Source organism: Elgaria multicarinata, chromosome 7 (genome assembly GCF_023053635.1).
Source record: "Elgaria multicarinata webbii isolate HBS135686 ecotype San Diego chromosome 7, rElgMul1.1.pri, whole genome shotgun sequence".
Classification (NCBI taxonomy): domain Eukaryota; kingdom Metazoa; phylum Chordata; class Lepidosauria; order Squamata; family Anguidae; genus Elgaria; species Elgaria multicarinata.
In genome coordinates, this window is record NC_086177.1 from 57422595 (window position 1) to 57527579 (window position 104985).

Genomic DNA, 104985 nt, shown 5'->3' on the forward strand with positions numbered 1-104985 from the left:
AAGGCATGCATGCTTTTGCACAGAGCAGTAGCTACTGACTCCAGAAATGTGTGCTCTGAACTATGCGACACATGGCACACACAGACAGGAGATGATCATCAGCTTGCAACATAGGAAGCTGCCTTATACTGAGTCAGACCATTGGTCCATTTAGCCCAATATTGTTGACACTGACTGGTAGTGGCTCTCCAGGGGTTTTTTCTTGCCCTACCTGGAGAAGCTGGGGATCAAATCTGGGACGTTCAACATGCAAAGCATGTGCTCTAGCACACTGAGCTATGGCCCCTTGTCTTTCTTCCTTGGCATCAGCTCCATGAAAAGTTCATATGAGTGTTTACCTGATACTTCTGTGGCACGAACCAACTCTCTTGCAAGATGCACACGATCAGTTATGCATTTGTTCTTCAAGCATGCCACTGTTTGTGCATTAGTCAGTGGTGCATCTGTTTCAGTGCCTTCCCCCTCATGCAGTAGCTGCTGCTCTTCAACCAGTTCCCCTTCATCTGCAGCCAATTCCTAGTCTCTTGCCATGAGGAGCTTATGTTAGTATAGAAATAACAGTGTACTGCCTGTTCTGGGCACATCTACCCCACCCTTTTGTCATCTGCCCTCTTCAAGTGACAGTACACACTACTTTGCAGATACCTATATGAAACCAATGTAGAGCCTGCAGGATGCACAAATATTTGCTTGCTCTAGCGAACCAAGTACTTAGACCAGAGAGCATGATATTCAAGGCCCAACAGCACAGACTTGAAGGTATGGGCATGAGGGAATCGAGAGCCTTCTTAACTATCCAGTGGGTCTGTTAGCCAGTGACAGTGCTCAGCAATACCAAAATCCAATTCCTTAAGTTTTTAATAGAGGAAACTTATCTAGTTGTGCTCTGTTTCTTTAGCATTCGTCCCCCATCACTGTTCCTACACACCTTTCCCTCCAGTTTGTTTGTGCCTGCTTGCTCCTCCACCGAAAGCTGTAAGAGCACCCTCCCATTGATTGTAGCTCACGTCTCAAGTTTCAAAGCCCAAAAAGTAAGCATGGATGTCAATGCTGAAGCCATGCCACCATCTATTCAAGACTACAGTACTTGCTTGAGGATTGCGACTCTTCAGAGAAACTTTTCCAGAGGCATTGTAGGAACTGTACAGCAGCTGTTGGAGGAGCAGATGGGGCAGTACTGTGCTTTGAATCAGACCAGCTTCACGCCGCAGTTGGTCAGGCATAGGCGTCACTGCAGAAGTTATTGCTGAGCACCTAAATGCAGACTTGTGTTTGACGTGCCACTAGACCCTTCACGCACTGAAGCTGTGTGGGCCTCAATGCTGGAACTGGAAGATTGGGAGGATGCCCCTTTCCTCTGAAGCTTCCAGATGTCTCAGAAAATGTTTGACACCATCAATGATAAAATTGGCCCAATAATCCAAATGGAAAATACAATAATGCACCAAGCTATGACAGTAAAAAACAAGGTTTGTGCTGATCTTCTACAAACTGGCATTTAGCCTGGGCTACATCCTGCTCAGGACCACCTTTGGTGTTGGGAAATAAACACCCTGTGAAATTTTCAGAGGGACAGTGCAAGTCCTGAAGGAGCTATATCTGACAGACATCCAGCTTTTGTAATCCATGACAGTTGTGTGTTTTTTGTCTAACAAATGAGGGCAGCCTGCAAGCGCTTTGGAATAGTAAAGGAATTGAACAGACAGGAGGGGAAGCAGAGGCAGTGAGAGGAGTTGGGAGTGGTGGCTATTCTAGTGCCACCCCAGAGAGTGACAAAAAACATTGCTGCTTCAATGCCTACCATTAACCCTCACTTGAACACTCTCTGAGGTGGGTGACTGGAAGACTGGGAACAGCAGTGGGCACTTTGCAGTGCCAGACCAGATGGCACTGAAAAGTGGAAGAACAAAAAGCCAGGACACTACTATTAGTAGAACAGTAGAGTGGTGGGTGGAAAGGGGGTGGAGGCTAGAGGGTAGCATCCCAGCAAGCTGAGTGAATGGATGACTGGTGTGCCACTGCTAGCAGAAAGGCAGAGTGGTGGGGTGGAAAGGGGGAAGAATAGGTGTGGAGGGAAGCGTCACAGCAGGAGAAGGTTGGGCGGGTGAACCAAAGTCCAGCACTCTGCTGCTAACAGGAAGGCAGAGTGATTTTGGGGTGGGGGGATAGAGAGTAGCATCACAGCAGGAGGATGGTGCAGCGATTTAGTCCAATAGCTCCTTCCATCACTGATAGAGTGGCAAGGATTGAATCATAGAATAGTAGAGTTGGAAGGGGCCTATAAGGCCATTGAGTCAAACCCCCTGCTCAGTGCAGGATGTTTTACTGTTCATACAAGGCTCCATTGGGAAACCGGCTTGGGGGAAGAATGTTGCTCTGCTAAAACAAGGCTCCACAGGAAAAGTTTCATCAGGACAGATTGAGCATTCCCAGGAGCATCCAACGATGAATACACTTTCAGACATGAGCATACCAATGATCTAGCTGGAGAAAATGTTTTTGTCTTGCAAATGTTTGATATTTGCTAATCCCGTTTTGTTGTCGTCTTTGTTTGTTGAAAATTTTAATGTTGAAATCAGTGGTTTTCAAACTGTCATAGTATGGCGAGAGAATAGGAGTGCCAAGGTTAAGAAAAGTAAAGGCTGGTGCACTTCTGTTTGATGGCTCTCATTCTTATCCTCAAGTCTGGAAATTAAGAGATTAAAGTCAAGGAGGTACTAGAACTATATGAGTTAACAGCTCATTTTAAGGTTCAAAATGAAAGGGAGAGGCTGAGAAATGCACAACTTCTGCTGCTGCCCCCAAGCATTGTAGCCAGGAACATGCCTTTATTCAAAGCAAACAAAACTGGGCTAAGAGGAGGGTTCATTGTTTTTGCATCAATTCTTCAAAGGAGAACCCTGTGGCGAACATGCAGGCTCATTTCAATGTTGAGATCAACAAATCTAAACAAATTGGTGGGATGGAAGAATCTACATTGGAAATTTAAGAATTAAGAGTTTACTCTTCTCCCCTGCCCCCCCCCCCACTATTTTCACTGGACTTTACACAGTTTTTGCATAGAACCTTGAAGTTTCCCTTGCAGAGGTAGAGGGGTGAGTGTGTGTGTGTGTGTGTGTGTGTGTGTGTGTACACACACACTTTATTTGTGCATGGACTTACATGCATTTAACAGTTCCTATGTTAATAGTAACATTACAATGGAAATGATGTAAGCAAAGGATACAGCATAGTGACTGTTACCTAAGTATTCAGTAAGAAAACAGGGCAGACTAGACAGAAGCAGACTAGAAATTGCTAAAGTTAAGAGGTGGAAAAGATGAAAAGTATGTTATGACAATCTGCTTTTGATTTGCTAAATTATCACCAACTCCTCAACAAAGAAGAGTCAGCAAGTGACAACTTGAGCCAAATGCAGCCATGATTTGCCTCTGCTGTATTGTAGGAAGAAATTGTAGCCGTATCATTCAGAGTATGGGTGAAATCCAATGTCACAGTGCTTTCTCCCTCTCTCAGTGAGTGTCTTCAGACGGGCATTTTTTCATGCAAACATCATGGTTTGGTCACTGGTTTTCCCATGAGCTTTACACAGCACCAGCACCATGCAGTTGTTGTCTCCTGACTCCCCTTCATGTGAGTGCCATTGCCTTCAGAGGCATGGTTAGTTGCAACACACCAGAAATCCTTTTTGGTTGTGGTGCCCCATGTGTAGAACTCTCTCTACCCCCAAGAGGTTAGGTTAACTTTCTGTTTATCTTGTTCTAAAGGAAATTGAAGACATTTCTCTTCAATTGGACTCTGTTGTTGCTCAAGGCTACAATCCTGTACACACTTACCTGGGAATCAATGCCATTGAAGACAATGAGGCTTAGTTCTGAATAGACATGTATAGGATAGCACAGTAATGTTATTTAATGACTGCTAGTTTTGGTTTTTTTTGTGCTTTTTGTCTTTGCTGGAGCTCTCAGCTTGTAAATGTGACCGGTTATGTTTTGATGCTTTTTGTATTTTGGAGAGGAGAAGTGTGGTATAAATTTCTGAAATAATAAATGTATGTATATTAGTAATGGGGGTGGGGAGAGAATGAACCCATGAACCAATAAAGGAAAGAAACTAGGGAAATCTCTAGATGAATGAACCATATGTTTGGGTTCATAAAATACAGTTTTATGTATTTATATTTACTGTTGTTCCCTGCCTCGATCAGAATGGAGAGGCAGGTAAGAAATTATTATTATTATTATTATTATTATTATTATTATTATTATTATTATTATTATTAGGCTATGTTTAGTGGTGCAATATAGTATGAAAGCAATAGGGGAGAAAGTAACCCCAGGCTCCCCTTTCTGTATTTAAGTGTAATATATTAGACCAATGACACAAACATTATTAAAGCAAGGACATCCTGCCAGGTAAGAACAAGAAGACCAAGAAATAGGATTGGGCCTTTGTTTGCTATCCATATTACAGGTTTCGCTTGCAAATATTGTATCAGATAAGCAGCTATAAGTGTTCATCAGATAGAGTATGCTGATACCATGTACTCAGTGCTAATCAGAAAAGTTCCAGGATCGTTTCCTACAGGCAAGCAAGGAGCTAGTAATAAAAGGTACTCTAAGAATGACTTGACCCTCTGTCCTGATCCAGCCTGCCTACTAAATGATTTACAGCAATGTACAAGTAACCTAAACCTAGATATCTGACACCAGCTATTACATAAGGGGTATAAGTGTTGTAACTTTGGGAAGAAAGTGTCAAATTGAACCCTAGTAGCTGGGTCCCACTTGCACAACAGAATCGGTGGGCACAAGAGAATCAGCAGAATTCCCTGTGAGGAAGGATTACAACAGCTGGGATTGTTTAGCTTAGAAAAAGGGCAAGAAAGGAGAGACATGATAGAGGTGTACCAAATTATGCATGGTGTGGAAAAAGTGGATAAGGAGACTTCCCCACCACCCCCTCTCATAATATTAGAGCCCATGAAGCTAATTGGTAGGAGATTCTGGACTTATATGAAGAAAAGACTTCTTCATATAGTACAGAGTTAAACTATGGACTTCGCTAGTATATTGATGGCCCGTTTGGGTGGCTTTAAAGGGGGATTGGTCACATTCCTGGAGGAGGCTATCAATGGCTACTAGTCCTGATGGCTATGTGCTACCTCTGGTATCAGAAGCAGTGTGCTTATGTACACCAGTTGCTGGGGAATATTGGCAGAAGGGTGTTGTCACACTCATGTCCTATTTGTGGACAGAAGATTGGCCACTGTAACAGAATGCTGGACTAGATGGACCTTTGGTCTGATCTAGCCTGGCTCTTCTAATGTTCTTAAGTTTACTTCATATATGGTGGACATAACTTCTCAAGCAATGTCGCTGTTTTTCCTTGGTGCTTTTTTGGTCATTGCAGAAATTCAACAAAGTACTTAGACATCACAGAACTCAACAGATTTGTACATTGGGCCAGAAGATAATTCAGAATATCTAACTAGTTGAGGTTTTTTTCATTGGTTATTCTTCATTCCAACAACAGAATGAACAACAGGAACTATACTCAAGCTGGCAAATCTCCTTACTTTTTTAAAAATTCCAGTTGTAATATTTGGGTGCTATCTTTCAGCAAAGGGAGACTTTTGGTTTAACTTGTCACTTCTTTGTCTATTTATAATTCAGTATTTCCCTTCAATTTCAAGATAAAACTTAATAGAAACTTAATATGCCCATTCAGGACATAATTCTACTTTTTTAAAGTCCAGGCATGGCCCAAACAAGGTTAAGTACATTTTAAAACCCAGTTGTCTCCATGGGAGAGTTAAGTGTACTCTTAACTCTCCCCACAAATCAGTGGGACTTAAAACTGCTTACTTTAGCTAGTTTGTGTCCTGTCTTAGATACTTTATGGTTTCCTTATCTTTGTACCTTTCTTCTCCTCGACACTAGATGACTATGTTTGTTAAATGCAGGTGTACTTGCAGTCATGCTAACAATGTGCAACTTTCAGAATGACTGGATCCAGTTTTTAATTTGACCCAATTGTCTTTTGAGCTGTACAAAATCAATCTGTCCATTTCAGTTTATTCTAAGCACATGGTGTGGTTATGCTTAAATAATGGTATAATGAGATGAACTCTGATTCATGCAATCACGTTTTGGTTTAATAGGTAGAAGTATGATAGAGCCTGTGCATGCCACCCTTTTGCTCTACCCTTTATGGCACAAGCAAGCAAACAAGGAGGCCTCTCATTAACCATAGTTTCCTGTTTTGTTTGAATCCAGAAACTATGGTTACCAGCTTTGGAACAAACTAGGATCTTCAACCATTCAACTATGGGTGAGATATGATCACCCCCTAGGTGGCCAATGAGTTAATTAATGATTAACAAGTGAAGTCAGGAGCAATTGTTAGTGCTCAGAGGTAATACCCAAGACACCCCAAAGCATCCTTTCTCTGTGTAACAGCAGTTTTACAATGCAACATAAAAGTTTCTATGAATCTTCTGAACTGCCTATTTATTTATTATTTAATATTGAAAATGTCTATCCCACCTTTCACTGTTCAAAGGCAGTTTCCAGATTAAAAACATAAAAAGACAATAAAAATAATAAGGAAAAACAAATAGTGACTTGGTTCACATGACATGACAGTCCATCATAGTTTGGGACTGTCACATCATGCTTGTTTTAGGCTTATTTGAGGGCTGTGTAGCCCAACAATCCCTGAGGCTTGGGTTCACATGACATGACAACCCATGGCAAACTGGGTGCCCTGCATGACACAACAGACCCTGTGGGTAAATTAACCCACAGTGGGCTGTCATGATGTGTAAACAGGCCCAGTATGAAAAAAAAACAACAACTTTAAAACAGCAGCAGAAGAGGGGCATAAAAAGAACTAGGGCAGTTTAAAAATACTTTGCCACAGTCAGAGGTTAGAACAGATTAAAGGCATGATGCAAGGAAAAAAAGGTCTTTGCCACCCACCTAAAACTCTAGATTGTTGAACTCTTTCAGAAGGGAGTTCAACAATTGAGGTCTTCCTACTGAGAAGGGCCACTCTTGAGTTTCTGTTAAGCAAACCTCCGAAGGTGGCAGAACTCAGTCCTGGGCCCAGCGCTCTTTAACATTTTATTAATGATTCGGACGAGGAGGTGCAGGGAACGCGGATCAAATTTGCAGATGACACAAAATTGGGTGGGATAGCTAATACCCTGGAAGACAGAAACAAACTTCAAAGTGATCTTGATAGGCTGAAGTGCTGGGCTGAAAACAACAGGATGAAATTTAATAGGGATAAATGCCAAGTTCTACATTTAGGAAATAGAAACCAAAGGCACAGTTACAAGATGGGGGATACTTGGCTCAGCAATACTACAAACGAGAAGGATCTTGGAATTGTTGTAGATTGCAAGCTGAATATGAGCCAACAGTGCGATATGGCTGCAAGAAAGGCAAATGCTATTTTGGGCTGCATTAATAGAAGTATAGCTTCCAAATAATTTGAGGTACTGGTTCCTCTCTATTCGGCCCTGGTTAGGCCTCATCTAGAGTATTGTGTCCAGTTCTGGGCTCCACAATTCAAGGACGCAGACAAGCTGGAGCGTGTTCAGAGGAGGGCAACCAGGATGATCAGGGGTCTGGAAACAAAGCCCTATGAAGAGAGACTGAAAGAACTGGGCATGTTTAGCCTGGAGGAGAGAAGATTGAGGGGAGACATGATAGCACTCTTCAAATATTTGAAAGGTTGTCACACAGAGGAGGGCCAGGATCTCTTCTCGATCCTCCCAGAGTGCAGGACACGGAATAATGGACTCAAGTTAAAGGAAGCCAGATTCCAGCTGGACATCAGGAAAAACTTCCTGACTGTTAGAGCAGTGCGACAATGGAATCAGTTACCTAGGGAGGTTGTGGGCTCTCCCACACTAGAGGCCTTCAAGAGGCAGCTGGACAAGCATCTGTCGGGGATGCTTTAGGGTGGATTCCTGCATTGAGCAGGGGGTTGGACTCGATGGCCTTATAGGCCCCTTCCAACTCTGCTATTCTATGATTCTATGAACAGAGGTTCAAAACAGACATTACTTTTACATCTGTGTTTAGGAGCTAAATGTTTTTGCTTTTACTCTAGAGTTGGTGCAAGTGCTCTGATATGAAGCTTAAAAGCACCCCTAACTGCCTCCACTCATACACTAGGTTACCAATACCCCTTGCATCTACTGTAGCATAAAAAGCGGGGGATAATGTAGCTGCTAGACATGGTTTTAAAAGCATGTCCGTTTTGGCCCACAGAGCAAGGCCTTAGATGCTGAATGCAGTGTGTGAGCAGGATCATGCAGGAGAAGGCAGTCCTTTAGATAACCTGGGTCCCAGCCATCTAGGACTTTAAAGGGAATAATCTGTACTTTGAATTGTGTCTAGAAATGAATCGGAAGCCAGTGCAAATGAAAAATAACTGCAACATGCTCCGAAAAGCAAATGCCAAACCACTCTGGCCATTGCATTTTGCACCAGCTGGAGTTTCCAAACCCTCTTGAAAGGCAGATCTGTGTAGAGCACCTTGCAGTAGTCCAATATGGAAGTAACCAGAACATGAGTGACAGTGGCCAAATCTGCATAATCCATGGAAGAGCACAGCTGGTGCAAAGCTAAAGCTGAGCAAAGGCACTCCTGGCTCCAGCCATCACCTAAGCCACTGGGACCACCCCCGGGGAAGGTCCATAGGTTTAGTAGTAGCTGCTTTGCATGTGGATAGTCCCAGCTTCAATCCCCAGCACCTCCAGATAGGGCTGGAAAAATTCCTGCCTGAAACCCTGGAGAGCCACTGCTGGTCAGTGTCGACAATACTGGGGCAGGTGGATTCATGGTATGACTCAGTCTAATACAGAAGGATTCCAACCCATTGGGTCCATTATTAATTTATTTAATGAGCAGAACCCATTCAAGCAAGCAGGAATGAATTTTCCATTCTCAAATACTAAAACAAGATTTTAACATTTCAGTCTAAATTGCCCTTTTAAAAAACATTTCTATGGATTACTTTTTTTTCTTTTTTCTTTTAGACATAACGGAGTATTAGAAGCACCATTCTTGCTTCACTTTGCTTTGGCTCTGGTCTAGCCGACCGTCTGGAATCTAAATGTAATCCATCTAAAGTAACAGAACCTGTGTTTTGTTTCTTGAGTTCTCCTTCAGATGTAACTAAATAAGCACTGAGTACATCAGTTACCTAACATTGCAGCTTGAATGTGGTGGGAGGGATAGAGGAGATGGATAATAGAGAAATTACAGCTGCTATAAAACATCACTACTTATAATTTATTCACAATGGAGGTCAGTGTTTGTTTGTTTGTTTATTTATTACATTTTTATACCGCTCAATAGCCGAAGCTCTGGGTGGTTCACAAAAATTTAAACCATTAAGAACATAATAAAACATCCAACAATCTAAAAACCCAAATACAATATACAATGTAAAAAGCACAACCTGGATAAAACCACACAGCAGAAATTGGTATAGGATTAGAAAACAGAATTAAAACAGCAAAGTTTAAATTTAGATTTTAAAATACTAAGAAAATAAAAAGGTCTTCAGCTGGCGACGAAAAGAATATAGTGTAGGCACCAGGCGGACCTCTCTGGGGAGCTTGTTCCACAGCCGGGGTGCCACAGCAGAGAAAGCCCTCCTCCTAGTAGACACCTGCCTCACTTCCTTTGGCAGGGGCTCACGGAGAAGGACACCTGTAGATGATCTTAATGTCCAGGCAGGTACATATGGGAGGCGGCGTTCCTTCAAATAACCTGGCCCCAAGCTGTTTAGGGCTTTGTATGTTAGTACCAGCACTTTGAATCGGGCCCGGACCTGGACTGGCAACTAATGAAGTTGTAAAAAGACTAGCGTGATGTGATCTCGCCAGCCAGTCCTGTTACTAAATGGGCTGCCCTGTTTTGTACCAGCTGAAGTTTCCGGACCATTTTCAAAGGCAGCCCCATGCATTGCAGTAATCCAAACAAGAGATTATCAGAGCATGGATAACTGTAGCTAGGCTATTTCTGTCCAGATAAGGGTGTAGTTGGTATAGCAGCCTAAGCTGATAAAAGGTGCTCTTTGCCACTGAGTTCACCTGTGCCTCAAGTCACAGTTCTGGATCCAAGAGCACCCCCAAACTACAGACCCGATCCTTTAGGGAGAGTGCAACCCCATCCAGGATAGGGCAAACATCACCTCGCCGGACAGATGAACTACCCGCTAACAGTACCTCCGTCTTGTCTGGATTGAGTCTCAGTTTGTTAGCCCTCATCCAGTCCATTACCGTGCCCAGGCACTGGTTCAGAACAGCCACTGCCTCACCTGGGTTTGATGAAAAGGAGAGGAAGAGCTGGGTATCATCCGCATATAGATGACACCTCAGTCCACATCTCTGGATAACCTCCCCCAGGGGTTTCATGTATATTTTGAACAGCATAGGGGATAAAATAGAGCCCTGTGGAACCCCGTGGTGTAAGCGCCACGGCACAGAGCAATAATCCCCCAGCACCACCTTCTGGAATCGACCATCCAAGTAGGAGCAAAACCACTGCAACACAGTACCTCCAACTCCCAGCTCAGACAACTTATCCAGAAGGATACCATGGTCAATGGTATTGAAAGCCGCTGAGAGGTCCAGGAGAACCAACAGGATCATACTCCCCCTGTCTCTCTCCCAACAGAGGTCATCCCACAGGGCAACCAAGGCAGTTTCTATTCCAAAACCAGGCCTGAAACCCGATTGAAATGGATCTAGATAATCCGTTTCATTCAAGAGTGCCTGGAGTTGTCCTGCAACCACCTGCTCAAGCACCTTGCCCAGGAAGGGGATGTTAGCCACCGGCCTATAGTTTTTAGCATCTTCCTGGTCCAGGTTTGGCTTTTTCAAGAGTGGTCTGATTACTGCCTCTTAAAGAGGCCGGTACCACTCCCTCTCTCAAGGAAGCATTTACAACCTTCTGGACCCAGCCGGCGATCCCCTCCTTATTTGATGTAATAAGCCATGAAGGGAAAAGGTCAAGCACACAGGTGATCGACCGGACTTGGCCAAGTACCTTGTTCACATCCTCAGGCCTTAATAACTGAAACTCATCCAATAAAACTGGCCCAGACGGCACTCTGAATGCCTCTATTATTGGAACTGCATTAAGTGTGGTGTCCAACTCAAGATGAATCTGAACGACTATCTTCAAAGTGTTTCCAGATATTGTTCCATTCAGTCTATCAAGAAAGCTGGTGTAAGAAGTACACTTGTCATTAACAAAAGGTGTAAGATGGTGTCCTACTTAAAGTAGACCCATTGAAATAAATTTGTCTTAATTTCATCATGATTAACTTAAGTCCCATTCATTTCAGTAGGTCTATTCTAGGTAGGGCTAACGTTGGACACTACCCATGGTTATACAATCAGAGTTTTTAAAAAAATGGTCCAAATTTGGCTGTTTCAGTTTTGTTATGTGCAAAGTGAAGAACTCGTAGAACATGGGACTTACAACCCTCTACAGCTCTCCAAAGGCCCATGCCACTTTCTGTGGGAAAAGAGCAGAGCAATTAGGGATAGCTTAGCCCAGAAGCTGGGTTCACTCCTGTCATGAACAAATGTCCTCACTGTTTCAAATCAATCGTATTTAAATAAACTGTTCCCTGGGCTATTAACATAGCAAGCAGGCAACTGCTGGAAAAGAATCTTTTCTGCTAACCCTGGCTCCACTACATCGTTGTGTAGCATCATTCCAACTGAGGCAGCCTCACAGGCCACCAACTGAAACAGTGGAGCACTTAAGTTAAAAAGACTATTTGTCCAAGGAAGTTGCCTGCCTGCAAAACAAAAGCCTGGATTTTCTTCCTGTCCGTATTCCAAATGCCTTAGGTTTTGGCTCAGCCATGACAGTCATTGACCTGAAGAGCATCGGAATCACTGCTTCATTTTGTTTAAATGATGCACAGAACTGTAAATAGCTCTGCTGAGATGATAATGAAAAGGTACAGGAAATACTTAATTAACTAATTAGGGTGTCTAGTGAACAAAACACAGAGGTGACCAGATGTTACTGATCACAGGCTGTAATAAATTTAAAGCAAGGACGGGCTGGAGAACAGAGGGGAAGTATTTCCATACTGTTTCAGAAGGTCTTGGTCTTTGAAAACTGGTGATTGATGCAATCCGAACTTGTTTTCCGGCTCATTCTTCAACTCTTTACTTCGATACAAAAAGCTGTCCAGTTCACTGAAGTCAACAGATGGAGCAATTCATGGTGCCTAACCTTAAAAGCTAAGCATTTTCAAAACAAAAAATGCTCACGTTTTTAAAATGTTCTTTTGCACATACTGCTCTATTGTGATCAAAACATAGTTCTGAAAATGTAACAGTGGCACAAAGTAAGTAATCGGGTGCTATGGGTTGTATCCCATGCTAGTCTAACTTAAGTCCCATTCATTTCAGTAGGTCTGCTCTAACTAGGACTGACATTGGATACAACCATACCTATGCATAAACTGAAATGCTTTGCTCCTGTGCAGACTAGCAATTATGTTGGGGTTTCCAGATCAGTGCAAAGTATTCATGCACATAGACTCCACCAAGGTGCAGTATTCTAGCTGCTTCAACCACCATGATAGGGAGAATTAGATAGAAAAGCAGTTATCTCTGCTGTAATCTGTCTCGATCTGGAATGTGCAGACATACTTCCAGAAGCCTGTAATGAGTTGCTCCTTGCTCAGCACTTCTTATTCAAGCAATGGGAACTGATGGTTCCCTTAGCTTAGTTCATTTTTAAATTGTAGCCAGAGTAGGGTTGACATCTGAACTAGATGCAGGAAAAATAATGTAAGCGTTAAATGGTCTCTAGAATAAAGTTCTGCAATTAAAAAGGACACACATTCCTCCCTACCCAGTTCCCTTCCAGCTTCTCTTAAATCCAAACACTTTTAATGGGAGGATGTGTCCCTTGCTTTATGCATACCTGTGTGCACTGATAGATATGTTCTTTAATAGCTTCTGCACATGCTATGACAAAATGTTCCATTACACTGGAAGGCTGCAGAAGTAATGTACCATAGTAATACTATAGTGATAATTACCACTTGAGATCAATAGATGCTGCTATACTTGGCAGCTCACAAGGGACAACAGTGATTTAGTAATATTTTTTTTAATATCTCTTCTTTGACTGCATTTCAGGATATACTGGATAAATGGGAGGTGCCTCCTTTTTTCCTGAGGGCTTCTGGTTTATCAGTCTCCATGTCCAGATTCCTAGAGCTGAGAAGGGGGAAACTTTTGCATAGGTTTCTACACACTGCCTTGTACACACATTCTTAGTATTTATATTTTTAAAATTCACTGTAACTGCCACACACTGGAAGGAATCAGCACGTCGCTGCAGTCACAATTCACAGCTTTCAAACCTATGCTATGTTATTATCATGGGGATATTCGTAGGCTTTAATTTACAGCAAGGGCTTTAGCTGTGTACTACATCTGTCTTCATTATAGATCTAACTGAAAAATGACTCAAGTTCCAAAAGTAGGATTGGAATTTCATCTTCAGTGATTCCCCACTAATTAAGAATCCATCACTTGCTGTCTTCTGTCTGCCTACCAGAGCTCTGCTTTGTACAACTAGGTACATGTTTTATTCATATTCCTGCCTAGAAACCACAGAAAGGGTTAATACAGCATTGGAGGCTTCTTCTTTTTTTATAGAGGCACTTCAGACTTTTTGGACTGCAACTCCCATCATCCTTCACCATTGGCTATGCTGACTAGGGCTGATGGGTGTTGCAGTCCAACAACATTTAGAGGGCCATAAGTCTCTTACTACTGGGTTAAAATGAACACAACACAGAAAGCTTTAGTATAGGGCAGTCAGATGGGTGGATTTTTGCATCGCTATGGCCTCCTGCTGCTGTCCCACAATAGCGACGATCTCTTTAGAGAAAGAGGAAGCAGCAATGAACACATGGCCCATTCAGGGGCTGTTTTTATCTCGACACTTTTCCTGCACGCAGCAGGAAATGGCAGCATATTCTGGGTTTTTTTTTTATTAAAAGATGGATTAAAAGGGGTCTATTTTGCGAAGGAAAAAAAGCGGAAAGAGCGGGAGGCTCATGGGAGGCAGACATCATTATCTAAAGGATGCGTGAACATTCGTAAGTGGCCAGTAGCGAGTGCGCAATATGACTCTTTAAAAAGAGGATAGAGGTACAGGCAACCTCTATCCAACTGGTTCTGAGCTGCTTTGGCTAAGAGCTCCAGCCGACGAGCATTTTATTGCACGCTCATTACTGGGCACTCACAGAGTTTGCTCAGGTCCCTCCCGTGCACCTTCCACCCCTTCTGGCCTTCCTTGTGCAACAAAAAAAACCCTTGTTAAGGCCAATGTATTTTTAAACTCAGAATTGCTGCTCTCTCCTGCTGTGTGTGGGAGAAGCAGCGTCATTAGAACAGCGGATTCAATGGGTCTCGTGCTTGTTGTGTACTTCCTCTTTTGAAAGAGGAAGTAACCGAGGAACAAAAACACTGGCGGAGAAGCAACGGTAGGGAGCGTGTTTCCCCTGGGGTGTGATGGAGCTCTAAGAATGTGAGCAGTGAGCCCCTCATTCAAATCCCACCTCAACCAGAAAATCATAAGGTGACTATCTCTCAACCTTAGTCCTTGTATACAATATGAGGATCACAATACCGGCCTATTTTACAGGATTTTAAGGATTACTGAGTTTAGGTTTGCACTCATTCAATGTTCGGACAGGGTGATCCTGTGATCCAGCTTCACTAGGGCTAACACTGGTGTGACATAGCTGGAACCCTAAACAACTTCTAAGGATAAGGCAAAACAATACCAGTAGAAAGAAGTCACAATAATGTAGCAACCATTGACAGCTATTGCCATAGCAGTCTTGGCACCACCGCTAGTGCCCACCAACACTGCCAGCTCCATGTTTTTTAGGACCCTTGGCAGGATACCCTCAATGGGCCCCTTCTCTCAGTGAGTCTATCTTCCCACCATCATCATCACTGGCTATCACTCATATTCCACATTGCTACCACTTGCCTGCTTGACAAGGAGAGACAGTAGCATCTACTGCTCCTCCTCACCACAGCCATTGCCAGGCTCAGCGTGAGAGGCAAGTGAATAGTGAAGAGGAAGAGCAACTCGATGGGCCCCTGCTGGAATGTGGGCCCTCAGTAGGTGTCCTACAATGCCTACTCTTGATGCTGGCCCTGATCACTAATACTAAACACTATCGACACCCCTATATCTGCTATGCATGGAAGGCACACTCAGAATGCAGTGACAACAGGAACATGAGCACACGCAAATGCCTGACACACACACACGCAACTACAGTGTCAAGGAAAGCCCACCATACTGCCCCCCATTACAGGCCTCCCATGGCCCAACAATCAGAAGGTATACATGTAGGATACAGGAACAGAATTTGAGTTTTGTTGGGGTACCAATGACTCCACAGCAAAAATGCAAATAACACTACAAACACCTTATTTGATCCTGATGGATGTCTGTGTCTACGGTAGAATCCTGGGGTAGGGTACATGTAAAATTTCAGACAAGTAATATTCACCTGCCCTTATGTGATATGTACTTCTGGCAAGCATGCCTTCTTCCTTGGTTGACAAACAGGGCTTCCAATTGGTAAGTTCAGTGGTATCTCTTAACATTTCTTTTTCTTCAATGTGTGTCTTTTAGTACACTTATACACTGTTTAATTTTCCCTTGGGTTTTCTAATATATATTTGACTTATTGCTAAGGGGCTTTCTTCCAGGTTCTAGGCTCGGTCTGGAGCGGAGGATATGCCGCTCCCTTTCATATAATCCTTGCTGGAAGCCAAGAAGAGTCATTACTTCAGAAGTCATTACTTCTGTTCCCAGAAGTAATGACTGCCCTACTCCAGAACACCCAGAGATTTGAAATGTATGGCGAGTTCAAATTTATCTAGATAAGGGACAAAGTGATATGGACTCATGGCATGTGTTGTGATATACGCAATCTGTGTTCTCTTGCTCCATTTTGAATTGGTCAGAATCCTATCCTCTATTGTGGCTGGATGGTCGGGGCAGGGAGAGAAAGGTCAGATGTTGCGGGCTCTCCAATGGGAACATTTCTAATGTACATCATTTCTTTTTCAGGTGAAACATTATTCTTCTGGGAACAGGAACAGCCCCTGAGAAAGCATAGGATCCCAACTAACTTCCATCTTAATCCTTTCTTTTTGAGCTAGTGCTGTTTCATTAGCATTGAGGACACAGCAGTAGCACTAGACTAGCATAGTACCTTTATAGTAGCATATCTTTGGCCTCAAGTCAGGAGTGACCTCAGCATTGCCCAGTAGGCTGATGTCCTGCACATGATTGAGCTGAAATGCTGGGAATTATAGGACTTTTTTCTTTCTAAACATGCACCTTAAAACATATTAGGGACTCACAAATTTGTTCTTCCACTATTATCCAGAAAAAAGAAACCTTTCAAGTGTGCTAAAATGCTTCATGATCTTTATATATAATTTGTTGTTTGTTGTTTATTCGTTCAGTCGTTTCCGACTCTTCGTGAATTCTGTTTTACTCTGTACAGCACCATGTACATTGATGGTGCTATATATATAAATAAATAAATAAATAAATAAATAAATAATAATAATAATAATAATAATAATAATAATTCATGGACCGGCCCATGCCAGAGCTTTCTGTCGGCTGTCGCCACCCCTAGCTCCCCCAAGGTCAAGTCTGTCACCTCCAGAATATCATCCATCCATCTTGCCCTTGGTCAGCCCCTCTTCCTTTTGCCTTCCACTTTCCCTAGCATCAGCCTCTTCTCCAGGGTATCCTGTCTTGTCATTATGTGGCCAAAGTACTTCAGTTTTGCCTTTAATACCATCCCCTCAAGTGAGCAGTCTGACTTGAGGGGATGGAGTATGGACTGGTTTGATCTTCTTGCAGTCCAAGGCACTCTCAGAATTTTCCTCCAACACCACAGTTCAAAAGCATCTATCTTCCTTCGCTCAGCTTTCCTTATGGTCCAGCTCTCGCAGCCATAGGTTACTACGGGGAATACCATTGCTTTATGCGGACCTTTGTTGTCAGTGTGGTGTCTCTGCTCTTAACTATTTTATCAAGATTTGTCATTGCTCTCCTCCCAAGAAGTAAACGTCTTCTGATTTCCTGGCTGCAGTCAGCATCTGTAGTAATCTTTGTGCCCAGAAATACAAAGTCTGTCACTGCGTCCACGTTTTCTCCCTCTATTTGCCAGTTATCAATCAAGCTGGTTGCCATAATCTTTTTTTTTTTTTTTGAGGTTTAACTGCAACCCAGCTTTTGCACTTTCTTCTTTCACCTTTGTCATAAGGCTCCTCAGCTCCTCCTCGCTTTCAGCCATCAATGTGCTGTCACCTGCATATCTGAGATTGTTAATATTTCTTCCTGCGATTTTAACTCCAGCCTTGGATTCGTCAAGCCCAGCACGTCGCATGATATGTTCTGCATACAAGTTGAATAGGTAAGGTGAGAGTATACAACCCTGCCGAACTCCTTTCCCAATCTTAAACCAGTCCGTTGTTCCATGGTCTGTTCTTACCGTTGCTACTTGTTCGTTATAGATTCCTCTGGAGGCAGACAAGATGACTTGGTATCCCCATACCACCAAGAACTTGCCACAGTTTGTTATGATCCACACAGTCAAAGGCTTTAGAATAGTCAATAAAACAGAAATAGATGTTTTTCTGGAACTCCCTGGCTTTCTCCATTATCCAGTGGATATTGGCAATTTGGTCTCTAGTTCCTCTGCCTTTTCTAAACCCAGCTTGTACATCTGGCAATTCTCGCTCCATGAATTGCTGGAGTCTACCTTGCAGGATCTTGAGCATTACCTTGTTGGCATGTGAAATAAGTGCCACTGTCTGATAGTTTGAACATTCTTTAGTGTTTCCCTTTTTTGGTATGGGGATATAAGTTGATTTTTTCCAGTCTGATGGCCATTCTTGTGTTTTCCAAATTTGCTGGCATATGGCATGCATCACCTTGACAGCATCATCTTGCAATATTTTAAACAGTTCAGCTGGGATACCGTCTCCTCCTGCTGCCTTGTTATTAGCAATGCTTCTTAAGGCCCATTCAACCTCACTCTTCAGGATGTCTGGCTCTAACTCACTGACCACACCATCTGAGCTATCCCCGATATTATCCTTCCTATACAGATCTTCCGTATATTCTTGCCACCTTTTCTTGATCTCTTCTGTTTCTGTTAGGTCCTTGCAATCTTTGTTTTTGATCATACCCATTTTTGCCTGGAATTTACCTCCGATGTTTCTATTTTCTGGAAGAGGTCTCTTGTCCTTCCTATTCTATTGTCTTCTTCCACTTCCGCGCATTGCTTGTTTAAAATAATTCCTTATCTCTTCTGGCTAACCTCTGCAATTTTGCATTCAATTGGGCATATCTCCCCCTATCACTGTTGTCTTTTGCTTTCCTTCTTTCTTGGGCTACTTCCAGTGTCTCAGCAGACAGCCGTCCTACCTTTTTGGTTTTCTTTTTCTTTGGGACTTTTTTTGTTGCCACCTCTTGGACAATGTTGCGAACTTCTGTCCATAGTTCTTCCGGGACCCTATCTACTAAATCTAGTCCCTTAAATCTATTCTTCACTTCCACTGCATATTCATTAGGAATATTAGTGAGCTCATATCTAACTGATCTGTGGGTCTTCCCTATTCTCTTTAGTTTGATTCTAAATTGTGCAATAAGAAGTTCATGATCTGAACTACAGTCAGCTCCAGGTCTTGTTTTTACCGTCTGTATAGATGTCCGCCACCTTTGGCTGCAAAGGATGTAGTCAATCTGATTTCGGTGTCGGCCATCTGGTGAAGTCCATGTATAAAGCCGTCTTTTCGGTTGTTGGAAGAGAGTGTTTGTTATGCACAGTGAGTTGTCCTGACAAAATTCTATCAGCCTATGTCCCGCTTCATTTTGTTCTCCTAGACCATGCTTACCTGTAATTCCAGATGTCATTTGACTGCCCACCTTAGCGTTCCAGTCTCCTGTAATAAGTGAATATTATTTTCTCATTAGCTGATTGTGGCTATCATAAAAATACATTTTCCACCCCCTCTCCCTCACCCCCACACACATGTGATTGGACAGGGAAAATTAACAACTGGGTTACAGTATTCTATGTGGGCAAAATATTTTTGCAAGGGTAATTTAAGGTTTCCTAATCTTCTAGGACAGTTAACTGCCCTGCTTTTAAAGGAAATAACCTATCTACTCATGTTGCTTGAGACAGTTGTCTGTCTCTGCTTGGTAGTTGCCTAATAAGAGAATGACTTCCCCTACCTCAGTTTTCATAGATTACACAGGAAGCTGCCTTACACAGTGTCAGGCCATCTAGTTTAGTACTGCCTACTGACCTATGGCTATCCAGGATTTCAGATAGGAGTGTTTCCCACTGCTACCTGGAGATGGTAGGGATTGGCCATGGCATGGGACCTTTTGTATGCAGAGCATGTGCTTGACCACTGAGCTACAGCTACTAAAGTTTGGCATCTAAGGAGTTATTTCAGTTGTGGGGTCAGCAGGTTCGATGTAATGTTAAGCTGTTCTTTCCCAATCCAGTTGAATACCTTTTGTAATCAAACTACAGACTTTCTTGCATACTAAGATTTTAGAAGGCAGCTCATTATGTTGCCTTACTTTAGTTTTTGACATTAAAATTTAATCAACATTCTTTTTAAGCTTCTTAGTCGTTCATGTAAGCAAAAAATTTCAAGCATGTTAGCTGGCTCAAAAAAGGTAATTCTCTTGCTCTCAGCACAGTAAAACTACAGGAGATTAAAAACACTATTGACATCTTTCTGAGAGTCAGGTTATAACAACGGGGATATTAAATAAATGAAATCTTGAGTTCAAAAGGGGACATGACGATATCATAAAAAGGCTTAGAGGTGTGATAAAACAATGGCAAAGGATTACGTTTTGTATTCAGAAGGCATCACAGCTTTACACAGATATCTGCCCAAACTCAGCCAGAAACAGTTATAGCTGTGGATCGTTGTGATGGCAACAGAAACACGTTGGAGAAGTGAGTTGTTCACATGGCCTGGTAATGGTGACAAGCAGATGAGGAGAACATTCTTGTTAACAATATTTTTTAGAAGCTGACAATTGTTAAGTGGGAGATAAGAATGACTGATTAATGCAATGCAAAATCAGTAATTGCATGTTATTGCAATATTATTCCAAAATATTCTTTTTGTCACCTCTCTTCTCTTTTCCATGCACTGAATCTGTTCCAGTTTTTATGTCATACAGTGTAGATATTAAACAATACCGGAAATCAAAGCAGAGTACTGATCACTTTTTGTACACAGCTGATCTTCAAACTGTATACTAGAAACTTGACTTGGAATTGTCATCCTTGGCATGTTCTTCACCTTAGTTATCTGGGATGCATGATAATAGCAAAGTATTACATTTTAAAATGATGGACATAATCCATTAAACTGCATAGTCAAAAGCTGACTGCTGGAGGGTGTGGGAGGCTGCAGAGAGGCAAGCAGGGATGTTTGAAAAATACAGCAAGTTACCACACACATGGCAGTTTGCCTAGAGCTCTCAACAAAACACTGTCAGAAATGGGAGCATGGTTGCCTGCGAGAGAAGTGAAACCAAGATTGTGTTTCTATGATATGGTAAGAAGCACAATTTTTATTATGAGGAAATGAATAGGCATTGCATCACTTAATATTGCTATTGAGTGTGTATTTCAAAGGCTCACAATTATAAAGGTACCAAAAAAGCATCTGTGACTATCTGTCACTGGAATGTGTTAATAATCACCACAGGTAACAGATTTGCATTAAGTACTCTGTAATTCTTCCCATCCTATAAGTAACTTCCGCTTCTGAAATACATGTGGGATTAACAATACATGAAACTGCCCTTTCCTGAGTCAGACTATTGGTCCATCTAGCTTCCTACATATAAAACATGTGCTCTGTAATTCTGCTAGAGCAGAAGTTGATTTTGGAAGGGTTCTGATGGTACTTTCTCTCAGAACACATGCAGCGAAGTTTGGAGGAAACAGCCAAAGGCGTACGTTTTCTTAATAGCAGATCAGTAAGTTGTAAATCTCACACACATTACTGAAAAAAAATAGTATTTCAGAATTTCATTTAATTAGAGTCAGTGTGGTGTAGTAGGGTGTTGGACTGGGTCTTGGGAGATCGGGGTTCTAGTCCTCACTTGTCCATGAAGCTCATTTGGTGACTCTGGGCTGGACCCTGAATCTCAGCCTGATCAACCTCACAAGTTTGTTGTGAAGATAAAATGGACAGGAGGAGGTTCATGTAAACCATCTTTTGCCAGAAGGGAGTAGTAGTATCCATAAAAAAGACACCTGAGCAAATGCAAAAAAAGTGCAGCAACACCCAGAAGTCTTTCTCTAAACTATTTCCAATTATTCTTTCTGCCATTGTTTTTACACTCCCTTGCACTTGTAGTCCACCTGAACCCTTAAATGTTATTGTGACAATCCTTATAATGAGATGGATCAATTCTTCAAGAATGAGAAGCCTTCCCTAAGGGATTTAATGGAGCCATATTCTTCTGAATAGACCACTAATACCCATCAAGTTCTAGATGGGTGGTGCTGGTTAACTGGAACAACAGCCTTCAAAAGGAGAGATTTCAAGCAAGCCTAATTTAGTGGCCAAACTGGGAGCTGAACATGAATCAGTCCAGTCATCTCAGAAAGGAAAATGGGACATGCAGCATCCTAGTGGTTTAGGCATTTTGTTGTTATGAAGAGGCCTGTCAGGAATCCATGAGTGTTTACACCCCATTACATTCTAGGAGCGTGCCTTTTTTATTTTTTTATATAACCTCCTCAAGACCATGTGCTGTGCAGTGGCACAACACAGCAGACTCCACCTTCCCCAGTTCCCCTCCCACTAAGCTCACAGGAAAAAGCAGAAGGAAAAAATAGAAAGGCTGCAGGAGCTTCCTTAGACCCAACTTCCTCCTCCTCCTCTCTCCCCCTCCTCTTTCTTCTTCTTCTTCCTCCTCTTCCACCTCCTCCTCCTCCTCCTCCTCCACTATCCTCCTCCTCCTCCTGGCTGGAGCTTTTGTTTTTCTTCACAGCTCTCTTTTCCACACGTGATTGCTCTGTTGTTGCACCGAGCGCTCGGCGGGGCGAGTGCACCTATAAATGCTAATAACTTTGACCAAGGAGCGAAGGCAGCGGGGGGTGGCGGGGGAGAGAAAGGCAGGAGCAAGAGCAGGAGAAGGGAGGGAGGGAGGGAACGGAGGAGGAGGGGGGTTGTACAAAGTCGGGCGCGCTCTCCATGCAGGCAGTCAAGACGAAGGAGGGAAACATGCCATGCAAGCCCCAACTCCCTTTTTCCTTCTCACGGCGACGACGGCTCCCTCCCCTCGCAGCCCGCTGCTAACCCGCCGCCCGGGCTTAGCTCGTGCCTACCGCTCGCATTATCATTCTTGCCCACTCCGAGGGTGGGAGAGACGGCGGCCGGGAGCGACAGACAATGGCGGCGACGGCCGCGGCGCCTGCTCCTGCTGCCGTCGCCAGCAGCAGCAGCAGCAGCCCTGGTAGTGCCAACAGTGGCGGCAGCACATTCCACCAGCAGCAGCTGGAGCCCTGTCTGAGGAAGCCGCCGCCGCTGCGCATGGACCCTCGGCGCAGGCAGGCAGCGCTCTCTTTCCTGACCAACATCTCTCTGGACGGCCGGCCGGTGCTGCAGGACGACGAGGGCGGCGGAGGGGAAGAGAACGGCGGCAGCGCTGCTGCTGCAGAGGCGGCGGCGGCGGCGAGGGCTGCTGCTTGCAATAGCTGCAGCGCTAGGTCTCGCTACAGCCTCTCGGGCGCTTTGCAGTCGCCCGCCCCGCAGCAGCAGCAGTATGGGGCTTACCCCGGCGCTTGCAGCAGCAGCAGCTGCAGCGCCAGACCCATGAGCCCCTTGGGGGCGGCGGGCGAGCAGCAGCAGCAGGAAGACGACGTCGAGGAGGAGGACGAAGATGCCTTTGCCAGCGTGCAGGTGCCAGCCGCCCCCAGCGCCTTCCCGGGCTCCTCCGGGACCCCCTCTGCGAGCGGCGCAAGGGGTCGCCTCAACTCTTTTACTCAGGGAATCCTGCCCGTCTCCTTCGCTAGAGCCGTCCCGCAGAACTATTGCTGCCTGGAGCAAGGCCAGGTGGGCACCAGCGCCTTCGAGCTCCAGAGGTCCCGGTAAGTGAGGGACGCCCTTTTCCACGTAACAGCCAGAAGGGCCTTAGATTTTGGTGCCTTCAACGCCACTGGCCACCGAGGGACTTCATTTCTTTGAAGTGGGGGGAGGGGAGGGTTTATACACGACCTCTCATCTGGGTCACTCTGCACATGCTGGTCGGACTTGCTTCTTTTATTAATACTTCAGATATTCCAAGGGGTGGCACTGGTATTGACATTCTGTGGCTGAGCTCAGGAGAGCGTTGCTTCGAATTAGGCCTTTTTGCCAAAAAAGCTTTTAGTGCTTAATACATAAGAGAAGTGCCAGGGCTTGAGGCTGGTTGATAAAGTTTACTCCTAATCTCAGTGTGTGTGTGTGTGTGTGTGTGAGAGAGAGAGAGAGAGAGAGAGAGAGAGAAACAGAGAGAGAGAGAGAGAGGGAAAAGTGGTGAGGAGAAATAGCTCTTCACCTGCTCAGAGGCAGTTCCTGCTGTATTATTATTTAAGAGGCAATAAGGATTTAGTAAAAGTTTCCAGAGCTGAATTCTAGTCAAAATTCCAAGTAAAAGGATTAAAAGGGCACATATCCAAAATCATATAATAGGGATTGTTAATTACTCATTAACATCCTTTAATAACGCTGCTGTAAGGGGGTTATTCTCCCCTCACTCCCCATGCCCATCTCAATATAGATGTGTAGGCTAAATGAGAAGTCTAATCCACTATGTAGCCTGATTCTTTGCAGTGTGCAGAGGCTTGGAGCACCCATCTCTGTATAGAATCAGGCTGTTACTTATTTAGTACCAAACTAGAGGGAGAGGAGGCTAGATAAAGAGTATAAATGTGAGAAGTTTATGTGAGATATGGGTATCAATTCCTGGAGTGTACAGTAGATCACATTGTTCACTGCTTACTGGAACCTCCATAATGCAGGGAGCAGAATCTTCTAACATCTGTATGTTCTGTACAACACCTTGCATGCTGCCGATAGTATATAGATGTTAAATGGTAGGTTATAGTACTAAATTTAGAGTTTACCTGCTCAGGGTGCCTCTCACTATCATAGTCTCTCTGACTTACTTGGGAACTACATTGCTTCACTAGTGTCTTCCTTGGGACCTTATTTATTTATGTTGCAATATATATCCTCATTTTCTAGGCAAAAAACCCTGCATATTTGATAACTTCACAAGTATGTATTTTGCATGTTGAAATTTCCTTGCATGTCTAAAAATAAAAATCTCTTCAGTATTTAGAACAGCCTTCCCCAACCTGGTGCTGACCAGATGTATTGGATTGCAACTGCTATCTGGCCATGCTAGCTGGGAATGATAGGAGTTGCAGTCCAACATATCGGGAGGGTAACAGATTGGGAAGGCTGGTTTAGAACTTTGAGGAGCAACATGACAAAAAATGTGCATATGAAGCTTCACACAGTGCTCTTTGGGTGGTAGGAGGAAATACTGCCCCTTGCTTTCCCACAAACTCTTGTGACATTTAGGCCAAGAGGGTGTGTTGACAGTTTCATAGATTGGCCAAACGTTGGGGCTTGGCCTGGAAAATCTAGGTTTCTGCCATTTTTCTTAACATGTAGGTGTGTTTGTGACAATAATATCTTAACATGCTCTCTAGGGTTAATGAAGGATGCTGTTTTAACCAATACCATCTGTGTGCCAGCTTTGAATCACATTGTGGGTTCACATTAGAACTCTCTCCACCTAGTGGTTTACCGAAGTCTGAACCTGAACATATTGAAGTATTATAAGTTTTCTGTTTGGGCACATGTTTGGACGTTGATCAAGATTTGGCGATTTTGGTATCTTTTCTAGTTTTAACTGAAGGAACATTTGATCTTTGCGTTTTTCTGTCCCAAGCTTTAAAAAAAACGAGTAACGCTTCAGTTCTTCTTACCTGGAATTAAGCCCCACTGAACAAAGTGGGACTTAATTCTGAGTATGGATGCACTATACAGCAAACCAAAGACTACTGAAGGGATTTGGGACCTAATAAAATATCCTCCACAGGAATAACTATGGTTCATACTGACAAGTTCAGGACAAGGGGTACCAACAAAATCTCCTTTGCTCTGAATAGTCCTGCTAGAAATGTAAAACCTTGCATTGGCTTAGCTTTGTTTTGGTCTGAAGGTATGAAAATACACGTGCTTTTAAATAAATATATTGGAAAATGTTTGTTTTTTGATTGAAATGAGATTTTCTTGTAAGCCGCTCGGTATCTGAAATGCCATTACATGCTTTTTAAAACACAAATGCTGTTAATGTTGAAACTACTTTCTCTCAGTGTTTGATATTGCCTCTGTAGGTAACACATAATACCATTTCTGCACCCTGAGCAGATTCCACCTTCTTTTTCTGCTGAAGAAGTTGGTTTTTGATGTATGTTGAACCATGAGTTGTTGCTGAAATGGGGGTTGTGTTGTTTGAACCCAGTCGTGCTAATAAACCATGGCTTGTTGACTATGAAAAACTCATGAAGAGAACCCATGGTTTGTTATTGGGTTGTGAACTGTGCGTTGTCATGTTGTATGAACCCAGTCACAGAACACCTTCCATGGGCCAAGAGACTATGCTGCTCAGCCATTGTAGGCTAAAACAGGATGCCAAAAAATAGTTTCGAGAACTTAATTCGCTCTCCCTCTCCTTTGCCCTTTTGGTGGCATTGATAAACTGACAGAATAAGGTTTAGCATATCACAAAGAAATCTGTAAATTCCTCTTCTTTGAATGGGCTCCTTATTTCAGGGGATTTTAGGAAAAATAATTAGAAGCGGGTGGGCATCTCTGCAGTATCCAGGTGGTAAAACTAGCAGAGCACCACAAAATAATATGAATCAGAAGTATTTTCTTTTGATTGTGATCTGTCTCAGAATCTCATATCTTAATCCCTTCATTTATTCTCTGCTGTTACCATGCATTACTCATGAGCTGATGTATCACCCTATCACCCCTGTTCTGCTTTTCTTCAACACTGATCTCTATTTAATGGGAAATTGCTACAGCATGTTTGTTTAAAGTGTAAAAGCATTATGTTTACCCATTTTAAAGATCAAAAAATGCTGTCTTGTAGCCTGGGATTAATGAATAAATAACAGGCTTTAAGTGACAGTTCTGCACAGATAGCTGGATGTTCAAGCAATCCCTCTCTCCTAAATGTTTTGAACATGATTAGACTGTAACAAAAATAATTAATGGAAGAGTGAGCGTTCAGCGGCTGCAGGACAGTTTAGATATTAGAGATGAAATCATATGATTGTGTCTGGGCTATGACAGTAGTCTCTCTGATCTGAGTGCAGGAAATAACAAGGCAACACCATATCAGTAGGCTTCAGTTATAACCATACAGTTCCCTTGCTATATGTAGAAGCACATGGAGGCAAATGTGTATTTTTCTTTCTGTAATCTATGATTGTACATTTGTGTAGGAATTTGTTTGTGCACGTATACATCTTTATTATGGGTTCTCTCTTTGACATGGTAAAGATGCATTTATTGATGAAATGTTTTGGGAAGATCTCTCAGAGTGAATGTAACTGATTAATAAGTAATTAAGCGTGTAATGCTATGCAAGTTTAGACAGAAAAAGTCCTACAATTCCCAGAATTCCCCATCTCTGTCTGGAAAATTCTGGGAGTTATAGGACTTTTCTCTCTATAAACATGCATAAGATTGCACCCTAAAGGACAAAGGGTAAGACAAGCAACATAGATGCAGGTTTACTCCTTGTGGTAAGATAACCAACAGTAGGCAAAAGACAACAGTCTGCTTTTTCATATGAAGGGGGTTATTATTATTATTATTATTATTATTATTATTTATTGCATTTTTATACCGCCCAACAGCCGAAGCTCCCTGGGCGGTTCACAAAAACTAAAACCATTCAAAGTATAAAACAAACTGTTTAAAACAGATGGCAAATTAAGTTATGAAGGCGAGAAGTAAGACTAAAACACAAACCCCAGTAGTAGAGAGAACACTTGAATATATTACACAATAGAAGTCCATTATCTGTCACATTTGTCTCCCATCTTCCTCCAAGCAAGATAATGTATGTGTTTATTTATTTATGATTATTTATTGCTGCCTTTTTTCCTTCAAGGAACCCACAACAGGCGTACATTTTATCCTCACAACAACAACCCAACACTCTAATCACTTCAACACAGTGGCTCTCATCGTTTGAATAAACTTTTTGGTTTTATACACATTCTGGAAGAATAACATTTTACATTTGTTTTGGCAAAAAGGCAAGGGCCCAGACCCAGCTAAAGTTACTTGTAATAAAGCAGTCAAACTAGTTAGTCACGACTTAACTTGATTAAGTCTTATCTAGCTTAAATTAGATTGGTGCCAAAGTGTACCATGATGCTTTACATGTATTGTTGTGAGCCTGCAAAATATGAAATGGAGAGAATATGGAAAGTGTCAGGGCCAGCGTCAAAGGCAGGCATAGTCAGACATCTGCTGACTATGGGTAGGAACAGCAGATAGTGACAATAGTGGTCTAAAAAAACCCCAACCTGGAGTGAGTACTGGAAAGCATAAAGCATATGAGTGAATAATCAAATTTACAAGATGAGAATGAAAGATACTGGGCATGCAAAAACTATATCCCAATATCAACTTGAATTTATATCCTAATAGGTTGCCCTGGGGATGCTGAATCATCGAATCATAGAGTTGGAAGGGGCCTATAAGGCCATCGAGTCCAACCCCCTGCTCAGTGCAGGAATCCTCCTTAAAGCATACCTGACAGATGGCTGTCCAGCTGGATCTTGAATGCCTCTAGTGTGGGAGAGCCAATGACCTCCCTAGGTTATTGATTCTATTGTCGTACTGCTCTAACAGTCAGGACGTTTTTCCTGATGTCCAGCCGGAATCTGGCTTCCTGTAATTTGAGCCCATTATTCCATGTCCTTCACTCTGGGATGATCAAGAAGAGATCCTGGCCCTCCTCTGTGTGACAACCTTTCAAGTATTTCAAGAGTGCTATCAAGATTGCTCCCCTCAGTCTTCTCTTCTCAAAGCAAACATGCCCAGTTCTTTCAGTCTCTCCTCATAGGGCTTTGTTTCTAGCCTCTGATCATCCTGGTCGCCCTCCTCTGAATCCCCTTCAGCTTGTCTTCTTCCTTCTTGAAGTGTGATGCCCAGAACTGGACACGATACTCAAAATGAGGCCTAACCAGTGGTGAATGAAGGGGAAACAGTACCTCGTGCAATTTGGAAGTTATACTTCTATTAATGCATCCCAAAATAGCATTTGCTTTTTTTGCAGCTACATCACACTGTTGGCTCATATTCAGCTTGTGATCCAAGATCCTTCTTGCTTGTATTATTGCTGAGCCAAGTATCTCCCATCTTGTAACTATGCATTTGGTTTCTCTTTCCTAGGTGTAGAACTTGGCATTTATCCCTATTAAATTTCATTCTGTTTTTTTCAGCCCAGCGCTCCAACCTATCAAGATCACTTTGAATTTTGTTTTTGTCTTCCAGGGTATTAGCTATCCCACCCAATTTCGGGTCATCTGCAAATTTGATAAGCATTCCCTGCACCCCCTCATCCAAACAATTAATAAAAATGTTTAAAATCTTATTAAGAGCCAAAGAGAAGCAGACTCTGGACTCTGCCATTAGCAAGGGGGCCAAGGATCAGCAGGCGGTTGTTATATGATCTTTCCTTGTGAAATGCAGACTGCCATTTGGCTTATTAATGACTGTACATATCTTTAAAATGTAAACTGTTCACTTCTAACTCGGTCAGCATGTCTTAGGGATCTTTGTTTCTCAGAACTACTGATTAACTTCACACAACATGATAACCCATAATATAGGCTGAGTATGGGTTGAGGGTGTGTTGTTATTGAACTGTTGTTGAAATGTGGGTTGTTGTGTTGTCTGAACCAGCCATGCTAACAAACCATGGATTGTTAACCATGAACACTCATGAAGAGATCCCATGCTTGTTGGGTTGTGAACTGTGGATTGCTTATGGTTACAAAACAAAGCTTGTAATTGCTGCTGGCTTCAGAAAACACAACAGCCCACTTTTCAACAACATGAGGGCCAATAAACTGAGACTCAATCCAAACAAGATGGAGGTACTGTTAGTGGGTGGTTCGCCTGCCTGGCTAGGTGATGTTCACCCTGTTGTGGGTGGGGTTGCACTCCCCCTAAAGGATCGGGTTCATAGTTTGGGGGTGCTCTTGGATCCAGAACTGTCACTTGAGGCACAGGTGAACTCAGTGGCAAAGAGCACCTTTATCAGCTTAGTCTGATATACCAACTGCGCCCTTATCTGGACAGAGATAGCCTAGCTGCAGTTATCCATGTTCTCATAACCTCTCATTTGGATTACTGCAATGTGTTATACGTGGGGCTGCCTTTGAAAACGGTCTGGAAACTTCAGGTGGCACAAAACAGGGCAGCACGTTTACTAACAGGGACTGGCCAACGAGATCACATCATGCCAGTCCTTTTCCAGCTTCGTTGGCTGCCAGTCCAGGTCCGATTCAAAGTGCTGGTATTAACATTTAAAGCCCTAAACAGCTTGGGGCCAGGCTATCTGAAAGAACGCCTCCTCCCATATGTACACATCTGGACCCTAAGGACATCCTCAGAGGTCCTTCTCCATGAGCCCCTGCCAAAGGAAGTGAGGCAGGTGGCTACCAGGAGGAGGGCCTTCTCTGCTGTGGCACCCAGGCTGTAGAATGAGCTCCCTAAGGAGGTTTGCCTGGCACCTTCACTATAATCTTTCAGATGCCAGATGAAGACCTTTTTATTCTCTCAGTATTTTAACAGTTTATAAATTTAATTTTAACTTTCCTGTTTTAAATTTGTATTTTAAATTTGTATTTCTGCACTGCTGCTGATTTTATCCTGGTTGTGTTTTTATATTGTATTTTATATCATGTTTTTATAATGTTTGTTTTGTATTTTTAATGGTTTTAATTTGTGTGAATCGCCCAGAGACCTTCGACTATTGGGTGGAATAAAAATGCAATAAATAAATAAACCCATGGTTCAACAACAACCGATACGTAACCCATACTCAACTTTGAGTGTGAGTTATTGTGTCAGGTGAACGCAGTCATTATGTTGGATAAGATTTTGGTTGTCTCTGCTCCTCTCCTTTTATTAACACTGGCATTTGCTAATGTCTTTCTAGATCCCTCCCCCCAAGCCTTTTTGGCTCGGTGGGCACATTTGGAATTTTGAGAGAGTGTTGTGGTTGCTCTCACAAAATGGCTGCCATGGGGAGCTTGCCCATTCGTAAAATAGTGGACATGGGGTTGTCCCCTTTCATGGTGGACATAGCCAGTCACAAAACATTCATTTCCCAGAAGGCAAACTCATGAGGCCAAATGAAAAGTAATTTGTCCAAGAACCTAAATACATGACTGAGGTGGGGTCTTAGCTCCAAAACTGTTTTGAACACAAATGAAGATGGTCCAGGAGGGCAGCATTTCACTTTTTGATGTACTAGCCTCCCAGAATAATAATAATAATAATGATGATGATGATGATGATGATGATGATGATGATGATGATAAGAAATAAAAATAAAGAGGGAGAGGCAAGGAGCCTGGCAGGCACCAAGAGATTTGTCTGGGCATCCTCAAGTCAACGGACATGACGTTGGAGATCCTAGCCATAAAATAATAGGTTTCCAAACCTATTATTCAAGTAGAATCATTTATTGTCAAATATTACATGAAGCCCATAATGGCCTTAGCTAGACCTAAGGTTTAGCCCGGGATCATCCTGGGGTCGTCCCTGCCTGCTCCCGGGATCCCCTGTGTGTCACTTAGATGGACAGGGATGACCCCAGGACGATCCCAGGAGAAACCTTAGGTCTAGCTAAGGCTAATGTCTCCTTGTAAGTTACAGCCATGCTGGCTGGGGCTGATGGGAGTTGTAGTCCAAAATAACTGGAGGGCACCAGATTGGGGAAGGCTTCATATCATAGTACCATTTGACTGAAACCAAAGGCAGAGGAGAAAGCTCCTTGCTTCCACTTCCCCAGCCCTCTAGAAGTCTAGGTCCATTTGTACCCATGGCAGTATGCATGTGTGTACACATGCACATTTCATTTAAGATATGCACGCCTTGTCCTTTGGACAAATCAAATGACCAGCTAAACCAGAAATGCCAAGTTAGTTGTCTTTCTTCTCTATAGTTTATTTCCTTAATTAAATTTGAATAGTATGAAACATTGTTTGATTCTCTCCAAATCAGTTCTGTTGTGGATTGATTTCAGCAACAGACCTTGCTGCCACTTGACAAAAAAAATATTTAGTTTATCTATCGTCACTGATTTCTGCTAGGAGCTGTGCCAGTGAAATCAGTAGAATGCCTTGTGTGTTTTTCTGAAGATTCACAGCCATAGCTGGTTGTTGTTGATCTGACAGAAATGGGGGGGGGGGGAACAAATCTGTGATCAGCTGTACTTATACCATTTAGAGCATTTTACCTTCGCTCACAGATCTGTCATCTGTGCCTGTGATTATAATGGCATTATTTTTATTGGGGGGAATTTCATGGGGTTCAATGACTCCCTGTTGTTTTGATGTAGTGATACCAGCAGTTTTCTGTTGCTAGTGCCTGTGCTGTAGTGTTTAAATTACTACCTCTGGTGCCACTCCATGTCCAAAGTGATATTTATTCCACATATGACACATTTTTGTTCAGAAATTGTCTGCTAAATACTAGCTGCATAGTGCTACTATATGGCCTGCTAAAATATGGAGATTGGTCTCTTTTTATTTGGTCTGTTTACATGATCATTTTGGAACTGGCTGCTTTCCAAAGAAAAGTAGAGTCTAGAGAGCGATTTCTAAAGCTTTCTTACTTTTTTATATATTATTTCCATATTGTCTATGGATTCTAATGTTCATGGCTCTTTGCATTATTTTATTTGTTTGCTGCTTTGTTTCGGTAGTAGTTTAATCCTTATTAAATTTACTACTGAGTAAATTAAATTTACTAAACTTACTAGTGAGTAAATCTCATGGAACTCAGTGGGATTGGGGTCTGAGTAAATATGTTTAGGATTACACTGAATGCAAAGTTTCCAAAATTGTAGTTTTTCTTTCAAAAACAAATGGTAAATTAATCATACTTTATCCTGCAGGAATCCTTCATATGTATGTTTGCGTACCAAAAGGTTGAATTGGAAATAGAATAGCTTCTCATAGAGAAGTTCCCTGACAGGAACCATCCATGCCAGTAGAATATACTAACAATATATTTGTTTATTTTGGCTCCTGTGCTCTCTCATGTGGTGCTGGCAATGGACTTCAAAGCTACAGAGTGAAATTTATAGATTGGAAATTACTCTTGAATCTTTGTTTCCTCAGTTTCTTCTGTTTGGCAAGATAATTGAGTTTAGAGTCTGACTTTAGATTCTGGACTTTTGACAGTTACTCTTTCATAGTGAACCTTTTTATTTATGTTGTTTAAATTTCCATCCCAGAATTGGATGCAACACAAAAGTGCTTATTTTACCATATAAAATGACTATAAAAAGTTTACCAAATCCTAAGAAGATCCCAACTAAAATTCTCTCCATTTCCTATTCTCATTTTCTTAGCTACATGTTTCAGTTATAGACAACAGAACAAGATGTAATCTAGGGCAGAGTTTGTTTTACGGTGACTATGAATTATTTATTGCTTTTTAAAGCCATGAGATAAATATAATATGGTGAGAGGAAGTGAAGAGACTGACTTTCGTATTATGCATAAAGTATAATTTCACCTTCTCTGAAAGTTTATATTGTACATTGATACACAGTAAGAGTTATACAAAAATAAATAAATGATAGCCATGTTTGCCCATGAGGGAAAAACAACAACAACAACAAAAATGACGTTCATACCTTCATTAGGACCAACCAAAATGTCAGAAAAGAGTGTACAAGCTTTCGAGTTCTCCAGAACTGATCTTCAAGCTAGGTTGCACAAAAAGCATGATAAGGGAAGAAACAGAAAAGTCCAAAATAAGGCAAGAAATGGTGGCAATTAGCCCTACTGTTTAGATGGCCTGAAGATGGAGATTACAGACTGAATGGATAGGTCACTGATAGGAGCTGCTGAGATTCTGGGATGAAGAGCTGACCCACATTTTTGAAAACATAAACACCGGCTGTAGTTCAGATTAATTTTAGGTGGTGTGCTCTGTGACAAAGGTTGTTGACCAATTACATAAATAACTCGTGAAGATTCCCCCCTTCCTTAAGTTTGAATCAGTGAATCTCCAGAGACCTTGGATACTAGTGAGTTTGGATAATCAGCCAGAATGAGTGGTCCCCAGTGGCTGCATTCGGACAACACAATAGTCAATGGTGGGTCAATAGTTAACTCCACAGTTGATTATTGAAGGGGTACTCCCCATATGACATGATTATAATCAACCATGGTGTGGATTAAGACCTGCATCAAGTTGGCCTTTAGTCAATGGCGTGTTTGATTGACACATCCCCTGCCTTCTCTCCCCCCAGTCCTCCCGCTGGTATTCCATCAGGCAATGCAAGTTCTGCCAGCTGTACTACAGCAGCAGACACCGCTTTGATCGCTCTTGCCAGGGGACTCTGAAGTCACCAAAAATAACCAACTGTGTGCAACAAAATAGTCAATGGTGCCCAACACACACCACAATATAATCAAATAATCAACTCTGCACAGCTTTGGTTATTTATGTTGGTTATTTCTGCTGAATAACTAACTGTGGTGTGAAAAAGTCCCAACTGACAACACAATAACCAACCATTGACTATTTAACTTGTGGATCATTAAATAAATCAAATCTGCATGAATAAGAATGATAATTCTAAAGAAACAAGCATCCTTTGTTTTTTAGATTATATATGTGCATGCTGCAATGGGCTCCATCTCAGGAGGGGCATCTGAAGTGGGGAGGGGAGAGAATGTCTCTTCTAAGATACCCTTCTGTTTGCACTTTTTGTAAGTACTTTATTTTAATTAAATAATTTAAATACATTTTTAAAAATCAGCTGCCCAATTAATTGGGGGTTTGCACTAGTAGAGCCAAAGGTTTTTAATCACTGCATCTAATTGCAAACTCAAGTGGTGAGTGCCAACAGAAGTAAAGCCAAAACGAAGCTGTTGTGAAACTAGAAGGAGGTATTAAGTATTAGCTGGGGAATCCTGAGGTTTGCCAAAGTACTTTTTTTAAAACCTATGAGGGCAAAAATAAATAAATAAATAAAAATTCCAGAACAGCCCATTGAAGACTGAGAGTCACAAATGTTGTTTTATCAGTTGGGAAAGAAAAGCAATAAACTATGTCTGTACACATGGCTAGAGAGGGTGGGGTGAGGGAAGTCTGTCTGGAACCTGGAACAGGAGCTCTCCTGTTAGAAAGTTAGTATTTATTTTAAAGTCTTGTTGCAGGTCTCACTTGACAAATTGATCACCATAATTATCTATACGATCGTTAGACTTTTCACACTTTCCAGTTCTTTGTTGTCTTTGTGCATCACACATATGAGGTCTGGGCCCGTGCAGAGCCTCAATTCTGGAAACTTCCATAGCTGAGGAAAACATTTTTGGCGGGAACCCTCACCCTCACCCACTGCCCTGCTGCGCATGTCCTAGTGGGTTCCCACCTGTCCCCTCAGTCCTCTGTCGACTGCCTTGCTGAAAGGATGCCTCATCAGGAACTTCGTTCTCTTCAGAGACTTGTTAGAGTTAGCTGAAGGAGTGTTTTCTTTCTGTTCTTTCCTTTTTCATTCTCTCTAAAAACAAAAACAAAATTGCTGTAGTTCGTTTTTTTGAGTGGGCCAAATGTAAAATGAATATGCACACTCTTGGCATAAACCCAAGGATAACTCAGTCAAGTGTGACCCTTTCCCCCTTGTAAATGGGGATGCAGTGGCTAAATGCCCTGTAGGTAGACATGCCTTATCAGGATGAATAGGTACAGCACTGAAACTACTTGATGAAAGACATTAGCTCAACTCAAGGTGAGTCATTACATAGACATTATCAAAGAGGAGACATGTGAGGATTAGAAGAAGTGAAGAATTAAAAGAAAGGGGTCAGTTCCCCCCCCCTTTCCCCCCTTTATGCTGTGCACTTTGCCTGATGTTCATGTAGTTTGAATTTCCAGTTGAAAGAAATCCATTTTAGCTTGGATCTGTGCCATCCATTATAAATGAAGTAATGCAATCGCTTTCTGTTACCATATCATGCGAGATGTATTGCACTACACATTTTTGTTTTTACAAAGCTTTTTGAAACTGCTATGAACCTATAATCAATCAGAGTTCCTTGGCTGTTCTGTTTGTGTTAGCAGTTTAGGTAATTACATACTAGATTATATTTAACAATCATTATCATGAATGTGATTTGTGTTTAGGTTGTGTATGTATTCACAAGAAATAAACTACTAAAAACGTGCACACATAGCATAGAACTGATAGCACTTTAGATTGTGATACATCATTTTGTGTATGAAGGGGAAAATACAGGTTTTCATTGCCAGTTCAGGATGCTTCTAGAAATGTTTGAATTTGTGGAGAGTAGATGCTCTGTTTCACTGCTGTTGATACTTACTAGAGCTTAATTTGGAGCCATTGGTCAGTTCTGAACCTTTCTTCAGTTTTGTGAGCCCTGTCTTTAGAACATGTGCTCCTAAAATGAAGGCAAGAGTGCCTCTGATGGTATCCAGAGTGCCTTTCTCTCACTACTGAGTAGCTACAACAATTTGGCACATAGGTTTATTGAAAAAGGTTTTCATGCTAGAGGTTATGATTCAAGCAGGCTAGAGCAGATGGAAGCAAATAACGTGTTTGCATAGACGTTTCACATACACAAACCCAACTTTTATGAGATCATTTTATTGATTTCTTTGTTTAGGCTGAGAAATATTCTTTGGCAACTGTTTCTGTAGCTTTTTGTCAGTGCAGAAAGAAAAGTTCCTTTTGTTTTCAGAAGTTCCAATTGGTTGTCATTTAGGAAGTAAATTTTTGATGTTGAGGCACATAGCCAATAGTTCAAATACCTTAAGTCTTCCATATATTTAACATGTGCCATTTAGCAAATTCTTTATCATCTTGGGTTTCAAATTGTGTTTTCTAGTCCCTTTCCTGGTGCTTTACTTGCTCTTACAAGTGCTGAAATGCCTAAAACATATCACCTCACCTATGTATTTCTATTTTCTCATAAGTAAAAGCTTTTCTCCCTTCAATGTTGTCAGGTTAAGTTAATGATTACTATGGATGAAATGACTTAAAATTAGGGCTGCAGCATTAAAGTTTTGTAAAGTCCTTCCATACCCTTTTTTTAAAGTATCATGCTTTTAATCCCCCCCTTTCTCACACACACACACATTTGTGCAAGGGGATGGGGAGAAGGAGTTAGACACAGGAAACTTTCTCATGTGCTGGTTCTGATACTGCCCCTTATTTCATCTTTTAAGAAGTTGATCCAGCAAGAAAAACAGACAGTTAGCCCAAACTGCCACTGAGGCAAGTCATGAGACTGGTCATTTCCAAACAGATTTCAAGGAGTCATCAACCTAGTAGTTCTCACTGAGGCAGTAAACCTTTTTCTGGACTTTATCCTTTTAGACTGCAGTCCCATCAGAACCATGGTAAAGTGTACTCTAATTGGCGAGGGAAGACCTGATCAATGCAGAGAGAAATTGTCATAGCAAAAGCTAGGGCAGTCAACTAGGAAAGTTCATAAAACATTTGTGGATTTTTGGCTGTGAAGACAGGGGTTGATGTCAACACTGAGATAATAACCTCTGATTCATGACATGTGATAAATCACTGAATAGTAAAGAGCACTTGAAGCTGTGTTGAGGTTTCTGTAGGATGGATGCCAACATCTGAAAATCATATTACAACATGTGGAAAGGGAAAACAAAGTTCTAATTTGAGACTAGACTTGCCACTGTTGGACTCCAGGAATCTGATGCTAAAGATGGTCCTGGACTTTATTAAAAGAGAGTTGGTTAACCTGCATTAACTGCCAGCTTATTTGTTAAGATACTTGTGAGCAATCTACTTCCACGAGCTGGCTAAAAATGGGTAATAGTGCTCACAGAAGACCCAGGGGCAACTTCACAAGCAGGAGGGAATCCTTGCTCACGGAAGATGCCATGGCAGCTGCTGTTTATCTTCAGTATACTTCCTTGGTTTATAAGAACATAAGAAGTGCTGTGATGGATCAGACTGAGGGTCCACCTAGTCCAGCACTCTGTTCACACAGTGGCCAACCAGCTGTCGATCAGGGACCATGTATTTGTAATATATTTTTTGAGAATTCTCCCCACACCCATTCTCATTGGGCAGGCTCAAACTGAGCCAGCCTCCAACTGTCCTCGTAGATGTGTGGCTGGCTCTGCTGGTCCTCCTGCATACGGACGGACCTTACCGCTGATGGCAAACGTTCATTTGGGGGCTTACTCATGGAAGCACTACATGGTGACCGCTAGTGATAGGGCCTGCTCGTGCACCAGGACCCACAGAGGCTGGCTGTGCCCAGAAGGCCCCCTGTTGGATCCACCTCTGTGTGCTCTACATTTTGGAAGTTATCACTGGTTTTCCTGAGAACAGTATTACCTTATGATAGCTTTGGCTATTGGGCAGTATAGAAAATAAATAAACATCTAAATAAATAAAAGGAAGTGCAAGTAGACTGCTCACAATTATATGAATGTGCATGCTACGAGAGAATGGTATCCAATGCTGCTGCAACAGGAAGCTAGTGCTTCCTAAAGCAACCCCGGAAATGAGCCGAAATGCTGGTTTCCAGAACTGGATAGGTCAGATGAGTTCCCTTCTGCTAGTTTCACTGACCTGTTCCATTCTGGTAATGAGTATTTCAGGTCATTTCCAGTTGCTTTAGGAAGCACTAGTTTCCCTTTCCGCTAGTAGTGGGTCCTTTCCGCTAGTAGTGGGTCCCTCCGGCATGTTGGACACAACCTATTAACATCCAAACCAATTCTGAATCTGCTATTCACAGATCACTGTGCCCTGCTTCCTAAGTTCTGCCAGGGGCCACTGAAATAGTTTGATGGAAGACTCTTCTCTCCGCTACACAAATGGCCTTCACTGAGAAGCAGGCTCATGTGTAAGAACCAAATCACGCGGAGGCCCACTTCAAATTATTTCTCCCTCTCAAAAAAAGGGGGGTATGTGTGTGTGACATTACACTTCTTTATCTAATGAGCTTGTGGTTGTGGTTATGTGTTCTTGTTATGTCTTTGTATTTTATGGTATTTCTGTGGTGAGAGAGCGATGAGCGAGTGGATTCATCACACATATGGAAATGGTGGATTTCCATATGGGTGAGGATTGGGTGAGTGAGTGGGAGGGAAGTGTGTGTGTGTGTGTGTGTGTGTGTGTGTGTGTGTGCTATATAAACTCTGTGCTGTACTGTATAAGTCTGATAGGGATATAGATAGGATTTTAAGATTGAGAACTGAGAGATGACTGTGGTGATTTGTGAAGTGATTGTTTAAGAGCGTGATCTAGAGTACAGTGCATGAGAGAACATATTTTGATAGAGCCATTAAGAGTTACTTGTTTATTATTCAACAACTTATTACTGTAATTAATAAAGCTTTCTTTGTTGACAAAATCCAATGCCTTCTGCTCTTGACTACGTAAGAGGGATGTAATAAATGGAAAAGTACAGGGTTATAGGGTAAAAAGGGTGGGGCCTCAGCCTGAAAGGTCATGGTGACAGCAAAACCAAGTGTGTGTGAAAGAAGGTGGTTCGTTCTGTGGTTAGAAAGGCCCTAGAGAAGAAGAAATCTCACTGGGAGAAGGCAGGAACACCACAGAGGGGGAGGAAGAAGAATCAAATCTGGTTTTTGTACGATCAGCAGTTCCAATGGAAGGTTCATTTAACACAAGAGGCTATCCGCATGGTGAGGGAAGGAGTTTGCTCCACTTCTCCACTATGCTATTATAGCGCCATTGGGTTGATCTTTCTCTGTGGAACTGTGAACTTTATTTGCCAGAGAGAACAACTGTGCTGTTTACATACTTGCTTGTCTCTTGATGAACTGCAGTGTGATTGATGTCAATATTAGGGCCCTTGATCTCTTCATTCACCCTTTGGCCCATGTAGAACTCACTATAGCCTTAGGGTTGTTCCTAGGTTGTGTATACAAACTCAGGGCTAAAGCAAATTCAGGAGTTGTTAATCTCAAAATAGAGCTTCTTTATAAATTGTGTGTATGTTCTCTTAAAGATTAGCAGCCTCATTTTAGGAACTTCAGAATAAGTCAAGCATCTATGCTCTAATTTGCTTATGTTGGTGGAATCTAATATCCAAAACGTTTGATTTCAATTCGGCCCTCACTTATGCCTTAACATACATATAGCTGGATGCGGGATTGTTTTGAGAATCTCTGCTCCTAATGTAAGTAATCACCACTAAGTTTATATGGTCATGTTAACATAGTCATCTTTTATGTATTACAATTGGTAATAACTGGAAAGACAGGAAACTGTCTTCCCCACTGTCTGTTATAGAGCAATCCTATAAATGCATATTCAGATGTATGTTATACAAATATGCTTGGACCAAGTGCAACATAGTGTTCAGATTTGTATACACTTGGTAGAAAGACGACAGAGGCTTGTTGGGTTTTTCTTATTTTACTAAACTGCAGTTAGGGTGAACACTGTCACTCACGCAGAAGCAATGTCACACCCCTCAAACATGGAGGGGTTGTTTTTATACATTTATGTTATCAACACTATCAGCTTACATTCATTGGTCCATGTGATTTACCATGTGGTTAGTAATGTTGATATGTGCTTGTTAGTGCAATCAAACATTTATTGAGATAGTAAACATGCATGTGCAAAGGCAGCTTATGGGTTAAGTTGGTGAGGTTAGTACTCAGACTTTATTGGTCCATTTGATCACTTACGTATGCTTCTTTGTCTTCAGCTCATGGGAACTCCTCCCAAACATCACACCATGTACTGATTTGTATCTCTTCTTCGTGTGTGTGTGTTTGTGTAACTCTTACATCCCCGTATGTGGAACCTCCCTCTGGGAAGACTTTCTGGGTGGTGTTATTGGTTAGTAGCTTTGATTTCCTGTAACAGTGGAAATCTGTATAACATGTAAGCCCTGTTTACTTCAATGGAACTTACTCTTATTATTATTATTATTATTATTATTATTTATTTATATAGCACCATCAATGTACATGGTGCTGTACAGATAACACAGTAAATAGCAGGACCCTGCCACGTAGGCTTACAATCTAATAAGTTGTAGTAAACAATAAAGAGGGAAGGAGAATGCGAACAGGCACAGGGAAGTGTAAACAGGCACCGGGTAGGGTGAAGCTAAACAGTATAGAGTCAGAACAAACTCAATATTTGAAGGCTATAGGGAAAAGAAAAGTTTTTAGCTGAGTTTTAAAAGCAGTGATTGAGTTTGTAGTTCTCAAGTGTTCTGGAAGAGCGTTCCAGGCGTAAGGGGCAGCAGAAGAAAAAGGACGAAGCCGAGTAAGGGAAGTGGAGGTCCTTGGGCAGGCGAGAAGCATGGCATCAGAGGAGCGGAGAGCACGAGCGGGGCGATAGTGTGAGATGAGAGAGGAGAGATAGGCAGGAGCTAGATCGTGAAGAGCTTTGAAGGTCAGCAGGAGAAGTTTATATTGGATTCTGGAGTGAGCTGTGGTCTCAAATGAGAGTAAATATGAGAATGGAAACACTGAGCACATTTATTTTGAGGAAGGGTGCAGAAATGCATTCATCTGTAAAGTTACCACAGTTCCCAGTTTTTCCTGCTTTGAAACAAGATATATTGAGGAAGTAGGATTTGGACCTCTCTCCATCCTCCTCTCCCCCAAATCCTTGAGTGAGGATCACTGGGATGTGCTTTCATTTTGTATCTAGGGATGGGTTCATGCAAATTTACTAAGATAACATTCTCCAAACCCACAAGTTTAGACATCAAAATCCTTCCTTTTCTTAAGTTTGCTATGTGGCATGCCCTCTGGCCCTTGGTCCTTCCAGTGTGCAGCAGTGGATTCTGGTGAGAACAAGGTACAGGGAATTTCTTTGGAGTTTGGATAGTCAGGGCCTTATTCAGGGCCTTCCTTGCCTGAGGACATAGTCCTGCCATCCTCTGATTCCGAGAATGATTGGGTTCACAGAACACGACAGCCCATACTCAAAATTTAGTATGGGATGAGTGTGGGTTGTTGTTGAACCGTGAGTGGTTATATTGTGTGAATCCAACCGCACTAACAAACCACAGGTCACAATTCAACAGTAAACCATGGGTCCTCTTCATGGGTTGTTCGTGGTTAACCATGGTTTGTTAACCCACAGTTCAAAGACAACCCACACTCAACCCATACTCAACATTAAATATGGGTTATCGTATTGTGTGATCCCAGCCAATGAGTCCCTTGCAGAACCTTCATCTCTCCAACCTTGTAGGTCTCAGGCTGTGTAATCAGGTGAGGGCCCTTTGATAATCTAGGAGAGTCTTGTAAATCTAGCTCCCTGCTGAGACATATTCTCCTATTGTCCAAGTAACAGAGTAAATTTTGTCAATGCAGAAATCGTATTTATATAGTGGCTACATAATGAACTATATAAAATTATTAACTGTAGTTTGGAAAAGCTAGAGTAGCTACCAGTGCCAATATCTGTTTTAAAGGATAAAAACAAATTGATATTTCCTGAAAGTGACCTTTACCCCTTCTTTTCTACTTATATCTTTTTGAACAGTTTTCTTTCTAAATTATATTTCACTGAAAGATGCTTTCATGTTGGCATGAAAGGCCAGTGCCGGCATCCTTGTAAACAGCTCCGCAATAACAAAGCATTTTTTATACATGTGGCAGGAGACTTTTTTATTTTTCAGGATTAAAAGAGTCTTGCAGTCATTGTATTAAATATGAGCCAAACTATTGTTGTTATAATAACCCAAAGTGGGGTTTTCCATTGGGTAGAGATGTAAATTTTTTGGAAATTTTGAAAAGGTATATTGAAAGTACAGTGTATTCAAACAATTATTACAAATTGAATTTACTTTTTTAAATTTTTACCTTTTTTGGTAACAAATGGAGCAACAAGCTCCTGAACTGTAAGGAACACCTGAACAGTAAGGAACCTTTTTGGTTTTGCCAGTTTCTGAGGAACAGGCAAAAAACAATTAAAACAACAACAACAGAAGAAACCATCAACATTAGTAACAAAGAAAATTATTTATGTCTCTGCTAGTCCTCCACAGTGTCAAGATGACATAAAGCACGCAATCCCATAAAAAGTACTGCTTTTTTAAAAAATATTCATTTTTTTCAATTTCCCCAATTTTTCAGGAAAAAAAAGGGAAAAACCTCCATTTTTTTTTCCTGATTTTTTTCAGGGTTTTCCAGGCCTTCACATCGCTACCATTGGGCCTTGTCAGTAATACACGCTGTTTCCTCCACTTACGGCACCAGATTTTGGGAGGTATCTATAGCCCATTCCATTCCAATAGTAAGGTTAATGTGGTGGTCATGGATATCAGAGGATACTTTTTTCAATCTTTCAGCTTGGAGTCGGAAAGAAAAAAGCATAATAGAGACACATCAGGTTTCTTTTATGGACCATTTTGTAATTTATGTGAGAAACCTGTGCAAATATAACTAATTGAGCTTTATCAGTCTACATTTTCCCCACCATTTGGAGTCAAGACAGAAATCCCAGTGGGAAATTAAATTTTTCCGAGAGTGCATCTTTTTATAGTAGTATGAATAAAGCCTCTTGGTACAGACCTCTTGGTACAGGACTGGTGGGGCAGAAGGCAGAGCCAAGGGCCACCATAGGCAGAGCAATCTTTTGAATTCACAGTAACCAGCAGTCCACACCACAAAAAGGAGAAACTAGGCACATTATCTTGTGTTAGAGCACTCAGTCAGTGGACTTGAGAGTGCAACAATAAGTAGGAACAAATCTGGGGAAAACACATAATTTTGGGGGTCAGACATGGAGCTGGGACTTTGATGTTGGGGGGGGGGACCCAACAGATGGTCTGCTCCTGGTACAGACTTTGAAGATTGGCCTTCATCAGATCATATTCAATTGAAAATAGTTGGTTTGGGGGCCAATACAAAAATAGCAGCATATATTAGCTTAAAGCTCTTTCTACCAGTAACTGAAGGCTTTTCTACATGAGGCTTTTTTAACCTGCTACTTTACCAAGGGTTCTGCTTCTGGATTCTTTGTGGGATTTAGGGAGCAATCCTATGTCCCCTAGACAGTGTTTGGAGGGACATAGGATTCATCGGTTTCCTGGATCTGAGCTCAGAGATAGGACTCTGAGCTCAGAGCCAGGAAATCACATTCTCCTCCCCCTCCCCCTTGTAGACAGTGTGGAGAGAATTGTGCTGGCTTCTTCTCTGTGACGCTAGTTCATGGGGCTACAAAGTGTCCCCAGCTGTCCCCAGCCTCCTTCCCTCCTCCCTAAATTGCCTGTCTGATCTGCATTGGGTACTCCAAGTATCCAGGGTGCATCCCATATGATTGCACCTTAAGATCAATTCCTTTACACATATTTTTTCCAGAGTTTTTCTTTCTGTGCCTTTCTATATGTTCCATAGCAAAACCACTAGATGTTGCTGTGATATAGCGGAATTGCGCAAATACACCATGGTTTCATGCCACCATTCACAGAAATACCAGTCTTTCCTCATTAGAAAAAGAACCGCTACAAGCACCTGCAAACTACTGTGAGTGAGGAATCACAAGCCCACAATAAATGCCTCATGTAGAAAGGCTCTAAGCTTTCGAAGAAGCATTTCTACCTTGTAAAGTCGGAGTGGGTGGGGTGGGGAGGATATGCAAACCTGGGAAACCATGAAACAATCAGCATTCAGGTGAAAGGGGTGGGGAAGGGGAGTGGCTATCTGAGGAATGTTGGAGGACTGGATTAGGCCTCCTTCTGGGTCACATTTGAGCCACCCTGATATATATGGAGAATTAGTGAATTAATACCAGAACAATGGAGGACAAACTTAACTGAAATAAAAAGGACAATGGTGGCTTTTGTTCATGTGAACCACATCCTATCTCACTGCTGTAGGACAAAGTAGTCTGTTTCATAATTTCTGTTGAATAGAAGATCTTGTTCATTGTATACCAGGATTCATTTGGCATATGTACAACAGGTGATTAAAAACAAAACAAACCAGGAATCAATGTTCCTATCCTTTGTCCCTTTCTCATTGAAGCCTTCCTTTATCTTCGTCCTTCGTGTTGCAGCTTGTTCTCAATAGTGTAGCCTAATTAGAAGCACATGACTGACTTGAAATCATTTTCCCCATGTTGACATTTCCTGATACTTACTTAGGTAAGCTGTCTGAACAATTCTTCAGCATTTCTTGGATCATGTTGGCAGGACTTGTGTTGTTACTGTGAGAAATTTTTGAAGGGCCCAAACAATGCAGCATATTCATATATTTGGCCTTGTATAACAAGCTGGAATGCTTTAGTGCTTGAAGTAGCTAACAAAACATAAGCGGTAGATGCTAAATTCCAATGACATGACATTGAAGTTATAGGTTGATCTCCAAATACTTTTTAAATAAATCCTGTGCAATCGGCTGTTCAAAAAAATGTATAGAGAGTTTAATTGGGGATTTAAAATGTCTGATATATGGCCAATATTGGTAGTAATTTCTGTTGGGAGTTATTTGCTTAACTAAGCACTGAGGGAGCTATTGCAATTATGTATAGGTGACCAAACACCATGGGTGATCAGACCATTGTTCCAACGTCCAATCGTTCCAATCAGTCCATGTTCCAACGTTCAAAGGACATACAACTTGTATTTTGTTTTATCATTAAGGGGGAATGGATACGTAGATTTTACGGCATATTGGCAGGTATTCTTTTTAAATTGCATGTGATAATTAAAAAAAACCCACGTTACTGGTAATGAGAAAAAAGCTGCATCTTGTGTAAGCCCTGGGGTCCCATTGCCGTCTACAGGACTGTGTGACTCACCCCTTCAGTAAGACATGACAAATACACACAGATAAACGATGCTTTATAGGCACAGTCCTAGTAAACAGTGCTGCTGTTGTTGAATTGGTCTTTCTTTTTTGCCACAAAGCTCCCATGTGTATGTGGTGAAAGAGACTTTGAAGAGTTGTTTTGTGACACATTTTAATGAACCACTTGCCCTTTTTGTGTAGTTCATGTAATGCAGTTAATCTGGACATCGAAGAAATCCGTTCCCCCCACCCCGCCTTGTGCTTCTGTTTCTTCAGCTTGAGTTTATGGCATGGAATATACTGAAGGAGACAGTGGTCCGATAATCTAGGTGCCTTTGTGTGGCTAAAAAGGCGACTGTAAAATTAATTACATTACAGATACAGGAAAGTTGTTGTTGAGTGTCATCAGACGAGCATTTTATCACATACTCATTACTGACCACTCACAGTTTTTCCGTGTGACCCTTTGATGACGATGCACATCTCCTGCTCCTTCTGCTCTATTTTACGCAACAAAACAAGACCCGGTAAAACTGAGCACTCAGTTTTCCGTGGGTCTCTTTGATGACGACAACACATCTCCCGCTCCTTCTGCTCTATTTTCCGTGACAAAATAAGACCCGGTAACTCGGGGGGGTGGGGTTTGAGGTGAAACTTGCTGCCATTTTATGCTATGCGCAGGACAATAAAAAATATCCACTGAATGGGCCACGTGGTCATTGCTGCTTTCTCTTTCTTCCCCATGTGAAGAAAGAGAAAGCTGCACATCCTTATTGTGGGACAAAGAGACAGTAGGGAAATGCAACCTACCCACCCCGTCTGATAACGCTCATAATTTCCTGTGCAGTTGAATCTTATGCTTCTTGTTTAGCTGCTGTGGTAGCACAGCTGGACTACAATGGCTAAAGCAGCATTCTCTCCTAGCAACTGGGGCAGATCTAACCCAGTTACACTAACACTTCTTGCTGCAGTGTTTCTGCATCTCCATTCATGTCTCAAATATGATTTGCTTGGAATGTGATTTGCTTGGAAGTCTGGGTAGGATACAGAGGCAGATTTGAGTGAATGGGACAAGTGTCCCCTTGCCATCAGTGGTAGGAACTACATTTATGCCCTGGTATCAGTGTATACAGAGCTTTCCCCAAGCTCTGGGACCTTCCAGATGTGTTGGATTGCAATTTCATAATTCCCAGCCAGCATGCCTATTGCTGGCTGGAATTTATGGGAATTGCAGTCCAGTACATCTGGAGGGCACCAGGTTGGGGAAGGTCTGCAGCAAAAGCATTTGGCTGAGGTGTTAGATTTTCTTTTCTTCCATATCTTTTGACAGACTTGCTTTTGCATGCATTTAGAAAGATTCATTTGTATACAAATGAGCCTGTATCATGCAAGCAACATTTAACTCTGTTCGCATGAGCTTCTTTCTTTGTGGTGAATTCTGAGGTCTACCCCATAGTCATTTAGGATACGGTCAAAAGAGATACTCTGCCTACTTAAGTGAAACATCTGCACAGAAATGCTGGCACAGCATTCCACCCACCAGTGTTGGAGGCTACAAACATTAGAGCTTTATTATAAATAAAGTAATCTTTTCCAGCATCTTGAAATGCGTTCTGTCTCTGTGGATCTGTGGTGGATGGTTTCCAGTTTGTCTATAATCACCACAAACATAAGGCACTTCTCAGAACAGAAGGTATAATACTGAGAATAGAATATGTGTACTATTCCAGATTAGCTAATCATAGGGACTTGGCTAGATTTCTTTACCTTACTTACAATGCAATCCTATGTATGGCTACACAGAAGCAAATCCCATTAAGCTCTATGGGGCTTACTGTCAGATAGATGTTCATAGGATTGCAGCCTTAGTTTTTTTGTATCCATGATATTCTGGCTGAATTTTAACTGCCAAGTGCATTGACTAGACCAGTGGTTCTCAACCTTTTTTGCTCCATTCCCCCTTTCACCATTGTTCAGAATATAATTCTCCCCAAGATAGTCTAACTCAAAAGGTACATTCCAAATAATATGCATATAATATTGAAAATCTTTTATTTTTTTCCTATATTAGTACATATACATTTATTTGGATTATTTTTATAGTAGAGTTTTACAAATTTAATAGCAACGCAAAGCACGGGAGCTGAGAATGTAAAAGGGGCCATGCTTTGCATAGCCCCTTTAAATGGGAAGCTTGAAACTTCTAGGATTGCGAGGAAGGTAGGAAAAAGATAGCAAAGGCCTGGCTTTTGCAGACGACATGACACTTTTCTGGGACGTTTTTAATAACATGTGTAGGAAGACATAATCTACAGGACATCATACTTTGCTGAATAGTGGTCCCAATTCTCTCCCCCCCCCCCGGAACCCTAGAATTCCCCCCTTGTTGAGAGCCCATGGACTAGACATTTGAATATTTTCCTTAAAGTTGTGCACAATCCCACTTGATTTCACTTCATATTTTTGCCTCTAGATAACCTAGCTCAAAATGGAGGCTTGAACTAGGAACATGTTGTGTGTTATTCCTTATATTATTATTGGCCATAAAAAATCTGTGATATAACCACAACAGTTCATAAAACTAGATAGTTTGGCATGAATTTGTTTTTTAAAAAATACATATTCATTAAAATGCCAACACTGTTGCCTGAAGAATTATGTTTAGACTGGTGTGCTAAAAGATAAATCCATATGGTGACAGATGCATGTGACTGGGTCACAGACTAGGCACTACACTGGTGCACACAGTGTTTTAAAGTACTTTTGCACCTAGCAAGTGCCCAATTACTATGTGAATATGTCTTCACTTTCACAATTTCTGTGAGGTGAGTCAATATTATTCCTACTTCATCTAAAGCTAGGGATGTGGCTTGTCGAAAATCACTTCACATCCATCATTTAAGTGGAATTTGACTTGAGGGGGTCTAGGTTCTAATTAAAGATTTATTTGGTGGAGCGTTGTAATTTTCAAGTAGAAGAGCAGCTGCTTCTATAAAAGATATCATCCATGTTGTGGCATGCGAGTGTGTTAGCCAGTTACGTAATGCAATGTTCTTAAAAGCAAAGTCTTTATTTACAATGGGCATGACAACCCATGATATAAGAAAACAGGAATTTCTGGTGTGTGAGAAAACACACACATAGTGAATAATAAGATTGTAAATAAAATGGAACAAGTTGTAAAAACAAATGCTGGGCTGAATTTTTCACTTTTTTCAGCAGCTGCCCTCTTCAAGTCATACCCCAGTGGGTGAGGCTCACATAGCACGTATTAAAAAAACAATATGGTGAAAAGTATTGCATATAGAATAAGAGCATTTCCCAAAAGATCAGTTTAAAATAAGGTTGGGGAACATTTTTTTGGTCTCAGGGCCACATTCCTTTGTGGATAACTTTCTGGGGGCACATGTCAACAGTGGGTGGGACCAAGTGCAAACGTTGGTGAGGCACATCCACAAACCATTCACATGCATCCATACATCTTCCCCATTCTCTCTGACACACTATCATGGCTCATTATAATATTTTCGGAGCCCGTTCTGTATCATCTCATTTACCATTGGGTACTAGATCACTGAATAATTTGTTGGAGCTCTAAAACATAGAACTAAAAATAGATCTCAAGTTCAAAAATATCTTCAGTGATAACTCCTTTTGTAGGAAGATAAATTTGTATGCATTTCAGTGGAAAAACAGTAACAAAAAAATGGATAGGAAACTCTCCTATATAAAAAGAATAATGTATTATTAATTTTTGTTAGAAAGATATAATAGGAGGTGTGCACCAAACTCTTCCAGAAATAGATCAAACTAGATTGAGATGCATGATTAGTTAATGTGTAATTACTTTAATCATAAAATAGGACCATGTGTTTTAATACCTTGTTCAGAGCCTTTGCTACATCCGTTTTATTTTTTAAAAAAAGTTGTGTTTAATTTATCCAGTTTTCTAAGGTTTGATTATATCTTATCCCCGCATTCCCACGGAATATTCCACCAATGTGTTGCTTAACGTAATTGGAGTTAGATACCATCAATGTTTAATTTTCATGGCACGTTTTCTCATCTTTGCTGAACTAGGTTTACAGGGGTTTGGTGCCTGTTGGTTTCCACTATTTTGGTTCTCTGTTTCTTTAGGAAGAAATCATTATGACAGTAGCAGTAGATGAAATTTTAAATATATATTAAAAACTCTAAACATAAGGCTAGTGTTAGAACAAAATAAAGAAAAATATAGGTCCAAGGAAACTATTGTATGTGAATTAATGCTGCATAACTGATTCAAGTTAGGTATATATTCAGTGATTTATTTATTGTTTTAAAAAAACCAACTGCTGATTTAAGAGAAGAGTCAAGTTTATCTCATGTTGGCTCAAGCTCCACAAAGCCAGGAAATTGGAATCTTTGGCTTATACCTTAACAAATGTGTCCCATGATCAGTAATAATGTTGTGCAATGTTACAGATCATGCTTGCTTACAACTTACCCTCCATGCACCCACACTTTTCCTAGGTCTTTCAAGCCCAAATTCAGATGTAGAGGACCAGGGTACCCACAAAGATGCCTCATGTTGTCCTGGTCCTTTGTTGCTTTATGAAGCATCTGACCCCTTTCATGGGTCAGAAAAACCTTGTTATCTTTTGAATTGCTGCTCAGAATTTCACCAAACCAATGAAAGGCACACCTCTTCAACAAGCCTGAAAAAGTAGGCCAGTAGTTTCTCCAAGAATTTGAAAGAAATCTATGATATGCCAAGCCAAAGCTTGGAGTAAAAAGTACACATGTCAATTTTCAGCACTTTTTAACTTGCTGTATCTGTGGCAATTTCTATGGGATTGGTTTGAAATTTTGCACGATTGTAGACCTCATTAGGTAGATCACAAAAGCTAAGTTTGTTAGCTCAATGGGAATCATTTTTATAAGCAATATACTTTTGAGGTATATAATAGTGGAAGCTCTTTTATTTTGCCAGTCACCTTAACTAAAGGGGCACTCCCATTCCCCTTTAATGTAGAGGATCTAAGTATTTCAAGTGTTAACAGAGGTAGTTGGTGTTTTTTTCACAGGTGAATTAGCACTTGCAAAGGATTGAGATACATGTTTTAGCTGGCAAGCAATGATTCATTGTGGAAAATGTAATGGATGTACAAGATGTCATAATTTCACCATAACATTCTGGGTGTGTGCAGTTGCTTATTTTTATTTGACACCATGGAATCCTTTGATATTGTCAGTAACCGGAATGACAGCAATGTCACACTGTGTTTAGTGCACTGCAGTTCTTTACTCCCTGGCATGTCCATCACCTTATTTATTCCAGAGACTCTTCTGAATAATGAGAAATAACCTGTTTTGAATTGACTGTCTGCTCTGGAGGGCCTAATGCAGGTGGTATGTGTAAAGGACAGTTGACTTCATTAGAAAAGCAGTCCCATATTATTAGAATTCATATTTTATTGCAGTGCAGGTCTGCCACACCTTAGGAAAAAGGGTTTCTGCAGTTCAGTTATTCCTGTAAAGATGGTTGCTTCCTGTTTTTAAGCTGGGACAAAGTTAAAATGGATATAGTAAGTATTTTACTTTCAACAAAATACCTTTGATCATGTATGTGTGTCTTCATACTTTAGCACCTTAACTTAACAAACATGGTAAATTGAAATGTGAATTGGGGCGGCTTGCATGTCATGATAAAGCACCCTGAAAATAAGCCATGGTACATTTATAGTTCGCTCACTAGCCCGTGTTACTCCTGACAGATGATTGGGTGCTTTGTGGATTCCATGGCTTGTTTCCCCCTTAATTCTCCCCCCAACTCCCTGCACATATACCACCATCCTTTGCAGCACACCCCTTCTTGTATCCTTATCTCCAAGTGCTACCCCCTTTCAGTGCAATTTTTGCATGCACAACCTTTTTCTAATTTTTCAATGTTTCAAACGTATACAAATAGATTTGTTCCTTTTTTTAAAAAAATATCTGTAATTCACAAGTGCAAGGGTTGCACACATTCACCTGTCCACTATATACCGTCTGTAGTTGTATGTGGACAATTTCCTTGTGAATTAACTACTGCACTACAGCACTTCCCTTGACAACTTTCGGAGTTCACTGTCAATGGAAGTGCCACAGTAAAGTAGGTAATTTATTAGGAAATTGAAAAGATAACTGTACTACTGCAGACTGTATGTGGTGGACAGGCGAATCTGTGCACTTGCGAAGGCTCAGGAAAAATAATGATAATTTAAAGAAATTATTAACACATTTGCTTACTTCCGAAGCACCGGGGGTGGGTGGGGGGGAACGGGATTCCCAAGTGTCATTTCTATATTGGCTGAGGAACGGACATCACTGACGAGAGAGAAGGGAGTCTAGAGCCGACACTAGCAAGCTTGTGAGGAGCAGCTGGAACTTGCCAGGCGGCTCTGTAGGTGTTTGGGACAAGCCATTGTGCCAGATTCTCATGCCATGACAAGCTATCCTGAGACTAAACCACCCTAAACATCCCAACAACAAGCCATGGCTTCACAGGGTGGCTTGTGCGTGATTAATAAACTGCATTGTGTTGTCTGTGCCGGGTTCAAACATCACAATAAGCCATGCTGAAACAAGCGGTGTTCACAAGCCATCGTGGCTTATTGTGTCATGTGAACCCAGTCATTATGGTGACAGTGCACTATTATTTATTTTATTTTATTAATTATTGCATTTATATCCTGCCTTTTTTCCTCCAAGGAATCCGAGGCGGCATGCATAATCCTCCTCCTTTCCATTTTATCCTCACAACAACAACCGGAAACTTCAGTAGGTACAAAACAGGGCAGCCTGCCTATTAACAGGGACTGGCCGGCAAGACCATATCACGCCAGTCCTTCCACAACTTCACTGGCTGCCAGTCCAGGTCCGGGTCCGATTCAAAGTGCTGGTACTAACATTCAAAGCCCTAAACAGCTTGGGGCCAGGTTATCTGAAGGAACGCCTTCTCCCGTATGTGCCTGCCCGGTCCTTAAGATCATCCTTCTCCGCGAGCCCCTGCCAAAGGAAGTGAGGCAGGTGGCTACTAGGAGGAGGGCTTTCTCTGCTGTGGCACCCCGGCTGTGGAATGAGCTCCCCAGAGAGGTTCGCTTGGAGCCTACAGTGTACTCCTTCCGTCGCCACTAGACCACACTAGTGAACAAATAATATTGTGCTCAAAAGATTCATTGTTGCAAATACTAGGTGTGTGCTATCTGAAACACCTACATTTCGGTACAATATAACTTTGGGATGGGGTTCACAAGAACCGCCTCATACACTTAAAGCATGGGTGAGACCATTGTGGATTCCACTAGATAACCCTGAACACTGCCTGCACGAGCTGTGTGTTTAGCAGCAGTGTAATGTTCGTATCCATGTGGGCTTCTTCATGTGAAGGAGAACCCTGGACCAATCAGGATTTTTCATCACGTGGAGGAACCCTATGCGTGCAGGCTCCTTTCATACTGTCACCAAATGTGGGGAGATGCGGCCGTCACTAGTTGGTGTGACCCTGCAAGCCCCTCATGCGTGTTTTTCATCTGAACACTTGATATGTGAAGATCGCCCCATGATAATTTCTTTATATAGTGATCCATGTTTAAATCTTTCTGTCTAGTTGTTCCTCCTCCTAACTGCTTCATTGGGCAAGACATGAACCAAGAGAGAGGGGAGGCTAATAGTTTTTATTTACTGCTCCTGTGAAAAATCCCCCCCCCCCAATCAATGTTTCTTCTTTAATGGAAAGTACAGAAGAGAAAAGCCAGGAAGGCTGTCTACCTGTGTAGACTTTGGTGCCTTTGTGACGTTAGTGTTCATGGCACCAAACACTTTTTCTCACACATATTTGCATGATTATACCTCCAACACTAATTGGCAAGCAGCTCTTGTGCACCCTATTCCAGAATTTAAGAAAGCCGTAAAGACTGATCTCTTCCGGCAGGCCTGTTAAGTATATGAAAGAAATACTTGCTTAGTCATTAAAATTGGGTGTGTATGGCTGTCTCAGGGTTAAACAGAGAAAGTCTATCTGTGGGCAATTACCTTGAGATAGAGGCTGTTCTGGGAACCTTGCCAAGATTCTAAGTTAGCCTCATCACAGCTGTATGTAATGTAGATAAGAATTGTGTAGATCTGTATATAGTTTCTCACTTGTGTAAAATGGAACTGATCACTGATCACTGCTCTATGATCACTGCTCTCTGTGTATGCCTCAGTGTGCTGATCTGAACTGATCTGAATTGGACTGCACAGAAGCCTGAAGGAAATAAACCAGCTCTGCTGTGTAAGACCTGCGTGATGTGTGTTTGTTTTCTGAGCACAAACAGAGTTCCAGAGGGAGAAAAGTTCTGGCACAATAACCCAACAAAGGTTATGGGCCCAGCCCAGTCCAGTCCAGGCAAGTCTACGCCAGCCTAACCCAGGCAGAAGAACCAGAACTTGGTGGGAACGGTGCAGTATCAGAACCAGAACCAGGAGTCTGCTAAAACAGAAAACTGTTGATGAAGGAAGACATCAAGCTAAAGCCAGTGCTGCAAAGTGAGGAAAAATCTCAGTCGGCTGACTCTGAGGAGGACTCTGAGCAGAAGGACGGTGAGATACCAATTCCTAAAGCAGAGGAAATGGCAGGAGCTAATATGTCTGGTTTGCATCAATTGTTGGAAAAGCTGAATGACTCTAACTATGCATTATGGTCTTACAAAATGCAAATGTATCTGATTCAGGCTGAACTGTGGTATGTAGTCACAGAGGATCCACCAGATAGAGCAGATCCACAGAATGCTAAATGGTTTAAGGACGATGCAAAAGCAATGGCAGTTATTGCATTAGCTGTGGAAGACTCTCAAATTTCCTTCATTCAGTTTTTGAATACATCAAAAGAGTGCTGGAATGCGCTACAAGCTGTATATCAAAGAGAAACAGCGGGCAGTAAAATAATTCTAACCCGGAAACTGTATGGAATGAAGCTGAAACCAGGGGAGTCTATGTCAAACCATTTGAAAAGCATGAGAGAAATCTTCAATCAACTCAGGGCACGAGGGATGGAGTTTACAACTATACACCAAGTCTATGTGATTTTGTCAAGTCTTGATTCATCATACGACGCGGTTGTCACCATGATGGAAAGTCAAGATGAGAAAAATTTAACCCTCGAGTATGTAGCTGGAAAACTACTGGAAACCTATGAAAGAAGACAAGCTTCAAAACAACAGAGCCTTAAACATCCTGTGGCTGAATTTCAACAAAGCCATAAATCTTCTGACGTGGTGGCTGCATTAAAGGCAAGGAAATGCTTTAATTGTGGTTCCACAGAACACTTAAGGCGGGATTGCAACAACAAGAAGAAAAAGCTGTTGACAGCAAAGTGGAGAGAAGAAAACAAAATGAATGAAGCTGAATCAACAAAGAAGTGTCTTCTAGCAAGAGTCAAAGAGACAATGAATCCTTGGTTTTTGGACTCTGGGGCTTCAATAAGTATGGCAAAAGACAAACTTTCATTTGTAACCTTGGAAACTTCTACTTCAGAGCAAAAGTGTGTTACCCTTGCAAATGGAACAAAAATCCAGATTTGTGGTGTGGGTAATGTATATTTTGATTGTCTGGGAGTTGAACTACAAAGTGTTTTATATGTACCAGAATTGGAAACAAACCTTCTAAGTGTGTTTCAGTTAACAGAAATGGGGTATGAGGTTTGTTTTACTGAAGAAAATTGTACTATAAAACAGGGAAACAAGGTGTGTGTGCAGGGAATAATGAAAGATTCTTTGTATGTGATTAATACTTGTACAGAAAATGAAGTTGTAGCCAGCAAAGTCACAACAAAAACAATAGCCAATTGCAAACCACACCAAGAGTGTATCCATTTAACTCATAAAAGGTTTGGTCATGCTAACTATAAAACAATTTCTAAGATTCCAGAATTGTGTGAAGGGGTGAAAATCAAACCATGTTCTAACTATCTAGAATGTAATGTATGCAGTGAAACCAAGTGTCATAAGTCAAACATTCCAAAACATAGTGAGAGAACAACAAAAAGAATTTTTGAATTAATACATGCAGATCTTGCAGGTCCTTTTGAGACAAGTCAAGGAGGAAACAGATTTTTCTTGTCTATTGTTGATGATTACAGTAGATTTGGATTTGTGTATGTGTTAAAACAGAAGAGTGAAACTTTTGGAAAGTTTAAAGCCTTTGTTAAGTGGAGTAAAAATAGATTTAAAGAACCTATAGCTAATCTAAGAACGGACCGGGGAGGTGAATTTCTCAGCAACCAATTTAAAAAATTCCTCAGTGATGAGGGTATACAACATGACCTTACTGCTCCATATTCACCATTTCAAAATGGAGTTGCAGAAAGGAAAAACAGAACCTTGCAGAACATGTTAAGAGCTCTATTGAAAGAGTCAGGATTGTCTAATCTGTTCTGGGCAGAAGCTTTGTCCACCTCAAATTATTTGTTAAACAGGCTTTACCACTCTGTACATGAAAAAACCCCATATGAAATGTTTTACAAAAGAAAACCTAGAGTGTCACATATAAGGGTTTTTGGAAGTAAATGTTTTGCTCATGTTCAGAAAGAAAACAGACCAGGAAAGCTAGCTCAAAGAGGTTTGGAATGTAAACCGTTGGGATATGATACACAAACAAAAGGCTATCGTTTGTGGTCTCCATATCACAAAAGTGTAATTGTGAGCAGAGATGTAGTTTTTCATGAACAAATGCAGGAAACAAAACAGTATGTAAGTTTGCCTGTAGAACAGAAAGCTGTAGAAACAGAAGAAATTCCTGAACAATCTCAGCAAGAGAGGGAGGGGGAAGAAACTGTAAAGGAGGAAACTATGCCTGTAACTATGCCAAAGCGACCAGAAAGGGAACGCAAAGCTCCAATTCGTTATTCAGATGAATACCAAAGCAAACAGGTTTCTCATAGAGCTTTACTAATAGCCTATGAACCTACTTCATTTGAGGAAATTCAGGAGATGGAACCTACAGAAGCTCAGGGCTGGCATGAAGCAATGTCAGAGGAAATCAGAGCAATGGGAAAAAATGAAACGTGGGAGCTAGTACCTTTACCTGAAGGTCGTAAAGCCATTAACAGTAAATGGGTATTCAAAGTAAAACAAAATGAGGAAGGACAGGTGGAACGTTCAATGGTAAAACACAAAAGAGATGCTTTTAAAGCTGGGTCTCAGATTGTAACACAATTTAAACAACATGCGCAAGAGGAGGACTGTTAAGTATATGAAAGAAATACTTGCTTAGTCATTAAAATTGTGTGTGTATGGCTATCTCAGGGTTAAACAGAGAAAGTCTATCTGTGGGCAATTACCTTGAGATAGAGGCTGTTCTGGGAACCTTGCCAAGATTCTAAGTTAGCCTCATCACAGCTGTATGTAATGTAGATAAGAATTGTGTAGATCTGTATATAGTTTCTCACTTGTGTAAAATGGAACTGATCACTGATCACTGATCACTGCTCTATGATCACTGCTCTCTGTGTATGCCTCAGTGTGCTGATCTGAACTGATCTGAATTGGACTGCACAGAAGCCTGAAGGAAATAAACCAGCTCTGCTGTGTAAGACCTGCGTGATGTGTGTTTGTTTTCTGAGCACAAACAGAGTTCCAGAGGGAGAAAAGTTCTGGCACAATAACCCAACAAGGCCTACCCAATTGAATTTTAAGACGCCTTTTTTAATGGCGTGCTGCTTTTAATGATGCACTGGTTTTAAAAATTTGAATTAGTTTTATGTATTTTATGATGTTTTTATTTGTGTTGTACCCCGCCTCGATCCAGAGGGAGAGGCGGGTAACTATGATGATGATGATGATGATGATGCTAAACCAAATGGCTGCCTAGCAAGCTAGTGGCTGCTATTTGATACAAAACTACTCAGATGTGCTGCGACATCTGGCCATTTATGGACAATTCAGAGAACCTTATGCTCATATTCTGGATAGGCATGTAAGAGATCCACCAAGGAATGTCATCTATTAGTAAAACATTATTTATGAATGTAGAAGAAAATGACTGAGAGCATTCAGGGGCAAATAATAATCAGCACAGTTACTGTCATGATACACAGCTGAATGATAATGGTACTCTTGAGAAGCAGGGACATATCCCCTAGGATCTGGGCTAAATTGGGGAAAACCCTGAACATTTTGCAAAGATTTACCTATCCTAGACCATCTTTTCATATACATTCCCACATTTCAGTAGCTATCTCACTTGCATTTCTGTTAAAATAACACGTTGTGTCTAATACTGGGGTTCGCTTTTATATTGTGCAAATCAAGAAAATAACAGGAATAAATATTAGCATTCAAATTTTTTAAAAATGCCAGAAAATCTGCCTGCTGGCATAACAGCATTTTCAGCTTATGGTTCAGCTGATACTGTGATATCTCTTGCTGAAATACAAATTTGTTGGTGCAGCAATTCTTAAATTATATGTTATTTGAGGCAGCATGAGCTTAGAAGAGAAAATGTGTTAAGAATTATAGAAAGCTGCAAGGTTGGAGATAGGCATTAGATGGCTTTGTATTTAAATTATATAATGTATCTTAAAATAAATATTTGTCAGTAGATGTCAAATTTACTGTAGCTGCTTAAAAAGAGCAAACCAAAGAACATGTAATTCAACAGAGCTCATGCTCATGGCCCCCAGGACATTATTAAAAAAGCTTGCATATGTAACAGGCTCTCTGTTGAACGGAATTATATTAGCATTGGCAACTTCCTGAATCCTCAGCATTATCAAGGAGTAATTTATCTTGGCCTTCATATATTTTAGTTATACAAGAGACCCTTTGAAGGACACTTTCAGTGGTTTATAATTTGAGCAAGCATTTAAACTGCCACTCCACAAGTACTGTGTTAAAGTTACTGCTTACACTAAAATTTAATTTTTGCTTGATTAGAACTTGGAAATGTGTTGCATTCACAAAATAGAATGTTTGTATTTATTAACATTTTTCACAAAACATTTTGCCCAATATTTTAGAAAGAATACAATCAAAATTATATTGAAAATACAAACATTGGGCTAATTATCCAGTGAAAACAAACGCTATTTAAACACTTTTAAAGCATTTAAATAGTGTCTTTCATTGGATAATTAGCCCGATGTTTGTATTTTCAATATAATTTTGATTGTAAAAGCAAAAACAATAAAAAGTAAAAGAAATATTTAGTTATAGCTCTTGCACCAATGCTGCAAACATGCTTACAGAGTAATGTAACATTTGGCTTAATGTTTTCAATAACTCTGCGGTTTTCTTGTTAACTCACCCAGAATATTGGTCATTCATTTTTGAGCTTGGGGTGAACAAGCCTGGCCAGACTTAATTACGATACTGACCACCGAGAAAAACACCCAAGTTTAATCAAATTACAATTTTCTGTTACATGAAAACAGGGGAACTGGTTGGAGTAAGGCCTCCAAAGCAGGATGCAAACCAGGATCAACCTGTAATAGTGTTCTCTTTAGTTGAGCTTTCAAATACAGGGAAGAGGAGGAGCCATGTAAGTACAGAGCTAGTTCCTGAAATATCAGAGAATGTGATATGTAAATGCAGCCAATGGCGTCTTGAAGAGCAATTTCTGAGTCAATGTTGTATTTATTGTCTGTGCCTTTATTGTTTTACATTTTACAGACTTGAAGTTTGTTTGTTTCCATGTGTTGTCCCAGACAAGTTCTTGTTTTGTTGTAGGCTCGTTGTATGATATTTACTTTACATATAGATTTTACCTTGTAGTAAACTTCTTTCTTTAAATTTTACAATACATGAAAAAGATAAATTGAAATGGATTGAAGAATTGGAAGCAGTAGGCTAAGTTCCCAGTCAAAACAATACTTATTCATATCTTTGAACCCACAACACAACCTTTCCCTTTCTTCTCTTCTTGTCTACTCTGTCTACTCCATTTCCTCTCCTCTTTCAGAACAGTAATTAGGATTCTGTATGACTATACCACTGGGTGATTGCATTTAAGTACTTTTAGAAATGGAGTGTGGTAGTCATCTTAGAACTACTGTGCATAAATTGATGCTGTGACTGGAAGGGCTACAAAATTGCAACCTGAACAGCAAGTATTTACTTTTTATTAAGATAGATCAAACTGAAGAACATAGATCAAACTGGGGTGCGGTAGCCAGTGTGATGAGAGTCAGTGTGGTGCAGTGGCTAAAGTGTTGAAATGGGAGTAGGGAGATCCAGGTTCTAGTCCCCACTCAGCCATGGAAGCCCACTAGGTGACTTTGGGCCATTCACAGACTCTCAGCCCAACAAGGTTGTTGTTGTGAGGATCAAATGGAGAGGAGTAGGATTATGTACGCCACCTTGGGTTCCTTGGAGGAAAAAAAGGTGGAATATAAATGCAATAAATAAATAAGGCTGCTGTCATTTGTACGGTTTCTGTTCCTCTCTCCTCCTCTTCCTGAAATAGTGGTTCTGCCTTTGGCACACCTGTGCAATAGGAATTCAAGATCATTTAAAGACATATAGATACTGATTTTGTTATATAACTGGTATGATCGAAAGCAATGTGGGGCAAACTTTAATCTGAATTGTATGCAACAGTGTCAATTCACTAGTGGGCGAAACTCCTGCTCCAGGAAGTCTTTGGGGATCCCCCTCTGCCCCACCCATAACACAGTTCATTCCATTCTGGAGGGCTCCTCAAACCTCTGTGTAGCATTTTTTAGAGATTATGGAGGCTGCTGGCTGAAGGAAGGAAATCCATTTCCACAAACTCCCTTCTGCTAGCACGACGTTGGATGAAACCCTCTGTTTTGTTCTGTTTAAATTAAGCAGTTCAGTTGAATTCAGATATGAAAAAATACTGAATACTTTTCAGTTTTCAACAGGGATGTTTGATTAAAGTTTTAGTATTTAATTGTTTTGTGTGTTTTCCCTCCTCCACAGACGTCGGTTGATTTCCCAGAGGTCTTCATTGGAGACTTTGGAAGACATTGAAGAAAATGCGCCCTTACGGAGGTAATAATATTTAGTGTCTGCATTGTTTTTCTACAATGCATATGCAGTGTGAGTGGTTCTGCCTTTGCCACACCTGTGCAATAGGAACTCAGTGATAGTTTGTATCCATTGAAGACAGCAATCATAGTTTCATTTACATTCTGCAGGATCAAGTCTTCAAGAACAGGGTAGGTATTGTGGTGCCTGAGGACACCAATGTGACTCTGGATGTTTTTCTTGGCGCTGGCCAAGGCGCCTTACCCCTCCCAATTTTAAAAACATTGACACTTTTTTTACCAGTAGCTGGGGGTTGCTTTGAAGCAAAGTGACGGCCTCCAACTGCTGCCATCTTTATTTCTCATGAATTCTTCTGGGCTACCTTTCCTAAGAATGCTCAGAGATATTCTTAGGAAATGCAGTTGAGAGAGGGAGTGAGTGTGCATTAATATATATGCATGGTGAGAAAAAGAGTTGGGAGAATGAGGAGGAGGAGGAGAGCTATGCCTCACATGCGATTAGCTATGTCTCCTGTGGCAGCCTACACCTTCTCTAGAATTATGATACCATTGAGAACCCAGTCTGGTCTAGCAGGCATATTTTTCTTTGATACTACCAAGAGGATCAGACAGTAGTCAAAACCTGAAGTATTGTGCAACTAGCAGCATGTGCTGAAGGATGTACAGCAGTGGTCCCCAATCCCTTTGGGTCAGTAGGCACATTTGAAATTTTGGGAGTGTATTGTGGGCAGTCTAGCAAAATGGCTGCCATGGGGGTCTTGCCCATTCACACAATGGCTGCCATGGGGGTCATGGCCAGTCCCAAACCCTCATTTCTCTGAAGGCAAACATGTGGTATTGAAAGAAAACTACCTTGCCCAAGAGCCTAAGACCAAAGAAATTATTTTTACCTGAACTGTCACTTCTTTAAAAAAAGAAGAAGAAGAAGAAGAAGAAGAAGAAGAAGAAGAAGAAGAAGAAGAAGCAGCAGCAGCAGCAGCAGCAGCAGCAGCAGCAGCTGTACAGGGATTTGCAGGTGAACAGCTATAGCTTCTCTCTGCTACACCCCCTTTAATTTGTGGGGTTTACTAGAATTTACGTCAGAACTAGCTGTTATTACCATGGTTCAGACCAAGAACATGTGAAGTAAAAAATCATCTCTGAGCATTTGTAAAGTGCCATTTTGCTCACTGAGTCACCATGCGTGGTCTTGTAGCGCCATCAAGAAGTTCCACACAAAAGCAGTTTCCAGGCTGTTTCCTTTTAAGGCAGCTACAACGTCTGCAGCAAGTGCCAAGAGCTAAAGAGAGTTTGCTTCATCCACTTCACTGAGGGCCTTGCTAGACCTACCGCCGAATCCAGCAGTGAGGAGGGGCCAGGCCGTGCTAGAAGTAGCGCAGCCTATCAGCCCCGTCTACACACAAGACGCGACGGGGCGTAAGAAAGGCCCGTCGCGTCCGCCATTTTCTTAAAGCCTAAAGGGTCCACGTGCGCAGGAGCACACTACCTGGACAGGTAAGTAATTATTTTTTAAAAAAAATAGCCCCCCATCCCCTTCCCTCGATTCCCCCCACATGACCTCCCCTGGCCTCCAATCCCCCCTCTCTCCCCCATGTCCCCACCTGCCCTTTCCTGCTGGCGGTGGTGCCGATGAGCGTCTGGGGACATGGGGGGGAGAGGGGGGGATCGGAGGCCAGAGGAGGTCATGGGGGGGGGAATTGGGGGAAGGGGGCAGGAGCGCTGCAGACCGTCCGTCGCTTTTCCCAGCTACTTGCACGTAAGTGCGGTAGCCGGGAAAAGCGGCGGAACGGTCCACACACCCACGGTCCCGGCCTCAGCCCGACCTGAGGCCAGGACCATGGGAAGAACCATGCTACAAGCGGTTCCTGTTAGCGCGGTGCCAGGGCGGCTCGAGGCCTGGCTGAGGCCAGGTGCATCATTTGGACGCACAGGGACGAGGACAGGCCCCGTACCGCACTAACCCCTGGTTTAGCAAGGCCCTGAGACAGCCTCAAGGCAAGAAAAAAGTTAATAGAAGGAGGTAAGGTAAGAGCTCCTTCCAAAGCCTAAGACCACTGTAGGACTCTTGCACATGTTCCATGTAACTGTAGAATGTGCTGGTGTGGCAGCAGCGGTGGGATCAGGATTATGTCTCCATGCCCCATCCCTACCTGTTATGTGCTTTAAAGCACCATCACACCAGGGGGTAATACACTCCCTACCTTCGTGTTTTCATTCCTCAGTTATTTCCTTTTTTCAAAAGAGGAAGTACACAACGAGCACGAGGCCCATTGAGTCCGCTGTTCTAATGGTGCTGCTTCTCCAGCACACAGCAGGAGAGAGGAGCGATTCCGAGTTTAAAAAAAATCGGACTTAATGAGGTTTTTTTTTGTCGCGCAAGGAATGCCAGAAGGGGCGGAAGGCGCACAGGAGGCAGACAACGTCATGTGAGGGACTTGAGCAAACTTTGTGAGTGCTCAGTAATGAGCGTACAATAAAACGCTCATCAGATGGAGTTTCTAGATGCACGCCTATGGGGAAGTGGAACCAGCCAGCGCAATCTCATTCTATATATGTTCAACATAACATATGAACAGTCCTACCATCAAAATACAGACTATCTACTGACCCAGAGTCAATATCTGAAAGTACAAAGGATCTTGGTGCTAAAAGGATAGAAACAGCAGCACTCTTTACAAGTATTTGCTTATTAATTGACAAAAAGGTTTTAATCCATACTGAACTATCTAGAGCTGCCTAAGTTCATACAAATGGCTCTTGAGCTGTAGCTTGGACTCACCTTCTGTAAATACAGTCTTCATGGCCAACACATGATTTTGAATTACATTTTTTAGGAACTGCAGCATCTGAAGCATAATGCTAAATAATATTCATAAAACATTTACAAAGGCAAATTCATCTGTAAATCCCTCTAGTAAGCCCTCCAATGCAATATACTCTGGACCACTAGTGTAGTGTTAGAATCCAAAATCTGTATGGATCATCCCGAGACCGCGGAAAAATCGGAATTTAATGGTAGGGCAATATCCCAGGCCAAGGGAGGGATCGCCCCTCCCTGCTCCCGGAAGCCCCTGTGCGTCATGTGGACGCACAGGGACGATCCCGGGACGATCACCAAGATGTCGCCCCATCTAGCCATGCCCTTGGCCTTACTAATATGTGACATGCTTTGGAAATTCATGCATCTAAAGAGAGAAAAGCTACTTTCTTCCATTTGTATTTTTTTCAGCAGTCAATGCACTTAAACTTTATGCTAACTTTAATGTAGCATTTTCAAATTACTTAGTTTAAGTCATTCCGAAAGATCCTTACTGTTTCCACATATGCACCATAACCAATACTTTTTTTCCTTGTATGAAAACCCTTAAGACTGCCAGCAGTTAATGATAGAAATTCTCTTGAAGCCCATAATTCAGTAATGTTATATATATAAAGTAATCTGAATATATTAAAGGGGAGGTTGTTTTAAACCTAACATCATAAAATGAACTCTGTTCAGTGTATTTAGCCTGTGGTTCAGCCCCTAGGTGAGACAGAAATGTTATTAAGATCTCTATAGATCAAAGAGGATGGCCACTTAGGAATTCACAAAAAAAGGAGGGCATCGATTTGCATATTAGTTCCATATGCTAATTTATATGTACCAATGCAAATTTAGAAATAATTATTGTAATTTAATTCGAAATACAGTGCATTTCACTATAGGATGAAAGGCTGAGACCTGTGGGTGTGCCTGCCTGGCCAGTCTGCTTTTTAGGTACTAATTGTTGATGGGCAAATCTTCTTACAGTTCTTTTATCATTAAACCGGAATCGGACAGCCTTTCCAATGAAGGACATCTTCCAATAGAGGACTGTAAAAGAGGATACATGGCCATCTTAGGTCAAGGCTTAGTAATTTACAGAGCAATTCTAATGCCTGCCAAAGGCTGGATGAAGGGTGTTAAGATGGATGGAAGTGCTACTCTGCCGACTGGGTGACACATCCACCCTGAAGGTCGTGATATGCCCACAGAAAGCTCCATGGGCATAAGAGTACTGCCGGCAACATGGCCCAGAATGGTATGTTGGAGAGGTGGGCTTGGATCTGCTGTACCCAAAGCCCCCTTGCTACCCTGATATGTCCCCCACAATGGAGCTGGCACAGTTAATTCCCCTCCCACTGCTTTCAGTGGGAGTGGAAATTTTAAAAGAAGAAGAAATGCTGGTTGAAAAGAAGAAGAATCGCCCTGACCTCAGTGAGACAGCAGGACATGAGAAGTGGTGGATCTTTCACCATGTACCTCCCTGCCCTGTTTGGATTGGCCTGCCTGCCTATTTACTATTGCAGTTCACCAATGCCCAGCTTGTTAAATTGAACAGAAATTGCTTTGTCTTTTCCCATCTCCTAAGAGGGTGCAAGGTGGGGTGGGGGTGGTGGTGGAATGACAGGGTTTACAGCAACTTTCTGTTAACAATTATTATTATTATTTATTTATTTATATAGCACCATCAATGTACATGGTGCTGTACAGAGTAAAACAATAAAATAGCAAAACCCTGCCACATAGGCTTACATTCTAATAAAATCATAATAAAACAATAAGAAGGGGAAGGGAATGCACCAAACAGGCACAGGACTGTGTTGTTTTAATAAAGTATGTAACGGAGCCTTCATGGATCATGATGAACGGCCTTCATAAATTATTCAAATGCAGCTATAAGAAATAAATAATGTTTAATATTTCAGATTGTTTACTGGCGACTAAATTTCCAGTGGAGTTCTGTGCACAGTGGGCTTTCTTTTAATTGGAACCTACTGTGGCTGCTGATAGGAATAGGAAGGTGTTAAAAGGGGAGAGTGCTGTAAGGAAGGAAATAGACATGTCGGCAAGAATAAGGTTTTCCATGAAGGCGATACAGATTTATTTATTTATTTATTTCACTTATATACCGCTCCCATAGCCAGGGCTCTCTGGGCGGTTTACAGATCTCATGTAGTTCTGTGCACTTTTGTAATCAACCCCTCTGGCTTACCATGTTACTCCCAGCATTCCTGACCATTGGAATGTGGACAAGAGCTTATGGGAGCTGAAGTCCAAAACATCTGGAGAGCTGCCTTCTGCCTACCCCTGCTGTATAGGACCACTATCCACTTCAGTGCCACGTTACATATTTTCTCTGAGAAGTTTCTCTTTTTCTCTCTTTTTAACAAAAAGGCAATCTCAACAAAGGAATAGTTGAGTTGGGGGGATGGGGTTATTTAATTTTTAATGTTTTTAAATGTACTTTTATTTTTAAAGCAAAACAATTGTAAGTTTGTTTATTTATTTATTTATTTATTTATTTATTAACTCTGCACAAACCTGCACTTACAGTCTCTTAAAACTCAATCACTAGCCCTACATCAAACACACTAGATTGTTTTCTTAAGTCAATTAAGAACCAGGTGAAAATATCCTTTTTGAAGACAAGCATTATAAATATGACACAAGTTAATATATTACATTATAATTGGACTGGATAGTGCAGGCCATGGACTAGCACTGGAACTGGGTTCTATCCTTTGGCTCCAGGAGATACCATCTTGAACATCACTAGAAAAATCAATTTCTCTCACCTGGATGATCTTGTAAACTCCTGTACTTCTTAATTACCTGAGTTTTGTAATTTTCATAGTTCTTAGTTTTGAATTTTTGTTTCCAATGAGTAACCAAAGCCATTTACTTTCCACCCTATAAAAAATAAACTGCTGTGCCCAGAAACTACCAGTCCCTTTTCTTCTGGAAAGGATGGGTCCATTAATTTGTCCCTTAGCAACAAAGACATGTGACTAATGAACACTTTGAATTATTAGTTATCTGTCAAATAAGCAACATACTATAGAAAAGTATCCAATGCCATGGAAAGGTATCCACTGCACTAGCATGTGGGATCTCTAGCACAACACCAATAGTGTTCACTGGCACTACAGGATTCCCTGGAAAACCTGTCATGACAGCTAACGCTATTGGCATTGCACTAGAGGTCCCTCATGCTAATTTACATTAGCACTTGTGTCACATTGGATACTGCCTCCATGTAACATTTTCTATAATTAGTAAAAATATCAAGATTGTTTATTATGATTTTTTAAAAGTAATTTTAGTAAATTAGGATATATAATAACGATACAATGCATGCTCCTCTAGATAGTGTGAATGTTTATTTATAACAGACAGTGTTTTAGTTTTATTTATTTATACATATCTTCATTTTGGAAATCTCACACTGCTGCATGTACTACCAAAAAATGGGAAGGGGAACATAGAAATTTGTTTGTTAAAAAATCAGCTCTTGACTCTGCTAGATGAAGTTAATGTCATCCTATTATCCTAGGAATTTTTTAACCATCTTGAATTTACGTGTGGTTTTCCATGCTTGCCAAGGTATTGAGCGTCATCACACAGGGGAAAATCATGTTTCCTTATTGTTGCTTATCCACCCCCTACTTTTGTCCCTCATTACGTCCTCATTCTTCCCAGAGGGGAAAAAGGAAGTAAACAAAGACCACGTGGCGCATTCAGAGGCTTTATTTATTGCGGTGCTTTTCCTGCACACAGCAGGAGATTGCAGCACATCCCGTGTAAAAGAAAAAGTCGGATTAAAAGGGGTCTATTTCGTGATGGAAAAATGAGTGGGAGGCTCACGAGAGGGGGACAATGTCATCTAAAAGACTCACGCAAATTCATAAGTGGACAGTAGTGAGGGTGCGATAAAACACTTGTCTGATGAACCTCATTGTATCTACTGAATCAAGGCAAATTTGCTTTTAACTGGCTTGAACTGGATGCAAGATTGTTTTGTTGTATAAGTGAAATGAAAATGCAGAAATAGCTGTATTAGTAGACCCTGTACGGTTTGCTGTATCTATAATGCAAGAAACATGGATTGATAATATGGCTTTGTAGCCTGTATAAAAGTTTCAGGGCCCAAGATACATGGGCAGCATATGGGATTAAATCATTCTGAGAAAAATAATATTGACTTCCAGGTGTAATCAAGCTTCTGAGAGCAGTTAGCTAGCCAATAAAACATAATAAATGCATCTTTCACACAGTAGTGAACTGTGTGCTGTCAGCTCCCATTATTTCCGTCTCCTATTATCATATTTTTGTCTTCAACAAATCTGCTCTGTCAGTTTAAAATGGTGTTATCCTTTATGTCAAGTCTACGCTCCTCCATTCAGCTCTCCCCTCAAATCCCTCTTGCCCAAAATCTTTTCTAAACCATCCTGCTCACTTCTTCACTTTTTGCACAATCTTTACCTTCTCTGGGTGCCATTGACCTCTTCTTTCCCATTGGTCCTGTGCTAGTTACTAAGATATAGGCCTGTTTCACACATAACAATAACCTAAAGTATGGGTTGAGTATGGGTTGACTTTGAATTGCGGTTTGTCATTACATGCAAACCCTGGGCTATGGTTTATGGAGTTTAACCATGAACAACCCAGGATGATAACCCATGGTTTGTTGTCGGGTTGTGAACTGAGTTGTTTGTGTTTAACAACCCATAGTCAAAGTATAGTGTAGGGTTCACATGTAATAACAACCCATGATTTAACAACTACCCATACTCAATCCGTACGCTGAGTTGTTGTTATGTACAAATAAGGTCACTGAGACTGTGCCACTTCTGGTGAAACTAGTATGCTTTGTTACAAGTTGAAGAGGAAGAGAAAAGGTTACAGAGCAAAGCATTTTTAGAAAAGTCCTAATCTGATTATTTTTCTTTTCCCATTCCAAAGTGTTTTAAAACATAGAAATTATGACAAATGTTTTAAACTATACTAACATAGAATCTTCGTGATAGGGAAATGGAACAATGATGTGTGCTTTCTTAATTGCCTTTCCTAATAAGAGATATAACAAAATCTAGGAAGTTCCTTTTTTCCTTTTAAAATGTATTGTTTAAAGTCTCTTTACTTCCACACTTCATTGTTTTTGTTATTGCCGCAGACTCCTTAATTGGAGAGTGGAGAGGGGTTACTTGAATAATTTGTCTAGTCTTTCCTTCCTGCCTTTGTGTTGAGTTCTTTCAGCTATCCAGCAGAGAAATTCATTGTTTCATTGTCATTATTTTTCAGGTGTCGGACTCTGTCAGGCTCACCCAGACCAAAGAACTTTAAGAAGGTTCACTTCATCAAGAACATGCGTCAGAATGATACGAGGAGTGGCAGGTATTTTACAGGGAAAGAACTCCTGGTTGACATAGACCGGGGGGAGGGGGGTCTATATACATATAGGGGGAAATGTGCCTTTGAGCCAGTGATTTTACTTTTTTACTACTTATTTTATTTATTACATTTCTGTGCCGTCCATTAGCCGAAGTGATCCCCTTTTACATGTAGAAATGGGATTCTGTATGCAGACCAGCACATCTCCTTATGCAAGAACCCTGTGCAAAGGAAATCAGAGCATATCCAGAAAATCACTTCTGCATTCTGAAGCCTGCAAGCTGGGCAGCATGCTGGAGACGTGCAAGAACTTTTGCCTCTATATCCTCGTAGCAAATTCTCCACTCTCCAGCTGCAGTATGTTCAAGCCCCTGACCATGAGACAATGACATAGTGGCCCCATTCAGAAGACACCTTAAACCACGGCTTTAACCATGGTGGTTAAACCAGAAAGCTGGGCTGTGTTCAGAAGACACCTTAAATCATGGCTTTAACCATGGTGGTTAAGCCAGAAAGCCTTAAAGCCATGGTTTAAGGTGTCTTCCAAACACAGCCTGACTTTCTGACTTAACCACCATGGTTAAAGCCGTGGTTTAAGGTATCTTCTGAACGGGGCCATAGTGTCTTTGCACAGCCAACAACTTCCCTCCTACCCATGTCCACCACAGTTAGGCTACTTGTTATGTGGCATTGCAGGTAAAATCTTGTACATATTACAATTGGATGGATGGTTTTTCACAGGGAGGATGAGCCCTGTGCCGACTGTAACATGTAACCCAGATGTATTTCATGAATTTCGTATCAGGCTATCGGTGGTTACTAGTCATGAGGGCAATATATTTCCTCCAATATTGGAGGCAGTATGGCCCCATTCAGAAGACACCTTAAACCACAGATTTAACCACAATGGTTATGCCAGAAAGCCGGGCTGTGTTCAGAAGGCACCTTAAACCATGGTTTAATCATGGTGAATAAGGCAAAAAGCCTTATTCACCATGGTTAAAGCTATGGTTTAAGGTGTCTTCTGAATGGGGCCTATGTCTCTTAATACCAGTGGCTGGGGAACATGAGTGGGAGAGTGCTGTTCTATTCATGCCCTGCTCGTGGGTTTCCCATAAGCATCTAGTTGGCTTCAGTGGGCACAGAAAGCTGAACTAGGTAGGCCTTTGGTCTGATTCAGCACTGCTGTTCTTATGTTCATCTGAAAAACCTGTGGGAAAGGTTCTGTATGAATGTGTCCAAATACATTTAGTCCTGCATCAGTGATATTTTTTTGTTTCTGCTTAATGGATGGCTCAAAAGTCCCAAATACGGCACTGATCAAAAACAGCAAAATAAATCAGGCCCAATGCATGCAGTTTCAGCAAATAGAAGAGGGAAGGAATATAAGTGCTAATTATACGTAATCACCTGTCATTGCAAGATAGAATCTATTTTTTTACTCTCAGAAAAGATATTAGCTGTGCTAATACCTTATCGATGTGAATGAGCTTCATTCATAGTAATAAGAAGGGGTTATATCCATCTTTGCATACATAATTGAGCTTACTATTTGGTAGTCTTAGGCATCTGCCTAGCAAAGCATATTTACAGGAGTAGAGGGTGGAAAGAATGAGTCTTCCTAGTGACACTTTGATGCTTGTGCTTTGCAACACCAAAAGGTGCAGGAATGATGAAGAGCAACACGATATAGGGAGACAAAGAAGCATTAGATAACAGGTAAAGGGGGGGGGTGTTCAGTTGCAGTAGAAAAAAACTGAGCAGTTGTTTCAGATCCGAATGTAAAGTTTTGGTGGGAGAGCAGCAGCAGCTTGTTTGAATGTAAAGACCAGGCGTGTCTGTTACCAAAGGAAAACCGGCGACCACAGCATAGCGTGGCTGGCATAGCTCTGAAGGAAGTGGGAAGTACATGCCCATTTCGTGCTTCACTAGCCACAGAGTCAGTTAGGATGGGTGTGGGGCCAGGCTTAGAAACTCTAGCAATCTGTCTAAGGGGTTGTGTGTATGGGAGGGCTGGGGTGTAACAGTTACACCCCAACTGTACAGTTATACCCCAACTGTAACATTTTGGTCGGGGTGTTAAAATGTCTTTGAAAAACTGAGAGCTCATTTTAATAATTGGCTCCCTTGCCAGCCATTAACAATCAGTAATGTCTTCCAACAGGAGGAAAATAAGGAATAGTTTGAGTTTATGAGTGTCAGTTTAAAAACTCCGCTCCTGCTTCAGCAAAAAGACAGGCATCTGCTCCATCCCGTTTCCTAACATGATTAATATTGTCCAGTTAGTTTGCCTTTGGGGGACTGGGAGCATTATTTCAAATTAAGACTAGAGCACACCATATGTCATAGGAAGTTGCTTTATGCCAGAAGAGATGGACTGTTTTCCCACCCAGTTCTGTATTGCCTGCTCTGACTAGCAGTGCCTTTCCAGGGCTTCACGTCACCTGCTACCGGATCATTTTAACTGTAGATACCAAGGATTGAACCGGAGGCTTTCTGCATTCAAAGCATGTGCTCTACCACTGAGCTACGGTCCCATGCTCTAACACCCACAGTAGGTTATTGTTTCTCTTTGAACCTTTTGCCCCATTAATGTGACTGAAAATGCTTTGAAATGCTTTTGGGATTAGCCTGCTTGTAGTAACTACAGGCTAATTAGATACTTGATGCATTTCCAATTTAAATGGGGCTTTCAATTTCATGAATAAGAAGACCTTTTAATTAAAGAGAAATGGCTGATCAGTATTTGCATCTTTTTCTGTATTCTGATGCTGTACTTTTATGTTTCCCCCCACTTCTCCTGCAATGGGACAATGCAATTCTCTAGTGTGAGAAATATATGCTAATAATGATGTATGTCCCTAAATTGAAGGGTGGAGAGTTCGGTCCAAGTGCTTTTTGATGTTCGGTTCCTATGCATTACTTGCTTGCTTAAAGGAACATTCCTAGTAGATCCACAACTAACATAGGAGGCATCCTGCCTAGCAAATTGCTCCCAATTCCATCTGCATTTCCAGATGGAAGCCTTGCATATCTCATATCAAATTCATTGCCTACCGGGGATATTAGACTGCATGCTCTGAAAAGACAGGCATGTCAGATGCTTTTGTAAACTTAATTACTGCTCTGAACTCTAGTAGTTAGTGTAATTTTTGTGTGAAAACACAATAGAGTGAAGCCATCTGTTTGATGTTAGCTTCTGTTAATGTATAAGTGGTCGTATTGTAATCTGCTCAGCAGACTCCAAATATTGTTGCATTTGTGAACTCTGGCCTTAAGGACCCATTTATTTCTCAACCATCTCTAGCACAGCACTCTGCTTAAAAAAAGAAAAGGAAAGAAAATCAGCTGTCTGACCCATTAATAGGTTCCCTCGGGCTGCTTTGTCAAAGACAAAAATATGACTAATTTCTTTTCTGGAGGCTTTATGCCAGTATACAGATTGAAATAACCAGAGCCAGATAGTTTTTCTTCTTCTTATCTCCCCTCCCCACCAATGCACACCCTTTCTTAAATGCATTATTTTTAGGACTCGAACTAAATAATCATGTTAATAACATCTACTCCGCGGTGCGTTGATTGTGTTTGTTTGTACTTCAGATTTGGAAGACCAGATTTCCCTGTTACGCTTTCCACTCATTTTTCCTGTTGTCAGTTTGAATCCAGGGAGGGTTCAGTCTGAGCAGAGCAATCCTGAATATGGATTGGCCCATGTCCAGACCTCCTCCTGCTGCACGCTCACTGCTGTGCATAAGGATCCCTTTCGTCCCACTGGAGACGTGATTAGTGCTGTGCTCTTTCAAAGCATGGGCCACATGGCTCATGTCTTAGCAGCCTCTGTGCTCTGTAACTTCATAGTGCCTGGCCTTACTGTCAGATGTTGGTAAGTGCAACATGCACTCTGGTTTAGGAGCAGGAATGGCTTTTTTTAATTGGAAAGCAGGGTTGTTGTTATTTAGTGGAAAGCAGGGTTGTTGTTGTTGTTGTTGTTGTTGTTTATGCCAAGCAGGGTTATAAGTTTGAAATGAATTTAATTGCTGGATTTTCTGCATCATATTCTTTATTTTACTTATTTTCTAGAATAGTCCTTATTAGTGGCAGAAGATCATTTTGCAGCATATTTTCAGTGCTGCCATATCGGGACTGTAGCCACGTTGGGTATGTATACACATATATTTCATACCACTGAGGCTTTTTTAGGTATATATTATGTGTTACATGCTGTAGGGACACCACAGTTGTCATTTCTAGAAAAGGGTAAACTTAATTAGAAAGTATTCGGGCATGTCTACACCATGCCTTATCCCAGGAATCGCCACGGGATCATCACTGTGTGTCCACATGACGCACAGGGGATCCTGGGGGCAGGGAGGGATGATCCCTCCATTTCCTTGGGATAAATGGGTCAGGTAATCCTGACTTTTCCTGTGGTCTCAGGATCGTCTCGAGACCGCGGGAAGTGTGGGCGTCCATCCCAGTTTTGTCCTGGCTCCTCGCGAGTAAACACGAGGAGCCAGGAACTGGGCATGGGGCATGGAGCTCTTTAGGCACTCCATGCCCATCAGGGGTGGAGTGGAGGGAGCGGGATTAATTAAAAAAAACAAACTAACCTAATCGTTGGAGCGCTTGTGTGCTCATCTTCAATAATAAAAAAACCCAAAATGGCAGGCACAACATCCCTTGTTCCTCCAAGGATGTCACGCGTGCCGTCTGTCCAAAGGGGAGGATCTCAAGAGCAGAATACCGTGAGATCCTGCCCCCTCCCTCCCAGAATGCCAGGAGGTCTAGACATGCTCTTCACCTGTGACAGATGATCAGTACTTGCAGTTCTGATCGAAGTTAAAGGGATTTTTTTTGTGTGGCATTCCCTAAACCAAGTGAGAAGTAGCTGTGTTTTATGACTAGAAGTAAATTGACTTGATCACAATAAAATAAGTTTCTCTTCTTACTTATGTTCTGAGAAGAAGAGATGCCTTATCTGATGTATCACTGACCATGCTTCATATCACCTGGGCCTAATTAATAATGCATATGGAATGTGCTGTATCTGAAGTAAACATATTTTATTGATAGGACTCTACTTTATCCTATTTGTGGAACCCCAAATATAGCTTCATTTTTAAAATAAATAAATAAATGGCTGTCTATGGCATGCTGGGCCTTTTTCTTCTAAACATATATAGGATTGCATCCTTAGTGTATTTTCTTCTTAAGAATGTCTCCGGTTCTCCCGATACCCAACCTGGACAGAAGGATATCATGATAATGAAAGCTGCCAAGGTGTCCAGGAGGTTTAGCAGGGTCATGCTCCCTCATCATCTAACCAGGGGGGCTGTCTCCACAGTGCCAGGTCGGCGGCGCCTTCCTCCAAAACCCCATGGTTTTCCTCTCCCAGGGTGGCGTCAGTTAAGCCTGACACCGAGGAGAGAGTGCGGGGTTTCTGGTAGCCATCCAGGTACTGAAACCACCACCTGTGCCCTCTTCCTGGTGGAAGACAACCAATCACCAATCACCTTCTACCAGGGACTGCCCCCAGATTGGCTCCAGAGCGAAGTCAGACAGCAGAAGAGTTGTACTGACGTCACTCCCATTGAAAAACTCGTAGTAAGTCCCTGACTTTTTCAGTGTGCAGCTTTATGGGAAAGCCCCGTGGTGGCTGCGAAGCTGCGGCTGCACCATATGACTGATGCAGCGCAGCTCCTTAGCCACCACGGGGCTTTCCCTGCATATAGACAGCCCCTGGAATATCAAGGCAATTTTTCCAAAAAGTTTGTGAAGTGGATATCAAGGCAATTACAGACCCATGCCAAAAGCCAGACTGAGGATGACTGGGTGTGCACTTCTATGGCAGATGCACAGTAAATTCATATAACTGGGAGATTTGGGTATTGCAGTTGTGGACAATGTAGATGTGATTCTGTATTAAATACATTTAATGACAAGGAAAAAAATTAATATGTAAGGAATTTCATAGAAGTGTCAGTCAATCACTCTTTATTCAACTTTTGGATTCACAAGAAAATTAACAAAATAACAAAGTTATTGTCTTTTACATGGATATAATTTAAAAGCTAGCAGTATTTGACAACCCACCCACCCCAAAGATTTACTATGTTAAACATACTTGGATAAAAAGTTATAAATAAATATATACAGCAAATTCTTTGCAGATGTGTTGTTATTATTAAATACCCTTGGAAGTAAGAATTTTCCAAAATTAAAGATAATTTAGTATTGGGTGTGGGGGGGGCAGCAAGATAGAGCTCAATAATGTCCTGCATTTCCCAAATATATTGGGAAAAGATTGGTCCATACTACTGTTTGACCACAAATGTACAAATTTGAGCTCAGACCATGTTGGTTAAGTCTAGTCGATGTTGGTATGACATGAATGGCTGGCCCATGTGCTATAGGAGTCTTGCCTAACAGCCAAGAGCCATATACCAAGGATGGTTGGTGGGAACCATAAGTTCCAAGGATGGAACTGGCAAGCGAATGTCATACAAAGCTAAAGTTTTATGGATGGGTAGCATTGTGGTAGTTAACGTTTTGACAGATGGATGTTTACAAGGTAGGCAATAAAAGGGGAGCCTTTTTGTGACAAAGGTATTGCAGGGCCAAATTGCTTATGTTGTTAAACGTGTTTTTGCATTTAATGTGCAGATTTTTATAAATACAAATACCATCTGGTGATAATTCTCACGATCTATGCAGCTGTAGAGTGGGAAATCTAAAATCTCTCTTCTGAAACTAGTATTTGCATTGGGAGGAGTTCTCCCATTGACATCAATGTGGCATTTCCTCCCAAAGCAAATACCAGCTTCAGAAGAGGGCTTTTTCGTAGTACTGCAGGAGAAGAGAAAAAGATAAAATTTCTGATCCTGATAATTATCTCCCCCCCACCTCCCATTGATGCGATTAGCATTTTTTACATGCATATTACATATTTAAAGTCTTGTATCCAGTAGTGTCTTTATGTTTATACAAAGCTTCTACCGCTTGTAGAAACACAGACTATGTCCTTGTGCAGGAGTTGAATTGAATATTTTGATTCTGCTTGTGCAAGTTGTCTAACAAACCATTGGATTATATCCAACATCATGTTAGCAGGAAAATTACAAGGGTTGGCATTATTCTGTAAGCAGTTGCAAAACTGCCATCACAAGTAGCAAAGCTAATGAAGCAACACCTAGGCTAATGAAGCCCAGCACACTCCACTGATCAATACAAGCCCCTGCAGCTTAAATAAGCCACAGTGGCTTGTTTTGTTTGTGCGAACCAGGACATAGAATATATGTAAGTTTTTATCAGGATAAAAATAAGCATGATGCAATAGCACTTCCCTGAGTTTGAGAAACAAACTTAACTAGAATATAAATACCAAACCATGTATAAGCACCAGCTGTTGTGCTGTGTACAAGCCAGTTTATAGCTTTTCCACAAAAGCAATTTGTTTTATTTTCTAGAGACTGCTCTTCAGAAAATAGGTATGGGAAGTAAACAAGTGTATTCCAGATGAGATGTTATTTTCTCTTGTGGTTTTCTTCTGTTCAATTTACCAATGTTACCTTGATTGAATGTTTGAATATACAATACAGTACATTTTTGTTACACACTTAAAATCTTGTAAAGATTTTACATGTTTTGAGAATATGTGGCCTTTTCTTTCTTTCTTTTTAACCACTGTTGGACTGGTATGTTATCTAGAATTCCAACAATGATTGAATACTAGATAACATTTCCTGTTTACTTAAATGTTACTTCTCTTCAGAACAAAAGAAGAAAAAATTTAAACTAGCGTTTCTTTGGGGGAAATAAACTATACATTTCACCAAAAGATAAATAAACTTAGAATAGTTTGCAGAGTGTGCTTCCAGACAGAAGGCTCCTAGTGCTAAAAATAAAAAGGCATTGTGCAGCAATTCTGACTTTTCTTCCTTAGTGGATATTTTCTGGAAAGAAAAAACACGGAAGAAATAGTGGGAAAACATGGAAGGGCTACAACAAGGATGGGAAACATGTTTCAACCCAGGGGCCAAATTCAATTTCAGAGAAGATCTTGGGGGCCAGATTCCAGCGGTAGTTGGGCCAAATGCAAAAGAACATCAGCATATTGTATCTTATAATTCTTAATATCAGTAGCTAAGCTGAAGGAGAAGCAGTTCAAACTCTTAGAATGGATAAAAAAAACTGCACAAAAGCCAGGAAAACCGCAAATAGTCAGTGGTTGGGAGAAAAGAGGTGGTGCCATCTTGGGAACCCCAAAAGCCTGGATTGGGACCCCCAGGCCTGAAGTTTCCCCACCTCTGGGTTATAAATTGGAGATGACATCATCTGGACCCCCTGTAAAATTTTGTGCATAAGGCAATGTGATTGCACAATAAAATCCTCAAAACACTCCATGATATGCTAAAAGGAACTTCACTGGGGAAAACTACATGTTACTCTTTAGCCACATGTAATAAAACACCAGAGGTCCCTTTCAGTTGCAGAGTGTCCTCAGGAGGGGGAAGTTTGTATCAGAGAGGGGAAAGGTGTGCTTAACTCTTTCCTTGCCCATTGTTTTCCCCCTTCAAGCTGACTCCCCCAGGAACTTTTATCACCACTATTTCAGAACCATGTTTATTTTTCATGTATAGTCTGGAACTTAATGGCAGCAAAAACAGCTGTGGGGTGAGCTTCACAGGGAAGACCTGGCAGGGGAAGCCTTAAGCACTCCCTTCCCTCCTGTTTCTTTTTAGATGCAAATTGACCCACCTGAAAGCGCTTGGAGAATGACCCATTGGACTTTGTTACATGCGGCTGCACTGTAATGTAGTTTGCCCCTCTATTAATCCTATTTCAAGTTTAAGGATAGTTTGAAAGTAACATAGTAAATCTAATTAAACTAATACGATCCCTCCCTAATTAGACACTTTACACTGCAGTGTGTGCTCCTGTGACTATGCAAATCCATTTATTTGAAATAAATGGGGAATATGTTTGAACAAAGAAACGTTTTATGAATGTGATCAATCTGCCTCTATTGTATTTTATATTATGGTTTTATACTGTTGCTTTATACTTTGAATTGTCTTAATTTTGTAAACCACCCAGAGAGCTTCAGCTATAGAAATGTAATAAATAAATAAAAATAAATAAATAAAAATAAATTGAAAATCATTTGGATGATTGTAAAGATGCACAATGTTGGTTTACAAAATTAAATTTCTTCAGTTTAAAGAAGAATGTTTCATTCAGAGCAGGGGTGAACAACATGCAGCTCCCACCACCACACAATATATATATATATATATATATATATATATATATATATATAGTGTGTGTGTGTCATTCTGAGCAGCCATTTTAATCCTCCTTTTCTAACTTTTTTTAATGCTCTGTACCTACCACAGAACACTGAAAGGGTCAGAATTAGCTTGCAAACAAGCTAATTGGGATCCTTTGGGTGCTTCGGGTGTCCGCGCTACCAGGGGCAATATGCACCCTGTACCTCCCAAAGTTGCCCACCCCTGTTTTAGAGAGTGAAAATAAATCACTAACATTTTCTGGTTAATTTACTACGTCAATAAAATAGCAAAACGTGTAAAATCTTGAATGTGTAATTTACTAAAGACTCTTTGAGCGGGTTCACATGTCACATTGGCAATTCCTGGGTTGTTTACCCAGGGTAAGACGAGGGACAACCCCAGGGGATTGCTGGGGATGAGCAAGCACACAATCCATTTCTGATTTTTGTTGTTACCTGAGTGAATTTTGGGTCTTGCTCTTCACCATTTGCTGAAGTGCAAAATGTTGCTCTTCATTTAATTAATTATTTTCAAACATTTTTTCCTTGCAGGTCAGAAGTTTATATGACTCTGAAAATAAATTAAGTGCAGTTACAATTTCTCAACAATTTTGTATATGTCCGTGTGCTTTATTGCATTATTTGTCTTCTCCTTTATTTTCTCTTGTACCACAATGCAGAAGTAAAAAATAAGGTTAAAGAAGGGTCTTTCTTTCAGACTTACTTGAAGTGAAATATTAGAACCAAATCTGAAGTTTAAATAGTAATTGCTATTTGGAAAAAGAGTTTGTTTGTTTTTTGTATAATTAACATTATTATCTTATTTGTGTTGGAGGGAGGTGATCCTACAGAACAGCCTTCCCCAACTTGGCACTCTCCAGATGTGTTGGACTACAACTTCCATCATGCAGTGCCAGCACAGTCACTGGCCATGCTACCTAGGTTGATAGGAGCTGTAGTCCAGGACTTCTGGAGGGCGCCAGGTGTGGGAAGACTGTGATAAAACATGCAGGATTACCACACATTATACAAAGTATATTAACCACTGGCTTCTGTTCCCCAGAGAGATGAAAACAGAAGGTGGGAGGCAATGTCATTCTACCACAGGAGTTTGCTTGAAAGACATAGTTGGCCTTGAAGGTGTGGAATTGGGAGCTAATGGGAAGGTAAGGGTAATTGTCCTACCAAAAATATAATCTCCCAAGCCAAATTTCAGCTTTCACTAGCATCCTAAAAAAAGGGGGGTAACCGTGAGTATTCTCTAGGTGTGTGGGGGGTTTATTTTAGTAAACAATGGCTTCTAAACAACCAATATAACTTCAGAAGATTCAGCTCCTACGTGGTGAAGGAAAGGCTTTTTTCACAGGCTTAGAGAGCTGGTTTATTTTTGGTTTTTGCTCTGTCCATGTTTTGTGACTGAGGCCAGTGATTAAAACATGGGTTCTGCACTCTAATTTCAGGCCTGGTTAAAAACATGTTTAAGGGTACAATCCTATGCATGTTTAGATAGAAAAAAGGTCCTACAACTCCTAACTTTCTCCCAGCTTGCACTTCCCAGCACTACTTGCCTGAGACGAAGCACCTTTGAACTCAATGGGATTTGCTTCTGAGTAGGCATGCATAGGATTGTGTTATAAAGCAAACGTTTTCTGTAAAGGGGCTCTAAATACATGTTGTTGCAGAGTAGTGAAACAAACCATGTGTTTCTTTTCCCCACTTTCTTTTTTGCTCAGACTGTTTCTTACACCCAGTTTCTCTTTCCAACCAATGCCTTTGGAGCACGGAGGAACACCATAGACTCCACCTCATCCTTCTCGCAATTTCGCAATGCAAGCCATCGTAGCCTTTCATTGGGAAGGGCGAACAGCACGCAAGGGAGCATTGATGCAGGTAAACTTAGAACATGTGTACATTTGAACTCTTGACTATTCGTGGACAAGCTTGGTGGGGTTGTCTTTGAACATATTCCATTAGCCCATGAGATGTAGCTATCACATAACCCCTAGTCCCTAACAGTTGCTGACTCTGATAATGAGATGGGAGATCTTACAGTTGCTCATGATCAGAAGCCCAGAGCATCCTGGAACCATTACAACAGTCCCAGCTTCAGGTTTTTGAAGGCACTTCAGCAAGTTAAGCTCAAGGGGTGGGGGGGCTCCCTCAGTGAGTCTACTTTCTCACCATTATTGTCACCTGCTGCTGTTGCTTCTCGTCCTCTTTTTCATCTTTGCTAGCACTTGCTTGCTTGACTGGTAGAGAGCCAATGAGCAAATAAGGAGTAACATCTACTACTCTCACCACCACCACCATTGTCTGGGCCAGAGCAGGAGGCAGGTGAACAAGCAGGTTGCAATGGTGAAGAGGAGGACCAGCGCCAGGAGCTCTTGTCATTGGGCCCATGCTGGGGTTTAGGTCTTCGAAGGTGCCCAACCTGCCTAACCATGACATTGGCCTTGGCCAGCTCCCAGCTGGTGGACTGTGCATTGCGGCGCAGCTATTTAGGCCCTTCATTGCCTGAGCTCAACATGGCGTACACCTGCAACAAGTGCAAGCTGGTAGCACTTTTGGAAGAAAAAGTGTGAGAGAACTTGAGCGGCGAGTGTCCACCCTCCAAGGAATAAGAGAAGACGAGTTCTTAGACCGAATGGTGGAACTGCAACAGCAACAGGAAGCACATGAGATTGAAGAACAACAGCCAGCTGAAGCAGAAGTGGAGTATGCTGAGGGGAGGAAAGCCAATGAAGAGGAAACTCTCTGGAAAAGAGTGACAGTTAGGAGCAGAAGAACTAGAAGGCATTCTGCACCGGTGGAACCATTAGAGTTAAGCAACCGCTTTCAGCTTCTGGAGGATGAGTCTGAAGGACAGTTTGGAGAGGAAGAAATACAGGAGACACCATGCAACAATGAACAAGAGGCAGAAGGTAGGTCAACCAAGAAGAAGAGAAGAGTAGTCGTTGTGGGAGACTCCCTGCTTCGTGGGATTGAAATCCAAGTATGTCGTGAAGACCCATGGACTCGCCAGGTGTGCTGTCTCCCTGGAGCACAGATTAGAGATGTGACTGAAGGGTTACCAAAGCTCATAAAGCCCACGGACACATACCCCTTTCTTCTCATCCATGTGGGAACAAATGATGTCGCCAAGCAGAGCTACGAAGAAATCATTTCAGACTTTGAAGCTCTGGGAAGGAAACTGAAGAACTTTGGGGCCCAGGTAGTTTTCTCATCCATCCTCCCGGTTCTTGGAAGAGGATTAGAAAGGGAAAGAAAAATACTCCGGATGAACGACTGGTTACGAAGGTGGTGCCGACGTGAGAATTTTGGATTCTGGGACCACGGGCTATGCTACTTGGAACATGGACTGCTGGCAAGGGATGGGTTGCACCTCACAAGGGCTGGAAAGAATGTGTTTGGCCACAGCATGAAGAACTTGATCAGGAGGGCTTTAAACTGAATTTTACAGGGGCGGGAGACGTAAACTTCGAGGCAACAATGGATGAAGGCCAATGCACCACAGTACAGAGAACAGCTCCAATAGTGTCCGCAACAATGTAGGAACAAAGCCAGACTATAAAACACATGGTCTTCAATGTCTATATACTAATGCCCAGAGCATGGGAAACAAACAGAATGAACTTGAACTCTTATTACATGAAGGCAAATACGACTTGATAGGTATAACTGAAACTTGGTGGGATGACTCCCATGACTGGAATATAGCAATTGAAGGATATAACTTGTTCAAAAAGAACAGAAGAAATAGAAAGGGAGGTGGAGTTGCACTGTATATTAAAAATACCTATCCCTGCTCAGAAATACAGGCGGATGAGATTGGGAGCCCCGTCGAGAGCATCTGGATTAAAATAAATGGGGCAAGGAATAAAAAGAACATGATAATCGGAGTCTACTACCGACCACCCAATCAAGGAGAAGACGAGGATGAAACTTTTGAGAAACAAATTACCAGTGTTTCAAGGAAGTGTGATGTAGTAGTGATGGGGGACTTAAGTTACCCTGATATCTGTTGGGAGACCAATACTGCCAAAAGCGGCCCTTCCAAGAAATTCCTGACATGTATGGGTGATAACGTTCTCCTACAGAAAGTGGAGGAAGGAACTAGAGGATCGGCAATCCTTGACTTGATATTGACCAATAGGGATGACTCAGTGGATAAAGTGGCAGTTACGGGAACTCTGGGGGAAAGTGACCACGTCATACTTGAATTCTTGATTATGAAGGAGACAAAAGTTGAGTGTAGCTATACACATACTCTGGATTTTAGGAAAGCTGATTTTAATAAACTCAGAACTATGATAAGTAAGGTCCCGTGGCAAGTGAGCCTAATGAGAAAAGGAGTGCAGGATGGGTGGGAGTATTTAAAAAAGGAAATTTTAAAGGCACAGTTACAAACAATTCCAACAAGGAGAAAAGCTAGAAGACAACAAAGGAAACCAATGTGGCTCCACAAAAAGCTTAGAGATGACCTGAAAACAAAAAGGGATACATATAGGAAGTGGAAGGAAGGCCAGGCTACAAAAGAAGAGTACAGACAGGTGGCGCAGAAGTGTCGAAATGGCGTCACGAAGGCTAAAGCTGTGAATGAGCTGAGATTAGCGAGGGATGCTAAAAGCAATAAAAAGGCTTTCTTCAGATATGTGAGTAGTAAAAGACAGAGGAAAGAAATGGTGGTTCAACTGCTTAATGAGGATGGCAAATTGATAACAGATGACAAAGAAAAGGCTGAAGTGCTCAATTCCTACTTTGCCTCAGTCTTCTCCCAAAAGCGGGTCTATGACCACCCTGGAAAAAGTGAAGCAGAAGTTGAGGGGGCAGGATTGCAGTTTGAGATTGATAAACAAATGGTCAAAGAACACCTAATTTCCTTAAATTAGTTCAAATCTCCAGGGCCCAATGAACTGCATCCTAGAGTAATGAAGGAACTAGCAGAAGAACTCTCAGAACCTTTGTCTATTATCTTTGCAAAATCATGGCAGACGGGTGAGGTGCCGGACGACTGGAGGAGGGCTAACGTCCCTGTCTTCAAAAAGGAGGAACCTGGGAACTATAGACCAGTCAGTCTGACATCCATCCCTGGGAAAATTCTGGAGAAGATTATAAAGAAGTCAATCTGTAAACACCTTGAAATCAATGCAGTGATTACTAGAAGCCAACATGGATTTGTCAGGAACAAATCCTGCCAGACTAACTTGAAGTCATTTTTTGATAGGATAACCCCCTTTGTGGACTGTGGGAATGCTGTGGACGTCATATATCTTGACTTCAGCAAAGCCTTTGACAAAGTGCCCCATGATATTCTGATTAACAAACTAGCTAAAAGTGGGCTAGATGGAACAACTATTAGGTAGATTCACAGTTGGCTACAGAATCGGACTCAAAGAGAGTGGAACCTTCAATGGAACCTTCTCAAACTGGGGAGGGGCAACGAGTGGGGTGCCGCAGGGCTCTGTCCTGGGCCCAGTGCTCTTCAACATTTTTATTAATGATTTTGACCAGGAGGTGCAGGGAACGCTGATCAAATTTGCAGATGACACAAAATTGGGTGGGATAGCTAATACCCTGGAAGACAGAAACAAACTTCAAAGTGATCTTGATAGGCTGGAGTGCTGGGCTGAAAACAACAGGATGAAATTTAATAGGGATAAATGCCAAGTTCTACATTTAGGAAATAGAAACCAAAGGCACAGTTACAAGATGGGGGATACTTGGCTCAGCAATACTACAAACGAGAAGGATCTTGGAATTGTTGTAGATCGCAAGCTGAATATGAGCCAACAGTGCGATATTGCTGCAAGAAAGGCAAATGCTATTTTGGGCTGAATTAATGGAAGTATAGCTTCCAAATCACGCGAGGTACTGGTTCCTCTCTATTCGGCCCTGGTTAGGCCTCATCTAGAGTATTGCGTCCAGTTCAAGAAGGATGCAGACAAGCTGGAGCGTGTTCAAAGGAGGGCAACCAGGATGATCAGGGGTCTGGAAACAAAGTCCTATGAAGAGAGACTGAAAGAACTGGGCATGTTTAGCCTGGAGAAGAGAAGATTAAGGTGAGACATGATAGCACTCTTCAAATACTTAACAGGTTGTCACACAGAGGAGGGCCAGGATCTCGTCTCGATCCTCCCAGAGTGCAGGACACGGAATAACGGGCTCAAGTTAAAGGAAGCCAGATTCCGGCTGGACATCAGGAAAAACATCCTGACTGTTAGAGCAGTGCGACAATGGAATCAGTTACCTAGGGAGGTTGTGGGCTCTCCCACACTAGAGGCCTTCAAGAGGCAGCTGGACAACCATCTGTCAGGGATGCTTTAGGGTGGATTCCTGCATTGAGCAGGGGGTTGGACTCAATGGCCTTGTAGGCCCCTTCCAACTCTGCTATTCTATGATTCTGTGATTCTATGATTAACATTGTTCTGTCTCCAGTGAGTCCATTTTTCATGAACATTATATGAAAAAAAACATTTTTGTACCATCTGCCTCAATATCTATTAGTAGAGCTGATATAAAATTCATGGATTACTTGATGATCATTCAGGTAAGAAGCCAGCTGTCTTTCCCCATCCACATCTTCTAGCTGGTTTGCTTAATTAAATATGCTGCTGGGGAGGGGGAGGTTTGCTTCCACCCTTGTCCATCTCTGAATTGTTATGGGAGCCTGCATCAGCATTCACACCCCAGCCCAACCGCACAGATTTAAATATATACGTCAGATGCAAAAAGCCTGGACAGACACAAAATTCTATAATTTGACTGTCTTCTGATGGATTATGCCTCTTGCATTATTTTATGCAGCTGCTTGTTTTCATTGATTTTCTTCATAGGCAGTGACTTGGGGGATTATATTGAATACAACCCTAATCTTTTAGATGATCCTCAATGGCCATGTGGGAAGCACAAGCGGGTGTTGATATTCCCTTCCTATATGGTGAGTAATATGACAAAAGTATTGGAGTTATAGGCTGGTTATAACTTTGAAGTTTTATTTTGACTTACTTAGCTGATTACTTTCATGTCAGCTAAGTAAAACTGGCTGGAATCCCTGAGTTGGATCCAGAGTAGTGCTTAATGGAGTTTCACTCTCACCAGAACAGCCTTTCCCAATCCGGTGCCTCCCAGGTTGAGAAAAGCTGCACTAATGTGATTGGGGGATGCTGGGAGATGCCGGGATCTCGCCTTACACTTTAGGCCCACTTTTTCCGCTGTCTCGGGCTGACTGTGGAACGCGTGTGCGAGTGTCATGGTTTGTCTCGGTTCTTCGCAGTTCCTCACGAGGAGCCGGGACTCCGTACGGGGCGCAGAGCTCCTCAAGAGCACTGCACCCATCGGGGTGGGGTGGGGGGAGCAGGGGAAATATTTTTTAAAACAACAACAACACCCTTACGCATCTTCTTTAAGAAAAAACACAAAATGGCAGGCGCAACGCCAAATTGGCAAAAGTCATCACCCCTCCTCATTCCTCCAGTGTCAGTGAAACTTCATTAAGCACTACTTTGGATCCAATCCAGCAATTCACCTCCAAGCCCCTTCTTCAAGCAGGGAGGTTCTGCCAGATCTTGGTACCTTCCATTCATGGAATGGGCATCTGAATCCAACAGCTTACTTTAAACAGCACATTTGCCTTTTGGGACATGTAACAGTAAGCTGGTGTGGAAGCATGGAAAGGTAAACAAACGCCTTGATGTCAATGAAATAAAGTAGCATAAAGTGTGAGGTTTGTTGGTAAATTCTATTATTATTGTTCTCTGCTTCAAAACAAATGTAACTATTTTCCATTACACACGCTTCTTCACCCTTGAGATATTTCTTTTCTCCTTATAGCCTGCTAAGGATGTGTGAAAAATCAAGCTTGCTGAAGTTCTCTTAATTCCATCTCAAAGCTCATTCTGACTCAAGTCCATATCAGATTGCAAGTTTTGGGTTTTTTTTCTTTTCATATGAAAATCTGTGCAGATTTTTGTGCAATTTCCCCAAATGTACGTGTCAGTTGTGTAAATCTTTCAAATGTATGCATTCTTCTTCCATTGGTTAAAGTGTATTTGTGCAGATTTTTCAAATATATGCATGCTGTTGAACACATTTTTGTGGTCCACAAATCACATTATAAACTCAGAAATATTACAGATTTCGACTGCAGATTCTATCTGAGTTCATGTTCGGTCTAGAAAGTGTGAACTTGGTAAATCCTGATAAAAAACGAACTGAAACAAATTCCTCATACATCTGTATTTCCTGCCCCCTTGTCATTTTGTACAAAGCTGCATCTAAGTGTTCTGTTCAGTTATTAGGACAGCATTGTAGCATTTGGAATATTCTCTATGTAGTTCCTAAAGTGCTGTGTAGGCTCAAATCACCCCCCAGCCATTTTTGTCCCAGTCCAACTCAGAGCCATGCTGGGAGAAATGTGCCTTGAACAATGAGGGCAGGGAAGTAAGGTGGGAGGAGGGTTCTGTTCCCCTCACCTGCACACTCCTTTTGATGTTAGACCCCACCCCACTCATACATGAACGTGGCAGATAGAAGAATTAAAAATGTGGCTCCCACTGTCACGTCTAATTTAACCCTTAAAGCTACTGTGTGCAGTAGCAGAGATAGGCCTGGGGTCCTGAATGGAATACAATTTTAATGACTAGATTTCACAGGTGGGCAGGGCTAAGAGTGGCTCTTGTGTCAGCATGGAACATTTTATTCTCTGTGTGTTGAGCTCTAGTTTGTCATTAAACTTTCATTAGTTGTCAGATTTTTGTCATTAGGATTTGGCAGCTGCAGCTTGCAGAAATGTTTTTCCATTGTGGGTGTGGATAGAAATTGAGTGAGTGGGAGGAAAAAACACAAATGCACAACCACACAGCAAAGTTATGGGGGGTGTACGAGATGGTCTAAACTATGAGTAGTGGTGCAAATTAGCTTTTGTCCAATCTATTCAAAATAGAGGAACAGCCAGACATCAATGGCTTTGTTGTTCCAGCCTTTTCAGTAGAATCATGTCAGCAGATTTGGGACATAACTGACTGAAGGGCGACTGCAGAATTTTGCACAAAAAGAAAAAGACTGCAAACTTTTAAACTGGGGTTGTTTTCCCTCAGTGAAATGTGTCCTTTTGTTCAGACAACACGCTAAACCATGCAGCTTAACTACAAAATGGTTAATGGAATGCATTTCATTAAACACTTTGTGGTTAAGCAACATGGTTTAGCATGTTGTCTGAACAGGACCACTGAGTACTTGGAACTCTTGCCTGGGTATGATTTGGAAGAGAATTGACACTAGCGTTACTACGAATTTGTTTAATTGTAGAACGTGTAACTTGAGATTGTGCTCTAGAAGTGAAAGCTGCCCAAAACATGTAAGCGGTGAGTGTATATTTCCAATTAATTCTCCCTCAAGGACTGAGCATAGTTATTGGGTTCTGAGGAGAATAAAAGCAGCTATTGCTGCTTTTGAAAGCGCCAAGTGGAAAAATCAGAATGAGCTCTCCAACCTTTTACTGCGTTGAGACCTCTGTGCTTTGGTAGGAGAGTGTATTGGTCATCCTAGTATTCAATCCTGACATGGGGTTCTACCCAGTTAACTTCTCCAACCGATGGAACAGCTTCTGTAATTGGAATGGGGCAGGGTGATTCCTCCTTTCCTCTGCAGCTCCCCACAACTCTCCCAAATCTGCTCCAGAGTGTTGGGGAGCCTTCCAGAGTAGATTGAGGGTGGGGTGAAAGTCCTGTTGCATGAGCGCAGGTCTGCTCATACGACGTTGGATTTTGTCCAGAGTAATTAGCCTTCCACAAGGAAATTACAAAACTATACAGTGTGGCTTTCATGGTTAAAAAGGGAGATGACATGTTATTGGATTGCACCATGCAACAGCATTTCAAGTTGACATCACACAAACGCACAACACTCCTGAGGACTGATGCAGCCAAACACAATACCACTCTAGGAGGGCTTCTCTTCAGAGGTTGTTTTGTTCTTTTTAAAAGATAAATTGCATTATTCTGATAATTTCAATTTGACAAAAAGGTATTGAGGAACTATACGTCAATTCTGTGATTCATAATTAAGTAATATATATATATATATATATATATATATATATATATATATATATATATATGTTGAAATACTGTAGGGCTGTGTCCTCCTCAGAATTCTTCCAAGTGAATATAGAAGTCTGGTTAAACAAAATATTTGCATTGTTTAAACTAATTCCACACATGTCTTGGAACAATAAATAAACTTTAAACAATTGGCACATTCATCTGCAGCTGTACTTCCTTCCAGTTTATTGAACTAATGAACAAATGCTTAAGCATTCCCTGCGTAGGTAGTGCACAACACTTAAAGCATGTTTAATAAAGCCTTGCTTCTCAGTTATCTGGCTGCTTTTTAATGTTAGGAAGGGGTGTTTTTGTTTGTCTAAATACCTTATCTAAAGCTCCTGTCCAGCAGTTTAAAGCAATCTTCTTCCTTCTAATTATTAATTTATATGAAGCTTTTCAAATAACATTTCCCAAGGCAACATACAAAATTTTAAAACAATTCAAACAAAACTCAAATTTGGAGAGCGATTCATGGATAATAAAACATTCACATTTGAAACATTCAAAAGTCCAGCCAACTAAAAAATAAACTCAGCATAAAAGGCTAAAGCCTTCCTTTACAAAAGGTGGATTAAAATAAAAAGGTCTTCATGGCCCATCTTAAAAAATGACTCCTAGGAGAGTTATTCCCTATTGTCTTTTAAGTATTTGAAGATCAATACAACCTAATTCCCAGTGTGATAAATGGAAAAACTCCCAATGATCTGAGCAGTGATGGGTTGCAGCCATTGTTACATCGCCATAGCTAGACCTAAGATTTATCCCAGGATTGTCCTGGGGTCAAACCTGTTCATCTAAGTGCCACACAGGGCATCCAGTGCTCAGGCAGGGACGAACCCGGGATGATCCTGGGATAAACCGTAGGTCTAGCTACGGCCCAAATGATCTCTTTATATTTAGCCTTAAGAGAAGAAAATTAAAACATTCCTTTAAGTTCTTCACTGGTTTGCTATCCAGCCATTAATATTCCAAAATTGGTTGTTGGTTGAACACAAAATACTTGTTAAACTGCAATCTGGCTATACTAGGAATGCCACAGAATCTCTGTGACTTTGACTTGCACAGCAGGCAGAAATGCAACAGGTGCTATTTGCCAACAAATGTTCCTTTCAAACTAGGGCATATGTTCTGTAATGAATCACCATAAAGAACCTTCTGCCATAGGAAATGTAGAAGCAACAGAAATAAAAATCAGGCAATGTACAAGTGATTGGGGGAGACAGGCAATTTTCAGAATGATTAACTATAAGCTGTTTCAGTGCTACATGCCTTCTTGAAGATAATGTAGGCTCTCCTATCTACGATACAAGACTGTGAGATAATGCAAATATACACTATTAATTTATTGAGAACACTTTAAAAGTAGAGGTTGGTGATCACTTTATTAACAAATGCTTTTCTTGCTTTCCGTGTGAAGCCACCAAATGTTTCTTTATTCCTGCAGTAAAGCATGGTATAAATTATTCAGGTTGCCTTTTTACAGTGATCTTCTTCTTCTGGTGGTGATAAAAAGGAACCTCCAAGGCCATATTTAAAATTCTGTCACAGACCGTAGGCACATAAACTATTCATTATTTTCATGAAGGAGGGAGTCACAGTGGGTAGACAGCTGTTCAACAGAACGCAGGAGAAGGAGAGCCCAGCACTGGCTCATTATGTGACTTGGAAATTGCATTGCACTACTTATAGTGTGCTGCTCATCTGCAGCAAGTAGATGCTGCCCTTAGTGAACACTAGAGTGGCCAACTGAAAATGCTTTCCATTAACTGAGTATTCTCTTTTGTGGTGGAGAGCTGTGTATGCAGGCTCCATTGTACTGAACTGTGCTATAGCAGCTGCATGGACATCACTTCCTTTCCCCGTTTTAAAGGTCTACTGCAGCTTTCTCCAACTTGGTGCTCTCCAGGCTTTTGTACTATAACACCCATCAGCCCCAACCAGTTCAGCAACTGATATGGGATGATGGGAGTTATAGTCTAAAACAGCTGGAGATCACCAGGCTGGGGAAAGCTGGTCTATTAGAACAAAGGTGTGACATGCCTAATGAGTTGCATCCAGAGGAAGTTAATCAAGTTTAGGCCCCATTGAAATCATTGGGACTTAAAGTTAGTAATGACTGACTTTTCACATTCATTTCAATGGCACGTAAGCATAAGTAACTTGCTCTAGATTCAAACCTATTGTATTTTGAAAAAATTGGGGAATAGAGCACATACATAGCATGCCGGAAGTCCCAAGTTTAATCCTCAGCACTCCAGGTAGGAGAGCCACTGCCAGTCTGTATAGAACAAGGCGTAGGCAAGCTAGTGCCCTCCAGTTGTTTTGGACTACAGCTCCCATAATCCCTGGCCATTGGTCATGCTGTCTGGGGTTTATGGGAGTACCATCTGGAGGGCACAGATCACCTACTCCTGGCGTAGATAATACTGTGCGCTAAGCTCCTGGCCTCCTAATCTAGTATAATCACAGCTGTTGGTTGTACAAATCCTGGAATAGTGACTATATGAGCAGTTATGCCAAGTGGTAGGGCAGGTCCTGTGTACCACACACCAGAGTGTTAATGGCATTTGTGATCCGCCCTTTACACAGGTGAAGCTCAAAATGCAGTAGTGCAGACACAGAAGAATCAAAGTATTGCTAAAGCTTATAACATGTAGGGCAGCCTTCCCCAACCTGTCCTCCTCCAGATGCGTTGGGCTATAATTCCCAGCATGCTGGGAGTTGTAGTCCAATACATCTGCAGGGTCCCAGGCTGGGGACAGCTGATGTAGGGGGAGCTTTCTGAGTCTGTTTAGAGCAGTTACTTTTTTCCAGTAGCTCGGCGATTTTAACTATATGTTTAACCTTTTTCCAGCTTGGAAATTATGGTAGTAAGTCTAGGAATGGATTTCTGCTGCTTGTTTTTGCTTCTGCAACTTTGTTGGTTGCTGGAAAACTTCAAGAATAACTTAGAATTCCTTTGATCGTCTAAATAGTCTGCATGGTAAGTTGTCTCAATGGTGGGCCATGGCAAAAGCTCAAATTGGCTTAACACTTGCTGCAGGAGAGCAACTCATGTTTAGTTGTCCATTCCACCAAAGGGGACAGCAAGTCATTACTCTGCTGCTGTGTCTTGCTGAACAGTTGAATGTCTGCCAGGATAAATAGCTACCAGTTCCAGTGGACTCTCGCCAGCTCTTCTCAGAGTTTAAGTGCTAACAACATATTTCATGTCCTCAAAAGTAAACAGTCTGGCACATTAATATTTTCAACTCACTTTAGGGAATTAAAATACTGGGCAGGTCACTGGGCCAGTTCCTTGCCATCTGTATTCTAAACATTAATCTGATTTGCTGTTGTGGTTTGAGTGGTTGGGATTTAAGAGAAAATGATGTATACTTCAGAACTTTATAAACTATGATGGCTCCATTTTGCTCTTTTCTGTCCCTAATATACAGGCAGAAATCAAGCATGTAGTTCATCTTTCTTATCAAGAGAGGATCTTGTAGTGGAAAGTGTGGGGGACACAGCATTCTTAAATGTTCCAGTGAGCTTTTTGCATGGGGGCACTTTCATAAAGCAACCCCACACTGTCTTCCCATGCATATATATCTAAGAGAGTACATCCCTCTGTCTGAATGATTCTTGAGCAGTTTATAAGCTATGTTGGAGTGTCTGGATTTCCCATGGAATTTGCATTGTAATTTGATACATCTCTTCTGTTTCTTGGCACTTAATTAAAAGCATGTTGAACATACCTGGAGTTGTTGGCTGTTTAAACAGACAGAGGGGCTGAAGAGAACAGGACACTCAAAGGGTTTTTCTGCCCTAAAAACATGTTTTGTAGCTTTGTGCATTTGGGGGGAAAACAGAACTCTGTACTTGGACTTTGAGAGCAGATAGAGTCAGCAGGCCCTGGCCAAAAATTTGTCATCCCTGAAACTGTCATGTCACTCAGTGTTCCTGCTGTCTAAATGTCTAATATGTACTTTTTCAAGTCATCCATTTTAAATAGCATCCGAGAAGTGCTGAGTGAATGGTTTAGCAGTTCTGCTGGAAATGATCGAAAGACAGATAAGAAAGGCTTTACCTGGAAGGTGCAAGAGGAAAGCAGCCTAAAGCATATGCCCCTTAAAATCTGTGGCTTAGAGGTTCTGGAAGCCTACATAGACAAGACCACAGAATATATAACCTTTGCAATAATTATTTAAAAAATAAATGAAAGTGGATTTTCTCTATATTATTAATGTGCAAAATGCTTTACACTTAACTAGTTTGTCGATGGATCCCATGCACTAAATTCTGTGATCTTCTCTATGTAGGCTTCCAGAACCTCTAAGCCACAGATATATACACGTGGGCAATTTCTTTCATAATCTTGTTGGGGAGGATGATTGGGGCTTCCATTGTTTAACAGATTGTGGTTTTCCACATTGCACGCTTTACTTGTCCTTACCTTGTGGGCCATGATTCCGTCCTCTACTCATCTGTTGCCTCATAACATTCTTCTTTCTTCTGTGCTGTCAAGAAAATTAGGCAAACGGTGCTGGGAGAAAAACATTTCAATAGCTATGCTATGATAATAGTCTTCTCAATGCAGCAAAGACAGTCTTTGTATAGAAGCTGAGCATACACAGAGTATTAAAAAGATCACAATCAATGTACTGATCATTTCTGGAGTTGTACAATTATTCTTGTACATTATTCTGTTTAGGTAAGCTGTAGTAGAAAAGTTGTCCCCAGCTATTTTTATCCAGAAACATTAAAAATTGATAAGAGTTTCTTCAAAACACGTTGGGAACCATCTCTGCTATGCAGCTGTCCCCTTGTTTTATTTGTGCATGCATTCATCCCCTTAGAGATGGACCCTATGAAGTATAATCAGCTCTGAAAGTGCCAATCAGTCATTTGGAGCCAGGAGGAAGAGCAAATGCATGCCCCCTTTCTCATTATTATTAGGGTTCTGTCCTCCAATGTAGTACCATTTAACTAATGGTAAATGTGGCTTTTGGGAGAATGAGAAAACCACCGTCAGCCTCAGCCTGGATGGTCCACAGTGTAATTATGCAATGGAAATCCAGGTAAAACTGCTCCAATGTATCATCAGTGATATACAGCTCATTCTGCAAAATTATACATCTATTTCACAAGGTATGAGTGGCAGGCCTGATCTTGCTTAAAGGCAGACCCATAATTAAAAAAAATGGTATTCACAATAGCATACTATTTAACAAAGGCACAAATCTCAGCAACTCGACCCTGCAACAAAACCAGACCATCACGAACCTGACTTGAACACCCTCTTATGTATTTATCTCTATACTGTCCAATACTGAAAGCTCTGTAGGCGGTCCACAACAATTAAAAACATAAACTACAAGATGATAAAATACAGTATAAAAATTTAAAATTTATACCTACAGTATAAAAATAAAAAATAATAACTGAATAGAACCTAGCGGAAGTGCAAAGATTTAAAATAAAATACTAGATTTAAAACAGAAACTAAAAATCTAAAATGCCTGGGAAAATAAAAAGATCTTTACCTGGTGCCAAAAAGAGCACAGTGTAGGGTTTAATTCACCTCCAATGGATATATGCTATCACTGCAAACAATGTCCTCTGCTGTCTGCATAGGACAAACCAGACAAACTCTGCAACAGACATTATGAACGGCACCATTTAGAAACCAGTTAGAGGACGTACCGGTCTAACAAGGTGCTCTGTTATTGACCTAAAAGTCACTGTACTTCAACAAAAACATACTTCAAAAAAAGATTCCAGCATAAAATGGCTGAACTAGAATTTATCAGCAAATTTAATTATATTTAATTCAGTCTTAATCAGGATCCTGAATTTCTCTCCCAGTACAGGTATTAAATTAGAACAGCATAGCTGAAAAGAAAGTATTCTCAGCAGTAAAGCCCTTGTAAATGAGATAAGGATAGAGTGACCCACATACAAACCTACTGTTATCTCTTGCATTTGTGATCTTTTGACCATGCTAATTACAAAAAATAAATAGATTTGGGTGGGGGTGGGGCAGTTGGAGAAAACGCCATGTATCTGATGAGGTGAGTTCTGTTCTATGAAAGCATATGGGAAAAAAGAAAGGAAAAAAGGAACTAAGCATCCAAAACAGGTCGTTCTCAGGATGCAAAATATTTATTTTCAAGAAACGCTCCCCTCCCCGAGGAAGGCCTTAGAATAAAGAACAGGCCAAAACATATCAGGCTTCTTGAAAATATTTTGCATCCTAAGAATTCAGTTCTCTTCCTTCTGACCTATGAAAGCATGTGCTACAATGTTTGGCTTTCAGGTTCCAGAAGATGTTCTGTTGTGTTTTGCTGCAGCAGACTTACTCTGCTACCTCTCTAGAAAAGTAGTCGGATTGCCACATCCCTGGTGATTGTTCCCAACGTCTACTTTGGGTCACTTTTCAGATAAAAGTAAACACCCCCAACAGGGGTGGGGGACCCACTAAGATGGTCCGTCCCCGGAGACTTATGGAATATGAAGGATTCCTGAATGCTCTGGGGGATTTTCCAGCTGATAGGCTTGGCGATTCGGTCGAAGCCTTGGTCTCACTATGGAATTGTGAGATGGGAAAGGCCATTGATACAATCTCTCCCGAGCGCCCACTCCGGTGCTGTGGAGCCCATAATTCACCTTGGTTTACAGAAGATCTACGGGCAATGAAACAGGCTAGACGACAGCTAGTGTGCAGGTGGAGTAGGTCTCGGAGTGAGTACGATCGAAAATCAGCAAAGACTCTTCGTTGTGCCTATTACGCGGCAGTGAGGATGGCAAAAAAATCTTACTATGCCTACTCAATTTCATCCTCAAAATGCCGCCCTGAAGAATTATTCCGGGTGGTGAAGAGCCTATTGGGAGGAGGCTCGGGCTCTGGGAAACCAGAATTGGAACCCTCGGTAACCTGCTGTGATAAATTTGCTAGGCACTTCGAGAAGAAAGTTGCTCGGACTCGTTCGGAACTTGATGCCACAGTTATCGCAGAGTCTGGGGATGTGTACAGTGCCCCATCTAATATTTTTTGGGATCAGTTTCAGTTGTTGCAGCCTGATGATGTGGACAAGATGCTTGAATCGGTCCATCCCACTACATGTAAGCTTGACCCTTGCCCATCCTGGCTAATTCGATCTAGCAGAGGTGGCTTGGCTGGGTGGGTCCAGAGAGTGGTAAATGCCTCCCTCTGTCAGGGAGTGGTGCCTGCTGCCTTGAAAGAGGCTGTAGTGCACCCTCTCCTGAAGAGGCCCTCCCTGAACCCAGAGGTATGTGAGAACTACCGCCCTATTGATAATATCCCCTTTTTAGGCAAGTTGCTTGAGAGTGTGGTGGCTGGGCAACTTCAGACGTTCTTGGAAGAAACGGATTATCTGGACCCATTTCAGTCTGGTTTCAGGCCAGGGCTCGGCACTGAAACAGCCTTGGTGGTTCTGACTGACGACCTACTCTGGGTGAAAGACAGGGGGAGTGCTACCCTGTTGATCTTCCTGGATCTCTTGGCAGCTTTTGATACCATTGATCATGGTATCTTACTGGGTCGGCTCTGCGAGATGGGAGTAGGAGGCACTGTGTTACACTGGTTCCGCTCCTACTTGCGGGACCGATCCCAGAGAGTGGTATTGGGGGATTCCTGTTCCACCCCATTGTAATTAAGCTGTGGGGTTCCACAGGGTTCTATTCTGTCCTCCATGCTGTTCAACATCTATATGAAGCCGTTGGGTGAGGTCATTAGGGGTTTGGGGGTTGGGTGCCATCAGTATGCTGATGATACTCAGCTCTAATTCTCCTTGTCGTTGGAGTCAGCTGGGGCTGTGAAGGTGCTGGACCAGTGCCTGGAGGCTGTAATGGGCTGGATGAGGGCCAATAAACTGAAGCTGAATCCTGATAAGACGGAAGCTCTGTGGATTGGTGGTTCCCGAGTCCGGGAAGTGGGTAAGCGGCCTGTTCTGGATGAGGTGGCGCTCCCTCTGAAGAAGCAGGGACGTAGCTTGGGAGTACTCCTTGATCCATCATTGTCACTGGAGGCCCAGGTGGACTCTGTGGCACGGAGTACTTGGGGTCAGCTTCGGCTGATCCGCCAGCTACGGCCTTTCCTGGACAGGGACAATCTAGCCACAGTAGTGCATGCACTGGTAACTTCCCGATTAGACTACTGCAATGCACTCTACGTGGGGCTGCCCTTGAAGATGACGCGGAAATTGCAGCTAGTGCAAAATGCAGCAGCTAGACTGCTGGCAGGTACATCTTACAGAGCCCACATAACACCGGTTTTAAAGGAACTGCACTGGCTGCCTATACGCTTCCGGTCGGAATTCAAGGTGCTGGTAATGACGTTTAAGGCCCTAAACGGCTTGGGACCGCGATACTTGAGAGAGCGCCTCTCCTTATATATGCCTGCCCGAGACCTTAGATCTGTTGGAGGAGCCCTTCTCCACATCCCACCAATGCAACATATACGTTATGATGGGACAAGGGGGAGGGCTTTCCCTGTGGTGGCACCCCGATTGTGGAATGCCCTCCCCTTGGAGGCCCGATTGGTGCCAATATTGATTGCATTTCGATGCCAAGTAAAAACATGGCTTTTTAACAAAGCCTTTGATGGTTAAACTCACTGGCACATTGTTTTAACTGTTTTAACTGCATCTATTGCTTTTAAATTATATATTGTTTTAACTTGGATTATGGTTTAATTTGTTTTTAACTGTGTATATTTATTGTTTTATACTATATGTTTTTATCTGTACGCCGACCTTAGTGATATAGGGTGGGATATAAATATTTTAAATAAATAAAATATATTTGCTGATTCTAATCTAATGCTAAAAGGATATCAACAAAATCCTCTTGATTTTTTCCTGATGTATTACAGACGACAGTCATTGATTATGTGAAGCCATCAGACCTTAAGAAAGATATGAATGAAACCTTCAAGGAGAAGTTCCCTCACATCAAGTTGACGCTCAGTAAAATAAGAAGGTATGAATACTGTGCAACTGCCCTTTAGTACATATGGTAGACTGAGGTAAAATATTAACAATAGATTTTCTGAAACAATGACCTTCAGGGACACAGAACAAACTAGCTGTTTGCTTTGACTAGGAAACCGAATAAATAAGATAGGAAGCAGATGGGCCTAAGTATATACTACTGGCTTGCAGATGTTTTAAAATAATTATCTTAAGGCACTGAAAGGTAAGGATAGAGGGATGTGAATGCTGTTTTTAAGGCCATAGAAAAGAGAGAAAACAAAGTGACCTTCCCTTTATATCCAGGAGAGACTGAGGGGAGTTTGCAAGATTGGCAATACTTGATGTAACCAAGTGATAGCTAGACTCATTATGAGTGTATTTTAATAGATAAAAGACTATTTTTCAAGAGTTGCATTGAAGAGGCAGTAGTACAAAAAGCTTGCTACCTTGCATCTACAATGTATGCATTACTTTTCACAAGTCAGGGGGAAAAGTATTAGTTGTAGCACAAGTGTTTTTTCTGCCCTGGGCACACCTGAGAAAGTAAATTGGCCTTCCCCAACTGGTGCCCTCTAGATGTGTTGGAATACAATTTCCAACATCTCCAGTCTTCCCTTCTCAGTGCACTTAGAGCAGGGGTCAGCAACTTACAGGCCTTGGCCTAATTTGCAAAGCCCACTGCAGGTGAACAGTTCAGGCCTCTGGCAAGAGCAATCTGAGTGTATTCTGAACCTAGGAATTTGTTTTCAGTATCAGAACTGAATTGAGCTCAGCTCACAGTTCTCACAGAAAAGTCCACTCTTGGTTATCCCAGGCTTTCTTCATTTCAGCAGCCTAATTTAGGTGGAAAAAACACCTCATTTGTTGTTGTTGTTGTTAAACGATGTGGAGTCCGAATCCCTTGCTGATTTACTGCAAATCTCCCAGAGACTTACCAGTAAATCCCACTCAACTTGTTGCCCAGCCCTACCATTCATATTTCAGCTAACTGGTATGCACACTGAGTAGTATCCAACTGTGCCTCAGCACTACTATTATAACACTGCATAGATGTAAATCAACGCATGCTCAACATAGCTAGCAGTTCTGAGGGCATTGGGGAAAAAGCATTAATATGCCTTTCCCCATTACCCTAGCAAGCATTAGCTGTGTTGTGCACTCGGTTAATGCTTATGCAACATCATTCATGCTAGTAGTGAGGCACAGTTGGATACTACCCATGAAGTGTTAATGCAAAGCCCTCTGAATGATAAGCCTTACTATTGTAATCTTTGGTTTTCTTTCCCCCACCCCTACCCCTTCAGCCTGAAGCGAGAGATGCGCAAACTAGCTCAAGAAGAGTGTGGTTTTGAGGAGCCCACTGTGGCCATGGCCTTTGTCTATTTTGAGAAGCTTGCTCTCAAGGGAAAACTGAACAAGCAGAACAGAAAGCTTTGTGCTGGAGCCTGTGTCCTGCTGGCTGCCAAAATTGGCAGTGACCTCAAAAAGCATGAAGTCAAACATCTTATAGATGTAAGTATGCCTAGGCCACCACCCTTTGCCACAAAAGGTAAAGGTGAAGGGGGATGGTTGGGACAATGGCTCAGATGAAAGGAATTGCTAAATCGACATGTTGTCATTATGTCATGTATTGACCTTTGCTTGGAATAAGATGACCAAGTAGACCTGTTTTAACATAAATAAGATTGGAAGGCATTGTTTCAAGTACCACATGATACTATCCAAATGTATTAAGTTGTGTCTGTTTGACTGTGTTACAGAAACTGGAAGAGAAGTTCCGGTTGAACAGGCGAGAGCTGATTGCCTTCGAATTCCCAGTGTTAGTGGCCTTGGAATTTGCTCTCCATCTGCCTGAACATGAAGTAATGCCACATTACAGACGTTTGATCCAGAATTCCTAGCACAGGCTACCCTTCCAAGAAGGGGGAGGGGTTTTAAAACTATTTTCTATTGTGCTCAAAAGTGCAGCAATTACTACTGGAAATGGAAAAATGGGATGCAGATGCTCCAACACCTTTTATTCTCTTTTCAGTGCGGCTTTTCAACCAGTTAAAAAGATTAAAGCAGTGAATTCCTTAAGACTCTCAGGCTAGATGAACTGTTGACTCAGTGCAAGTGATGAATGAGTTGCATGTAACTGAACTGTGGGTAGAGCAGATTCATATCATGTGGACCAAATGAAAACTTCCTTGAGTTGTCCATAGCATTCCTGCAAGAATGAGGATTAACAGCAGCCTTCACTTCACGCTTATTTTTTGGCTATCCCATTTACTTATTTGGAGCTTCATCAGTTTTCCTACAAGCAACTGGTTTCCAGCTTACAGAAATGACAGGTTGTGGTATCTTCACTGTGTCAACGATGTGCCAATCTATTTTTGTATCTGCTATTGAAAGTGCACTTTTCCTGGTGGTGGGTGGATTGTTTATTTGAGAGTGAAACACGGAACAAGTTTGGAACCAGGTGGCAACCTTGGATCATTGCTGTGATATTGTTTACTAAAGACCAGAGGACAACTTTTTCTCTATTTGCTTAAACAAAACTACTGAAAGGGAGGCATATGGGTTCATTTGAATAACCTCAGATGATATTTTGTAAGCCCTGATTGTTTGAGTTTCCCCCTCACCAACTTTTATTTTTGGGTTTATATGTTTATATTTTTGTGTTTATAGTAATTATACTACTACTAAAAAAAGAATAGGAGAAAAAAGACTAGACATAAAACAGAAACCAAGAACGAATCTTACGTTTTCCCATTTGTACGTAGTGCCATTCAGTAAGGAGGACAGATGTAGTTTTGGAAACATCTTGTTTTAAGCCACACGCGTATTTCTAACCTCTGCACTTTTCCTTCCGTGGAGATGGTTAGGCTTGCACTCTGTAGTGTTTGTATTTTGTGCTCTATGTTAGAGTGCATTCTGAGGCACATTGATGGTGCTGTATGTTTAAACAGTGTTTTCTAAAACAAACCCGTACAGCCGAAAAGCAAAATCGGCAGTCTAGGGCCTTGATAGCGGATACGCACCTCAATGTGGGTAATTTTTGTTGTTGCCGAGTTATTATTTTTAATGCGAATTGACTGTACAAAATCAGATTTTGAGAGCAGAGGCCACTGCAGTTGCTACATTTTTCATACTTCTCTGATATTTCACTATTCTGGAATCTTATAGTACTTAACTGTGTTCGTAAATTACAAAGTCCAGGGTGGGAAAGCGCAAAACCCAAACCGAATCTCCATCTCTATCCTGTTTTCTAAATAACTGTATGTGTGTATAATCATATAAAAATACCTATGAGAAGATAATGACAGCTGGATATGCTTGGTAATATGCTAAAGGACATGCATCAAAGAATTAAATTACTATTTTTATATATAGTTAATGTACATGTTCCACTTTTTCCAGTGCTGATTCACTTGACACAGTCCAAGACGGGCACAATAATTTCAATAAAGTCAAATACTTTACTGTTTCATAGTGTAATACAATTCACCATTCTTTTTTCTGTACCAGTCATTAGTGACATATTGGGACAAACAGAAGAGGGAAGAACCAGAAAGAAAATATACAAATGCAAACTCTTCTTATTTAATACCTTCTTTTATTTTTCAAAAAAATATTCTACGTAAAAAAGGCTACAATTTGAAATGAACAGCCGCTTTATTGCTATAGCTATGCTGCCTCTTTTCCAGTGTCAATCACTACTTTTTCAATGTCTAATTTCTCCCTTAAAACCAGCCACCAGTTACTTACATTGTACAAGTACATATTTTTCATCCCAATTCTGTGGTCCACTTCAGCTATGAGCCTTCTGATACATAATAAAGGAAATTACAGCCAATTTGGAGACCCTTGCAGCATGGAACCACATCAAATATGTATTTAAAAATGCATGTTTTCATGCACCATGTTCTATTTCTGGCTTGAACAATGCAAATACACACTAAAAACACAGACACTATTACCATAGAGGAAGGAAGAATAAAACAATGTTAAAGTAAAACGTGTACAAGTTCTCAAGTTCCAACACACTTGTCTACTGCCGCACGGACTGAAGAATGTAGAAATTGAAATGAATGGAGGTTACATTTTCTTTATCTTCATTCAGCTACATGGCCCAAGAAATATATATTCTGCATAGCCTTAGGACCAAAAACTGTCCTGTAATGCAAAATGATTTACCAGAAAAGTCACAATGTTTTTTTTAAATTCCACTTTGTGGTGGGTCTGGCTTATGGGAAAACAAGCATTAGATTAGACTGCACATTATATGTCCTATATCTTTTCATTTTTTCTGGGAAAGACTATTCTTTGATAGCAAACCTCAGAGTGGAAAGTGATAGAAACATATAGACCGAAGGGGTACACTGCTCTGAGTACTTCCTAACCCAATGGACCAATATCTCTGTACGGAAGTTTTGGAAGAAGTGTCCCCCTGCCCAATCATCCTCTGTTGCTGCTATTCACTGATGTTCCTCTTCTATTTGCTGTGGGGAAAGGATTCCTCTTTAATTATGAGATGCTAGAGAGACTGAGTGATATCTAATTAATTCCCCCCACCTCTTGCTGATGGAATGGCTTCTGTCAGTTCCATGCCCTCAAAATCTACTACAGAGGCAGATTTTACAAGGCAGATGGGAGACACAAGGGCCTGCAAGGGACAGAGGGGAGAGGAGGGAGAGGTCCCATTGCATAGGTTGGTGTCCACTCACATGAAGTAAGCCTATGTACACCAGCTACTGGGGCACATGCGTGGGAGGGTGATGTTGCACTCATGTCCTGCTTGTGGGTCCCTGGTCAACCACTGTGTGAACAGAGTGCTGGACTAGATGGACCCTCAGTCTGATCCAACTTGGCTCATCTTACATTCTTCTGAAGCTGGATTTCATTCAAAGGCAGCTTAAACAAATTGCTGACGTGCTGGGACAATAAAAAGTACCACCAACCATTTGTTGCCCAAAATTTATTGAAGAAACAGGCACAAACTTCTGCATTAAGGTTCTCTCAGTATCCATTTCGTGTTAATCTAGAACTAACATGGAAAATGTCTCTGTGTTTAAATCTACAATTTTCCTTTCCCTCCTTGAAAGGTGGTTGTGTAGAGAGTACAACTGGTGCAGATACTTGGCTACTTCCTTTCTGGGGCTACAGGAGCAGAAAGCAAAGCCTTGGGTGGGTAGGGTTGTATAAAACGCATATCTGAACCATTTCAATGCCTGTTGCAGTAGTCTTAATTGTCTCACACTCCTATCAGTTGTCTTCCATTTTGCAATCTAACCCTAATTCAGTTTCAGCAGGATTCTAGAAGGACATCTTGATTGTTGGGAAATTCCTGCTTTGATTTACAGAAATGTTCAGCTCCCCACCCCCGCCTGCCCCCACCATCTTTGTGAAAAATACCTTAAAAAATGAAAACATTGTATTGTTCACTTTGGAGCATAAGATGAAGCCATACTGATTAACGTGAAACCATCAAAGCACAAAACCTGATGAACTGTGCTATAGTACTTCTCTCCCTCTCCATGATTGCATTAAAAACAATAATGAAATGATAAAAGCAAGAAAACAATTGTTATTTTTATCATGGCCAAAAGAGTTGATTGGCAAGTAGTCCCATTTTTTAATGTAGGAAATGGACTCGGGGACAGATCATTCCATTGTACTTCATAATGTGTTGACATATGCAGTGCACTGTATTGTCTGGCTTAATATTTTGAAAAAGCTATTCACACACATAAGCAAGTCAAACTGTTCAAAAGATTACTGCAATGCTAAAACTGCATTGGGGATGGGGTGAGGTGAAGGCAGGGGCAACGAGGATTGCCAAAAATCTACACATACTATTAACATTAAATGGTTGTTTCATCTTCCTGTATTGCAACCATTACATTCTTTCAGCATTTGTTATTCAGTGGAATTTTAGAAATTCTTCTTCGTGGTCTCTGTGCATCACACATATGGGCTCTGCGCCTGCGCAGGGCCAGCTTCGGAAACTTCTCTAGCTGAAAGTCTTTTAGGCGGGAACCCCTCCCCCACCGTCCACTGAGCATGCTCAGGGGTTCCCGCCTAATCCCCTCAGTTCTCTTCAACCGCCTGTAGGGTCAACAGCGTTTGGAGACTTCTCGTGTGTGGTATACCTCAGCTGAAAATATTCTATTTTCCTTCTTGTCTTTTCTCTCCAGTTTTTCTAACCTTTTCGATTTAGTTATTTAAAAAAAAGGATTTGTTTGTTGTTACTTAGCCTTGTGTATGGCACATCAAGGCCTCCTCGAGAAGTGCCCCGTTTGCGGGCTGAAGATCACGCAAACCGACGGACACTCACTTTGTTTGCTCTGCTTGGGGGAAACACACATTGTGGAATCTTGTGTGTTTGTTTAAGTTCTCAACGAGAAAGAACCGCTCAGACCGCCTTCGGGCGATACTCTGGGATAAGGCGTTGGAGGCAGTGAAGAAACTGAGACCATCTCGACGCTCCAAATCTCCTATCGTAATGGAGTCTATGCCCCAACTTCCTCCAGCACGGAGTGAGCCTTACCAGTTCCCCCTCCTCCTCCTCTCAGTCCGCATCCGCAAGGGTGGCAAAAGATTTTCTAAGAGAGCGAGAGAGTGTTCTGAGGCACACGACCCTCAGAGGAATAAGAGCAAAACTCAAGAATATAAATGCGAGGAAAAAGTCGTCGATACCGAGGAGCCCGGTACTGAACACATCAGTACCGAGGCATGCGGCAGGGCATAGGAGCCCTATGTCGAGCCTTTCACTGCAAAGGTCTCCGCCGCTACCAATAAGCCCAATACCGAGGCTATCGATTTCGCTACCAATAAGCCAATACCGAGGCTATCGCTTTCCCTACCTATAAGCCTGGTACCGAGGCTATTGCTTCCGAGACCATACTCGATACGGAGACGGGCGACTCCATCCTCGCCACCGGTACTGAACCCTCTGCAGCAAACAGAGCGTATTGCTGACTCGCCGGCACCATCTCCATTACGGATCATCACGGTACCGGCTGATGACCCTACCATAAGGGCATCAGTCTCGGAAGGCGAAATTAGAGGTTCATCCATGGATAATACTTCATCTGATTGGGGCCCTTTTTCCCCTCAATACCGAGAAGAGCCACAACCCATCGATACCGACGGATGTCGGTACTGATAAATGCCACATCAACCATCAGTTGATACCGAAGGTTATCGATACCGACACGCGTCGCCTTATGGTTAAGCCCGGGACCATTCACCCGCTTTAACTCATTCAGGTCGCCAGTATGCCACCCATGGCGAACGACCTATGTCCCCTCCAAGAATGCAGGATTATTATGCTGATTGGCAACCTCCCCAGTATCCTCTGTATTATTACGATGATTGGAGACACAGAAGGCACCTAGATTACTATTATCAGTACCCACAACCACCCTCCGACGATCTCCCATCCACCTCTCCCAGAGGATGTCATGGCCATGCAACCGCCACCTCTACCATCGGTACCGAGGCGCGCTCTGCAACCGACGCAAACCGCAGTACCAACCGCTCGGTACTGTCGCAAACATTGCAGACGTTGCCTACATCAGACATGGGACTGGATGTTCCATCGGAGGAGGATTACCAATCGGACTCCTCACAAGATACATCACCACCAGGTGACCTCGTGGTCACTGCAGACGTGTCCCCTTCAGATGACTTAGCAAACTTTACTGATCGGGTACAAAGAATGGCAACGTCCCTAGGGACTCAAATATCCCAACCTATAGAGAAATTTAATGACCCAGTTTACAATGATGTATACTGTGGGTCATCAACCCCAGTGGCTATTCCATATTTGCCTGTGCTGCTGCGCACAGCGCAATGATCATGGAAGCTGCCCTCCTCCATGCCACAACGTCGAGGAGGCTAGACAACATATATTTATAAGATGCAGGACTAAATTGTCCCATTCCTATTTACACACCCAAAACCTAACTCAATAATACTCAAATAATGCACCAGTGGACAAAGAAGGCCGTAGGTTGCACGGCCTGGGGAGAAGAGTATACTCTTCTACAGCTTTATCCCTTCGTGTGCATAATTACCAAGCCACAATGGCAAAACATAAGCTCTCTTTATGGGAGGAGATTACATCTCTCTCCGGATTCTTGCCAGATGACCAAAGGGAACTGGCAGATGT

The 104985-nt window shown here is 41.7% G+C and overlaps 1 protein-coding gene across 2 annotated transcripts; it reads left to right on the plus strand.

Annotated features, from left to right (window-relative positions):
• The first annotated feature begins 22372 nt into the window (after nucleotides 1-22372).
• Nucleotides 22373-100296, plus strand: CABLES1 (Cdk5 and Abl enzyme substrate 1). Of its 2 annotated transcripts, XM_063130637.1 has the most exons (10): nucleotides 22374-23271; nucleotides 60199-60270; nucleotides 68371-68463; nucleotides 72541-72618; nucleotides 78813-78915; nucleotides 79483-79639; nucleotides 84583-84686; nucleotides 96728-96834; nucleotides 98132-98339; nucleotides 98588-100296. In XM_063130637.1, the coding sequence occupies exons 1-10, from the start codon at nucleotides 22574-22576 to the stop codon at nucleotides 98726-98728; spliced, it is 1761 nt and encodes a 586-aa protein (XP_062986707.1). In that variant the 5' UTR covers nucleotides 22374-22573; the 3' UTR covers nucleotides 98729-100296. The 2 variants fall into 2 exon arrangements, with proteins under 2 accessions (XP_062986708.1, XP_062986707.1); XM_063130638.1 differs by lacking the exon at nucleotides 72541-72618 and having other exon boundaries at nucleotides 22373-23271.
• Nucleotides 100297-104985: the final 4689 nt, after the last annotated feature.

Excerpts from the sequence above, each read along its gene's own strand:
- CABLES1 (XM_063130637.1), top strand. The coding sequence starts at position 22,574 with ATGGCGGCGACGGCCGCGGCGCCTGCTCCTGCTGCCGTCGCCAGCAGC. Across the intron at positions 23,272-60,198 it reads TTCGAGCTCCAGAGGTCCCG|ACGTCGGTTGATTTCCCAGA; the intron begins GTAAGTGAGGGA and ends CCTCCTCCACAG. Across the intron at positions 79,640-84,582 it reads GCAAGGGAGCATTGATGCAG|GCAGTGACTTGGGGGATTAT; the intron begins GTAAACTTAGAA and ends TTTTCTTCATAG.